This window comes from Schistosoma haematobium, chromosome 6 (genome assembly GCF_000699445.3).
Source record: "Schistosoma haematobium chromosome 6, whole genome shotgun sequence".
In the NCBI taxonomy this organism is placed as follows: domain Eukaryota; kingdom Metazoa; phylum Platyhelminthes; class Trematoda; order Strigeidida; family Schistosomatidae; genus Schistosoma; species Schistosoma haematobium.
In genome coordinates, this window is record NC_067201.1 from 21,820,068 (window position 1) to 21,932,003 (window position 111,936).

At 37.8% G+C, this 111,936-nt stretch overlaps 4 protein-coding genes across 11 annotated transcripts; 2 read left to right on the forward strand and 2 right to left on the reverse strand.

Moving 5' to 3' along the window:
• The first annotated feature begins 3,260 nt into the window (after window positions 1-3,260).
• WWP1_3 (WW domain containing E3 ubiquitin protein ligase 1) lies at window positions 3,261-68,019 on the forward strand. 2 transcript variants are annotated; one of them, XM_051217128.1, is made up of 15 exons: window positions 3,261-3,374; window positions 7,582-7,630; window positions 9,425-9,748; window positions 12,805-12,986; window positions 23,193-23,491; window positions 24,545-24,825; window positions 26,227-26,425; window positions 28,497-28,721; window positions 29,789-29,923; window positions 35,506-35,664; window positions 38,816-38,956; window positions 51,850-51,970; window positions 57,108-57,212; window positions 61,659-61,755; window positions 64,041-68,019. In XM_051217128.1, exons 2-15 carry the CDS (start codon window positions 7,582-7,584, stop codon window positions 64,211-64,213), a joined length of 2,490 nt encoding a protein of 829 aa, XP_051065763.1. In that variant the 5' UTR covers window positions 3,261-3,374; the 3' UTR covers window positions 64,214-68,019. The 2 variants fall into 2 exon arrangements, with proteins under 2 accessions (XP_051065763.1, XP_051065764.1); XM_051217129.1 differs by lacking the exon at window positions 3,261-3,374 and adding an exon at window positions 9,125-9,359 and having other exon boundaries at window positions 57,108-68,019.
• A 91-nt stretch (window positions 68,020-68,110) lies between these two features.
• Window positions 68,111-70,869, reverse strand: MRPL23_1 (54S ribosomal protein L23, mitochondrial; the record flags this gene model as incomplete). 4 transcript variants are annotated; one of them, XM_051217131.1, is made up of 5 exons in its annotated part: window positions 70,451-70,869; window positions 70,268-70,414; window positions 70,151-70,229; window positions 70,010-70,116; window positions 68,111-68,330 (listed from the first exon to the last, which is right to left on the reverse strand). In XM_051217131.1, the coding sequence occupies exons 3-5, from the start codon at window positions 70,164-70,166 to the stop codon at window positions 68,148-68,150; spliced, it is 306 nt and encodes a 101-aa protein (XP_051065766.1). In that variant the 5' UTR covers window positions 70,167-70,229; window positions 70,268-70,414; window positions 70,451-70,869. The 4 variants fall into 4 exon arrangements, with proteins under 4 accessions (XP_051065766.1, XP_051065767.1, XP_051065765.1 ...); XM_051217132.1 differs by having other exon boundaries at window positions 70,151-70,217; window positions 70,257-70,414; XM_012937664.3 differs by having other exon boundaries at window positions 68,148-68,330; window positions 70,151-70,239.
• An 8,153-nt stretch (window positions 70,870-79,022) lies between these two features.
• Window positions 79,023-99,861, forward strand: DCTN4_1 (Dynactin subunit 4). Of its 3 annotated transcripts, none has more exons than XM_051217135.1 (10): window positions 79,023-79,286; window positions 80,819-81,016; window positions 83,442-83,735; window positions 88,992-89,093; window positions 90,389-90,453; window positions 91,591-91,700; window positions 92,762-93,120; window positions 95,082-95,345; window positions 97,061-97,164; window positions 99,138-99,861. In XM_051217135.1, exons 2-10 carry the CDS (start codon window positions 80,888-80,890, stop codon window positions 99,562-99,564), a joined length of 1,854 nt encoding a protein of 617 aa, XP_051065769.1. In that variant the 5' UTR covers window positions 79,023-79,286; window positions 80,819-80,887; the 3' UTR covers window positions 99,565-99,861. The 3 variants fall into 3 exon arrangements, with proteins under 3 accessions (XP_051065769.1, XP_051065768.1, XP_051065770.1); XM_051217137.1 differs by having other exon boundaries at window positions 79,216-79,286; window positions 91,594-91,700; XM_051217136.1 differs by lacking the exons at window positions 88,992-89,093; window positions 90,389-90,453; window positions 91,591-91,700; ... (2 more) ...; window positions 97,061-97,164; window positions 99,138-99,861 and having other exon boundaries at window positions 79,023-80,594; window positions 80,640-81,016; window positions 83,442-84,832.
• EMG1_1 (18S rRNA pseudouridine methyltransferase) lies at window positions 99,837-106,398 on the reverse strand (the record flags this gene model as incomplete). Of its 2 annotated transcripts, none has more annotated exons than XM_051217138.1 (3): window positions 106,001-106,398; window positions 100,251-100,403; window positions 99,837-100,218 (listed from the first exon to the last, which is right to left on the reverse strand). In XM_051217138.1, the coding sequence occupies exons 1-3, from the start codon at window positions 106,223-106,225 to the stop codon at window positions 100,186-100,188; spliced, it is 411 nt and encodes a 136-aa protein (XP_051065771.1). In that variant the 5' UTR covers window positions 106,226-106,398. The 2 variants fall into 2 exon arrangements, with proteins under 2 accessions (XP_051065771.1, XP_012793111.1); XM_012937657.3 differs by having other exon boundaries at window positions 99,881-100,204.
• Window positions 106,399-111,936: the final 5,538 nt, after the last annotated feature.

A 111,936-nucleotide genomic window follows, 5' to 3' on the forward strand; every position in this document is an offset into this window, starting at 1 on the left:
GCAAGATTTGAACATGATCTCAATCATATTAAGACATCATTAAGTAAACTACTCCCAGATACAGTTTCAGGAGTTAGTATTTGTAAGCTTTATAGAATAGGAAAAAGGCGGATTCCGAAAGTCCTCAGAAAAACCGCCTCCTAAAGGTTACATTCAACACGGTGGAAGAAAGGAACCTGGTTCTAAGTAATTCACGTAAACTGATTGGATCCGGAATATATGTCCGTGAGGACCTCAGCCTAGCTGATCGTATTAAGAGAAGAGCTGCAGAAGCGGAAATAAACGAGCGTCGCCGAAACGGTGAAAGAAACCTCGTTCTTAAGGGTTTTCAGATTGTAAAAGTTCGGAGCAAAACGATCCCCAAGCCACTCTGGGTGGCAAGGGAAAGCTCTCCACAGACTTAAAAGTGTGCTACACAAATGCTCGCAGCCTACTAAATAAAATGGCGGAGCTGAAGTCAGTGGTGGATAAAGAAAAACCGGACGTTATCGCTGTCTCGGAAACTTGGTTAACGTCAGAAGTATTAGATAGTGAAATCCAATTGACTGGTTTCATAACCAGTAGGGCTGATAGATTAAACCGAAGGGGAGGCGGGGTTATTGTGTACACGAAAAGTACCCTAACCATAAGATTAGCTGAGACAGTAGCACATGTTTCAGGGACATGTGAACTGGTGAGATGTAAGTTGAAATGCCGAAGGCAAGATATTGAAGTAGTTGTAGTTTATCGCAGTCCAGAATGTGTAGCAGACGATTTTCTCCTTAGTAAACTTAAGTCCTGGTGTAACAACGGTAAAAGCCTTGTAGTGGGCGACTTTAATGCACCATATATAAACTGGGTTAACTTAGAAGTAGGGTCATCCATATCGTCGTTCGACTCCAAACTGTTAGAAACCTCGATTGGACTAGCATTATTCCAACACATTAGAGATCCCACAAGATACGACTTAGGAAACTCTTCTCTTTTAGATTTAGTCTTCACACACGGTGATGATGTTGGCCAAACGGCTTTTCTCCCACCACTTGGGAGAAGTGACCATGCAGTCATCTTATTCAAATTCATGGCTGAGATTGCTTGTCAAACAATTGCGCCGGCCCGTCCTAACATATGGAAGGCAGATATGCAGGCAATTAACTCCGCAGCATCGGCTGAGAACTGGGAAATTGACTCAAAGGCATCAGTACAAGAGGCATGGACTCTATTCAGGCAGTTATACAATCGGGTAACTCAACCATACATACCCTGGACTGTCCCAAAGAAAAAGAAGCACGGACATCCCTGGTTAGGGCGGGATGTTCGACGCTTACTAAGACAAAAGAAGAAATGCTGGGATGTTGCCATCCGCCTTGGCACAGCAGGTACGATGGAACACTACAGATCGATAAGAAACAAGTGTATAACTAAAATTCGGGAAGCTCAAAGAAAATATGAAATGCAGCTGGCAGAATCTGCACTCAAGCAGCCCAAGAGGATATTCTCGTACATAAACTACAGAACAAGGATTCATCATTGGATTCCCAACCTAATTAAAGTAGGAAGTGGATCTGAAATGATAGAGGAAGATCAGGAAAAAGCTGAGGTTATGGCTGACTACTTTGGGGCAGTTTTCACTCAGGAACCTCCCCTAGAGAAAGAACCAGACCCAATTACAGAGTCAACAAACCAGCTGCTCACCGTGGACTTCGACCAAAACGATGTGCTTAAGGCTCTTAGCACCCTAAACATGGAGAAGTCAACAGGACCAGATGAACTACACCCTAAAATCTTGAGACATATTGCCGAATATATCGCAGCCCCACTGACTGTGATATTCAAAATGTCACTTGACCAAGGTGTGTTACCTATGGACTGGAAGGACGCAATCGTCACTCCCATACATAAAACAGGTCTACGACAAGTTCCATCAAATTACAGACCCGTACGCCTCACCAGTGTTGTAATTAAAATACTGGAAAGAATAATCAAACGGACCATAACAGCATTTATGGAAACCAATAACTTGCTGAACATGGCACAACATGGTTTTAGAAAGGGTCTATCCTGTACAACGAACCTCCTTATAGCTAGGGAGCTCTGGATTAATGCTCTAGACAACGGAAACTCAGTGGATGTTGTCTACATAGACTTCAGTAAGGCTTTTGACAAGGTGCCAACTAATAGACTGCTATTGAAGTTGGCAAACCTTGGTATTGCCGGACCTCTTTTAAAATGGATTAAGGATTTCCTAGTAGGTCGTAGGCAAAAGGTAAGAATAAATTCCAAGTGCTCCATCTGGAGACCAGTACTTAGTGGAGTAGACCAAGGTTCCGTCCTAGGTCCTTTACTTTTTATAATGTACGTTAATGATCTTACAAGTATAGTACAGTCTCCAACGTTATTATACGCTGACGATGTAAAAATTTGGCGAGTAATAACTGGAGACAAAGACGCATTTACTCTTCAGGCGGACTTAAGTAATATGATAAACTGGTCTAAAGAGTGGCTAATGCCTATCAACTCGGAAAAGTGTGTCTACATGCACTTGGGGGATTCAAAGGTTAATACGTACAACATAGGGGATGTGTCATTACCCGTAGTCCGGTCTCATAAGGACCTAGGGGTGACAGTGAGCAATGATCTTAAGACGACGGCCCATTGCCGGGAGGTCGCAGTTAAGGGGTTTCGAACCCTCTGGGCTTTAAAAAGGACATTCACTAAGCTTGATACTACCATGTTCACCACATTATACACATCCTTAGTGAGAACTAAGTTAGAGAACTGTGTTCAGGCTGCAAGCCCCTGTTTAAAAGGTGACTCAAACATACTAGAAAAGGTACAGAGGGCAGCTACGCGTGCAATTCCGGAACTCCGGGGTTTATCATATAAAGAGCGGCTTGAAAAACTGAACCTCTTTACTCTGTCCTATCGCAGACTAAGGGGAGATCTAATATTGATGTACAGAATACTGAGAAATGATTTCGGACCTAACTTATTCTCTCTCTTTCTTCCCACTAGATCGGGACACCTCAGAGGACATAGCAGGCGAGTAGAAAAGCCAAGGACGAACAAAATACCCGTGGCATACAGGTTTTCACACCGAGCCATCAATACTTGGAACCTGCTGCCTGGAGCAGTGGTGTCCGCACCTTCAATTGACTCTTTCAGGAGAAAACTGGACACTCACAAAAGCATACTAGAAAAGGAATAACATAGGCCGTAGGCCTTCTGTCCTTACTACACAAATCTGAATCTTATGGTACTAAATGTTGTAATTGACGGAGGTTGAACTTTGGATATGGTGGGCTTTTGATTTAGGTAGTGTTTTAAAATTTTTTGGGAGTTTTCAACGTTTATCTGGACACTAAGGGATTTGACTGAATTCAATCTATTAAGAGGTAGTCGTCTACTTTTCAACTTAATTTACTCTAATTCCTGATGAGATGCATAGCGTGTTTTGAATAATATTGTTCAAAACATCATGCTATACGAAGGCTAGTAATTCTAGTATCTAGGACTTTTGCACTGAAGCCTATTTGTTGCCATATTTCACATGCCGACCAATTAAACTGTATAGGAATGCGGGGATTATTATTAGTAAATACCCTTAAGCCTCGTAAATAATCCCATATGGGATTAAGTTGTGTGTAATTACGTTCATCCATATTGCTAAATAGCAATATAGTTTGTATAAGTTCGTAAATAAAAAAGCTTCAACCCTCATTCCTAACTCCTAATACTGATCCTAAATTTGTTGTAGACTTATTAGGCCATTGAAGCTTCTAAGGGTCATTTGAATGTCGTCCATAGATTTCTGCACCACCAGCATTCTTCACAAATAATACTCTGATGTATAGGGTACGTTTCACACTGTTCATAATCATGGCCCTTAAAGGAATTGGTGTGATCGGGTTTATCTGTCCCTTACGTTGTAAATTCCGTAGTATATAAGCGTGCAAAACTCCATCACTCGATAATCATATTCTCAAGAAAGTTATTAAAATGGTCCTTCAATTCAAAACGGCATCTTTTCTCCCATAGTACACAGGTTTTTCCTCTATTATTGTGACGGTAGCCCTTTGTTGAAAGACCTTCGGAACTTTCTACTTAGTAGTACCTAATTTTCAGTACTGTAAACAATATTTTTCGTAACCGGAAAGGTTCTTGGATTTCAGATGCTCCTTTTTTTGGGACTGAATCCGAAACAAAGTGTTGAAGCAAGTTTAGATCTTTAATGGTTCATATAATAAGCGATCATTATCACAGTGTCGTTAATAGTCCTACGATGTTGTCCCGATGCAAAATTACCTTTCTCTTAGCTTCTTGGTTGATATATATGAGGTAGCTGAATTCCGAAACACGAAATTCAGTGATAAAGACGGACCAATTTTTATATCTTGTAAATAATCTCTCATTTCATCCTTTGATTTTGTGTATTTTTTTATTGTCTTAAACTGTTATGTGGAAGTAAATCGTTCATTTCGTTTGTTAATGAATCGGTGTAGGCCGGTTACACAGTGTTGTTAATGGAACTCGAAAGTTCAGTGTATTGTGGTATGTTTGTGTAGTGATTACATCAAGTCAACTTTTGTATCATTATTTGCACATGGATCGCAAATATTGCGAAAATGGTGGTAACTTTGAGGTTTGGTAATAACCCTGTAGTTGATAGTGGCTCAAACCGTAGAATGTATCGAAACGTTTAGTGTGAGACAAATCATTGCACACTCGGATCTAGTTTTGAAACAATTAATGTTTGTGCAGGCGAACATCAGTTAGCGGTCAAACGCCATGATATATCCCCGCTTATATCAATTTGTATGGACAACTGTGGACATACATTCAACTAGGAAAATGTTGGGATCTTAGATAGAGGGAATCCTAAAATCACCAGAGAACCTTTAGAAGATTGGCACTCAGGTCAACTAGCAATCAACAACCACATTGAAATCTAGCCAATTTATCAACCAATCAGGAAAATTGTGGACAAATATAAGACCAAAAAGTCAAATCAATGGGAGATACGGTCGAAATAAAGTAGACAACGACAGGTTTAAGGTAAACAAGAACCAATTAAGATCAAGGTGTACAGGACAGGTTGGGAGTCTTATGTAAAGAAATTCGGACGCTTCACTTCTACTTGAAGTTTGTGCTGGTGATGTTCAGAAGAACGATGAAAACTCTACGACCAAGCCATTCAGCCCAGACTTTTCTGTTCACAAGCCTTATTTTATGAAAATCATCAAGACGTCATTCACAAAACTAACTCCTTTCTCGTTATAAGAAAATTCCCATCCTTTCTTAAAAAATAATATAATTGACGATGGAAACCAGTCAGATGAGATTAGGTCCACTTTCCAGACCATAGCTAGTATTTCTCTGGTGATACTATAATTTATGGACTACCTCGGAGCGACGCCAAAGTGACCTTGAGGATGTCCACCTACTTGCTAGGGCTAAATGTGAGTTATAAACGTGTGAGGAATGAGGACTATGATTTACAGTTGATGGTTAGGGTTAGGAATTAGATTTAGAATTCTCATCACGAACTGACATAAGATAAAATGCCAAAACGCTCTTTAACCAAATAAACGGATAGATTTCGCGCCGAAATACAAGATCTGTTATCCCAAATATGATTGCTTGGTCCATAAATTATAGTCTCGCCGTTTTGTTCAGTTTGGCTACCAAGACTGGACTACTGTTCTCAAAAACCTATAAATTCTGCCTATCAGAAGCCGCCAATTTCTCTCGGTTTAGGTTAGCTTCAGCCTCATTAAGAACCGACAGAGAGTTGCATGTTAGACGATGTCTATGCCTAAAGTCAGTGATTGCTAAAAATAAACGGTTATTTAAGTATATTTGTACCAGGCGATCATAAGTGTTTATTCGCTGAAGTGGGACACTCTAAGACTCACTTGAATGTCTTTCAGTTTGGTTTAAACTACCTACTCGGACATTAACATTAGCTGCTACGATTACTACGTTTAACGGTTTATGCCTCTGAAGGTTTGAAGGCTTTCCATAGAACTTATCACTTCATCCAAACTGCAGTCAGTGGGTGTGTAGACTGAGCCAACGTCTTAAGATACGTTTCGGGTAGAGAGGAAGTAGAAGGGTTGATAGTAAGGAGAGGAGAAATATTAGGAAGTGAGAGAGGAATTCAGTCGTGAACGAGGTGGTTTAGGTTGCTGTTAGAGCTGTGTAGGTGATTGTCTCTTCCTGGTTGCCAAACACGTGGAAGGACACTTCTTCATCTACTAAGGGCGAAAACTGGATTATCAGTAGCGTCAGCAAGCTGATAGCATAACTATTGAGTAAAAGGACAGATACTTGAAGCCAATCACCCAGGGTCTTTTTTGGGAGTAATTGTTGATAATTTAAGTTTCTGTATGTTTAAGGCTTTACAGGCGGCAAAGGTAATCCATCGGGTAAATTAAGGTTTGTGGACTGATGTCACGTTATGGTTTGACCGCCCTTAACTTCTATCCGTCTTCGACACTAGTTAACACTGTGCACCGTGGTAATCGGTGGTTAGGCATGCGTAATACTTGACCCAACCATCTCAGTCGATAAAGATTCACAACCTCATCAACTAATTTACCATCATTCCTTGATACCCTTAGTCTAACCTCACTATTGCTTACATGGTGATCCCAGCAGATGCAAGCAATATTTCTAATGCATCTGTGATCGAATACTAGTAGCTTACGAGTATCCTCTACTCTTAATGGCCACGTTTCGCAGCCGTTAAGTAGAACTGAACGAACTGCCGCACAGTATGCTCGTCCCTTAATTGATAGACGGATATCTGGCCTTCGCCATAGGTGACGTAAGTTGGCAAAAGCCGAAAGAGCTTATCGAATCCGTGCAGAGATTTCGTCAGACACCAACCCATTATGGCTGATCAGACTTCCAATATAAATGTCGTCAATGCTTCACTCCCTATCCTTAGTTTAGGTATTGACGCAGGCCAGTCTTGAAGCAACAGCTTGCATTTAGAGGGGGAGAAACGCATCCCAAGCATCCTGGTATTGTTGCTCAGTGCTACCAAAAGACTGCATATTATCAGCGTCTTCACCAAACAGGACTACGTTATCTGCATATTCTAAGTCGATAAGCGGACCTCCTGGTTAGAGATCGATTCCCGAAAATTCAGACGGGAACATTATTTTCAGCAGTAGGTCTATGATGAAGTTAAACAAAAATGGAGAAGCTGGATAGCCTTGCCTGACACCACTTAAGGTTTCGAAATCAGATGACAGCTCGCCATAAGCCCTGACTCGACAATTAGTGTTCGAGTAAAAAGCCTTCACAAAGTTCATGTACTTCTGAGGTATGTGGCTTTCAACGACAGACACCGCTACAGAGCCTACGGTCTACAGATTCAAATGCTGCTTTTAAGTCAAGAAAAACTATCATTATTAGACGCCGATAAGCATGCCTGTGTTTTAAAATCTGACGAATGGTGAATGTGTGGTCGATGCAGCCACAACCAGGTCTAAAGCCATTTCTCGTATTTGCATAGTGATATACAAGTTAGATATTAATGGTTTTCTCATCATATCTAGCAGAGTAATTTATTTTCCATAATTTTTCCTGTAGATGTCATCTGAGAGGGGAAGCCTTTCTGAAGTTCAAATTAAACTTGTGGGTAAGTCTGAGGTACCATTTTTGCACATATGCTATGCACTTACTTCACATCAAATGTATTATAAATTAGATTGTACCATCACTCCGGAAATTTTATCGAAGACAACGTGACATGTGATATATATATATAAATATATATATCTCGATCCGAGTTGTCACAGTTCGTTTCGTTTGAAAAAAAGCGAATTAAGTCATCAGTCTTTAATAGTACTGTCTGAAATAGCGTCGCTCGAACGTTCTCAAACGCGTTTTACTTTTAGCTACTGAGTATCAGAATCAAGTCCCTCTTCACCTATTTCGGTTTGGCTAACTAGGTAATATCGTTAGCCTTCACATTTAAAGCTTGGCTTGGTGAGTGAGGCAATCAAATTTTAAAAAATAACTAATTAAGAATATAGTTACAAATATCTAATTTTTCATCGAAATCATAAACTGATCAAATTCCGAAAACTATTAAAAAACTGAAAGCACTGGACGGCCGTTTCATCCTAGTTTGGAGTTCCTCACCAGTGCACATCCACGACCCCATAACATGGAATCAAACTGAGGACCTTCGATCTGACACGTGAATGCTTAACCTGTAGAACTTTGAGCCGAGACTCAATGAGTGTAGAAGTGTAACTTGAATCAATGAACAATATTGCAGGATGATTTTTGATTGTGTTAGTTGGGCGAATGTCTCATATTGGAGATGGATTATCACCACTGATCATGACTTTTCACTAGAACTCCCTAAATTTCCTCTCGAAACTAGTCACTAATGAGTACATGAAAAGATAATAGAAGATTGTTGTGCGGTATCGTGGTCTGGTTGGGGTTGGACGTCAACACCGTTAGATACCAGCTCAGTGGTCTAGAAATCAAGCGTTCGGTTTCTGTGTGCAGAATCATGGATGCGCACTGCCAAGGAGTCCCATTCTAGGGCGAAGTAGTCGTTCGGTGCTTCTAGGGTTTCAGTGGTGGTCTAACCTGTATCAGTTCATGATATCTATGAAATTTAATAATTTCCACAATCCCATAACGAATGTTTAATTTTCACGTCATTATTAGTGTAAGGGTTTGATAAATTATGACTAACAGTCCCGATCTGAACATCAGTACTACAATCTTGGTCGCCGATAGAATAGAACACACTCTCATTATTCCACTATTAACCATTATTCATCTATTTCATATGCGCTTCTCCGATTTTTAATTCACATAAAACACCATAATTACAACGTACCAAAATCTATAAATTCCAATAGATAGATAAGTAGGTTGACTTTTTATTGCAAGAAGTGAGCAACTTATTGTTAATTAACTCAGTTATCGATCGTTAAATGATGTAACAATAATTAACAAATCGAAAAGGGGTACAATTGACAGTTAGGCTTATATGAGATTTTCATTAAACAATTATTTGATTTAATTACTTATCAGTATTATTCGCCTGAATTACTACTACCGTTATTCAGTTGTTATATTATCCCTTTCTCATTTTCCCCCTTAACAGCCAGATCTGCATTTGTGTGCGTGTATGTATAACTGTTAGTTTTCATTTAGATTGTTGGAAAAACAGTTAGCAGGACACAGGTTTTTTTCGTCCTGACACTCGTTAATAAGCGAAATGTGTATCTACAGTTTTCAAGTGAACACTGACACTCCCCTCTCTATGAACCCATTCAAGTCACACAGTTCAGTAGTCAATCAATGTCATATTGGTTACAATTGATGCTGTAACTTTTGATGTACGTTGCTTTTTAATTTTTTTTTTCAACCAATTTTTATTTTAATGACGTATAACTTATTTCAGTTAAACGTGCACATCTTGATCAATCATTGGATTGGAATTCATTGGCTAGAGTACAACTAAACAAGTGTAAATTTAATTTTACTGCTGAAGTTCTACCACCAGGAACATCTGCTATACCAGCTATAAATTCTATTCCATTCTATGTAACTCCTATTGTACGTGGTCCACGTCCTTATTTCGATCAAATTGTCAGTTTCAAAGCTGATGTTGATAGTATTATAGAATTTCGTCTTTCTGTACGTGATAGTAAACGTGATGAAGGTACTGAAGTTGGATATGGTCGATTTACTGTTCGCAGTGTTGCAGCTACCAATGGGAATCAATGTAAGTTCAATTACTGCCCCTTGTCATTATCATCGGTGTCTATCATCTTCATTTCTTATTTTCTTTGTGTTGTATATACATGATATTCAAACAACTACTTAGTAGTTTCTGGTTTCAGAAACTCAGTCAATTTGCTAAACTGTCGCAAATCAATTTGTAATCGTTTTTAAGTTTTCCCATTGTTGATATTTTGTTTTAATGTTAATCCATCTTAGTTCGCACATGTATGCATACTTTGTAGGTTGCCTCTATATGGCCATTGCGTCATAAGTTTCTATATTGTTTAAAGCGAGTTGTACTTATTTTGGATTTTGAAGTAGACGTCAACTCTGAAATGCGGGCACATTTAGCTGACGAGTTTAAAATCGAACGCAACATACGTCCTGGATTTCAATACTAACTACATTCCATCTATTCTATATAGACTTGTCATAAAATGACTATATTGAGGGATGCATGCATATCCCAAATTAGACTGATTCAAATTCAATCAAAAACACCTGTAATCAATTTTGTAGTATGCGAAAGATGTAGCTCATAATATTAATACGTAATAATGTACAGTTTTCTAATCACTTCAAGTGTCCATGACGTTGTCGTTGCTGTACCTTCTTCATTTGAGAAATTTGCCCGTAAAATGACTAGGAAAAAAGCTTTATATCTATCATCTTTTCAATAAATATACGAACTGAACTACTGAAGTTGTTGACTATAAATATATATCAGGAAATGATCAATAATATGTGACTGGGAAGCACCCACTACATTGAGTCAGTATAACGTTGATCCCTTGTTTTCACCCTGTTCCCAAAAATTGTTTTCTAAGTGATACCTTATATGATATCACATCCGGTTGTAAAGGATGTAGCCATTGTCCCAGAACACGAAAAAACAAAACCCACGATAGTTGAAGGAACAGAACGTCGTCTAATTTGGTTTGGACAACCGGATGTGATATCATATAAGGTATCACTTAGAAAACAATTTTTGGGAACAGGGTGAAAACAAGGGATCAACGTTATACTGACTCAATGTAGTGGGTGCTTCCCAGTCACATATTATTGATCATTTCCTGATATATATTTATAGTCAACAACTTCAGTAGTTCAGTTCGTATATTTATTGAAAAGATGATAGATATAAAGCTTTTTTCCTAGTCATTTTACGGGCAAATTTCTCAAATGAAGAAGGTACAGCAACGACAACGTCATGGACACTACGAAAAAAATGTAGTGACACGGAAGTAAAAATGTCTAAGCTTAAGATCACTTGAGTTTTTCGGTGATCAAGTGGAATGTCAGAGAAAGAATCTAAAGACTGCGTGGGAAAGTTTTGTGATGCTGTTCACAGCTCATGCTTGTATATTAGTTTGGTAGATTGACTGGGACATATAGGCTGTATGACCTTTGGTACTCATGATACCTTCATTCACAATAGCATCCGTTTCATCGTGTAGTCTCTCTCTGCCTTTGTTCTGTAATAACACCTCTTAAAAAGTACATCTTCCTTATTAGTTGCCTCACCTGTATTGGTTAAGGTGAGGTCATATTACTACTGTTATCTGAATTCGCAGGCAGTAGTATGGTTTCTTTTTCCAGTCCGACTTATCGGCTAGTTCACCTATATTGCCAGAAGAACCGGTGACCTATTTATCAATGAACAGCAACAACTTTAACACTAATCAATCGTCAAGTTCATCCTAACTAAGTGGCCAGTCAAAAGACAAAGGTAAAAAGCAGATCAATTCTCTGTTGTACTTAATTCAATTGTGACTCAAAGCTCATACAAAAATATACTTGAAATGTTCGATCAAATAACAACATTATGAGAAAATTGCACTGTGTGCATAATTAAGATATAGATGATACAAACCGGAGTAATAGGGGAATAATTAATTATTGATCAATCTAGAACAATTAAAGGTATGATAATGATTTATAGATTGAACGAAACCTTAGAAATCGGCAGTGATTATAACACAACAGTCCAAGCCTCTAATTACTAAACAATAAAAAATTTAAATAATAATTCTTAATATTACAATCCAGTGGCTATATTAACTTATTAGTTAAGTCGATAACGTGGTGGTGTTCGAAGCAAACCGTACTGCGTTGGAGTTCCCTAGTAAACATCAACTCTAGGATGGAGGTACATACAGCTGAAGTCCCTAATAGGATAAAACACACATCTTGAATTCCACTTCTAACCACCATCCATCTCTGCTTAAAATGCTTGTGACTTAGTGGTAATATCGAGGTAATCCGTACAGGATGGATCAATTACGGTCCTAAACATCAATCGGAAAATTCGAACAACCAATATAATACACCTCAGTATGATAGTTTCAAAAGTTATATTTCAACACTATTCACCCAATTATATCAGTTATTGAGATACATATCTTTACAATAGATTGTTAGATGGAACGTTGATTATTTTATGCTTAAATCACATTTACAATCATTGTTTTTTCTTACTTTACATTGAAACTTTGATTTCAGTATTCTTATTTTGCAATTGCTAAATTGTTTACTATTTAACAAATCAACAATTTTACTTTGTGGGAATATTCAATTTTGAGTACCTAAATGTTCATAGACTTGAATGTCTATAAATTACTTTGATCATGATAGTCATGTTAGTCAGTCCAAGTAGCTCATATCCCATACCAACACTATAAATTGACATTAAAATAAGGATGGATATTTAATAAGTTGAACTAAACGTACGAGCAATGATAATAAGAAGCATGTTTAACCATGTTAAATATTTGAATTATAATTTAGTAAGATATAATGATAAATGGTTTGTTTGTATGAAGGAATACTGGAATTCGAAATCTAAACGGGGGAGATACAACGTAAGTACATCTACAATTCTAACTCACATCATTAGGATAGTATTAATAGTAGTTGTAATAGTCGGTTAGTCTCATTGTTTTTCACACCATACATTTGATTTATAATTACTTAGTTCTTTGAATTTGTTCACATTTTTCTAAGTTACATTATTCTTGCCAACTACATATTAGTTGTTGTTTCTCTGTTTTCTTTCAGTGAGCAATTTGGCATTTTCACAACCAATTAAACCACTTCCATGGTTGCATAATTCTACTATTTCTTCATCGAGTTCATTAGGCAGCATTGATTTGTCAATTTCTGTGCCAATACGTGAATTAAGCAGTGCATTATTAGCTCAACATTTGTCTAGATCAATATCCAGAATAACAACCAATTCTGTAAGTTAATGATTTCATAATGTAGGAAGGAATTTTAACCATCTTTCTTATTTCTTACAGATTGTGATTACTGATATATTTTGAGATGGTTAAAAGAATTTTATCGTGCATTGAAAGTTCATTTCTAAAATAAAATCACGAACCGATCAAATTATTAAAAACTTGAAAGCACTGGACGGCCGTTTCATCCTAGTTTGGAGTTCCTCACCAGTGCACATCCACGACCCCACAACATGGAATCAAACTGAGGACCTTCGATCTGACACGTGAATGCTTAACCTGTAGACCTTTGAGCCGAGACTCAATGAGTGTAGAAGTGTAACTTGAATCAATGAACAATATTGCAGGATGATTTTCGATTGTGTTAGTTGGGCGAATGTCTCATATTGGAGATGGATTATCACCACTGATCATGATTTTTCACTAGAACTCCCTAAATTTCCTTTCGAAGATAGTCACTAGTGTGCGTATGGTATTGGTCAGAGTGGGATTGTTGAATATCATTGAAATTACGGACTGATCCAATTTTAACTTGAAAAACAAACAGATAATTTCAACTGGCGATAGGAATTTACCCTCACGTTAGGTACAAATATTTCTGAGGTTCTTTTGAGGATTGTTCGTGATGTGTGAGGTCATATCAATTGAGGGTGGAACAATAAACTACCATTAAATAAGAAACATTACAATTGTCATTATCATGAATTTAGTGAAGTGAGCATGTATTCCATAAGCGTCTACCGAAACGTGGTATCAGCCCCTGAAGTCACTAACTTCTGGTCTGAGCCATGTTAGTAGATGCAGACTACTTGTTTAGGGTCCGCGCGACTATCGTAACCAATGGTTGGAGAATTTGGGTAACATGACTCAATCGATCACAGTGGCGTAGGTGTATACACCTTCTGTTTTAAACCGTGAGACTAAAATTACTTCATACCTTTCTTTCTACGAACTAATTCTTTCTCCCTGTATCATATCCTTATATACAATCTCTCTTTTTAAAAAAATATATTACTACCATTGAAGTAACTGCTTCTATGAATTTGGTGTTGATCTTGTTGTGCTAATGAGGTATGGCAACTTGGTCCGATGCATATATGTGCCTGGTCCTACGTCGTAGCTTACTGACTGTCCATAAGCGTCCTAGATTCGGTCATGTGTAATGATCATTTAGACGCATTGTCTTTTGTTCAACTGTAACAAACACCCATCCAGCTCTTCCTAGTTTTTTAAATTGTTCTCAAGATAGAATATCTGGTTCACGCTGAAGATCAACTGGGAATTTTGTACAAAAGGTTTTTCACAATACTATTTAATGGATAAACATTTATGAGGACATCGTCATCATCATGATCAGGAACTTCATCAGAAAAGATCACATTTTTCTTAAGTATTCTTCAATAGATTTAAGTGTTCATTTTCTTTGCGTACATTGAATAAAGTACACCGTAATATAGAGTTTAGGGGAAAAGGTTAATCTCATTTGTGTAATATTTTATATCGCGTTAACATGTAAATGTGTTTGTGGTTTTTTATTTATTTATTTTAACACATAGATATTGGTACAAGGGGGCACCAGATACATATGCGCCACACAAATCTCATTCGATATGTGTGAGGGCTGTGATACTACCTGGGTGCCTAAACCGAAGCAGGTGGTTTTCTTAGGGGGGCCACTCCCCGAGCCTTCGACCTAAAGATCTGATTCACAAGACAGTGGAGCAACGTCAGTAGATGCAGTCCTATGGTAGACGGTGACCACCAATAGGTTCATACACCATTTGTTCTCTCGGGATACTGGAGGCTATGTGCACAATTGGTTTAGAATCTGGGTCTCCCAATTCCTTTAGGTGAACTCTCCGTGTCCACCAACCCGTTTAAAGAGTTGGACATTCGCTTTTCATCCTCTCAATTTCGTAAACAACACTCGTGTTGTGAATAGGACTTCCCTGTCAGTGGTTGTATGCACATGGCCATGGCTCAGAATCGATCACAATGGCGTCGGTGTATACACTCTCTGTCTTCTCTTAAACTAAGAGATTAAAATCGCTTCATATCTTTCTTTCTACGAACTAATTCTTTCTTCCTGTACTATATCCTTATTGCAATCTTTCTTTTATATATTACCACCTCTGAATTAACTACTTTTATGAACCCGGTGTCCATCTTGTTGTGTTGATGAGGTATGGCAACTTGGACCGATGCATATATGTGCCTGGTCCTACGTTGTAGCTGACTGACTGACTGACCTATTCGGAACCTCTTATACGAGTGTGACTACCGTGGTCTGGGCAGCTGACTAGTACCGATCACTAACCTTCGAGGATTTATGTAAAATGTGACTGGTATGAGATGTGGACGAACTTGTACAATGTGTTTTGCACTAAAAAATAGTTCCCTAAATAATAACTTTATCCTTGTAAAGCATGAAACTAGCAAATATAAGTTCTTGGCCGTACAATCATCTCACCGAAAAAATTCTTAGCGACTTTGATTTTAGTCGTAACAAAATAGTTTGCATAGAATAGATGGAATGTAGCCAGTAGTGAAATACAGGCCTCACATTTCGTCCTATTTGGGACTTGTCAAATGAGTATACCTGCATCTCAAAGTTGACGTTCACTCCGGGATTCAAACACTGTAAGTGTAACTAATCTGATAACTCGTTAGCGTTTGAACTGAAACGATCAATCAACAACCTGGTTGTAGGTCAACGGAACAAAATAGTTGAATTAAGTATAAGGACAGCTAAAGATAATGAAACCTGATAGGTTAACCAATAACATTCAAGGATACCAGAACAAACTAGTCTAAAACTCATGGAATAACCAAGATGCTGATGATGTTGTCTAAAGCAACAGTGAAAGCTCTGCAGTCAAAGCATCTAGCTCAGAGGATTCAAACCATACCGAAAAAATCGGAAAATACTGGACCGATGCATATATGTGCCTGGTCCTACGTTGTAGCTGACTGACTGACATGGCCATGTGAAAGCATTTGGAGAGGGAGAGTTGACTCTTCCCACTCTTGGTCGTACCATGGCAAAAAATCAAGCCTCAAACAATATATATATGAATAAAAAGGGTGAAATAATATTGTTTAAAATCAAGGTTTATAGGAAGATAAATAAATGTGTCTGTAATACTGAAACTGATTTCAATCAGTCAGTCAGTAACAACGTAGAACTTCGTACGTACGTACATCAGTTCGAGTTGCCACACCACCTTAGCACAGAGATGCAGTTGTCGATTCAAATCCCGTAGTGGTAGAGGTAGCAAGAGTATAAGCAGTAATCGGGAAGATTAGTGTTTGGGGATGTTACTTAAAGAGTATAATACAGTGAAATAAATTTGAGAGGAGAAAAAAAAGAGACAAGGAGGAATAAGGAGATCAAAATTTGGGAGAACACAAAGAGTGGATGCACCTGCGCCATTGCAAACGATTTTGAGCCATGTCATTCAGGGTCTCTAACCATCGGTTGCTATCATCTCGCGGTCCCCAACCAGGTAGTCTACACCTACCGACATGACTCAGACCACTTGTCAGTGACTTCATGGACTTGTGCCATGTTTTGGTCTGGCCTCACCTAGCTTTCTTCCAACCTACTACTATACCACTAAACATCGCACGTCGAGGCAGTCGGTCGTTGGGCATACTGATTTAAAAGTCCTTAATCAGATATATAGCAGTTATTTAGTTGTTGTGAAAATTTATATTGAACCTATATTCCTATCCTTTTCATGTAATAGGCACAATATCGGTTGAATTAGGAGTGGGTTAGAAGAAAACTAAGCGGAATTAAAATTAAACATAGGATCAGTCCACGAAGTCATTCACTGTAGGAATGAACCATGTTGGTAGATAAAGAGTACTTGATTATCATAAACAATGGTTAGAGATGTTATGCGATGTGATACAGAATAGATCACAGTGGTGCAAATGTACTCATTCCTTATTGTCCTTTAGATGTGGAGCTTTTAAATCATTTCATACTATTTATGCCATTGATTCATTCTTTTCGAATCATGTCTATTTTGATTGATTATTGATTTGGACACATGAATATTGGTACAAGAGAGCGCCAATATATATGCGCCACACAAAACAATGAGAATGCGAAGAGAAATAAAAAAAAAACTAAGGAGCGCAAAAGAAAAAGAGAACAGTAACGAAGAGATTGGTGTAAGGTAGTGTGGTAGTAACGAGGGAACGGAAAGGTACAATCAGAAGAAATCTTTCAGGTAAGGGAGACACAACCACTTCTTATGAAGAAAGTAAAAGAAGGTTACAGCAGGATCGCCACTGGCTTCTATTCTGAGTCATATCTGATAACGTCTCTAGCCGCTGTGTAGCACCATCTTTCAGACCCCAACCAGGGAGTCGTGAAGGACCGACAGAAGCCAGTCCTTTGCAGCTTTCTTTCATGCCACGACACCATGTCATGCACTGACCACCTCTCCGCTTCTTCCAACCAGTCCCAGAGTCGACAAATAATGCACGACGTGGAATTCTCTGGGACGACATTCGTAGAACATGTCCAAGCCACCGAAGTCGGTGTTTCAAGATGGTGACACCAATTGAATTATCATCTCTGTGCCCGAACACACGATGCCGAACCTCTGCATTACTGACATGGTCTTGCCACTGGATGTCAGCAATCCTTCGGAGACAGCGATGATCGAACACAAAGAGTCGTCTAACGTCCTCAACTCGGAGAGACCAGGTTCCACAAGCATAGAGCAAAACTGCTCTCACCGACGCGTTGTAGATCCGACCTTTTACAGCCAAACTAACATCACGAAGGCGCCAAAGGTGGCCCAGATTGGCATAAGCCGCTCTGGCTTTCACTATACGCGCATTGATCTCATCACTCACACCCCTACCAGCACTTATGCAGCTACCCAGATACACGAACTTCTCAACTACGTCTATCTGCTCACCATCCAGGGTGAGTACAGGATTGGAATCCTGCCAGTCTTGTAGAAGTACTTTGCATGTCGAAGGTGCAAAGCACATTCCATACCTACGGACACTGATTGTCAACTGATTAAGTGCCGATTGCATGCCTTGGGCATTATCGCACAGTAAGACAATATCGTCCGCATACTCAAGGTCGATAAGTCTTTCTCCAGGCAACAGATCCACACCACTATTACTTACATTCATCAGAGCTGTTTCTAGAATGTCATCGATGGCAAAGTTGAAGAGGAATGGTGAGATTGGGCAACCCTGCCTAACCCCACTGCTCGAATGGAACAATGGAGAGAGGTGGTTGTATGCCCTCACTCTGCCTGAGGTGTTTTTATATAGGGCTTTTAGGATGTTAATAAACTTCTCAGGCACACCCTTCTTCAATAGACAATCCCAGAGAACAGCCCTGTCCAACGAATCGAAGGCAGCCCTGATGTCAAGAAACACTACGATTGTTGGCCTTTGATAAATATGCCGGTGTTCTAACATTTGGCGGAGGGTGAAGATATGATCAATACATCCTCGACCAGAACGAAACATAGCCTGCTCCTCGCGAGTCAATCTTTCTCGGGTTTTGAACAACCTACGAAGTATGACGGAAGCCAATAGCTTGGACGCAATCGGAAGTAGACTTATCCCCCGATAGTTGTTGCAGGAACGACGTGAACCCTTTTTAAAGATAGGGACAACTATCGACTCATTCCATGACGTTGGTACACTCTCTAGTTCCCAAACCTTTGTAAACAACGTCCTCAATTCCTTAGTCAAAAAGTCACCACCATCTTTAAAAAGAGCCGGAGGTAAGTCATCTGGGCCAGGTGATTTGTAACGCTTCAAGAGTTGGAGTTCCTTGCGGACTTCCTCCTCGTCTGGTGGATCAGTCGTCACCGGCCATGGAGGGCAGGACAGTCTGACCGATGTTGCCGGAGCAGCAGGCCAGTTGAACTGCCCTTCGAAAAATTCTGCCCACCGTCCAAGATGTCGATGGATGTTAGTGATTGACATCCCATCATCCTCGCAGATTGTTTCACTCACACCAGACTTCTTCCTGCCAGTGGCTCGGATGAACTGGAAGAGCTTCCGGTAGTTACCAGATGCAGCTGCTGCTTCCAGCTCATTAGCACGCTTCGACCACCAGGCTTCTCGATCCTTACGCAAGCTTTGCCCAATTTCATTACGTAACATCCTTCGTTTATGGTCAAACTCACGGTCACCCGGAGTAGACCGACGGGCTTCAATGAGTTGTAAGGAACCAGAAGAAACCCAGTGCTTAAAAGGGGACGTTTCGCAAACCCACAACTGACTGTTCCCGCCATTTTCATGGCGTCATGCAATGCAACCAATGCTCATCTATACTTTTCGGTGGAGTGGTAGCTAGCCTAGAGGCTAGCTCGGTTCGATACTTATTTGCAACAGAAGTTGCAACCAGCTTGCTAATATCAATCCGTTGATGGCGGTCACTTCGTTGTCCACTGAAAAGTAAGGCAAGATTGGCGCAGACCAAGGCATGGTCAGAGTTCAGATAGGTACTCGAAAAGGAGCGGCAGTCTTTTACACAACCACGCCAGCGGTAGCTGATCGCGATGTGATCAATCTGAGTCCAGGCTTGAGATGCAGAGGGAGGACGCCAGGTGGCACATCGGCGATGACTGTGCCGAAAGTTAGTGCTAGCCAGAAACAGGTTGTGGTCTGTGCAAAGTTGCAGTAGACGGTCCCCGTTATCTGACCTGCGACCAACGAGTCCCCATCGGCCACCTAAACGACTCTCTTCTGTGCCTAGACGCCCGACCTGAGCATTCAAGTCTCCGGCTAGTACTACAATATCTGTCGAACGCACTTTCTGGAGAAGAACAGATAACTGGTGGTAAAACTCATCTTTGATTGCATCCGGGCTGCAATCTGTCGGGGCATAGGCGGAGATGACGAAAAGACATCGTTTCTCACGCCGATTTCTTCTCACTTTGATGTAACTTTCTAATCTAACAGCACATAACCGACTGTTAATGGGGATCCAATCGACTAGTGCTGCCTCAGCTCGAGCGCTTAGTGCGACACCAACGCCTGCAAGACCAGACGAAGATGCCACAGGGTCCCCGGATAAGCGCATGTAAAACAAGCTTTTCGAAGCGACAGATGGAGATCGAATTTGTAGTACTTCACCAGAGTCTTAAATACGGGTCTCGGATAGACAGCAGACATCGATATTAAGACTTTCCAAAGACATAGCCAGCCCTATCTGTTGTCCGACCTGCATAAGTGTGCGAACGTTGAAGGCAGCCAGTTTGAATGGTGCACGTGGTTTCAGAAAAACTGTTTCAGTTCTCGTATTCGGTGGTAACATACAATTTTCAACCGGACAGTGACTCGAGAACGTTTAGATATAGTCGAATTTCCACCAAAAACGAGCCGCTGTACAAGTATAAAAGAGGGTGAATAATGTAGAAAATAATAATAATAATAATAATAATAATAATAATAATAATAATAATAATAATGACAATAATTGTAATGATAATAATTTGAATCAATTGGTTGTTTTTCGAAGCAAGAAAAGTAATTTCCATGGACATAAAGAGTTCATCATTTGTGTGTGGGCTGTGATACTGCCCGGGTGCCCAAACCGAAGCAGGTGGTTATCTTAGAAGGCCACTCCCCGAGCCTTTGACCTAAAGGTCTAACCCACAAGGCAGTGGGGCATCGTAAGGAGATGCAATCCCATGGAAGCCGGTGACCAACGATTGGTTCATACGCCATTTGTTCCCGCAGGATACTGGAGCCCATGTGCACCATTGGTTTGGAATCCGGTTAAAGCGTCGGACATTCGCTTTTCGTCCTCTCATTTTCGTAAACAACACCACCGCCTCGAGAAGGCAATGAGTAGGACTTCCCTGGCAGAGGCTGTATACGCGTGGCCGTGTGAGAGTATTTCGAGAGGGAGAGCGGACTCTCCCCACTCTCGACCGTACCAGGGCATTCGGGGGGCATGTTGTCTATTTATAAACTTCTGTTACTCTGACATTGGTCTTGATAATTTCATCTGTCTGCTTATTATGTTAAGTGACAACTTCAATCAATGCGGTATTGTCCAAGATTTTACATCACCTATGACTAACTGGTTAGATTAATAAGTCTACTTCTAATTTGTAACAACAGTCAATTGAGCTATCGTCTTTGATAACCAGAAAGTTGTCTACATTATTTTCACCATAAATTGGTCACCAGTTTTGAAAAACGTGGTTTATGTTAGAGCCTTTTTAACCTCCTTTGTTCCATTGCGGAAAGACAGTATCGCTGAGGATGCTAGGTATTTAAGTGGAACACTATTGATATCACATCCATGTAGAATCGGTAATACAAATCCGCTGTCGTACCTTAATTTTGATGCTTTTAGTTTTGCCTCTCTCTCTCTTTGAATGGTCTACCTGGGATTGTGGTAGTGCCTAAGTCAATAGGTGTTCCATCTACGTTAATTTGATTGAGTCGTTACAATATCCTGTCCCAACCATAACGTCAAGTTAGTAGCTGCGATCGAGCTGTGAAATGAAGCTTTGCTTAATCATTAAAAATCGCCACTTTTAACCGTTAAGCTAAATATTTAAATGCTGTTTCACTCGCTCTGATTTAGGTACCTTAGTAGTTGTAATGAATATCACTGACTCTTACACATTAAAAGCGTGATTTAAAGCTGAGTGCATAAACTTGTACTTCAATAGCGAGTTATTTTATGCTGATCAATAGTTTGTATGGGTTAATAATTGGTCTTTACCAAACAAAAAATGTTTTGATGTTCATCTAAATCATATGGCAAAATGCATGGTTTTAACTGGATGATTGCTATCATAAACTGATGTCATAATTTTGACTTCATGTTTCGTGATGTTCACTACTTGTCATTGAGCCGTACCTAGAATTTCTAGGCAGCTTGGTGCTTCACCCTGTGAGATTCAAACTCGTATCGCACAGCTCACAGTGTATTGTATTAGGGCCGAGACCAATCTCCTGTAGAACTGAGATGTTCATGTTCCCTGGCCAACAAGACGTACCTGCAGTCGTTAAGGATGTAACGAGTACCAATCCGGTTTTAGAAAAGGGTTTCCTTTCGAGTAATCCCAATCACTTCATATCAAAACAGTGTGTACAATATCAAGTCACTTAAATCACTGGCCTCATTACAGCTTGATTGATAGAATTTGATCAGCACCAAATAACTAAACGATCATGACTTCAGTCATCACGTTTACTCAATAATCAATCCATTCAATTTCAATTTAGTCATCCACCTATGATAAACACACGTTTTTAAAGTAATTACGTATATCACTTCGATCACTTTGCCATAGGATAGATAGGTAGTGGTAATTTGGTGGATGCTACTCACAAAATTGCTTGTAAGTAGTATGTAGCGGAACGTGGCGTCGAAGTTGCCACGGTCGTTAGACGTAAAGTTTCTGTATATCGAATGCGCTGTGCAGACAGAACACCTAATGATGACCAGACGAGAAGATAGTTCTGATTGCAGAACACACCTCAAGGTACAAACGGACGATCGAAGGCTACGTATACGTATTATGTAAAGGCTTTGTAATTTGTCACAATAAAAAAATTCTCCTACCCATCATCTTCTTATACCGCAGTAATGGTGCTTATAAGTGTTTTATAACTTCAGCGCAAAGCTTGCATCACATTCTTTCTGATATATTCAGTGAGCCAGTCTGAAGTGGACAAATGCATATGATTGGCTAAGAAGTGGATCAGTTTTCTAAGGGGTAGAAATGTAAACACATATAAACGAGAATTTATTCATATTGTCCTGTAGCCCAAGAGGCTTCGTCTTCCATTCTTGTGTTCTCGCTCAAGTCGTCAGTTTTTTTTTGGGGGGGGGGTCGGTTAGTACATAGTACGTTGTATATTAGTATCAGATCTCGGACACCGACCATCATAACACGTTCCATACGTGTGTGCGTTTGTTAATTGGTCAGTTCGTTCACCTTTTTTGTTGTCATGTGAATTTATTGACTGCTGATCAGCTTATTATTATAATTGTAATGGCCTATAAATTGATTTCATTTGTTGATCGATATTTCCTACATATAATTTTAATCGGCCCTATATATGTAATGTTTTGATTGGGGTATTGAGTGAACTAGCTAGTGTGTACTGAAAAAACATTAATTAAAAATCTGCTCATTTGTTATGGTGATCTAATAATTGTATTCTAATTTTTCTTTGTTCAAGGTTAATGGTCGTCATACTTCTGGATCACAATCAGAATCAACTTCAAGTATTACAGTAAGATCACCGTCTACTGATCGTACGATGAATAATCACTTGGTAGACAGTGGTGGCGGGGTTGGACCAACTTTAAACCCATCTGCTAATCACAGTAATAATAATTATAACAACACAGAGAATGCCAATGACTCCTCGTTACCACCTGGTTGGGAAGCTAAATATACTTCAGAAGGACGAATATATTATGTGGATCATTTAACGAAAACAACAACATGGTGTAAACCTACTCCACTTCCGCCCGGGTAAGTTCACCATTGGTTTTTTTCTTTGCGAAAGGGTTTATAATTGGTTGACAAAGTGCTACCCTATCACGTGTGTGTTTGTTTATATGAAGTAGTTAGTGTGCCAGTATGGTCCATAAATACGTATATATATATATATATATATATATATATATATATATATATATATATAGGTTTTGTGTGTTTGGCTTTTATTGAATTATACTCAACATGAACACTTGTAACATATGGAAATTGGATAAAACATATAGCATTTGTTCCAAACAACTCAATCTATGAAAGGTTATAGGCTTCGTCAATCAATTTGTCACCTTTCACTTAGTTCTCTACATCCTGACCTCAGTATTAATCTAGACAATCGTTTATTAATAGTCATCGTCATATTTGTGAGTCGGGATTACTACCCAGACGCTCAAACCCATGCCTTAGACACAGAAGACTAATTCATAAGTTAGTGGATCAAAATCAGGAGATATAGTCCCATGGTAACATGTGGCCAAAATAGGTTCGTTCGCCATTCATTTCTTCACGATTCTGGAATTGTCTGCGCGATCGGTCCAAAAACCAGATTTTTACAGCTACTTTAAGTCACCGGTTACCATGGGACTACATCTCCTAACTTTGCTTGTGCCCCCAAATGCCCTGGTACGGCCGAGAGTGAGGAAATTCCCCTCTCCCTCTCCAAATGCTCTCACATGACCGCGCGTAAATAGCCTCTGCCAGGGAAGTCCTACTCACTGCCTTCTCGTGGTGAGGGTGTTGTTTACGGAACTGAGAGGACGAAAAGCGAATGTCCGGCGATTTAACCGGGTTGGTGGACACGGAGAGTCCACCTGGGGGAGTTGGAAAACCCTGATTCCAAACCAATCGTAAATCATTGTTTCTCTGTATCTATCTTCTGATTGGCTGAGACGTTTTGAGGTGTCAAAGTCGTTTCCCAGTATAGCCCAATTTTACTTTGAATAGAATTTTGTTACAAAGAAACTTGTATAATTTGAGAAAATTAACATTTAAATTCTTTTAGAAGAGACATATTTTTCATTTTTGTTATAGATGGGAACGAAGAACAGATAACGTTGGTCGAGTATATTATATCGATCACAATACTCGAACTACAACATGGCTTTGTCCAAATCAAACACTTTTAAATACAGTACAAAATTATCAACAAATGACTGCTTCACGAAATGGTATTATGCAACAACGAATGAATGAACGTTATGCGAATGCTGTTTGGAATGTAGGTGAATCAGAACCACTAGACGCTAGTTCACGAACAAATACTTCAACTGGTGGTGTAATGGATCCATTAGGTCCTCTACCAGCTAACTGGGGTAAATTTATCTTTTTTTTTAATTGCCGACTATATATAGAAATAGTTTGGTTTTATGAAAGTTTGAGGAGATATGATTGGTTTATCTAAAGTGTAATTCGATTGCTTCAACCACTAAGGCATTGTGTATCAATAAAATGAGTAACACTCAATCCATTTTCAATTGATTGTATAGCACCTATTCGGACTTGGGGTTGGGGTTAGCGTGACTATCGTAAGCAATGATTGGAGACTCTTGGTGACATGGCTCAGAATCGATCACAATGGCGTCGGTGTATACACTCTCTGTCTTCTCTTAAACTAAGAGATTAAAATCGCTTCATATCTTTCTTTCTACGAACTAATTCTTTCTTCCTGTACTATATCCTTATTGCAATCTTTCTTTTATATATTACCACCTCTGAATTAACTACTTTTATGAACCCGGTGTCCATCTTGTTGTGTTGATGAGGTATGGCAACTTGGACCGATGCATATATGTGCCTGGTCCTACGTTGTAGCTGACTGACTGACTGACCTATTCGGAACCTCTTATACGAGTGTGACTACCGTGGTCTGGGCAGCTGACTAGTACCGATCACTAACCTTCGAGGATTTATGTAAAATGTGACTGGTATGAGATGTGGACGAACTTGTACAATGTGTTTTGCACTAAAAAATAGTTCCCTAAATAATAACTTTATCCTTGTAAAGCATGAAACTAGCAAATATAAGTTCTTGGCCGTACAATCATCTCACCGAAAAAATTCTTAGCGACTTTGATTTTAGTCGTAACAAAATAGTTTGCATAGAATAGATGGAATGTAGCCAGTAGTGAAATACAGGCCTCACATTTCGTCCTATTTGGGACTTGTCAAATGAGTATACCTGCATCTCAAAGTTGACGTTCACTCCGGGATTCAAACACTGTAAGTGTAACTAATCTGATAACTCGTTAGCGTTTGAACTGAAACGATCAATCAACAACCTGGTTGTAGGTCAACGGAACAAAATAGTTGAATTAAGTATAAGGACAGCTAAAGATAATGAAACCTGATAGGTTAACCAATAACATTCAAGGATACCAGAACAAACTAGTCTAAAACTCATGGAATAACCAAGATGCTGATGATGTTGTCTAAAGCAACAGTGAAAGCTCTGCAGTCAAAGCATCTAGCTCAGAGGATTCAAACCATACCGAAAAAATCGGAAAATACTGGATTCTACTCCCAGTGTGCACATCAACAACACTTTGGTTCAGGTATACCTAGCCGACTGATGACTTTCATGTGGGACAAAATAACCATTGTAGATTCCACTGCTAATCACAATCCAGTTTTACATATATATATATTCTTTTAAAATCCGAAAAATCGTCATTATTTAGGTAGTGTGTTTATAAATCCTTTTTTAACCTTCTTAGAACGACGTGTTGACATATCTGGCCGTTCGTATTTTGTTAATCATGTTAGTCGAATCTCTCAATGGGAAGATCCTCGTATACAAGGTCATCCATTACCTCCTGGTTGGGAAATTCGTTATACAACTGAAGGATTTCCATTTTTTGTTGATCATAATACTAAAACATCGACATTCAATGATCCCAGACGAAAAGATGCAAGGTTATTGCTTTTATTTTTTTTCACTATTATTTAGTTCTTAAATCCTAAGCTTTGAAACAAAATACTTCCAGGCAGTCATAACCGCGTTGTTTCGTTTTTAGTATAAGGGATTTGTGGAAATCGTTGTATTTTCACAGTTGAAATCACAAGTCCATTTACGCTAGACCACTATTGAAAACGTAGAAGTACTGGGCAACCATTTTCTTCTAGTATGGGACTCAGCAGTGTGTATTGACAATCTCAATTCTTGTACCTTTCGGTGTCGCACGTGAGCGCTTAACCTGCAGACCACTGGGCAAGCATCCAATAGTGTTAAGGTGTAACCTCAATCAATCCATCATCTTGTAGAATCCTTCATTCATTGTATGAGGTGGATAACCGTCTCAAACCCGGTACGGATTGAGCCCACTGGTCACGGATTGTCACTAGGACTCCAGGAGTTACATCTTAAAGCTAGTTGCTAGTGCGTTCATGGGGGGGGGACTGGTTGTGTAATGTTTCACGTGGTTCGGCCGAGGAGATCTTTACTAGTATGAAGACCTATATATTGGCGTTGTAGTTGTATAAACATTCATTACTAGGACCAAAGCATCCGAAACTGGTGCTTTGTAGACGCACTTATATCAAGCTAGCTGAGAAACGGACCTAATTGCTGATCAAATACTTATCTCCCAATCTGTGATTTGCAGACTCAAAATCTTATGAGGTTAGCAGTGGAATCTTGAGCTTTTCTTCTTTTCGCGAGTTGTCAACTGGATACATCTAGACTCTAGTGTTGATGTACTCCCAGTAGCTATTGCTCAGTGGATAATGCTTTTATTTTACAGGTACATTAAACTGACGAATCCCGAATAGAACGAAATGCGAATCTTGATTGTCACTGCTAGCTAGGATTAACCTTCACCATTGTGGCAATATCGATGTAACTCGCTCAACATGGACATATGCGAATAGAGACTTGCCAATTGGAGTCCCTAATATCAAGAATAAAAAATCACAAGCCCGTACTAATAAAATCACTGCTATTAAATTTTTTTAAACAGTTAATTGTCAGTGTAGGAGTTTGTAGAGATTGTTGAATATTGTTGAAATGGTAAACCGACCTAAGTTAGACAATCATTGAAAACCAGGAAGCACTGAATAGCTGTCTCGCTCTAATATATGACTTTTCTTCAGTGCACATTAATGACTGATTCCAAGAGATAATTGCTTTAGTCCTAGTGAGTTGTGATTACTAATTGTTATATCCGGTGAAGATTAAATAACAGGTAACTTCCGAGGACTATTCATGGACTAATATTCTATAAACATTCTTATTGTATAACTACTCAACAATTACACTATGTATATTTATATTCCTTTTATGATAAGCTTTATTTTGACCTATAATTTATTATTGTACGATTTACGGTTCTTAAGTTATGTTCAGTTTATTAACTACTGCCTCCCACATTCACAGCCACTTTTTGGGCTTATTTGTGTACAAATATTATTTCCTATTTTATGGTACGTTGCGGTCTGTGTGATTGATATATAAACCAAGTATGCCTGAAATAAACGATCTGCTCTGATTCGGAAGCTGGTATCTTGTTCTGGACTCAAGTGGAAGGGCTCGTAGGACATAGGACCAATAAGGACGCTAAACTGCCCACACCGGTTGAACGTCATTGGTTGGCCTAGTGTGAAGATTCGTATAAGTCGTATTCGGATTGGTAGATAGATCGTGTGATCGAAAAGTCAGACATCCAAGGTCATAACACTAATGTTCAGCCTTGTCGGATGTACAGCATTTACCAACCGAAAACAATAGAAGGTGATCGCATGTAAACCATTTTATCACAACTTAATAGTCTAAAGGTTAAGTGACTGAAAGTTCCTGGTTTCGATCCTCGGTGGCAGGGTCATGGATGAACACTGTTGAGAAGTCCTATACCAAGACGAAACAGATGTCCTGTACTTTCTGGTTTTAAATAAATGTCTAAATTAGATCGGTTTGTGATATCAATAATATTAGATCTAATTATCTTATTCTTAATTTTCCCTCCATTTTTCTTTATTCAAATTTCAACAGTGGGAATATTGAACAAGCATGGTCATTTGAAAATAAAGTCGCCAGTTTCCATTATCTTTGTCATTCAAATTTGGTGACAAAAAATGTAAAAGTTGTTGTATCCCGTAGTAATCTTCTAGTGGATTCATTTGAACAAATTATGCGATTGAAACCACATGAATTGCGTTGTCGTTTGTTCATTTCATTTACTGGCGAAGAAGGTTTAGACTATGGCGGGTTATCACGGTATGTGTAATTCGTAAAGGAAAATCTTCATCAAGCTTATGTATATTTTTTAAATCACCTGTAAAGTTTTTTGTTCATCTTGTTATTACGTTGATTGAACTAGGAATATATTCTCCGCTTACTTAAGCCCGTTGCCCCTCTTAGGGCATAAATCACTGACCAGGAATCTCCAGACAACTGTCCTGGACTATTCTTTAGATTTTGCCAAGTACTATACATCTTTTTGATGTCTTTCCAGTCCCCGGAGTCATGTATTCTTTGGTTTACTACTTTTCCTTTCGTCTTGGAGATCCCAGGTTAGGGTTTGGTTTGTTGTGATACAATTTGGTGGTTTCCGTAATGTGTGTCTTATCCACTTCCAGTCTCTTTTCCTCTTTAAGTAAAAGTTGTTGTGTTCTCTGTCACAGCTGACGATTGATAATAGTGTCTGGCCAACGGATCTTGAATATCTTGCGTAGACAATTGTTTATAAAAACCTGTAGTTTTTTATGTTGTTTGTAGTAGTTCTTCATGTTTCAGCATGTTTTAGCGATCAAAAATGCTCATTTCGAAGTAACTTGGAAATCATGCCTTCTTCAGTAGTGTCAACTTAAATTTATATTTATTGCTGCTTAATAATTTGTATTGATTTGATGATTCTTATAAACTAACTGGCATGCATTTTGCACTATTGTTCATATTACATTGTTGTCAGCGTATTAACAAAGTATTCAATATATACACCATGCTTACCATCGACTCACTTACTATATGCGTCTAGTTATATTTGTTTTGACATGTGGCGTTTGAGAGCTGATACCGACATACAATCTTCATGTAACGAGCCACACTTACTCCTCAAGCGATATATACACATATATATCCCTTGGAAAATCAAATCACTATTGTATATTCCACCCCTTAGAAATAAAGATCATTTCTTGGTCAATTGCATATGCTTATCATTTGATCGATTTCTGGTTGGGTTAGTATTTTGATTTCTAATATGATTGTAAAATGACTAATTCCTTCCCGATCCATAACCTTCGTCACCATAAATTTCTCGTTTTCTCTAAATTTTTTTTCAGAGAGTGGTTTTTCAAATTATCTACAGAATTATTGAATCCAATGTATTGTTTATTTGAATACGCCGGTGGTAATAATTATGCATTACAAATTAATCCTGCATCATCGGTTAATCCGGAACATTTGGAATATTTTCGGTAAGTCTATCATGTTGATTGTGGTGTTGTGTGATGTTTAAGTTGTGTTTTTCTTGTGTGTAATCTGTTAATTTTTGGTTGTCTTATGTAGAGAATCACAGATGCTTGATAATGATTACCATTGTACAAAGTGAACTCAGCAGCTAAATAGATAGTGGATTGGGCGTTTAAGGCGAAAGGTACTTATTTCGGATCTCAGAGTGAATATCAACTCTGAAATGTAGGTACATCCAGTTGACAGGTCCCTTATTGGACGCAATACACGTCCTGGATTACATTGCTAGCAATATGCCATGTATTGTATGATTATCGTGTCTGTAAGTTATATTCAATTCATTTTATTTGTGAATGTATCAGTTAGTCATAGTTAATGTTGAGCTTGGCGTAAATATGCTTTAACCCAAGTTGGTATACCATATCCACGCAAACAGATGAAATCAACTCAATGAGTGGTAGAGGAGTCGAAATAATATCGTACTAATTCGAGGAGACCGAATAAAAAGATGTGTATCAAGGAGTATTTGAAGTCAGAATCTAGAGGGAATAAGAAGAGTAAATGCATCTGCACCCCCGAATGCCCTGGTACGGTCGAGAGTGGGGAGAGTCCGCTCTCCCTCTCGAAATGCTCTCACATGGCCACGCGTATATAGCCTCTGCCAGGGAAGTCCTACTCATTGCCTTCTCGTGGCGGGGGTGTTGTTTGCGAAAATGAGAGGACGAAAAGCGAATGTCCGACGCTTTAACTGGATTCCAAACCAATGGTGCACATGGGCTCCAGTATCCTGCGGGAACAAATGGCGTATGAACCAATTTTCGGTCACCCGCTACCATGGGACTGCATCTCCTTACGATGCTCCACTGCCTTGCGGATCAGACCTTAAGGTCGAAGGCTCGGGGAGTGGCCTTCTAAGAAAACTACCTGCTTCGGTTTGGGCACCCGGGCAGTATCACAGCCATCACACATATCGATTGAGATTTGTGTGGCGCATATGTATTTGGTGCCTCCTCCGAAAAGCTAAGCGCTCTGATGTAGTAATAGTGGCCGGTGATTTTAATGCCCAAGTAGGTAAACTAAGCGATGGGGAAAGACACCTAGGTGGATCTTATGGTGTCGTGGCTCAAAGAACAGATAATGGCGACCGTCTGTTGCAGCTATGCTCAGATAACCGCCTGTTCCTTGCAAATACTAACTTTTAGCATAAGGAAGAACATCTTTTAACATGGTGACCCCCTAATTCGTCCCAACGTTGGACCCAAATAGATCACATCGCTATCAGCCACCGATGGAGGGCCTCGATAGGAGATTGTCGCTCATTCTGGAGCACATGCTTAGATTCAGATCATGCTCTAGTGCGAGCGCGTATTTGCCTGCGTCTTACTGGACGTAGGAAAGACGCTGCAAGGAAACCTCTTAGGCGCCTACTTAATGGTAGTCAAGCTAAGAGTATATTTCAGGAACAACTAGGAAAACAGTTAGGCAGCCATGTATGTGATGCCCACCCTGATGCAGCATGGAATGATATCCGAAAAGCTGTGGAAACAGCAGTGATATCTGCTAGTAAGGTAAACCAGAAGGTTAGGGAGCAACACTGGATCTCAGGGAGAGCAGCAGGCCCTGACAGGTTTACTCCTGAGATTTTTAAGGATGGTGGTCCAGTATTAGCAATGAGATTAACCGAGGTCTTAGGTAGAATTTGGGAACTGGACGTAATCCCATCTGACTGATCTCAATCACTGATTGTGCCAGTCTATAAGAAAGGACAAAAGTCCTCTTGTGACAATCACAGAGGAATCAGTTTGACTAATATAGTGTCTAAAATATTAGCCTCAATAATACTTCGACGCCTAATCAAAGCTCGTGAAGAGCAGATTAGAGAAAACCAGGCCGGTTTTCGACCTGGACGTGGTTGTATAGATCAGATATTCACACTACGTCAGGTTCTAGAACACAGACACACATTCAGACGCCCCACAATGGTAGTATTTCTCGACCTTAAGGCGGCATTCGACTCTTGATCGTAAGGTTCTATGGCAGTGTTTGTCACTGAAAGGAGTACCAAAGAAGTACATTAACCTTATAAAGGCTCTCTACTCGAACACAACTGTTAGAGTGAGAGCTTATGGCGAACTGTCATCAGAATTGGTTACCTCAAGTGGTGTTCGTCAGGGCTGTCCACTCTCTCCATTCTTGTTCAACTTTGTGGTCGACGTACTTTTAGAGATAGCACTCTCCTCATCTAAATTTCCAGGGGTTGAACTTCTACCGGGAGGTTCACTTGTTGACTTAGAATATGCTGATGACATAGTTTTATTTGGTGAAGACGCTGACAAAATGCAGTCTTCTGACCACTCTAAGCAACAATGCAAGCATGTTCGGTATGCGATTCTCTCCCTCGAAATGCAAAATATTGCTTCAGGATTGGGTTACATCGACACCCGAACTAGTGATAGGGAGTAAAGTAGTTGAGTGTGTCGACCACTTCACTTATCTTGGAAGTCTCATCAGCCCTTGTGGCCTGATGTGTGACGAAATCTCAACACGGATACAGAAGGCTCGACTAGCTTTTGCCAACTTGCGTCATTTATAGCGTAGGCGAGATATCCGTCTATCAACCAAAGGACGTGTTTACTGCACAGCAGTTCGTTCCGTCCTACTTTATGGCAGTGAAACATGGCCGGTAAGAGTAGAGGATATCTGTAGGTTACTAGTATTCGATCATAGGTGTCTTCGAAACATTGCTCGTATATCCTGGGACCATCGAGTAAGTAACACAGTTGTTAGGAAACGGGTACTAGGTAAGGATGGCAAATCAATTGATGAAGTAGTGAAACTTCATCAGTTGAGATGGCTGGGACACGTGTTACGTATGCCCAACGACCGACTACCTCGACGTGCGATGTTCAGTGGTATAGGAGTAGGTTGGAAGAAAGCTAGGGGCGGCCAAACCAAAACATGGCACAAGTCCATGAAGTCACTGACAAGTGAACTGAGTCATGTTGGTAGGTGTAGACTACCTGGTTGGGGACCGCGAGATGATAGCAACCGATGGTTAGAGACCCTGGATGACATGGCTCAAAATCGTTTGCAATGGCGCAGGTGCATCCACTCTTTGTGTTCTCCCAAATTCTAATCTTCTGAATTCTTCATGTCCCTTTTTTCCTCTTTCCAAATTTGTTTCACTGTATTATACTCTTTAAATAACATCTCCAAACCCTAATCTTCCCTATTACTGCTTATAATCTTGCTACCTCTACCACTACGCGATTCGAATCGACAACTGCATCTCTGTGCTAAGGTGGTGTGGCAACTCGAACTGATGTACGTATGTACGAAGTTCTACGTTGTTACTGACTGACATGTAATAGTTCTCTTTGAATAGTTTATTCTCTTATCAATTTAATGATTGGTGGTGTTTTAACAGACAAATCATCGTTAATGTATAGATGTTTATGATCTCTGTCTGGGATTACTATGCATAATAATATAGGCCTTCTTTTTATCAAAACTAACTATATGTATCGATAAAAAGTAAAAGTGAAATTTGTCAATATGGTAAAAAAAATACCTTGTTTTAAAATCAATGTAATGTGTATGCACAATAGTATTTTTTTGGAAATTTGTTAATAATGATAATTGTTTGATTTATAATACTAACTACCAAAGTTCTCAGCTGAATTCTCGAATCGATTTGACTTCGACTACTATGTGGGACTTGGACCAAGAACCCTCGGTCCTGAGTACGCGATCGTGGATGTGTACTACTGAAGAGTCCCATACTAAAGTGAAACAGCTGTTTAGTACTTCCAGGTTTTCAATGGTGGTCTCCCTTAGATCGATTCGCGAATTCAACTGGAAAAATACTACAGTCTCCACAAATCCCCATAATTATATTTCATTTTCACTATATCATAAGTATCATGGAGTATTGTTATGAAACTTTTTCGAAGAAACCTACTTGAGTAACCTATTTTTAGAAGCTATTATATTTCTTATGCCAGTTGTGACTCTAGTAGACCAGTGATATCGTCTCAGGCTTTGAAGTTGAATGATACTAGTTCGAATCTCACTTGGTAGACTATCAGTCCTCTCAACATTGAAGGTTCATGCCTTGCTAACGATTGTCAATTAATATAAAGCCTAAGTCGAGCATGGTTTCTTGTTACCCGCCTCTAACCTTGTGACAGTTCTGAGTTCACTTCTATGTGAATAATCCCTTTGTTATTTGTATATGAACTGTTAAAGTTGTAAGTAGATTATTTTACGTATTTTTACCTTCTAGTTTCTTTCAGTGTATTCAAATTGGAAGTGTTACAGGAATTTAGGGTTTACTTAGAAAGTACTCAGTGTTTTAGACCTTTTGAAAGGGAAAGTTGTTAGTGACTTTGGAAATTTTCGACAAAACAGCACCAACAGTATCTGGGCCATCATTGTTATTGTCGTGATATTAGAAAGTAAAGTTTGCTTTTAAAACGCAAATATGAGAGCAGTTCTGTTTCATGTTTGTGAAATCTGCCCGTCCGAACAGAAAATGATTAGCAGCTCACCATGTTTGTTTGTTGGCTGGTTGAGATACTGTCCGGACGCCCGAGCAAAAGCAGATGGTTTTCTTAGGAGACCATACTTCTATCCATTGAATTATATTTCTAATTTGCAAAGCAATGAAGAAGAGCCCCCAAATGCGCTGGTACAACCGGGAGTGGGAATAGTTAGCTTTCCCTCTCTAAATGTTCTCACATGGCCACGTGCTTACAACCACTGCCAGGGAAGTCCTATTCATCGCCTTCTTGCAGCGGGGGTGTTGTTTACGAAATTGAGAGGACGAAAACCGAATGTCCGGCGATTTAACCGGGTTGGTGGACACGGAGAGTCCTTCCACTTAAAGGTCTGATCCACAAGGCAGTGGAGCAACGTCAGGAGATGCAGTTCCATGGTAGTCGGTGACCAACAAATAGGTTCATACACCAATTTTTCCTTCAGAATCCTGGAGCCCATGTGCACCATTGGTTTGGAATCAGGGTTCTTCCAACTCCCCTAGGTGAAGGCTCCGGGTGTGGCCCCCTAAGAAAACCACCTGCTTCGGGTTAAGCACCCGAACAGTATCCCAGCTCTCGCACACATGGATTGGTCGGTGTGGTGCATATATATTTGGTGCCTCTTTGTACTAATGCTTATGTGTTTAAATAAATAATAATGTCACAAAACATAGTCCCATGTTAGCTTGTAGGTAAAATAGGTTCGTTCAGTATTCGTTTCTCCAGGATCCTGTTAAGATGCACACCATTGGTTTATAATCGGTTTCCCAACCCACCCATATAAACTTCATATTCATCAACCCGATTTAAGCTTTGAACGTTCACATTTCGTCGTTTCAGTTTTATAAAAACAATACCCCCACTACATGAAAGTAGGGGCTCCAAACCTGAAATTTAATGGCTAACAGTTGAGAATATCTTAATCATTGTGCCCACTCCACAACAAAATAATCTGCGTATGTTGACTATATGTTTTACATTCAATTTTACTCCAAATCAAATAATCATCACCATTGTTTTATTTTCATTTTATCTTCTCTTTTCTATAGATTTGTTGGACGATTTATTGCTTTAGCATTATATCATTCTAGATTTATTGATAATGGTTTCACTTTACCATTTTATAAACGTATGTTAAATAAAAATATCACTTTAGCTGATATTGAAACAGTTGATGTGGAATATTATAATTCATTGAAATTTATTCAGTAAGTTTCTTGTCAGTCTGTTGTATATGTGTGTTTCTGTAATTATTATTAGTAGTAGGAGTAGTATAAGGTTATGGAGATTGTTGAGTTGATATCATGAACCGATCAGTGTTAGACTATCATTGGATGCCTGGAAGCACTAAATGGTCATTTCATCTTAGTTTGGGATTTTCTCAGCAGTGCACATCCATAATCTCTCAACTGGGAATTCAACCCAAGACCTTTCAGTCTAGCTCGTGAATTCTTAGCCTTTAGACCACTGATCCGGGACCCAGTGGTGTGCAAGCCTAACTTCAATCAATCCACAATATTCCACGACGATTTTCGATTATGTTGATTGGGTACCTGTCTCACACTGGACATGGATTACCCAACCGGTCACGGTTTCTCACATAAATATGTTAGCCTGATTTACCAAATTAAGACAACAAGATAATATTAAAAAGGCGAACGGCATTGGGGTTGTAGTAGCGACGATAATAAAACGACCTAATATTAAGAATACTATTGCAAAAGATGGAATGAAAAGTTATGTATAATGGAACGTTTTAACTCAAGATTTAAATCAAGAGTGAATGTATCTGAACCAATATGACTCAAAGTCTTTAATAATTACATTGACCCAAACCAAGTGAGTCTGTGTTAGTCAACATCCTTCAGACCAACAGTCCACGATTTCATGGGTTCGTACTATGTCTTCGTTTGACTGCTCTTACCATCCTTCCAACCTACTCTTGCTCTAGCAAATGTCTCACGTTGAAGTAGGTATCTGTTGGGCATAGATAATACACGTCCCATCCAACTCACCAACTGAAGATTCACTACCTAGTCAACCAGCTTTCCATCTATACCTGATATACCCTGCATTTAACCTGAGCACTATTCATTCGATGATTCTAACCTACTTGAACAATCTTTCAAAGGTATCTGTGATTAAAGCCAGTAGCCTGCGAATATCCTCTATTTTTAAAAGTCACATTTCTAAATGACCGGTAGTTTGTTCACTGTGTGTTAGTTACAAATGAAAATTGGTCGTTGTCACGCAATTTACATCGTTTAATTCAATCATTGGTGCTACTGCTTAAGTTATTATTAGCGGAATGATTATCTCACCTGACAACTTGGTCTTTTTCTCCTAGAACATTCAATCGATGTGACCAAGTAACCTTATTTCTTTTGAATATAGATCGCTAAAAGGAAACTATGATTAGTAACAGGGACATACATATAGGGACATGTAAAATGAAAATTTCAAATCATACCGTTCAGTGATCCTTTTCATATTGATTGAGATTTCGAAATTATCACGTTTGTTTGGATTAGTGTTATACTTCATTAAGGTCAAGGTCTTGTATTCAATCTTAGATAATCCTAACGGTTAAATTCAGAGGAATCCCAAAGTCTATAGGACGAATAAAAACAACTGTGTTATTAATCACGATAAGTACCTGTTTTGTGAACGTTTTTATCTATCCACTATCGCTAAATGGTATCATTTTTTTCTATGTACTTGATCATTTCCATTGTGAGATGACATGTTCTCTGTTTTAGCATTGATTTCGATGAGCCCATTAAAAGTACAGAGTCTACTAATGAGGGAGGAGTTCACTGTATGATAATCAGGTCATTGACTTTTATTAAATGAAATAAATACAACTAACTACTAATAACGACCAGATATTCTGAAATTTAATGATCCACTTAAGTTTGTTTTCCTTTTAGACTTCTTAATTGTAACACAAAAACAGCAAACTAACTTACCTTTTTCTATTATTATAACTCAAAAACTCATATGATGATAATATTACATCACTTACAAAATCAATAAGCAACCACGAATAGAAAATCGAAATCTGTACATTATTAGGTCATTTTATAGTTCAAAGTCCAAGTAACAAATTTATTAATTTTTCTGATTGAACGCTTGAATCGGTTACTTAAGCTCTTCTAATGACCTCCATGTTAAATCTAATTGAACACTTGAACACGAGAGAAAAGGTATGAATTGTGGAAAGGACGCTTTACTTCAAAATTAGTTTACGTACGGAAAATCGAGGTTATTTATAGCATTTCAGATGGTCTTTGGCTTCTGCAACCCTATTAAACATAGTAACAGAATAGGTGATCATCTAATCAGAAATGTGACATGTAACTCTTCACTTTCTAGATGTCTATGACAAACTTCTATTGAATACTGATTGGATAAAATGTTTCCCAGTGTCCTCAGGGTCCCTCTAGGTTTTTTTCAAGGAATACTTTGAACCTCCTCAACACAAATGGATGATGTATTAACCGTAACTTTTTTTAATGTAAGAGACTTAACAATATGTAATGCCTTCAAACGAAAACTTACTACTATGGCTTTGTAGAAATACTGTAAACCAGATCTTTAATAAACTCACGATAAAATTATATCAAAATAGGTAAGTTTGTGGAGATTGTAGCATTTTCATAGTCTATCTCATGAACTGATCTTATCCAAATAGACCATTGATGTAAACCAGCTATTTCGTCCTTGTATAGGACTGCTCAATAATGCATACTCAGAATTCTATGGTTAGAACAAAACACTTCCTCAAGGATCGATCCTAGGGGCTTCAGGCATTGGGACGAGCTTTTGACCACTTAACCTGCATCTAATAGTGTCCATGTGTAACCTCAATCATTTCGAAATATCGGGGGTAACCATATTCCATTAATTGCAACAGATAATTGTTTCACACTCGACATAGTTGAACTCCACTCCTAACGGTTCGTGACTAGAACTCCTGAAATCGTCTGTGAAAGTTAGTGATTAGTGATTACATGATTGTTTTTCGTATGGTGGTTGTGTTTGTGATTTATGGTGATATTAGAATTGTCATAGTTAACACTAGAAACTGATCTTAATTAGGCAGTCATTGAATATCAACTGTCCGGTGCTTTCAGAGTTTTTAATGAGGATCTGGTTAAGATCACTTAGTGATTTAAACTATAAACTTATATGTAACATTCGACGTTTTTCACTTATTCATCCATATATAACAATGATTCACCTTCTTAATTTCCGAATTCATCTGTTTTAATTGTTCATTTTATTAGTATTGTGCTACTGAATAATAACTTTCGTCATTGTTTTTATTTCGTCTTCATTACACATACAAACAAATAGAGAGAATAATATCGATGAATGCGGATTAGATGTCTACTTTGCTATGGATTATGAAGTATTGGGTGAACTACGAACGCATGAATTGAAACCAGGCGGTAGAGATATTCTATTGACTGATGCAAATAAAGCTGAGTATATTGAGTAAGTTTTGTTTTGTGCACTTCATCATTTGTTTAGCTTCATTCATTTTAATTCAATTTTAAATCAATTTTTGCCATTTCTTGTCGTTTCCAAGTGGTCTGGTTTAATTATTTTGTCCAATTATTGATGAGATTAGATTAGATGATGGTTGGAAGTAGTCAACAGGAAACCCTAGACCTAAGTTTCGTGCTATTTGAGACTTGTCAGCAAGTTGTACCTGTAATCTTGATGGATCTGATGATCCTTGGCCGATTCATTCGCGTGTCACTCAGAGTCACAGTCAGAGACGTTACCACTGACCTACTCGAGCCTCGACAAACCCACTGTAGGACTGAGGTGAATTTACAATTGATTGATCATTACCCAGTGATCAATCTGTAGTTATCATTATAACTCAAACACTCATGAATGTGTACACATACATAAGTTACCAAATCACAACACACACATACCAAATAAATTATTATTTATACATAATCAAGGCATATGTTTCAGACCACGAGGAAAATGGATTGGTAATTAATGAGGGTTAGTGAAGGAACAGTAGAGCGTGTAACCACAGCTTAAAATACAGGGAATATAACGATACAATATTTTTTTTAGCAATTGTGTAATAAATACGTATATGATGATATGTAAGATAGGCCCAAAAGTTACCACTTTCTCGATTTTCTCACCGTTGTCACAAAATAATGCTGTAATTAATTAAAATTCACCACGTTGCACAAACAAGTGGGTATCTGTACTCATCAAATAGTTGAATAAAACGTTGAGCGTTAGAAAGGACTAAATTCGAATCACGGTGTGAAAATCACCGGGGTGCAGGTACACTTAGCTGAAAACTCCTAAATAGGATGAAATACATTTCCTGGATTCCATTACTAGCCACCATCCAACTCTGTTTCAATACTTGTGGCGTAGTCAATATATCGAGGCCATCCACACAGTATGTATATACGCCTAAAGAAACTGATCATATGCAGTCGGTATCAACGGAAAAATTCAAACAACCAGTATAAATGAGTTAGCCTCTCGAAATGCTCGCGAATGGCTACGCGTATACAGCCACTGACAGGAAAGTTCTACTCACCGCCTCATGGGGAGGGGGTGTTTACAAAATTGAAAGGACGAAAAGCGAATGTCTGGCGCTTTAGCCGGGTTAGTAGATATGGAGGATCCACCTATGGAAGTTGGAAAACCCTAATTCCAAATCAGTGGTGCGCATGGTCTCCAGGATCCTAAGGAAACAAATGGTGTATCAACCTATCGTTGGTCACCGGCTACCATGGGACTGCATCTCTTTATGTTGTTTTACTACCTTGTGGACCAAACCTTTAGGGCTTAGGCTCCAAGTGTGGCCTCCTAAGAAAACCTCCTGCTTCAGTTTGGGTACTCGGGCAGTATCATAGCACACTCACAAATCAAATGACTTGTGTAGCGCATATGTATTCGGTGCCTCTTTGTACCAATATCTATGTTCAAATAAAATTTTAAAAGATAAATTCACCAGAAAGAATCTTATTGTCTTGATTTACATATTTATTGAACAAAACATTTTTCGTACTCACTAATAGAATTCAGTTAGAGAGGTTTTTGAAGAGACACGTCCAACTTTTAGGTTAGATTTGTCACAGATTGATCTCAGTAGAGGATAGCCTTTTTTTAAATGTAGGTCTACTCGACAGTTTGTAATCATAGACTCCTAGCAGCTATCAAATCCATGATGTTCTGGTTTCTCAGTTAACACTTGACCATCAGAACGTTTGATTCAGCCTCCAATGATAGTCATTAATACTATCAGACTGGTCAAATGGAAGTAAATGTAGTGAATTTTTAGTCGTTCAGTTGATAGTATGTCATTCAAAGGTCTCTTCTATTTTTTTCTAAGTAGTAGCTACCAATGAATGATAAACGTACTGATATAAATCTATAGAGGTCTTTCTAGAGCTCTTATATCAGTGAGCGTATATTATGGGTTGGCACGTTTAAATGACATCTCAGTCCTACTACAGGATATCAATCGCGGCCCGAATAGACTAAGGGTCATGTCTCAGTTTATGAAGCTGATTGATACAGGTTTCTAATCCTCAGGGAGTTTTCGTCTTCTCTATATTCCAGGTACACCTTGCTGACGTTCTTCAACTAGCATAAAACCTAAGTTGAACAGACTTTCATTCTGACTATTTCCAGCTACTCAAAATGATTTTCCAATAATATCAATAATCTAGGCAGATTCACCACATAAAATGAAGATATGTGATTCTGTTTGAAAGAGGCGATGAAAAAGCTAAGGATAATCTAATCATGAATTATCTTGAGCTCATCACGGTGAAGCAATAAATATGTCCGGCTGTTAGTTACTAGGGGGAGATGACTGGAAGTGTATGATTCCCTCCATTCGTAAGGTAATAAGTGTGGGGCTTGTCAGTAGTGGGCACCCAATACCCTTTCAAGCATCAATTCAAGGAACATCAGATATCGAAACAGTCTTTTAACCACTTAACCTTCATCTAATAGTGTCCATGTGTAACCTCAATCATTTCGAAATATCGGGGGTAACCATATTCCATTAATTGCAACAGATAATTGTTTCACACTCGACATAGTTGAACTCCACTCCTAACGGTTCGTGACTAGAACTCCTGAAATCGTCTGTGAAAGTTAGTGATTAGTGATTACATGATTGTTTTTCGTATGGTGGTTGTGTTTGTGATTTATGGTGATATTAGAATTGTCATAGTTAACACTAGAAACTGATCTTAATTAGGCAGTCATTGAATATCAACTATCCAGTGCTTCCCAAGTTTTTTTTTTCTTTTGATGACTTTCTAACTCAGATCAGTCCATGTTGTTAAACTATGAAGATTTAACAAATTTTTTTTACCAACTCCCTCATTATTAAAATATTCATAAGTATACATGCAAATAATTTACCATTAGACGGGTTTTCTCTCTTGCATAGCAACAATCATGTCTTCTTAAATAATTATATGCCATCCTGCTATATTTAGCTTGAGTATTACACTTCATTCAATAATACTTATGTATACATATATTTATCTTTCTCTTAACAAACGGATTGTGTGTTTTTTTGTAATGTTACTTTGTGCTTCAAGCTGTTGATTTTATTGACAAGTGTCATAATAGTAGTAATTCATATAATATAAGCCAGTTTTTCATTGAATGTTGTGGTACATAACGTATTATTGATAAGATTCTCTCATTGTTTCACACAATTCATGGGATGTGGATAAGACTAAAGTTAGATATTATAATCACTTTTTATGCGACTTCAACTCGTCTTAATTTATTCAGTTCGTAATTGGTTGGGTTTTTTTTTAGTCAACTAATTGGAAAGCATTGAATAGATATATCCCTTTAGTATGGGACTGTTTAGTAGTGCTTATCCACAACCTCAGCTATTGTTGAAGGACTGTACTCAGTAAGTTTTTGTTAAAGGACATTATATCTGAAAAGTTTATTAACATCTTGAAGGCTCTATACGAAAACACCCTAGTCATGTTAAGAAAAAAAGAAAGAAAATAACATCTCAGCATTAGAATCCTGTAATAGTCTTAGGCAAGGTTCTATCAATTCACTATTCCACTTAATATCGTCACATCGCAATACAATTGTCAGTATAACTTCATCCTCAAATCTTAAGCTTTCTACACTTAGTCTTACTGCTCTCCAACAGATGCATGTAGGATAAAGTGTTCCAGTCAGTATTGATGGACCTGATTATTACGATGTCCTAGTTCGATCGCCACGTCGAGGTAACATCTGCTTCCTTCTAACCGTATGAAACCTTAAGTCTCTGATCCGAACATCCGAAGGGTGAATACTTTAATCACTTTTCCACAACCTATGTGATTAATTCCATCCTATTCTGTTGAATATAAACGGTACTAGGTCCGAGTCTCTAAGTGAACATCAACCCTAAGATTCAGGTACATCCAACCGACGAGTTCCAAACAGGACGAGACGCGCATCCCAGATCCCACTGCCAGCCACCATCCATCTTTACTTATAGTGCTTGTGATTTAAGGCAATCCGCACAGGATGCACATATGCGAGTAAGATACTGATCAATTGCACTCCTTTAATGTCAATGGGAAAATTCAAACAAACAATATAAAAATGAATTAACAAAATACAACACTATTTTGTTTTCTATTCTATCATAGTATCAGCAAATTTTTGAATTAAGTACAAAATGCACTGTAAAATCATCATCTGTACTCGTGCAATTATTAATCAATTGTATTTATTCGCATATAGTACTCATAGCCGTTTATTTCTTTCGATTAAGATCTTGCTTTTACCCTAGTAGTCACGTTTACAATACTAATATACATGTATATGAATGTATATTGAATGTTTAATAGTTTTCTTTCTTTCTGTTTTGATCACATTTTGTTAATGATTATTTATAGAAAAGGTCATTTTATTGTTAGACAGACTAATTTGTAGCGTTAATAGCTTCAACTTGATGTTATAATCTATAAAAAAAAGGAGCGAAATCGTTGAAACACTTTTCTTCCTACATGATGTTATGACTTATCAACTCGATGTACTTGCATTCCAGTGTTGATGTTTATTTTCGGCATCAAATGTAGTTCTTAGCGCTTCAAATGCTAACAACGAGTTATCGATTGAGCTACTGAGTACCAATAGCTATTCAGTTGTTCAACGATCATGATGTTATTATCATTATTACTTAGGGTTTGAGTTATGATTATATCAGATGGATCCACATATTCAGGCATGTATGTCAACAAAAATTGATCGAGATTTAGTGTTGAATATTAAATCCTTACTAATAATGATAGAAATATGAGAATCATCGAGTATTAAAAAAAAACAATGATATTCGAGAGGCAATGAGTCAGTCAGCCGAATGCAGCATAGTACCTAGAAAATGTATACATCGATTCAAGTTGCCATATCCCATTTGACATCACTATCCATTGCTTACGATAATCACATGAACCCTAGCCACGTAGTCTGTATCAACTAACATGACTCAGTTCAACAGAGTGTTTTGATAAATTGATGCTGTCTTGGTTCAGCCATTCTTAGCTTTCTTCCAACTGCCTTACTAGCAGCTAATGTCGATATAAACATGAGATAGAAAAACTGGGGATGAAGTATCATCCAACTTCCAACGATTTTAAGCCATATCAACAATTGAGATTTTCAACTGTAATCTACAATTAACTCGCCAATCCACCATCTTGTTAAATCAGCAACTTCATATCTACAGTAAACATTGAAAATAAGACTGAGTCAATCAGAGAAAATAATGTTTCTCTTCAACGATACGGTACATTTATTAACACAGAAAGTCATCTATTGACCAATTCAGTTATCTTAGAAGTCTCATCAGTCTTGATCAGTTGGCATCTGATAAAATCTCGGTCGGCTTCTACCAACTCACGTCATTTGTAACATTAGTGAGACGTCTGTCTGTCTATCAACTAGAAGACACGTTCACTGTGCACCAATCTAAACTGCAATACGTCATATCATACCATGTCCTTATACACAATCTTTCTTTTATATATTACTACCATTGAAGTAACTACTATGAATTTGGTGTTCACCTTGTTGTGCTAATGAGGTGTGGTAACTTGGACTGATGCATATATGTGCCCGGTCTTACGTTGTGACTGAATGACTGACATCTGTCAAACGTGGTTCATAGAGGTAGAGGATATTCATAGGTTATTAGGATTTAATCATATTATTATTATTCAATATTATGTTTTTGGTACAATATGGAATTCTCAGCACAAAGTATTTCAACAAGTTTCCTTTTCTTATTTCTTGATTAATCATTAGGATAAATATTGAGTTAGATGTTAGCAGTTCAGAAATCGACATCTGAGTAAAATGTATAGTCTTTTCAATGCATATTGCCAGTAACCACGATGTCTCTGATTGGTCTCTTTTGTAAGTTGTACAGCGAAATGTCGTAAACTTTTCACAAACGCACGTGGATAACTTGTTGAAATATCCAGATGGCAGGAACATGTAGCCCAGATATTCAAGCAGGCCGCCTTGTGAAAAAAAGCGATGCTCTATTATGTTGTGACCGTCGAGTTGGCGATTCTGAGGTTAGATTCAAAGTACTAGATAAGTGTGGTAAATTGATTGACGAGGTGGTGAATCTTTATCGACTGATATAGTCACGACATATATTACGTATATCCATCCACCAACTACTTTTATGCGTGATGATGGCCGATGTAGGAGTGGGTTAGTAAAAAAAATAAAGGCGGTTAAACCAAAACATGGCATCAGTTGGTGATGGTTCTTACTGTTTGACTGATCCATTTAATTAGGTGCAGACTACTTATTTTGGGTCTGTGCGATTGTCGTAACCAGCGTTTCGAGACTTTGAATGATATGGTTCATGATTGTTGGCAATGCACAGATGCGTCTGTTATTTAATTTCTTTTAGTTGATAAAATTATCTCGAATTTTTTTGTTTCATCGATTTATATTTTCTCAAATAGTATCTTCAATGCCTGCTCTTTCTTATTACCACTAATACTGTTACCAGCTTTACTACTCTAGAATTTCTCTCCTATAACCTCATTTAATTGTACCAATGAGATGTGGTTATTTGAGCCGGTATACACATGTGCCAAATTCTCTGTCGCGTATGACTGACTGACTTGCAGTTTCATTATGGTAAACTACCTCATTTACAAACTTCTTAGTCTTTTACTTAGTTTAAAGTGTTAACTTTCACTGTAAGGACAACTAATGATATCACTCAGTTATCTATGCCATATAGCATGTGATACATTATGTTTTGAATATCCAATCCACTGTTTTAACGTTGAATAACTCTTCAACCTTCAAGTCAATAGTATGCTAATTTATCTTTTCATTTTACCCCAAAATAATTAAATAGTTCACTCTCAGTTTTTATCTGTTATACTAATTAAACTATCCTCCTTCAATCCACTATTTTAACATACTGACTATGTATGCTCTATCATCACTTATACCCCAGTTTACTGCCCTTTTTTCTATCCTCTTAATAAATATATGTCCATTAGTAGTTATTAGTCCCAGTTCTAGTTGTTACCTTGTTTTGTGATTATCGGGCTTGTATGTTGTAACGACACAATAGAGTTATTTTAGCTGGGACGGTTGTTGCTATTGGCCTAAGTATGTAAAGCAAAGTAACAAGAGTAAAGGTAAAAAAAATTCAGGATCATGGATGAAATAGTACTGCTGACTGTATTTGATGTGTAACATCAGTAAGATGTTTGACTCAATCAATCAGCATCCTTATCGTCTTGACAATATCAAAGCTTATTTTGTCCAGTGGGTGAATGAAAGGTTTGGGACTGGTCTCAGTCGACTTTTCCTTAATTATTTTTGTCAAGCTCCCAAGTCGTAAAAACCACACTTTATTTAGTTCTTTTATATGATACTTCAAGAATAAGCATCCTTCCGAAAAGTGGCAATTACCGTCGTAATTTGAATGCCAGTACAATCGCCTCGTTTACGATATTGTTGGGTGCAGCGATTCAGTATTTCAAATCGATTTATTCTACTTTCAACCAGTAAGTCCTACGTTTGGACCTTACTCTGTCGTCTTTATTCTAGGCACTTGGATAGTCTTAGTAGTATCGTTAGTCTACACCTAATCAGTATGTTTAAGAGTCGAGTCCAGGGTATCTGCACATTGATCGATCTTTAGTAGTAACGAACATCATGTTTGCGTAGTTCTTAGCACTATTCGAATCATGTCTGCCAAAATGCAATGTGATCACTAGTCTAAGCAACTGGACATCATATGTATTATGTTTTAATGTTACTTGATTATAGATAGTTAACAGAAAAACCCAAATGCCCTAGTACGGCCGAGAGTGGGGAGAGTCCGCTCTTCCTCTCGAAATACTCTCACATGGCCACGCGTATATAGCCTCTGCCAGAGAAGTCCTACTTCTTGCCTTCTCGTAGCGGCGGTGTTGTTTACGAAAATGAGAGCACGAAAAGCGAATGTTCGGCGCTTTAACCGGATTCGAAATCAATGGTGCACATGGGCTCCAGTATCCTGCGGGAACAAATGACGTATGAACCAATCGTTGGTCACCGGCTTCCATGGGACTGCATCTCCTTACGATGCTCCACTGCCTTGTGGATCAGACCTTCAGGTCGAAGGCTCGGGGAGTAGCCCCCTAAGAAAACTACCTGCTCCGATTTTGGCACCCGGGCAGTATCACAGCCCATATGTATTTGGTGCCTCCTTGTACCAATATCTATGTGTTAAAATAAATAGTTTGAATATCATTAACAAAGTGGTAGCACATCCACAATATTTATCTCATCATTAAAAAACTCTTAATCTAGGGTTTACTTCCAACTAACTTTTTTTAATTAAGTTATCATTAATTGATTTCTTCTTTGTTTTAATGACAATACTGTAAATCATAATGTGATAAAATTACTCGTAATAGTTAATTATGAAAATATTATAATACAGTACCATATTGATATAAGTGTAAATGACAAAGTATTGATTTCATATGAAAGGAAAGAGTGATAGCATGCTACCTACATATAACAATCCTTTTTATATACTGAACCATAGGAATTCTCCTGAATGAATCTATCTAATGTATAATGTGTGATTTTCAATGGATATAAGTGAATAGATATATAGATTCTAGTAATATAAGTAACATCACTTTCTATTTCATAATTCAGCTTGACTCTATGGAAATAACTCACTTATATGCATATACATTACTGTATGGTATATATGTGTGTGTGTTTCTAAGTGGTTGTGATGGAGGAGGGAGAGAGGGAAGTCAAAGTTATTTTAATGACTATCATCACAACTCTCAACATGATATGTATTATCCTTTTTGTAATAATGCAAGTGAAATTTTCACTAGTGATTCAACCACATTTGTCTATTTTTTTGTTTGAATAGTTTAGAAATGGATTTTACATGTATTAATATGATTATAGTTGAGACAGCTATCAATCATTGCTTTGCTTCAACGTCTTGCTTAACAGTGATATATATATTAAGATATTGATTTCTTATAACTTGTTTTCCTGATTGTGATCAATTATAACGATGATATTTGTTATATCCTAAGCCCCGTCGAATATCATGCACTGTACCAAACCAATGACACGTTAGCCAGTACGAACAGTGTAAAGTCAACTCTGAGTCTTTATTGGTTTTTCTCGCCTAACCTTGTCTACTTGAGTTCGGAACACAATATCAGCTTCCACTGTATGAATCATGTATGTCAGATATAAGCAGTTTATATACAAATAAACCAGACCACATCATACTATAAAACAGAAAATAACAATGATACAAGATCAAATCAAAAGTGACTGTGAGTAAGAGAGAACGTAACTAATAAATTGGGAATAACTTAAAAATAGTAAATCTGTCTCGACGTGCGATGTTCAATGGTATAGGAGTAGATTGAAAGAAAGCTAGGGGTGGCCAGACCAAAACATGGCACAAGTCTATGAAGTCACTGACAAGTGAACTGAGTCATGTTGGTAGATGTAGACTACCTGGTTGGGGACCACGAGATGATAGCAACCGATGGTTAGAGACCCTGAATGACATGGCTCAAAATCGTTTGCAATGGCGCAGGTGCATCCACTCTCTGTGTTCTCCCAAATTCTAATCTCCTAAATCCTCCTTGTCTCTTTTTTTCTCTTTCTAAATTTATTTCACTGAATTATACTCTTTAAATAACATCTTCAAACCCCAACGTTTCCAATTACTGCTTATATTCTTACCGCCTCTATCACTACGGGATTCGAATCGACAACTGCATCTCTTTGTTAATTTGGTATGGCAACTCGAGCTGATGTACGTATGTACGAAATTCTACGTTGTTACTGACTGAGTAAATCTTATAATAATAGTCAATAGGTCAAATGGAAGTTTAGAATAAAGCAAGTATGAATATACATATAATATGGTTACTCGATAGTTATACAATAAGAATATATGTATATAATAACAGTTTACAAATAGTGTTCAGACCTGTTTTTTGATTGATCTCACATAATATTCTGGCGTTGTTCCTTTGAACTATTTAAACTTGTATTAATTTTGATCTAGTTATTTGTTCTCTGAAGAAGTGGCTTACACTGGGTCACGAAACGTCAGAAAATCTAATTTTTCTACTCATTGAGACATTACAAATATATTACTTTCTTTACTCTGTCTAAATACAAAATATTACTTCATCAGATCATGTTATCTGTTTCAATGTTTAGTAGTCTGATCATGTCAGTCAATCAGTTATACGCAATGTAAAACCTGAAACATATGCACATCGGTTCAAATTTCCATACCACATTAGTCCAGAAAGATAAAATTGTCAACATAAATCCCAGATTAGTAACAGTACTAGTGACAATAGAAAAGACTAGGTATCGAAAATGTAATTCTACAAGAAAAGATAAATTTGTGAGAAAATAAAACTAAAATGCTCGTAAATTTGGGCACCATTTAATTAACAATTTTGCGTTTAGAAGCAGAGTATTAGGTAAGTATGAGGAATCAATTGACGGAGTACTTGATCATTATTGACCGAGGTGGGTAGGAAATGTACTACGTATCCCCCATCCATCGACTACCTTGACGCATGATGATTGCTGATTTTCGAGTAGGTTAGAAGAAACATAGAATTGACCAAGCCAAGACATTCAAACAATCCATGAAGACACTGACTAGTGAACCGAGCTATGTAGGTAGGTATGGACTACCTGATTGTGATCCGCGTAATTATCTTAGCCAATGGTTGGAGACTTTAAATGACATGGATCAGGCGCACTCAGTCTTTGTTTTCTCCCACATACTAAATTTCTGAGTTAGCTTATAATCTCCTTTTTATTTCATCAATATCTGTATTTTCTTCTCTCATCGTATCTTCTATACTTAGTCTTTTGTGTTACTTCCTTTACTACTCTTGCATTTGCCTTGACAATTTCATCTCGTTCTAATAGCTTTTGTGGCGACCCAAGCCTATGTACACATGTACCAGATTCTACATTGCATGTGAATGACTGTTTGCTTTGATTTGACCATTTAATTAGTATCATTGGATTTCATCTTTAAAGTGTGATTCAAAGTGAAAGACAATTACTTATCTGTATTTCGTCCAGAAATTATCTGAAGAAGTGATTCACTATTTACATTACCTGCCTTGCAAAGTTAATTGTCTTTTCCAGGCGTATTTTTTTTAATATTTTAAAGCATAAAATAGTTTAGTCTGTTTAATATGGGTTTTTTTCAAATATTCGTTTGGTTTCTTACTGAATAATCGATTGTTAGCATTCTCTTCAGTCTTTCCTATTTTAACAATCAAATCATACTACTAATTATTAAAAAAAAGTCGTACAATATCCCCGTTAGCTGGGGTTTTTTCCTAATATATATCTTATCTTCGCAACTGATCTCAGTTAAGCCACCGTTGGAAACCGACTAGTACTGGGACTTCTCAGGAATGCGCACCCACAACCCCCCTATCCATGAGAATCAAATATAGGACTTTCAGTCTTGGGCGTAAACGCTTAACCTCTAGACCACTGAACTGGTTCTCAGTGGTGTGCATCTCTAACTTCAATCTATTCACGATACTTAGCGCGACCATGTTATATTGCCTTGAGATGAATAACTGAACTCCACTGGTCACGCTTTCTTATTAGAACCTCAGAAGTTGTGTGTTAAAGCTAGTCACCAATGGGCTCTTGAAACTACTATCATATTAGGACTAAATGACCACGAAGTCGTCGTAGGTTTTCGCTGGTGGTCTAGCTATTGCCAGTTCGTGACTTAAACTAGGAAAATTCCACATTTTTCACAAATCCTGTGTGCAAATATTTTATCTGAAATCAGATATTATCATATTGTTAGTCAGTTGTAATCAACATACAGTCTCGTGTAACTATGAGTTACACTAAGTTACCATACCACATTTGTTCCCTCATTCGAAATAGATTTTGATGTACATCTGTTCAAACGCCTTCAGTTGAGTCCAAAAGTAGACCTGTTTTTCAGGAGGTAAGGGTCATACATTGGCCCAGTCAAAAATCACCGAATAATAAGTACACATAACTGGAAAAGAGATGGCTTTCATCTTTAAGGAACAGACATACATGTGATTCGGTTTAGCCGAATAAACCTTTTTCCTCACTCTTGATCTTTTCCCTTGAGTAGTAGCCAGTTGGGATTGTGTATATAAAAAGTGTATTTCATCAAACACAACACATCACAACAGTTTGTCCAGTGATAAACATCCAAGTTAACACAGGAAAATAAGTTCAGTGTCAATATATCATCACAGGACATATGATCTTCATCGCACTGGAAAAAGTATCAGTGTGAACCATCTCAGAAGATAATAACATAGGCACATTTTACTGGATTAAATTCATGATGAATTGATGCGAAAAACGTCGACGTCGTCAAACTACCTCCCACTTGTTTGGAATTCGGATATGTAGGAATAGATTTTTCGGGTTCATTTGAAAAACATTGACTTAACCTTTTGATTTCTATTCTCTATACTTTCATTCATTCTATATATGGTTCTTCCTCTTTCATAAAGCACTATAGGATCTACATTTACCCACGTTATAAATAATGTGAATTTATTGACTCACATTGTCTTCGGTTTACCCGAATAAACCTGCTTCCTCATTATTATTTATCTTTTCTCTTAAGTAAAAATATTGTGTATATAAGTATGAACTCTCGGACATCCATGGGTTACAATTCTACTACTGATCAGTTTACAATTTTAATAACTCTTATAATTAATATCATATATTTATCCTTTTCTCTAATTATTTATTTATTAAACAACTTTTTTTCACAGTCTAATGGTTAATTGGAGATTTTCTCGTGGAGTAGAAGATCAAACAAATGCATTCCTTACTGGTTTCGAAGATGTATTTCCTCTTCAATGGTTACAATATTTTGATGAACGTGAATTAGAAGTTAGTAAATGTTCATCTATTTTGTTTTTCTTATTCAGGAGAAAAAAAACAGTTCATCAAAAAGAAAATTGAAATATTTTTAAAATTCTTCAATAATCGTGTTTACACTGTTAAAATTCACATGAAAACAAATTTAGGACTTTCAAATCAAAAATTCTCCTATTCTTGGTGATTCAACACTGATTGCTTATCGAATACTATCAATCAATGTTACCATGTCACTATTGATCTGATTGAAATTCTATAGGTCACAATTTCTCATCTTAACATTCGGTCAGTCAGTCAGTTACAATGTAGGACCAGGTACATATAAGCATCGGTTCAAGTTGCTATACCGCATTAGCACAACAAGATGAACACTGGATCCATAAAAGTAGTTAATTCACTGGTGGTAATATATAAAAGAAAGAATTAGTTGGTAGAAAGAAAGATATGAAGCGATTTTAATCTCACGGTTTAAGGGAGAGACAGAGAGTGTATGCACGTACACTATTATGATCGATTCTGAGCCATGTCACCAAGAGTCTCCAACCATTGGTTACAATAGTCAGGTGGACCCCAACCAAGTAGTCTGTATCTACCAACATGGCTCAGATTAGAAGTTAGTGACTTCAAGCACTGATGCCACGTTTTGGTTTGGCCGCCCCTAACTTTTTTTCAACCCTCGCCAACACTAGTCAGCATTGCATGTCGTGGTAATCGGTGGTTAGGCATGCGTAATACTTGACTCAGCCATCTCAGTCGATGAAGATTCAAAGCCTGATCAAATGATTTATCATCATTTCCTAATACCCTGAGTCTAACCTCACTATTGCTTACATAGTGATCCCAGCAGATGCAAGCAATATTTCTAATGCATCTGTGGTCGAATACTAGTAGCTTATGAGTATCTTTTACTCTTAATGGCCACGTTTCGCAGCTGTTAAATAGGACTGAACGAACTGCCGCCCAGTTGATAGACGGATATCTCGCTTTCGTAACATTACGCTTTAATTGATATGAAATCAGTTTGATATTTCTTTAGTTCATCCTTGAAACCTAATTTGTTTACTCCACTATATGACTGACAAGATTGTGTACCTTAATACAACCAGATTAACATGAAAATCACGTAAACCTTGAGCTTATTTTATTACTCTAAGTTGTTATCTGCATTCATAGTCAACACAGAATGTGATAAGTCGCCAGACCACATTGATCTGACTGAAAAGTAAACTAACAATATGAATAGCATAAGTATCCACAATAACAGTAATATCGGTGAGGAATTAAAAAGATCAAATATTGGAGAATGTGATTAAAAATGAAGAATGAATACAAAAAAATAAATAAGTACTGAGTATTATTAAAGTTTCTGTCCACCAAGGTTCTTGATACCTATATGGTTGCGGCACATGGCTGAGTTATATTGTTCAAGTCGTACTGTGAGAGATTGTATAGTCTCTGATCCCCTTGAAAACCAATGTAAAATTACCCTCTTGCAGGGTATTTACGTAATTATGAATGTTAACGTTCCAAACGTAGAGGAAGACAAAAAGTTAATGGATCTACGCTACTGTTGCCGATTCTAAGCCATGTTACCCAACATCTACAATGATTGATCATGGTTATAACATGAACCCCCTCCCCAACCAGGTAGTCTGCATCTAGAAACACAGCTCAGACACAATGTTCAGTGATTTGGTGGACTAATGCCTCGTTCTGGTTTGGCCCTTCCTATCCGCCAACAAATTCCTCGTGCTGCTCCTATTATGCATTACGATAGACGGTGTTCAATCGTAAATAATACGCATGTCTTAAATATCAGAGTTAGTAGAGGCTAACATCCTCATGAACCAATTTGTCATATTTGCTCAGTACTCATAACATTGGTTGCTCAATTTTGCCACAATATGTGATCACTACTTCACAAACTAATTGACTTCAGAAGCCTCCACTAAACTAATACCAACTGGGAAATTCATCTCAGCTGGTTTAAAGAAGATAAATTAAGCATAGACTGACAAAAATTCCACATAATGACTATTGTATTTATAAGTCTACATTATCTTCACTAATTCAAATTGGTTGATTTTACTCTTCCAACAAAGTAATCATCCAAAATAGATAATAATTACTCATAACACCATTGTAACCACTAGTGATCTATGTCATCTAATGTTTTCATTCATTGGTCAAGATAATCTCTCAGACTCCATCCTACATACGTCGAATAATCACTGATTTCATAGACTAATGCGATGTCTTGATTTGGTTATCACTAGTTTTATTCCATCCATGTTGGAGTGGTCCTAAACCGGACCAGTTAAACGTTCGAACCTGCACAGCTAACCTTAAGTTCGAAGAGAAGTTAGCGGCTAGCTCCAACTATCTCAAACACTCACGAGTTTTCAGACCTCACATCATAGTAAATAAGAAACCATACTTTGAACACAGTCACGAAATAAGTGGCAAAAGGCGAAGCAATCGGTCCGCAATTAATTAACAATAATTAAGGAATAGTTAGACGCATAACGACAGTTAATATGTCCATTCGAAGCTTAAAGCCAGGAGGATACATGAAATCATACAGTTACTTATTAATTACACACAGTTTAAATGATAATAATCCGAAAGATAACACCAAAAGTTCCAACTTTCCAGTACTCGTCCCTTGATAGCAGATCGGCACACATAACACCTATTCTAACCCCTTAAGTCAATATGGATTCATTACTTCATCAATCAATTTACCATGAAGTAATACATTGTAGATTGGTACACAGTGAACATATCTTCTAGTTGATAGACAGACAGACGTCTCATATATGTTTCAAGTGACCTGAGTTGGTAAAAGTAGATCGAGATTTTATCAGACGCCAACTGATCAAAGCTGGTGTATGTATATGTAGGGAAATGCATCTCAATCATACTTACATTGCTTTATTATATGTAATAATCAATATAGGATAAAACTTCCTTATTTTACATAAACTAAGAACACTCGTTAATATGATAGAATAAGCTAAAATGAATCATAAGTTACCAGTCTCAGTTGTTGTGTATATACTGATTTAACTGATCAGTAATACTTTAGTCCTCTTTTAAAATTTGTCTAATTAGCGAAGTTTTAAGTATCAGTCATATGACCGAATTATCAATTGCTGTTGTTATTCCCCTTTAGTTCATATTTCCAAATAATTTTTTTCATCTATCTAGTAGTAGTAGTAGTAGGTTGCCATAACAATATATTTTTATTGGATTTTCCAAGGCTATTTTCAAAACTTATCTATCTCTGTATTACTGTATTGGTAGTGTATAGTTTGTACAATTGTTTCCTTTTTTTTTTTACAAGACTAACCCATAAAGTCATTGAATATTGATCTGATCTGCGTTAGTAGACTCATGCTTCTTGGTTAATATTCACAGGATACTAGACATCACTGGTTGGAAATGTTAAGTGGTATTATAACTCAGAGTTGATCGAAATGGAGTAGTTACACTCACTGTCTATCTATATATTCAGTAGTGGTAGTGTATAGTCTATACGATTGGCTTCTTTTTCATGAGACAATAAAACGTCTCCTGCAAATACAGTCCATCATTCTTTTTTTGTTTTATATATAAATCTTTGATTATGTTAAATGGTTAGTGGAAGGGATTTGATAGAAAACGTTGTTGGATCTTAAACTTTTTGTTAGTTGAACTAAGCTCGAAGACTTTGTGGTTACAACCGTCAACTTTGAATCAGTAATGTTAGGTTGTCGATTTGAACTGTCTAATTCACTTACTTCTGCTTAAACAACTAAGTTGTAGATTACCGGTATTTGTCACATAAATCTGTAGTTGGTAGGATATTTCTCCAATCTTGAAGAAACCACGATACTCTTTGTGGGTGATATTTATGCTAGTATCAAAATCATATATATAACTACCCAAGTTTTCCTCGCGGCAGTCACTGGATCTGATTGTCCAATCCCAACTTCAATCAATTCGTAATGCAGTACGAAAACAATCCATTATCGTTTGTAATAATTGTTTCACTGCCAAAATGTTTGGGTCATTACTTCTCACCAAAACTTAGAAAACTCATGTCACTGTAAGATCTGAAAGTTGTATTTAAAGACTGTTAAAGAGTCCTATACTAAAATGAAACAATTGTACAGTCATCCATAATTTTCAGTAATACTCCAACTAAGATCAATTTGTGACGAATACAACCTAGAAAATCTATTTAAGTTAACAGGTGATAATACACACCTATCCTATATACTTCAAAATTGAATATTCATGAACCACTAATTTGTATTTAAGGTGTATGTATGCCTCAAAGTTAACAAAAGATACTAGAAATTCAAAGGTCTATCTTTTGATGTAAAACAGTATTGTGAAGAAGGATTGATTGAAACACATTAGGAGTCGAAAATGTTGTTTTTCAGTTACTTCAGTTTTAAAATAATTTGGAAATTATTCAATCAAAATATTCACTTCAAAAAAAGTTGATATGTTTATGCATTGTTAGCGTATGCTGGAGGACATGTGTGTGTGTGTGTGTGTGTAATGTTTAGGTTAAATGGAGAATGTATCAACTAGTTAAGGATAACAAATTAGTTAATAAGATGATGAACGTTCATCGATGGAGATAGAACATGTAATGGGCACTCTTGACCATTGTCTTCCTCGATACATCATTCTGTCTGATTGGTGCAGAAATAACCTAGAGACAATCAGTTTATGAAGCTATTGATTAGTGATTTAATCCTTGTCAACAGGTGTACACTACCTGGTTGGAATTAGCGCGACAAGCGGGACCACTGATCAGAAATGTCAGAGTATCACATGATTTAAAATTAGTTGAGGTGTAGCTGTTACATTCACTATCCATCAAGATTATTACATATTTCTTATCCCGTTATTTCCTGACCTTATTCTCCACTATTTAATCTTACTTTCGATCGATTACCATGGTGATAACATTATTGATTCGGCTTCTGTGCTATCCCATCTCAGTGATCTCATCTCTTGTTGTTGTTGTTCTGATGTGATGATTCTTCAGTCAATGAAATATTTGTATCCTGGTTCGATGTTGTATATCACTTTCTTTTTGATGTTTTCACTAATGATTCTCGTTTTTCTTTTCATTTCTTTGATTAATTAGGTTTTATTATGTGGTATGCAACAAATCGATGTAGATGATTGGCAATCGCATACAACTTATAAAAAATACGATGCTCGATCTCCACAAGTTTTATGGTTTTGGAAAGTAAGTTGAGTTAGATTTTCTTTTTAAAGTTATAGTAAATGTGTAATAAGTTTGTTCATTCGTTAATACATGAACTGATGTACATTTTATGTTGAGAAAATTATAACTTTAAAGTTGTCATACATTCAGAATTTAACGTTCAAAATTAAACTACATATTAACTGTTATTGCCTGTTTGTAACTACATCCCCCATTTACCATGTAACAGTGAGCTGGAGGACAATACCGTATCATGTTAGATGTTTTGAGGTGGTTGGGAGGATCTTCTACTCGACCGAAGTTTCGTGCTGGATGCCACTCGTCAGCAAAGCATATTTGTAGTTTTGAGGAAATGTGTGCTTCTTGGTGGATTCAAATTTGTGTCATCCGGTTTTACGAATTGAGAAATTACCAGCGGGCTATTGGAGCAACGACTAACATCCTGTAGGATTGAGATAATTACTTTGATTGATGATTAAATAGTGCTCAATGTCATATTTGTAAAGTTCTACAGGGTCGATCGAATTCTATTGATCATCATTGTACAATGTATCCACTAGTCTAAGTGACTTGACATCGTGTGTGTCACCGTCTAAACAACTCAATTTTTTATTTTATTTTATTTGAACACATAAATACTGGTACAAGGGGGCACCAGATATATATGCGCCACAACTCAGTATTAACCTGCTTGACTGTGAAGTTGGGTGACACATGATTGAGTCCTCAAGGAAGGATCACTCCCCTCAAGACTATAGGTACACCTTGCTAACGAATGCCAAACAGCACGAAACCTAGGTATCAGAATTTCTGGCGTTATGCAAAATCCCTGAACGCCATGAGTAATAGTGTTTGACAAGTGTTGCACCCTCCCCAATTGCTTACTCTAAAAATAAAAACGAATATCATTTGATCATAGGTATCTTGAAGCATTGATCACATGCCGTGTAATGATACATATATGTGCCTGGTCCTACGTTGTGACTGACTGACCGTGTAATGGCCAAGTGGACAATGCTGAGGTTAGGCAAACGGTATTAATTAGACGTGGTAAATCGGTTTGATGAGACCATCAATTTTAATTGGCTTTGGTGTTCAGGACATGTATTACGTATGTTCAACTTCCACCTACTTCAATCCTCATGTTAGCTGTCGTATTAACAGGTTTATAAGAAAAAACTAGGAATAACTTGACCTAGACATGACACCAGCCTATCAACTTATTGGCTATTTATTAGTCTGAGCCACTTTAATAAGTGCAGACTACTTATTTTGAGTCTGTGCGATAACACTGATGTTAGGTGACATAGCACAAATGGGTTCACTCTTTATATTATCTATATCCTAACATCCCATATTTGTTCATTCTTCTTCTCTTAGAACCATATTCTCATTGCTTTTTATGTTTCTCTTCATTATTGCTAATAAAGATTATTTCAACTTCTTTACTATTCTTCCATCTTGTGAATTTCATCTCATTTTGATATGATATGATGATGTGATGCCTAGACTGTAACTTTCATTATAACTGATTAAGCACTAATTATCAATTAGATTATTCTAAGTTTTCTCATTTATGTATATATATATACTATGATCATTTGACAGAGCATATATCTTATTACATATAAGCAAATTTTTATTCCATATTCAGTAATGCTGATTATTCATGTGTTTTGTAAAGAGAAACTAAATAACTGTATTGATTATATATATAGATAGATATTAATGGTAACAGAAATTCTATGATACTCATGTGATTTGTAGGATTTTGCTAGAAGGTTTTTTTCATGGATCCTTTAGTTTTTAGTAGGCATGTACTTGGAAGACTAGGCGCTTGAAAGGTGGTTAAATTTCGATATTGGGAGGGAGTCAGTACAAATCCACAATGCTTGGTAAATTTAGAACGATTGAGCTACTACTCTACACTATCTGTTTTATTGCGTAAATAAATCGATGAAGGCAACTAACACACAAGAGTTCAACTTCTAGTATCTAACGCGAGAAGACTGATTGTAGGGAAAATTGGTATACGAAGTATATATATATGACGAAATAAGTACTCTGTGTCAAAATTTGAGTAGTTTTCTGATGATCGCCTTAGCAACAAATAAAGTTGTGGAATGTATGTTGTTTGATCTTGGTTTTAGTTCTTGAGGTATTTTCCTGTCATTTAAATCACAAACTGATCTCAGTTGGACCACTATTGAAAACCTGAAAGCACTAGACGGTCATTTCGTTCTAGTGTTGGACTCATCAGTAGTGTACATACACGACCCCCTCCAAAGGGAACTGAATATAAGACCTTCGGTCTCAAATGAGAACGCTTAACCTCTAGACTACTGAGTCGGTGTGTAGTGATGTTCGCGTGAAACTCCAATTGATTCGAGTTATTGAGCGACCGTTTTATATTGCCTGAGATGGATAATGATGGCTGAGCTCCACTGGCCACGGCCTCTCCAAGAGTTTCATCTTGAAGCTAGTCACTAGTGAGCATGTAATATTAGTGCCATAATAGGGTGAGCTGGTTTTCTGGTATCTCTAGATTCTCATTCAGGGTCTGACTAAAATCAGTTCGTGATTTAAGCTGTGAATATTCTAGTTTTCACTTTGTGTCAAATGTAAATCTTATTCCTTTGTGTTGATTTGTTTAACTAAAGCATTGCTCTCACTAGCACTGATGATCGATTGAACAATATTGGCGTTTGTTAGACGTAAATAAAGTAATTAAGTATGAAAAGGTCAAGTGGTCGGTTTCTAAGCTTATAAACCTACACTATGTGAAAATATTTTACGCATATCTTCAGTCACTGTCTAACAAATCCGATGTATATTACTGGTTGATAACAGGACTTGATTAACAAATACAACTTAACAGTAAGAAGGATATCATCAAGTCACTAACTGATAGTGTATGAGTGATGTTAGACTATACTTCATTGATGGCTTTCAGTAATAGTGAAGCTAGTTCCTAACCAGTCAAGATGCAGGTAATATGAATAAATAATTCATTGAATAAAAACCCAGAAACAATTATGGTGAGGAGTTCACTTTGAGTTGTAGAGTCGTTAGTCGAGACTAGAGTAGAAGAATGCTTTGAACTTAATAGTGATGAATAGTTCTTTGGATGATTCTTTGATTTTAAATCTCAAGAACTTTTATATTACCATGAGAAACTCGTTAATTATGTTATAACATTGTAAACATATTAATTTGATGTGTGTTCTGTTGTTTTTATCCAAGAAAAGTTAATCACTTTTCCATCATCACCTTAAAAGTTACTCAAGTTTGTTTTGCTCTTTAGTTGAACCATATTTATTAATTTTTTCGGCATATTAATAACTAAATATTAGGACATTTATCATTGGATTTTACATCCCATCTTGTGCTATTTTGATTCAATATATGAAAACTTCAGCAGTTGCGTATTTGTGCTATATTCCGTGTTGATTATGATTATCGACATGTTTTCTCTTTGTAATAGTTAAGATCCCAACTGTTGTTGCTACCTCGATGTGGGGTCGGGCTTGCCTGTTGTGATGAACCAATATGTCTATGCTGGTTGAAAAAATCGTTCCTCAAGATCCTACTATGCCAGACAAGTTGGTTAAAGAGCGCTAAGACTAAAAGCACCAAATCAAAGGTTCGAGGGCGAAGTCGTACTGCTGACTGTACAAAGGTGTGACGGCAGTAAGGTGTTTCTTTCAGACAACCAGCATAACAGCGATGTTGCCTTCCCACAAGGAGGGGTGGTTTTTAGAAGAGGTCGACCCTAAACATGCACATCTCGCCTTATTCCACAGATATCCGTCTCCGGCAGTAAGGTCTCAACAAGAACGGAGCTAACACGAAAACTAATCACGGAAAGGTCGTGTGTGACCGACCTTAAGCAGTTGTCCCTTGAACAATGCGGCCACGCTCTCAGATCACTAAGGCCACCTCTAATTCAATGACTTTCAGGTACCTCCAGAAGAACTCTTCCATGGTTTGGGCAACCGGGAATTGATAACCGCCCTCATACCTCTAACAACACTCAATACTGATTGAATAGTCAAAATGTTAGAGCAACACAATAACAGCGGAGTTTTATAACAGGATACAATAATCTCAACATTTCGATCGTCTTAAACAATGTTCCAATCAACATACTTTCGACTCCTTAGAAAGCATCATTTGAGCTCGACCCCCAATTATTGTGAGTGTTTCTACGTGTAATTTGAAAGTGTAGACAAAAATGATTAGATTTCTGCATACGATATATTCTGGGATTTAGGTTGACAATTTCATCTCTCTGTGCCAATGAGGCATGGCAACATGAACTGATGTACATAGGTACCAGGTTCTATGTTGATACTGACTGATTGACTATAATATGTTTCCGTTTATTTTACTTCACCCTCTCTTCAGAATTTCACTGTTCTCTCCAAAAAATGTCACGTTGTTTCTCCTTTTTTCGTGAAAATCTAGTTCGTTCGAAGTTTAACTCAACAAAGACGTATTCGATTACTTCAGTTTGTCACTGGCACATGTCGTGTCCCTGTTGGAGGATTTAAAAATCTTATGGGTCAGTTTTGCTATTTCATTTCATGTTATTATAGCCACTGAATAATAATTATCGTTATTTGCGAAGGGTAAACTGAGATTTTTCGGTAAATATGGTACGTGGTTAGCAATTGGATCCGGGACTTACAGTACATTTATCCCGCTTGGGACTCGTCAGCTGAATGCAACTTCATCCCGGTGTTGTTAATGTTTACACTGATTGTAATCCATTGTTACATCACTTCAAATCCCAACAATATTTTACACATTTATTATGGTGTTATTCTTATGCCACTTCTAACATATAAGTTAGTGTAACGCATCACAGTTACCAAGTATATTGATTAATGCTCCCAGCTTTGAGCTACACCATTCGTATAACACCTATCGATACTATCCGGTTTCTCTAGCGCCATATTGAATTGGTGGCAATTCACATACGTCCAACTATCGCCTACCTCAACGCAAAGTAACGTTGACCGGACCATTAGTTGTAGTAAACTTGAAGAAAACTAAGAGGGCAACTAAACGTAATGGTGGCATCTATTCATGAAATAGTTGAGAGTTGGAGTGAACTATCTTGTGTTAGATGTAGACTACATGCAGTATGGCAACTTGGCCTTACGTTTACTTGTCCTAGGTTCTGTGTTCCTCACGACTGACTAATCTATTATTGAAAGTTGAGTGCTTTCACCATTCAGCTTACCTATTTACAACATATAATCTCTGTGTCGAGCCCCAAAATTATAGTTGACAGTTGACAAATACATGAAACACTGCAGAGACTAATGATCACGTACATGTCACTACCTTTAAATAGGTATATCACTATTAGCATCTTTGCAGTATCCCTTCTCATTTTTTTAATTTGTTCGTGATTCTGAAGTGTTTATGACATTCAAGAAGTATAGTAGTTATTCTACGTCACATATAAAAGCATTTGTATATATTTCAAAATTAGTTTGTTAGGCTAAAGGTGAATTTTTAAATGGTGCATTTTCGACTGAATGACCAGTCTTATCTAGAATCCCTAAATGCCCTCGTACGGTCGAGAGTGGAGAGAGTCCGCTCTCCCTCTTGAAATGCTCGCACACGGCCACGCGTATACAGCCATTCCCAGAGAAGTCCTACTCACTGCCTTCTCTCGTTAGGGGCGCTGCTTACGAAATCGAGAGGACAAGTAGCGAATGTCCGGCGTTCTAACCGGATTGGTGGATATAGAGAATCCATGTAGGGGAGTTGGAAATCCCTGATTACAAACCGATGGTGAACATGGCCTCCAGGATCCTGAGAGAATAAAAGGCGTATGAACCTAGTTCTGGTTACCGGCTTCCACGGAACGGCATTTCCTAAGGCTGCTCCACTGCCTTGTGGATTAGACCTCTGTGTGAGAGCCTCGGGGAGTAGCCCGCTAAGAAAACCAGTTACCTCGGTTTGGGCACCCGGGAAGTATCCCAGCCCTTACACAAACCAGATAATTTGTGTGGCGCATATGTATTCGGTGTCTCGTACCAATGTTTATGTGCCTAAATAAATAATAAAGTTCTCTACCATCCATTTTCGGTTTTGGTAACTTTTCACAAAACATGGAATACTACACAAACTAATACAGTGATTTAGGCTCATTTCCAATCTTATATATCTTCTCCGTATATATTCGGTTTTTGTTTAGTGCATCAATCCAGCCCATATCTAATGAAAATGTTACGTAATCATAATCCCGGGTTTATGTTTAGTTTTTAGGAGATTTCGAATAGTATCGTAGTCTATTCAGTATATGCTCAAACTGAAGTCATTAGTAGTCTATTTTTACAAAATCCAAATTATATAGTACATATCCCTTTTAGAATTACTTTTTGTTTGTGACAAGACATTTGTCTCATTTCCGTTCTTTATTGTTTTCCAAGTATTCATAAAATGAAGTGCTGAAAAGACTAGGTTTGATATCGTGCACACGAAAACATAATGTTTCATCAGCAACGATCATCTATATTTCTAGGTAACTGGGAGGTATAATCAGATTTTTCCTTTAGGCAACACAACATTCAATCTTTGTCAACTTGTGTTCATATTTTAACAGGTTTAGTACAATTTGTGTATGGAATTTTAAAGTCTGAAAACTAGACATAATCCTATCTGACCGGTCTTGACCATCACTACTGAACTATCGAGTTTCTTTATAGGATCAAGGACAATTTGAACGGATCCATACAGTATTAGATCCTGCCTTCCTTATATAATTTATGATTGACTCCTATCGATATGTCATTATTCATTACTGCTTATTTACTATTTCATTTGTTTTAGGTAATAATGGTCCACAACCATTTTGTATTGAATATATTGGTAAAGATTCATGGCTACCTCGAAGTCATACATGTTTCAATCGATTAGATCTACCACCATATCGATCATATGAACAATTAGCTGAGAAATTATCTTATGCAATTGATGAAACAGAAGGTTTTGGACAAGAATAAAACTTTCTTTTTATGATTTAAAAAAAACACAAGAGAAACTTACAAATTATAGTGCCTTTTTTCATATGTATATCTTATAGACAAAATGAAAAGAGGAATGAAAGTGGAAAAAGAAAACAAAGATAAGATTGAATAATAGATTATTTGATTACATAACCATTTGACTGAAATGTATTGTACTTTGATGCCAATGGTTGTTGTTGTTGTTTTTCTCTCTTTCCTATCCAGATGATGTGAACTTTGCTAGTTAAATTCATTGTTATTCATAACTATGATCAGATCTCTCTATATATATACATGTATTATTTATAGAGAGAGATACAATTGAGAATTGTATTGTAACCCATTCTATCTTTGTCACACATACCCACACACACACACAGGCATACATAATGAAAGACACTAATGAAGTGGTTCATTAATTACTTAATAAGAGAGACATACTATCAGTTGTATATTGCATACAAAATGAATTTAATTTTTTCAAGGCAATATAAACATTTGTCTTTCTTGTACTACACAGTATTGGTTCTCTATTCTGTTATTATAGGTTATCTAACTTGTTTGGATTTTTTCTTTGATTTCTCTTTTCTTCTTGTTTACTACTATTTCAACTATTGCTGTGATCTTCTCTCTCCCACATTGTGGGTAATATGAATTCACATTTTATTGTATTCATTCCAATGTTGTACACACATGTACACACAAACGCGCGCACGCACATGCAAATCCTGATTATTATCATCAGTTATTAAAACCATTATTCAATCACCGTTTTCCTAAGTCGATGGGCGCACATAATGAAGGCTTGATGAAACATAAAATTAAATTCCCCTGAACCAGCTTGTTTAAAACTAATTGTGTGTGTGTGTACAGATCTTTCACTTTATAAATATATTTGACAAGTTGTACGCATACTGTTGTTATGAAGCATTGTAAATGTTCTTTTTCTGTTTAGAGAGATGGTTTATTTGTTTTTGTTTTGTCAGTGAAAAACAAAAGCCATTTGTAATTCTTCTACTGACTTGAATCCACTATTCCTATTTGATATTGTTGTGCTTGGTAGTTGATTTTCATGATCAGTTACCCACATAAGTATAGATTATATGTATGACCTTGAATGTTGTTGGGAGTATGCGGGCGGTTGCATATACTATGGAAGGACACTTCTTTTTGAGGTGGCTGGATTAGTAGTGATCTTGACGATCTGGGAGCGTGGCCATGAAACACAAGGGACAACTCTTGGAGGCCGGTCACATATAGCCTTTTGTGAGTAGCTTTTGATGTGCTAGCGCTGTACTTTCGAGGCTTAGCGGCCAGGGACGGAAATCCATAAGGTGAGGTAATGTATGTTATTTACTGGGTCGACCGTTTCTCTTCCTCAACTAGTCTCTATAGTATGGTAAGATCTAAATGAACAAATATTCTAGTTGATATAACTCTTTTGGGTCATCTTAATATTCACATCCAACCGCTATGTAGTAGCAGCTACGGTCGGGGTTTCGGTGACACTACTTTTCCAACGTAGAATATAAGTGCCGAAGGACTTCCTATAAGGATCGACCTGCATTTTATCGATTGTAATGAAGTGACAACACCTAAGTATGTAGTTAGTGGGTAGCATGTAAACCGAAATAGGAAATCTCAAGCTAGTTAGTGCAAAGAAATTACTAGTTCTTTTATTGAACTACTCATTATGTCAATTCGACTAGTAATAATAGTTCAGCAACTTATGTCCTAATATCAAAAATATGCATCGGCCACCGCATCAGCACAATGATATGGATTCCACGGTTATATAAGAGAGAGTTGAAGCCGAAAGAATTAAAAATAAAGGATATGGTTGGCGAATTCATAAAACAAAAGGAATGGAATAATATTAAGACTCAGGATAGACTAACAGTGAATGTATCCAACTGAGTTTCTTAGCTGTCTGTGGGATACTCGATGTTCACAACCATACTTCCAAGACCTAGAAATGTAAGAGCGACCACAGTGATTTGTATATATCTAAGGTCTTTTCTGAATACTATCTTAATGTGCGGCAGTAAATACAGATGTGGTTGACCACTGAGCGTAGACTAACAAACACTAACTATTTAATGTGATTTCCTTTCCTATTATTGATTTGAACTTGAGGTTCTTATGGTTGTGTTGAATAATTTGTCCTGTGTTCACCAAGTGAACGAGAATACAACTCTGAATCACTCGTACCTGTCCTTTGCTCAACCAAGATGGATGGTGTTCTGGTATGCGATGCTAATGAAAGAATTGCACCGTGTTTCTTCGGTGGGATCATTTAGGAATTGTATTTGTATTGTAATTATCATTTCAACTGTTCCTATGAAGCAACTTACATAGGGAGTACAATTCGGCAAGTTCTTCATCACTATACTAAGAAACTTATGGAGAATTTAGAAACTTAAGATTTAAAGTAAGACAAGGAGTGGACGTATCCGCGCTACTGTGAACGAATTTGAGCCGTCACACTATGCTGACTCCAACCAGATAGTCTGTACCTACTTACAGGGCTTAGTCCAATACTCATTTTCATTGGTGATTGATACCACGTTCTGGTTCGGACGACCCTAGCCTCAATCCAACCTATTCCTACATCATCGTGCGTCGAAGCAGGCGGTGGATGGGCATACATTATACATATCCGAACCACTTCAGTCGATAAAGATTCATTACCCCGTCTATCGATTTGTCACACTTAGAGCTCCGGGTTAAACCTCAGAACTTGATTGTACGAAACATGCAAGCAATGGTTCAAAGACACCCAACATCGAATGTCGGTACAAACAGGCATTGAAATAAATGTGCATCATACATTGTGAAGAGATATAAAAATAAGAGTGAGTATAATAAAAGAAGAAATAGATGAATAAAAAAACTAGGTGAAGTTAAGGTACAATGAGAGAAACAGTTGTTTCAAAAAATGAACAATGGAAAGAATCCTGTTCGGTAGAGGAGTTTCTTACTTTTGTGAAGAAATTGGAAGAAAATCACAGTAGGATCTACATTGGCTTCCTCTCTGAGTCATGTCCGGTTACGTTTCAAGCCACTGAGTTGAACTACCGCTCGGACTCCAACCAGGGACTTGTGATGGACCAACAGATGTTAGTCCTACACAGCTTTCTCTCATACCCGTTGAACATGTCTTAAACCTACCATTTCACTTTCTCCAACCAGTCATATAGTCAGTGAATGAAGGGCGGTGCGGAAGTCGCCAAAATGGCATTTGTAGAGTACTTATTTATTTGAACACATAAATATTGGTACGAAAGGGCACAGAAGTGCTTTAAACACGATATTTTACACACAGACTAATATCGCGACATCACCAATCTCTGATTTCCAACGGAAAGCGTTGCAATACTCCCATGATTTTCATCTACAGTCAATAAATAAAAGAGAACTTCGGAGCTCGCACACATATGCACTAATCTAAGCTCATACTTTAGATGTACATAAATTATATTAGCCGACCTCAGGCCACGCCATGCATTTATTTAACTCACTTCGTACTAATTCATGTACTTAGCTTCGCGCTATACTGTAAGTGTGAGAACTGGTGACACCCACGTCTGTCCTAACTGAAGTAGGTGGAGTGAGATTCGAACCAGTGACCCATTACTAGTAAGAAACCGGATCTTCTAACCACTTAACTATGATTGCGAACCTATCACACTTTTCAACATACCAATAAAAAGTAAATGGTGGGAACGAATACAAATAGTATTTCTAAAGAATATTTCTTGGCAAGAAAGGGCTAACTGTTCGACTATTGGAAATAGTGTTTATTGAAATGCGTGAAAATCTAGTTGCCAACTGTTTGGTCGAGAGAAACATAGCTGACACCCCACTTCAATAAGTAACAGGAAAAACAATATGTGAACTAAATTATTCTATTATACAATATATACAGACATTAAGGTGCAAACCATTTGCTACACCCTTTTAGAGGTTGAAGTTTGTTATTCTCTACCTTTTTGGAGACATCAGAAACGACTTCTTCAGATTTGTCAGCAACGCCATCCATTAGAGTATCAGTAGCTTCTGATGGACGTTTGTCTTTGAACAGATCAGGAAAAACAAAAACTTCGCCAGGGGCCTAAACAAGATAATAAGAGAGGAATTACGGAGTTAAGTGAAATTATTGACCTAAATAATAGCTGACAGTTGAGGTACATAAGCAAGGTATCACTAAAGCAATTCACAGTTTCTAATTGATAATTGATTGCTAACACAATTACTAACAGTAACCAAGCAGAGAATCCTTGCAATGCTGTAAAAGAAAATAGTCTTAACGTACGTTATACTGAGACTTTTTTCTCTCCAAAAATAAGCACATTCCTTAAATATGTAAAAATAATAACATTCTTATCGACAGAACTATGTAGATGAGAACAAGCTGATTTACAAAAGAACATAACAAGCGAACCAAGTCAACAATCAGAACCCACTCGCTATCAAGAACGCTAGTTTTTAATTAAAGCAATTGATTTTCGGTATCTGTTTAAAAAGTGCCAGTAGCCTTATCACGGAAAATAGACCGAAATGATTGAGATCAATTACACTCATACTTAGTAACTTTCAATTTGGTTTTTTAACCTATAGTTATGTTTCCGACACATGATTTGAACACTGTGAAGATTTATTGGCAAGGCAAGGGTTCCTGTTAATTTCGCGAGTGTAAATTGTACCTTGATAGAGCGAAATGCATGCCATAATTACGAACAACTGTGGTCAACAGAATAAGTAGATTATATGCAAGTCGTATGACATCCCATAGTAAAACGAAGAATTATTTAGTAAATTAGTCATAAGCGTGTCGCTTTTATATTCGACTACAGTTGTTCTTTTACATTTCAGTCTTTGAAACGATTTAGCAGCTATACGGTCGCAATGCAACAAAAACTGGTGTAAACCAAGCATCTAACTTATTTTTCTACATAACTCAATGCACCGTAATAAAACGCGGTTTGACTAACTAAAAACATATCAAAATAGTTTGAACATATATATATTACAGAAAACAAGGTAGAAATATATGCTTGGTTAATGTCGGTTTATTAATAAAGGAGAAAACTTATAGAAACAAAAACCATTAGTAAATCAATCACAGATCGACCGAACTAAAGTCACAACTAAGCAGTTTAAATTACACTGAATCCTGGAAAGCAAATATTACTTAGCTTCCAGAGTACTACTTAGATTTCCGTTCGTAGTACCTTACTACAACTAGTTTTGTGAGGTTTCTGAGTACCGATCAGTGCAAACCTAAAATCAAGAAAAGCATGTTTTGTGCTACTACATACACTTACACAAAATCGAGTTATTGCTTCACTAATGATGATGAAAAAGTATGTTTCAGAAAGTGATTTCAACCATTAGACTTTAATCCATAGAACTAACGACTTTTACAGTCGTGTATTCATAGAATTCTAGCAAGATTTTTCAGCAAACTGAACTTCGATTTCACTAGTGAGTTCGTGAATCCAATTTAACTACGATTCACTCCAGGAAATCATATATCACTTTTAAAATAATTGGCATGACATTTTTGTGAAGAAAACTGAACATTAAAGAGCAAAGTAGTTACGTGAAAGATCAAGTACTGAAAATGCATCATGGACGCTGTCTCCCATTATAATCAACCGACGAAATGGTACCAAGAAAAAACTACACAAGCAAAACCAAAATTGTCAGTCTCCCGAACATTCTAATAGTTTCGTTAATAACCAAACATTTATGTTGAGAAATATAATCATGTACAGAATTAAGTCTTACCAAACGAACATATGCAACTTTTTCATAGCGTTCAGGTTTAGGGGGAAATTGTGTGGAATCGAGTGATCTCTGAGCTTTACGGAGTGGCGGCACATCAACTGGTTCTACTGCACGAATAGTTACTAAATAATTAGAATTTACAATCGTGATGAACCATCTTTACTCGAACATCTACAACAGGAACATTATAAATCTTTTCTAGATACTGCTGTACGTCGCGCTTAGTCATTCTAAGATAAGAAATTACTAGGTAATTACTGTGGGTGGACTTTGAAAATAACATGGTTAGGAGGATTCTTTGGACCAGGATACATCATTTTCATCCAAAACGGAGGCAGAAAACATGGCACTGGAGGATCACCAGGAAAAACCTTGGGATATTCAACTTGTCGCCTCCACAAAGGACTGTTATAATCTGAAAAGTAGTCAGCTAACACCTACAAATAGTGTGTTGTTTTGGGTAAGCATATCGGTCGGATAAATATCACAGGCCGTACCCCAGGCATTCGAGTCTTGCGCTTACTAAGTCAGTTTCTTCACCCAATAACCGGTTGTTGTTCAAAACCAGTTGATTTGGACAGAAGAATGGACTTGTCGCCTACTATCGCCTTCAGCGGTACTTCACACATAATACGAAAATTAATTGCTGACACAAGTAAGTTCTATTCATATATTGTTGATACTGCGTGCTTTAAATTTGAGGTCTTTCTTGCGTCTTGTCAAAGTTCTAGACTTCCTGGGATTATTAGCATTTCTTTGGCTTATTTTAAATTCACACTGGTGTAATCCTTATGGTTTCTTTCAGCTCTTCTTGGTTTTACCGTTTTTGGTAGCGTTCTGTGTGGAGAAGTTTAGTCACGTGTTGCATTATGCCTAGTATGCCCGACAGAGGATCAAGAATTTCTGTAACATCATGAAAAATATAAAGATGGAAAAAATCTTAAGATGACTCGTATATTCTACTTTGGAGATTTTTTGTTAGTCTTTCTCTTGAAAGGACAAGATTGGGTCAGTCGAGAAAATCTACGACACTTTCTCACTTAGTTCCATATCACCTTTACAATAATCTCCAAATTTGTTAAGGGCAACGTTGTTGGTCTAGAACAAATCCGAGTTCATCTAACTCCTCATCTGAAAGGATGACCTGCTTTCAATACTTGGGAGCTGGAACTATAGCGATCTCTGAAATGTACAGGATACTAACTTACAATAAACATCTGAACTAGCTTCCCGGATGGGTGGGACATATTTTGATAGGCTAAAGACCTTTTGTGTCCCAGTTTTGCAGGTTGTTGTAACGAAAAAACATAAGTCTCATGAGACTCATCATTTAAACACTCAGTTCTTCCTGGAGTATTTCTTACATATGTTAACTATCGGCTTGAAATGTCATGTTCATATCCTGTTACAGCGACTAGAGGATGCAGTCCTTGCGAAAATCCGGGGTTTTTTTACAACTATTTCAGCTTCTTATGACGTCCTGCATTTTATTCTGTAAAACGATAATGTAGTGCTAAATTTTTACAAGTTTAGAAGCTATTTGCGTTTACAACTTGCAAGCGTCACTTAGTTGTCAGCCTTAAATAACTGCAAACCAGTTATAAACTGGTTACGAAACTAAGGAATGCTACCAGTAATCCGTCAAGCCTTCAGAAGTCTTAAAAGCTGTCTCAAGTTTAAATCTATTCAAAAATGCTATATTTCCTGGCTATCATATAACACTGTTGTATAGCTGATATTACCTACTGAGCAAAATAAGCTTGTCAGGTCTCTCTCCACAAACATTTATTGTATAACTCATGGTTTATGACGGGATAATTGGGAAATGAACTAACATTCATTAGATTTAATGCAAATAATGACCAGGTTTGAATGCTTTGGCATTTGCTATCTATCATTTCAAAGAAATCTGTTTTCACTCCTCGTAAGCACTCTGCCCATTTTTCTGCATTTTCCTTCGTTCGATACCCAACACATTGATTGCTGTGGTCAGGAGTGATATGTAAGCACTTCAGATTGACTTATAATTAGATGTTTTGTGTATCCTGTAATGGTAATCCAGTTCTATGGCGTAACATGTTTTGCATATGTTTCCGTTGGCAGAAATATGCTGTGTTATGAAAAGGGAAACTGGTAGAAGTGATTGTGTGTCATACAACATAAAATGGTTTGAGTAGCACTATTTATTGCTTGTTAATAACAATAAGCATTTATGACGAGTAGAGTCAATCAACTGAAAAGCAAAAGTCAAGGATACGGTTAGCCAATATGGTAAACACAATGATAAAATGTTAAGCAAAAAGGAATACAGTTTGTAAAAAGTCAAACAATATCAAAGGTTTTATGAGGGTTAGGAATTGCAGGCGACATTTTGTTGATGGCTTTGAATAGGCCAAGAAATTGATATGATGTGCATGAATGCGGAGAGGTGAGGAAAAACACTATATATCAGCAAAAACAAGGTACGTTTGTCATATGAGGAAACTTTTACACACATACATGCTTTTAAGAAGAAAGATCTTAGAATGCCGTGGGATCCATTTTTTATGGTTTCGCATGTCTAGTTATTTGTGAAACTTATTTATCCGTCTTGCATCTCAATAACATTCTGATTCACTCTTAAATGTACGTTGATGTGTAATTCCCTTACTCTTGGCTCTAAATGAAGCTAATATTGATCCATTTTTGCGATTTCGGTTCTCTTAATTCATCACTTCACTTATGTGCGTCTACAGAACTGTGTCGAATTTGTTTCACTGGTTTATCCTGAGTTTTCAGGTTCGAGTTTTCACCTTCATACTTTATAGTTAGATCTACAATGGGCCACAACTCCTTAATCAAGTGGGACTTCTGCTGTTGACAAGTATCCAGTTACATTGTTTGAGGCTTCATAGTTTGGTTTTACAGTAATAGTATTAAAAATTGATCTGTTTTTGAGTGAACTAATTTTCTGAATGCTTGTCATAGAACTTCATCCCTTGCTATTCAGGGACTCATTTATTATACTTTCGCATTCCTTAGCAAGCATCTGCTTGACTTAGTTTTGATTCGGTTGCGTACATCTTGCTGAACGACTATTTATGCTATAAAGTCCGGTGATACGACCCGTTAATGTACTTTTGTATTAATTACATTCATAATTCTTGTGGTTACAGCCTTAAATTCAATTTATCTAGAGGATAAATTGAACAGAAATGAAAACATGATGAATGTTAAAACGCTACAATAATAAAATTTATAGACTTCGTCTGACAACTGGATCAATTTTTATTTCCCTACAGCTTGTAGCGTCGTGTCGAGTCGAAATTGACTATGAACACCGCTACAAAGGAACTCGTGTCAGGATATCCATAAAATCCCCCGGAAGCGAAATATCAGAAGGCAATTAATGGACCAAGTCGAGATATATTTGCTGGCGATCTCGCGGTATCGAAAGAATACCGAGATCGTGCCAGGATACAAGCTTGGTTAAAGATTGATGATGTCACAGGTATTCAGTGTTTGACAACGCTTCTACCAGTAACACCTAATATATTTCGTTCCCACCAAGAGAAATCAAAAGACAGAGTCGAGGAGACCGGAAGAGTATATTTGGCGATGACCAATATATCGGAATTCTCTGATCTAATCTGGCTAGCGATTGCGGTTGATGTTGAGCACGGCGTTACCACACGTGATCTGGTGCGGATGCCTGACCGAGCGCCTTCAGCTAGATGAGTCCACTAAAACATATGGTCAGCATCCAATGTCGAAAACTTCGTGCTATTTATTTTGGGAATTTATTTACCGCTACAGATCACTCCCTCCCTAGTGGGGCAGTGACGACCCTAAGACGTGGCCAGCCAGAAGTTTAAACCCAACGAGTTTGTCGTTGGTAAACACTCTTCTGATAGCTTACTAAATTTAGCAGCGTCTGGTCGTCTTTCCTTACTATATGGGACGGAGGTACAACATAGTAAAAAAGAAAATGTACAATGAAAATTTCGGATCCTCATAAACGTCATCGTTCTTTTCCAGCCGTCCTGGAAAAGAAAAAAGAAAATGTAAGTGCATGTCGAAATACACTCGTATGTGCGTAAAAACACAATGTCGGCGGAAAAAAAATGGAAAATAAACTCATGAACACGTAATAGCGTTAAAAAAATTGTTTTTTTTGTTTTGTTTTTTTTAAATAGAAATAAAAATATATAAGCATATTAAAATTGTTTTTTTTTAAAAAAAATATAAAATTTCGAGAAGTGCCTTACGTGCAATAGTCGTTTAAATGTTCTGGAAATCTCACCCTTCTTCCAGAACGCGTCGTTTTAAGTTTATTTTCGGATACTGTCGAAGTATCATCGTGTGTGTTGGTTGTCGGATGAGGTATTGTAAGTGTCGGAGTCGTGTCGTTCGATTGTACCGAAGGAAAATCGACGTGGATAGGATTTCCTTCTAAATACGCTGCTTTTAAGCGATCGATGCGGATGCTATCGTTTGTTCCGTTCTTATCGACTATATAGTACTTAGATTCACGTTGAAGAACTTTGAAGGGTCCTTCGTATGCTGATTCGAATGGTCGTCGATGCGAGTCTCGACGAATGAAAACGTGTGTACTATATCGTAAGCCAGGTTGAACGAAAACATCAGTTGATTGAGGTCGAGTGGAAGCAGGTTTAACTGAACGCATTGCGTTTGTAAGCCTGTTCGTGTAGGAGGTTAGATCCATGTTCATTGAAGAGGATGAAGGATCCACGAATTCTCCTGGAAGTCGAAGTGTCGTTCCATAAACCAGTTGAGCCGCAGTGTATCCAATGTCAGCTTTCACTGCATTGCGGATACCTAGTAAGACGAGTGGAAGAGCGTCGGTCCACTGTGAAACGTTTGCAGCTGATAGCGAAGCTTTCAGTTGTCGGTGAAAACGTTCTACCAACCCGTTTGCTTGTGGATGGTAGGCGGTCGTTCGGAAGCGAGTGATTCCTAAAAGTGTGGTCAGACGACGGAAAAGATCGGATTCAAACTGACGTCCGCGATCTGTAGTGATGGTTGAAGGGCAGCTAAAGTTTGCTACCCATCGTTCGACGAAGGTGCGAGCCACTGTTTCAGCAGTGATGTCCTTGATAGGTACTGCTTCTGGCCATCGAGTGAAACGGTCTACGCAGGTTAAGAGATAAGAGTATCCATTTGAATCTGGTAAAGGTCCTACCAAATCCAGATGGACATGGTCGAAACGGGCATCGGGAGTTTTAAACGAGCCTAAGGGACATTTATTGTGTCTGATAACCTTAGATTTTTGGCAGCTTACACAGGAGCGTGCCCACTCCCTCACGTCTTTATTCATTCCAGGCCAGCAAAACCGTTCTGCTATAAGCTTGATGGTTGCACGAACACCTGGATGCGAAAGTTTGTGCAATGTGTTGAAGACATTGCGTCGATAATGTTTCGGCACGATTGGGCGATCCCTACCTGTAGATGTGTCACAAAGTAAGGTTTCTTTACCTGTTCCCATCTGTTTGATGCGTAGTTTAAGGGTTGTAGACGATAACTCGTGCTGAAGATCAGTGTCTTCTTTTTGAAGCTCGGCGAGTTTAAGAAGGTCGATTCCTTGGAAACTGTTCAAGGAAGTTATACGAGATAAAGCGTCTGCAACTACATTGTTTGCTCCAGAGATGTGTTGAATATCTGAAGTAAACTGCGAAATGTAGTCCAGTTGTCGAGACTCACGGGGAGAGTACTTGTCAGAAGGAGAGCTTAACGAGAAAGTGAGCGGTTTATGGTCCGTGAAAAGAGTGAATTCACGACCTTCGATGTAGTGTTGGAAATGCCGTACAGCACAATACATAGCTAGGAGTTCCCCACCGAATGTGCTGTACCTCGATTCGGTGTCTAGCAACCTTCTAGAGAAAAATGCCAAGGGTTGCCAGGAGTTGTTAACCCATTGTTGTAAGACTCCTCCGATTGCTGAGTCGGATGCGTCTACTGCGATGCTAATGGGTGCTCGGGTGTCCTGATGTGCGAGCATTGTTGCTTTAGCAATCAGTTCCTTAACTGTGGAGAATGCTTTTCGTGCGGTGTCGTCCAAATTAATGGATTTCGCATTTCCACGAAGTTGGTCGGTCAGAGGTTTCATAAGTAATGCGCATTTGGGTATGAAACGTCTATAGAAACTTACCAGGCCGTTGAACGTGCGTAATTGCTTGACGGTGGTCGGTTCTGGGTAATCCAGAATGGCCGCCACTTTGGTCCTAAGAGGTCGAATGCCTTGAGCATCGATAGTGTGTCCCAGAAAGTCTAACGAGTCGGTTCCGAATTGGCATTTCTGAACGTTTACAGTAATGCCATGTTTTTGAAGTCGTTCGAAAACAAGATCCAGATGCTTGAGATGTGTTTCTCTGTCCGGACTTGCGATTAGACAGTCATCAACATACGCGTGTACGAAGTTGAGACCTCGAAAAACGTCGTCTATGAATCTTTGGAATGTTTGAGCAGCATTCCTTAGACCGAAAGGCATTCGCAAAAATTCATAGAGTCCGAAAGGAGTTATGATAGCTGTTTTCGGTATGTCGTGAGTAGCCATAGGGATTTGGTTATACGCTTTAACCAAGTCGATTTTCGAAAAGACAGTTGTACCTTTCAAGGTAGCTGTCAAATCGTGAATGTGAGGCAACGGGTAACGATCGGGAATGGTTTTCGCGTTCAATCGCCGATAGTCACCAGTTGGACGCCAATCGTTGCTGTCCTTTTTAGGGACCATGTGCAACGGAGATGCATATGGGCTACTTGACGGTCGTATGATTCCTAAGTCCATCATGTGATCGAATTCGTTTTTCGCTAACCTTAGCTTTTCAGGAGCTAGTCGTCGTGCTTTAGAGAATACAGGTGGTCCTGTAGTCGTGATGTGATGTGTAACATTGCTGGTTACACACGGTAATCTCGGTTGCGTTTGTTGTATCCCAGGGTACTTATCGAGTAGTGGTTGATAGAGTGGGTCTATCATATGTTTAACTGTGACTGGGGATACTCTACAACCAGTAAAAGAAGTTACGCAAACGGACAAATTAGTGTTCCCGTCTACTAGCCTCCGTTTGCGCGTGTCGATGATCAGATTATGGTGTTGTAGAAGATCCATACCAATGATTGGCATAGAGACATCTGCAACAACGAAAATCCAGTGAATGGGTTTGCGTAAACCCACGTTAAGGTAAACGTACCTTTTGCCATACGTAGCGATCGGTTTTCCGTTTGCCGCCTGTAAGTTTAGGGTCGATTCGTGAAGCCGGTCGTTAGGATTTGCTGGGAGAACGCTAACTTCTGCGCCAGTGTCGACGAGGTAGCGAACTCTCGTTGTCACATCTGTGACGAATAACAGACGGCTTTGTTCGCCGGCTACGGTTGCCGTTAACGCGTGCCGGCCTGAAAGTTTCCCGAATTGTTTTTCGAATCAGTCGGTTTCGTGTTGGGAAAATTGCAGGGTTTTCTGCAATTTCTGGAAAACTTTCCATACTGGTTATGATACCAGCACCAGTCGGGGTTATCTGTCTCTCGTGGTCTAGAGACAGATCGCTTACGAGAAATGCTTCTACGTGGTGTGCGCGATCTCTTACGGTCGGTACGAAGACTAAGATAACGCGTGAGTGTGTGACATAAGTCGGTTATATCATTCTGAGTCGTGTGAGGCTTTTCTTTGACTGAAAATACCTCGGTAGTAGAAGGTTTCGTAATTTCTAGAATGCGGTCGGCAGATGCAGCTAGCTCGTCTAAGGCGTTGTTCTGGAACAAGACCAGAACTGCTTGCACCTGTTGGGGAAGTTTTGACAAGAAGAGTTGTTTGAATAGACCTTCGTCGAAAGTTCTTGGGCCTATTACCTCTCTCATCCGTTGCAACATGTCCGTCGCAGAACCGTGTTGCAGGTCGATGTTATTGAAGAGTTGATCTAACCTTTGTCGATCGGTTAGGTCTCCTCGTTTAAGAATCGAGTGTTTTAAGATTTCGTAAGGATCGGAAACATCACTAGTAAACATACTAGGTGTTACGTACCTGTTGAATTCGCGCGGTAGTGCCTTGACTACTGCGAGGAATTGTGCACGTGTGTCGATCACGCCGTGCTCGGAGAAGTCGGCTTCTGCGTAGCAAAACCAGGCTTCGATGTTGTCGGGCCAGAAAGGCATCAGTTGAAACGAAGGTGGGGACAAAGTCTTAAGCTTGAGTACTTTAGGTGTCTGTTCAGTCATGATGAAGTATGAAGTACGATAATGAACGAGGGGAAAATATATATATATCCAAGAAAAAACACGAAAAAAAATCACAATGTTTAAAAAAAAATAAAAAATAAGGCAATGATATATAAAAAATCCCAAAAAGGAACAGACTCACAGTTGCAATTAGGTGTACCAGATCACGTCGGGTTCACCAATGATGATGTCACAGGTATTCAGTGTTTGACAACGCTTCTACCAGTAACACCTAATATATTTCGTTCCCACCAAGAGAAATCAAAAGACAGAGTCGAGGAGACCGGAAGAGTATATTTGGCGATGACCAATATATCGGAATTCTCTGATCTAATCTGGCTAGCGATTGCGGTTGATGTTGAGCACGGCGTTACCACACGTGATCTGGTGCGGATGCCTGACCGAGCGCCTTCAGCTAGATGAGTCCACTAAAACATATGGTCAGCATCCAATGTCGAAAACTTCGTGCTATTTATTTTGGGGATTTATTTACCGCTACAAGATCATAACCGAATTCGCGCGACGTCGCAATCAAAGTGTAAGAATAATGGATGCTTTTTAGCGCAGTTAAACAAAAGCGCATTAAAACAGTCACTGGTACAACTGGTTATAATAATAATTGTTTTCAATAAACCAATCGTGTTCTCGTGACAAAAGGGTCACTACAAGCTCTTGATGGTTTGACAAAAGTTTAGTATGTGTTATTCAAGATTTTTCATTGATAATAATCACAGAGGTTTTGTGAACTTATTTTATACTTTACCTTGCATTCCTGGCTGGGAAATTTCACTGTCTTCAGTCGAATCTTACACCGTGAAAAAGCGCTTCCACGTTAGAGCGTAGTGGCATTGTGCAAGCCAACAACTATTCCCCCCACATGAGTCGTCGAAGTTTGATATCATGGTATATGCGGCATCAATCAACCGCCAAACAGAAATTACGGTACATTTTAATCTGTTCTTGTTATTGAGAGTTGTTTGTAGTACAGCATAAGACGTTTTGATATCTCAAGGTCATCGGAGGTTAAAGCGGACCTGGCTTTTCTGTAAATATTTATTATCAAGGATGAGTTAGTATGATTTTCTTTCCTTCCTACCTAAAATAAAGCAACCTAAATTACTGTAGTCGTTTTCCTCACGCTTTATGTTCCAGACATACAAATCATTTTGTTATATATCTCTGAAACTTCAATGAAACTCTAATCCTGCTAAAGATGAATATACTTTTTCTAACCGAAGGATGACAGTGTTGTAATGTTTAAAGCGAGTTTGCACGTAGGCCTCGGGTAAGGTTGAGAAGATCTCAGAGATAAGCATCTCGACTTTCGTACAAATAAAATAACTTGATGTTCAGACTTTAGGTGTAATACACGTCTATTAAGAGTGAATGATGTTCTTAAATCATTATTTTCCGTCATGGGTGTCTTCACAGCATTGCCCACATAAGTTGAGTTTATCAAGAGGGCTATACTGAGGTTAGATGCATGGTGCCTCCAAATGCCCTAGTACGGCCGAAATTGGAGAGTTAACTCTCCCTCTCGAGATGCTCTCACATAGCCACGCGTATACAACCACTGCTAGGGAAGTCCTACTCACTGTCTTCTCGCACCACGAGTGTTGTTTGTGAAATTGAAAGGATGAAAAGCAAATGTTCAACGCTTTAAACGGGTTGGTGGACACGGAGAGTCCACCTAAAGAAATTGGGAAACCATGTTTCTAAACCAATGGTGCACATAGCTTCCAGTATCCCGAGAGAACAAATGGTGTATAAACCTATTGTTGGTTACGGCTACCATAGGACTGCATCTCCTGACGTTGCTCCACTGTCTTGTGGATCAGACCTTTAGGTAGAAGGCTCCGGATGTGGCCCCCTATGAAAATCACCTGCTTCAGTCTAGGGACCCAGGCAGTATCATAGCACATACAGAAATCAAGTGGATTGTGTGGCGCATATGTATTTGGTGCCTCTGTACCAATATTTATGTGTTCAAATAAATAAAGAAGATGCATGGTACTAGATAAAGATAATAAATTTTTTGATAAAATAGTGAATTGTCATCATGTATTACATATGATCAACTATCGCCTACCTCAAAGCGTGATGCTTGCTGAAGTGGGAGTTTGTTGAAAGGAAGCTGATAGCGGCAAAACCAGAAACTGAGATTAGTCCATGAAGTCATAGATAATTGGGATGTATGTATTTGTCGGTATGTGCAGACTGTGTTTGTGGTCTTTGCGATAACCACGATCAATAGTTAGAGATTTTAAATAACGTGTCTCTGGAGCGTTGATAGTGATCCTGATGCATTCACTCCTTATATTCCTCTCAATCAAGGATTTTAGTAACCCTTTCGGATCTGTATTTTCAAATTATATTCGTAATGTGTGGTTTGTCTTTTTATCATTACTACTACATTTTTTAGACTTCTTTTGTCGTTTCCCTCTCGTCATGGTAGTCGGGTATGGCAACATGGTAACACACACCTGGCCCAGGCTCTATATTGATATGTCTGTCTTACAGTTTACGAGTATTACAGTATTTTACGTGGTTACAATCATATATACGGTTCTCAATAAACCAAATTATTATTTTTTTTAATAGTATCCTTACTACTTGGGCTTAGCTCGTTAACTTGTTATAAACGTTGATACGTACTTTCAACTGAGCAAAATGGCGACCTACTTGGAGTTAGACAAATGCACTTTATTGTGTTCCTGCAAACAAACAAATCCATTGTGTACACTGTATTTTTGCCGTCATTGTTTATGTCTTCGATGCCCTAACTGTGTTTCACATGAGGTGAATTTTTTATTAGACTGCTCATATTAGTTTATATATATTTTGTACTGTTTTTGTACGTTGTGTGTACCAAGTTAACTACAAATAAAACTTATTAAAGATGTGTTACAAACTAGATTCCGGTATACTAGTGAGTTTGACCAAATATACATCTTTCACCAACAAAAAGCCATTAGCTTAATACTAATAATACAAATAATATATTTGATGTTGTTCTGTGAAAATTCGTTTAATTTTAGGATTGTATTGGTCACAATTGTCACCAATGAAACTAAATGATTGTCACGCCATATCACAGTGTACTGTCAGTTGGTGACCCAGTGGTTCTAATGGTCAGGCGTTCTCCACGAGATCTGAAGGTCCTGAGTTCGGTCTTCAGTGGGGTTATAGGTGTTCACTACTAAGTAGTCCTATAGCACAGCGAAGCACCTACGAAACGTTCCTTTCAATGGTACTCCATCCCAGTTCAATTTGTGACGAACAAAGCTTTCAGATACCAACAGCAGTTAAAAGGAATACACAGGGCAGTCCCCATGACCGAAAAAGAAATAATCGTTAATGCCTGATAGTCTAGATTAGTTTTGGGGCAAATTCAAAAACTTAACACCACAATTTATGACCCCGTTTCAGCTCTCAATGGCTTTCAATGCATAAAATAGCAGTTTTAATAGCCAATGTTAAAAAACGCATCTTGTCACCATAGTAAACTACTGATGGCTTTAATATTAAGCATACTAATTTTTCGAGCAAACCATTGGTGATCAAAGGGATTTTTCATGATGGTCTGTGTATGTTTTTCAGGGTCGAACAATATTGTGTCATTATTTCCTACTCGTTTCCGCTGTATTTTCTCCTCTACAACAGGTAGAGAATAACTGTCGACTTTGTGATTCATCACTCCAGTGTCTTGTAGAGCTGATAGTACAATTAATATTAAGCAGTAGTGTAACTTATGTAATAAGTAGGTATTTCCTGCACCTAGCTGTAGTTCATACTATATTGTATGAGTGCTAGTGATACCAACTGGCTTTTGCCAACTTGCGTCACCTATGGCGAAGGCGAGATATCCGTCTATCAATAAAAGAACGAGTATACTGCGCGGCAGTCCGTTCTGTTTTAATTTACGGCAGCGAAACATGGCCATTAAGAGTAGAAGACATTCGTAAGCTATTAGTATTTGACCACAGATGCCTTAGAAATATTGCTGGCGTCTGCTGGGGTCACCGGGTAAGTAATAGTGAGGTTAGACGCAGGGTATTAGGGAATGATGGTAAATCAGTTGATGAGGTTATGAATCTTCATCGACTGAGATGGTTGGGCCACGTGTTACGTATGCCTGAACACCGATTACCACGACGTGCAATGCTATCCGGTATTGGAGATGGTTGGAAGAAAGTTAGGGGCGGCCAAACCAAAATGTGGCATCAGTGCTTGAAGTCACTAACTTCTAGTCTGAGCCATGTTGGTAGATGCAGACTACTTGGTTGGGGTCCGTGTGACTTTCGTAACCAATGGTTGGAGACTCTTGGTGACATGGCTCAGAATCGATCACAATGGCGTAGGTGTATACACTCCCTGTCTTCCCTTAAACTAAGAGATTAAAATCGCTTCATATCTTTCTTTCTTCTACTATATCTCTATATGCAATCTTTCTCTTATATATTACTACCTTTGACCTAACCACTGCTATGAATCCGGTGTTCATCTCGTTGTGCTGATGCGGTATGGCAACCTGGACCGATGCACATATGTGCCTGGTCCTACGTTGTAGCTGACTGACTGACTGACCAAACATGAAGTAGGTAGAATGGGTTTTGAATCGACCACATATTCGTTGAAAGTTAAGAAACTTACACGTTAAACCAAGACTCCACTGCATATGAGCTCTTCAGTGAATGATTACTTCCTCTGACGTTCTAACCCTCACATCCAGTGTTACCACGCTCAGAGACGTAAAGTTATTTTCGCGTTAAATGAAGTAAGTGGTAGCTAAGCGCTAAGAAGTGTCTTTTACTACATGAAGTTTGTGGAGATTGTTGTATTTTATGGTTTACATCGCAGGCTAACCTTATCTAGACAACTAATGAAAATTAGGAACCACTAAACAGCTGTTTTTCGTAGTATGAGAATCCATAGGAGTGAGCATTCACAATCCTCCCAACAACTAAAGCCAGAACCTTCAAATCTTGGCGAGCACTCAACCTTCAAACCACTGAGTTGGAATCCATTCTTTTATATTTCTGACTTCGGTCAATTCACGAAATTGCGCAGTCATTTCCAATATCATTGGTGGAGTGAATGTCTCACATTCTGATATGATCGGACTCCATTGTCTAACAATGGTCAGTCTATGATGTAAACTATGAGCTGTATCTTTCTTGTTATGCATATATTCACCAAATCTTTCATCCATTTATATGCTCAGGTGGATTCTTATTATTGTCCTAATTGTCTTGAAAATATGGCAAGCGCTGAGGCCAAAATGCGTAAACATCGTTGTGGTAATTGTTTCGATTGTCCAAGTTGTGGTCACACACTGTCTACACGAGCAACTGCTGTTGTACATGCAAAGCCCGATGAACCAGGTCGAACAACAGCACAGAAAGCATATTTTCTAGCATGTGGGTTTTGCCGATGGATTACACGAGATAGTGGTATACCAGATCAACAACAAGCTGCTGGAGGTTGGCAAGAGAAAATAAGTCCACATTTTAAAAGGGTTTGTTCTAAATTATATCTTGTATTGCTTTTACATGTGTGTTATTTCGGAATAATTTTTGACTGTTGCATTGAATTTAGCATAATGGAGCCAATAGCGTGTAATCATGACTTTAGAGACTATCATATAAAGGATCATTATTTATGTTTTTATTGTTTAGTTAGAATATGTTTGGACTGTTCTGTTTTTAGATTCTCCTACTACTAAGCCTTCATTTGGTTTATATATCGTTGCCATATGTCTCATTATCCCATACTTGCCGTTAATTAACTACTCTATTACTCTGGTCTTGTATCACTTACCGCTGGACTAGGTACACTTTATGATTTTTTAACTGTGTTGCTATGTGGTAAGATAGTTCAAGCATATTATTACATGAGTTTTGAGCCACAATTAAGTTAAGTACAAAGGGGAACTGATCTATTTTCTATATTTGTCTTCTATTTAGCCAATAGGTTAAAAGAAGCTCGAGGAATAAATAAATTACAGACACCTAATGAATAGGATGAGCAATTAACACATACGATCATGTAAAAACAGTCAGGGTTAATAAGTGAATAATTGACAAGATCAAAATGTTGCTTGAGAAGAATGAACGAATCGGTCTATCCAGAAGTTAGAATAGCTTATGCGGGCCTGGCATACTACCGGTCACTACAATAGTATAAAAGATTAGACACAGAATAAGATTTGAGGGGAAAAAATAAACTTACGAATAAAAAGCATACTATTGATTTGAAACTCAAGATCTAAGGAAAGACAAATAGCGAATGGATCTGCACTACTTTGACTGATTCTGAGCCATTTCACCCAACATCACTGATTGTGGTTATCAGGCGGACTCTAACCAAATATTTTACACCTACCAACTGGATGCATAACAATAGACAATGATGTCATGAGCTGATAACATAAACGAATTGTTCACCGCTATACTTTTTTAGCTTCTACCTCAACCACCATTGGATATGAATGTTTAGCATGTGTAACACATCCTCTGACCATATCATTCAATGAGAATTCATAATCTATTCAACATATCTACTGTCCTCCCCCAGTAGCCGATAGTCTAATAATTTGTGTATAGTTCACGAGACCATTGAATATGTCAGTTGTCTTATTAAATGATAACACTATCGGAATTTGAATTGGTGATTCATTGATTAAGTATGGACTGATTAAATCATTAAAACTCAACGTTTCTTTCCCATAAGAAATATGTTGACCTTTTGTTTTTGATTTTATCTTTCCTATTCACATTCTTGAATGTTTCAATATTATTTCATATTTATTTTATTCAACAAATTCATTCCTTCTCTTCGATTCATATATCTGTATGTTCAATTTTTACTTTACAATTATTTATACTACTATGATTTCAACTACTCTTAAAATGTGAACTGTTGTATGCCTGCTAAATCCTACGTCAATTATACTTGATTGAGTGAATTAGAGGGAGAAGACGACCAGTGTAGCAGCATCCTCAGCAGCGGTAGATCTCAATATACACAACGGGAAAATCAAGCTTCTCCAATACAACACAGCATGCACCAATCAAATCACACTTCTCAGAATGTAAAGCCTTTGCATATCAGGGCGAAATCATTGATGAACATGGTGAATCTGATGCAGATGTAAAAATGCGTATCCGTAAAGTAAGAGCAGCATATCTACAATTGAAGAACATCTGGGACTCAAAAACAACTCTGTCAATCAACACCAGAGTCAGAATTTTCAACATAAATGTCAAGACGGTTCTTCTATATGGGGTGGAAACTTGAAGAACTACGAAAGCCATCATCCAGAAGATACAAGTGTTTATTAACAGTTGTCTACAAAAATAATTCGGATCTGTTGGAGAGACACTATCAGCAACAACCAACTGTGGGAGAGAACAAACCAGATTCCAGCGGAGGAAGTCAGGAAGAAGTGTTGGAAGTGAATAGGACACACATTGAGGAAAGCACCCAACTGTGTCACAAGGCAAGCCGTAACTTGGAATCCTCAAGGCCAAAAGAGAAGTGGGATACCAAAGAACACATTACGCCAAGAAATGGAGACAGACATGAGAAAAATTAACAAGAATTGGATAGAACTAGAAAAGAAGGCCCAAGACAGAGTGGGTTGGAGAATGCTGGTCGGCGGGCTATGCTCCATTGGGTGTAACAGGCGTAAGTAAGTAAGTAAGTAAGTAAGTAAGTAAGTAAGTAAGTAAGTAAGTAAGTAAGTAAGTAAGAGTGGCTTAGAGAAAATAGACTTTCCAGTAGGTCTATCGTTCTAGGTATTGAACTCTATTAATTGATTCTTTGGCAATGACGCTGTATATTTTCTAACCACTGTCTACAATTCTACGTACAATATTGTTTGGTGTGAAGGTGAGTTGGACGAACACTTGAGAAGAATAAACCAAGAGATAGTATCAGTATATGACGTCATTGACTGTTGATCTGAGTCATATTGATGGATGTCGAGTAACTGATTAGGGCCTATGCAATAACTACAGTAATTAGTTGAAGACGTCAGATCAAAGTGTCACAGATGCATTTACTACTTGTCTCCTTGTAAGATCCTGACTTCATTCAATTTTCTTGAATTATACTTTCAATGTTTAATCCTTCTTACTCTCATTGGTACTATAGTCATTTCGATTTGCTTACCATTCGTTTTTTTCCAGATTTCATCTCATCGTGTTAATTGGATAATAGCAATTTGGGTTAGCACTAAAATTTATCCCAGACTCTAGGTTGATTATAAAACTGACTGATATATCTATTTAAATATCCCTTTGAGTATTGTTACTTCATAAGTCATCCATTAGACATAACTCATATTCTGATATTATGTTGCAGTAATGACTGTTTCAATTAAGAAAATCGAGTTATATTTAACAGTGAAATCCAGAACATAGATTTCGTCTTATACGGGATTCACCAGCCAGTGTACTTGCATCCCGATTTTGTTGTTTTTTACATAGTGAAAATCACTTCGAATATCAACGAATCATCTACAAAGTTATTGAGTCTAGATAACCACTAACTTGTTGTCTTAGTTTATCTTTATGTGGAGATTTGAGTTTTCTTGTTCTTGATATTAAGGACTGCATTTTGTTAGTCTTTATTGGTATATAAGCATGTTGAGTAAAAATTGGATAACAGCTAACGGCGCAGCTCAAGATACATTTTACGTCCCACACCGTGTTGAACAAGTTAGTGGCTATTTAAATGTAATAACTTGATAGATAATCCATTGGTGTTTGAATCAAAAGGTTCTGAGTTCGAGTCTCTCGATTTGTAAATATCAATACTGGAATATAGGCATATTTAACTGATGAGTCCCAAGTAGGATAAAATGTAGATCATAGATCTCAGTGCTAGGCATAGTCCAAGTTTAATCTGCTTAATTCTCTTTTCATATATCACTAATATTTTTTATACTTGGTTCTATTTTATTGTTCACTGTTTTCATTACTGTAGAAAATCAATAACCTACATGTTTATGCTTGTGTATTCCCTAAAAAATGTGATTGTTCAAGAACCTTAAAAATTGATTGAAAGATATAGATTTCTTTTTCAAGTTTCTAAGGTTCACAACAATTGAATATTATGTCCACTTAGTTAGGTGATAATAATGGGGGGGGGTATAGTTTGTGTGCATTTAATATCTTAGCTATAATCAATTTATATTATAGCACAGATGTACATCATCATCAAGTCAATTTTTCATGTCCATATCAACCTGATGAGATGAAATTAACAACATAAATACATATGTATTGGTTGTTTGTATTTTCTCAACTGTAATCGATCCATCACTTTTGGTAAATGTGAGTTCTGTGTGTATGGCGTTTGAGGCGAATGGTGCTCGGTTTGAGTCCGGGAGTGAACATCAACTCTGGGATGCAGGTACATTCAACTGATGAGTTCAAAACAGAGCAAAACGCGCGTCCTGGATTATACCGCTGTCTATCATCTATCTCTGCTCAAAATAAAAATACGAATGATAGATGAACGTGAATGTTAATTAATATCAATGATAGTGATGAAAATTTGAGGATTAAAAGAAAGATATAGAAAACAGACGAAATTAAAATTGAAAGGATTGTAAATAATGAATTTGTCTACATTACTGAACAGTTCTATGTCATATGACATAAAGTGGTTGTATCCAACCACTGATGCCGATTATTGTGTGGATAGTCTTCCTTAAATCATCAGTCATTAGTTTGATAGTCTTAGTCTGAACTCTTTAATCCTTTTCTCAACTTTTCATTTTGGTGTGGATTGCTTGCCTAGATGTTTCTGGAGATCAAAATATAACATCAATCCCTGAAGTGCCTAACTGCCGATGTGATCCTGGATGTCGGAAAATGAAGACTCTTTAATTGAGGCTTGCGTTAAAATACATCTTTCGAAGCTGTTTGTGGCGGTGCCGTTACTTTCATTGTCTATTTTTCTATAGATCTAAAGTTAATTTTTGCTCTTAGTTTTTCTCATTTTTCGATCTTATTTGTTCCTTTTGAACTATACTTACCATGCCTAGATTTTCACTGTATTTGATAACTATTTTCTCTCCTTTTTCTTAACATCGTGTTATTTTTCCTTTATCACTGTGTTAATATGAAGTACGATAGTCTGGATCGATATATTGCCTGAGACATATGTTGCATATGCTTAACTATCGTTTATCTAGACGGTCAATATTTGTTGGTGTACGCTTAAGTTGCAAGAATTCATTGACTGTTGAAATGAGTCATGATGTTGTGTGCAGATTACTTAATTGGACTCCTTGCAATTGTTGTGAACAATGGTTAAAAACATTGTGTGATATGGCTCAGATTCGACTGTGTTGACTCACATATATTCACTCTGATTAATATTATCTGTGTCTAATGTCTTATACTATAACTGTTATTTATACTACTTCTGTTGTTCTGTCTTTTATCTTGATGATTTCATTTCAATATGCTGATATAGTGTGGCAACTTGAATTGATACACATATGTGTCACATTCTATGTTGCTTATGACTGACTGATATCGATTATGATTAACTAACTGATATTGAAGTAAGTTACTTATTGTTGAGTATGTTACGTAAAATTTGTCTTATCCACTGTGTTGTAATGTACAAATGTATTTATATGTACAGAATAGGTAACCAACTTATTGAAATATTTGTTTATAACTTTTGTGTATATAGACATTCTTTTCATTTTCGAATTATTTTAGATGCTTTTCTTCATTTTCCTCTCTTTTAGATCTCGGAACTAATCGATAATTATCATCATTTAGCAGTACAAGAGAAAGAAGATCAAGAATGGAATAAATTTGCACGTAAACGAAATTATATGATTTTAATGGTAAGTCAGTTAGTCACAACAAGGTGGTCTCAAATTCTGATAGAGGAGGTATGAAGTGAGGGCCGTTGTCACCTTCCGATAGCCCACATTATGGAAAGATATTTCTTCTTGAGAGAGCTGAGTTAGTGATAGTATTAGCGACCTGGGAGGGTGATCATATTTCAAAAGAAAAATGCTTGAGGCAGGTCGTGCACGGTCTTTCGGGAAATTTTTAATGTTGTAAGCTCCGCACTTCAAAGGACCTTACCGTCGGAGACGGAAATATGAAATTTTTAGAGTCGACCTTTTCTAACCCCTTCTTTTCGTTATGAGAAGGCAGCATCTCTGCAGATGCTGGTTGTCCAAAGGAAACACCTTACTTCTATCACACTCCTCTACAGTTGGCAGTATGACTTCGCTCTCGGACCTTAAGTTGCTTCCTTTAGTTTTACTGTTCTCCAATCGACCTGCATGACATGGTAGAACCTAAAGGAACATGTGTTCTACCCGATACAGCTCGGTTTAGTCATCACGATGGGCTACGATCGGGCGGTAAGTAGTCAGTCATTTAATTTCCTGATTGTTGTTGGGTTTAAAAGATGGAAAAGCATGATTCCGTAGTCTGTTCAATAAATATGCGAGCTCCGTTTATCGAAATCGGGTTTATTCTTGGAAAATTTATTGTAAATCAATCTTATTCCCACCCTTCAAAGTATTCCTCATTCAAGGCAAGATACTTGTCACATCTTCGTTGCCATTGTCCAAAACATCTCTAGAAGTCTTCAGAAGCTAAAGTTTTTTCTTAGTTATTTCATCGTTTAACATTTCAACGTCCCTAAGAATGCTTTTATGAAATTCTGTACACGGTCGATTTTCTTTCGATTCAGCTCATTGAACATAATCCAAGTAGAGAATCACTAATCAAGTACCACAAGAGACTATATACGTTCGATAACTTATTTTAGTATAATAAGTTTATTGCCGTCCTGTCCTGTCCATCATCACTGCAGTTAGCACACTTCTCACTAAAACTCTTGATGAACTTAATAGGAGTCATTTGTTACAACACTCGTTATCTCCTGCAAATAACACTCAGTATTTCATAGATTTATTGGGAACACTTCCTGAGTTTTAGTCCCCCATACTTATCGAACAGATAATGTATTCTGTGAATGGGAAATGTCCTTTTACAATGTCAGTCAGTAACAACATCAGTTGTTTAACACTGATTTACAGCCGTCTACTTACGTGAGACTACATTTTTTATTTCCTTACTACGTATATTTAGATAACAGAATAATCTACATATTTTTTAGGAACGTTATCCAGTTTTAAATCCACGCCTAAGACGTTATTGTTCATCTTCTTGGACAACACCCAAGTAAGTTATGTTTCTTTTTTTGGTAATATCATTTATCAGTAAAGAATTTTATGGGGATTATAGGATCTTTATAGTTTTTGAATCATAATCTCATCTCAAGCTAGACCATCAATAAAAACGGGATAGCATTAAACATCTGTTTCATCTTATTACAGGACTTCCTAGCAGTGCATATCCACTACCCCACCATAGGGAGTCGATCCTAAGACCTTCGGTCTTACAAATGCTTAAACGGAATCTAATGGTGTATATATTTAACCTTAACCAATTCGCGATATTGTTCAACTATGTTCCATGGTCTTCGATGGGTAACTGCCTCTTAGCCGACACTATTGAACTCCAGTGGTCAAGGTTTCTCACTAGAACTCCAGGAATTGGATCTTGAAGCTAGTTACTAGTGAGCAAATAATTGCTGTCAGTACAGGTTATTCCATTTATTATAGAATTTCCATGACGAGGTTGTAGATGCGCACCTTCGAGGGGTCCCATGCTAGATCTAAACAGCTGTCCTGTTCACAGTTTCCAATGGTGGTCAGTTCGTGATTTAGAGACTAGGAGTAATATTTGATCCAGTACCTGTAAGTATTTGGGCTTTTTCCGCTTTTTAGTTCGAGAAAAAGCTGTTATTTTGTGCATATATATATATATATATATATATATATATATATATATATATATATATATATATATATATGGCTAATTAACTAAGTTCACTAGGTTCTTAGTGTCTGTTTGGTTGAGTCACTGAATGAAGAAGTGTGCTGTTTAGGTCTTAAATGAACCTGAACGGGATCTAGCTTTCATGAAAAATGCTACGTAAAATTGACTCTTTGCAGAGTATATTTCTAATCGTAAAACTATGGAAAGGTGTAGCTCAGTGGTTAAAGTATTCGGCTTTCTGTCGTTAAGTCTCAGGTTCGAAATCCCTTCTCCACCTACTACGGTTTGGGCAACCGGTTAAATGCTATCACCTGCCCTCACAGAGCATAGCTCAAAGTCAAGTACACAAATCTGTACACCTGGTAAATGAGCTGAATATACTAATGTATACACGTTTCTGTTTGTCATAGATTAAAACAATACTGTTAAGGATGATTTGTTAAAATCCAATTTTTTCCACTGTGTTTATAATAATAGCAGAGAAACTACTAGTAAAAAGGTGACTATTCCCGCTGCTGAAGCATCTTCTGAAATTCCACCATTCAACGTTGATGAATACATCAATCAACCAATTAACATTGATAAAAGTAAGTCTGTTACTGCCTCCCTCTTATACACTCAACACCAGTATGTGTATCCTTTCCTACATATCACTATAATTTAGTCGGTACATTTAATTTTATTTATCGTCAATTATTCTTGAATTATGAGTGTCATTCATTTGTAAGTATACCTAGTGTACGAGAAGGAAGCTAGAAGCGACTAAACCAAAATCTAGCATTATTTCGTGAAGTCACTGACTGTTTGATAGATATATAGACTATTTGATTAGAATCGTTCAGGTAACAACTAAGATCATTAGTTTAAGACGTTAGGTCACAGCGAGATAGATAGGTTGACTCTTTACCTTCCCTTAAATGTTTAGTTCCAGTATTCTATAATACATGCATTTTGATAATAACTGCATTCTTAATTCATCTTGTATTGGTTGTTTGAGTCTTCCTATTGACGTTCGGAACTGCAATTGGGGTTCGAGTTCTGAAGCGAACATCAACTCTGGGATGCAGCAGCACGAAACGCGCGTCCTAGATTCCACTACTAGTCACCATATATCTGTGCTTATATTCTTAGTATTTGTTGTGTCTTATTATCATTGGTAATAACATGTTTTCAATTGCTTTTTATTTACCTATTCCTGCTGATGTGATATAGCAACTTTAGGTAACATACATTTGTGCCAGTTTCTACGTTCATTACGATTGATTTTACACTACGGTTGGACAGTTATTTAATTCAGAATAGTTTTTCCTATCTTATTTCCATGAAAAACGGTGATTAAATCCATATAGTTCTCGGTTCGAACCCTGATCTTCCGAACTTCAGTTTGGTCATAGCTAGACAGAGTATGATCGACCTTTGCTAGGTATGATTCAATTAGTCAGTATATAAACCTATAATTAATCTAACATTTGAGAATATTCCCATTAAGTAAATAAGACCAAACTGCCATGTAGGTAGGTGTGAGTAAAAAGTAACCAGAACTTGATTGGTTCTTGAGAGTCATTAAAATGTACTCTGTTTTCACTACTTCTAAAAATTGATTTAAAATTAATCCATAATTTTCACCACTTATTTCTTTTATCTCAAGTTACCAATATTCATCAACGTCATTTAGCTCCTCAAATTCAACCAAGATATACATCGAATTTAGAACCACGACCAAAAAGTTTAGTTGTTAAACGATCAATGCGTTGTCGTGTCTGTGAACATAATCTATGCAAAGCGGATTTTAGTCCAAGTTCTATTAAATTTCGAATTAATTTAAATGCATTATATCATGTTCCAGAATTACGATTTATTATTTCACCAACAATTATTAAAGGATCAACATTTGATTTAAAACAGACTATGAGTAAAACTAACTTAACATTGGGACGTCGTACTTCATCGACATTAGTTTCTATGAAATATGAACCTGTCATTCATTCTAATGCTACACCTGGTCAAGTAAGTGCTTATAATTGTTATAACTTGAGATGTTAGTTGATATCATGTGCTAAAGTCACCTACCAATCGAGATTCTGATTATCGATTAGTTCACTTATATTGTCAACAAGAATGGTGATCTAAGTATTAATTGACACACCAACCACTGAACAACAGCCAAGACGTTAACTCTTAGTGATCGTGAGTACTTACTCCCTTCTCTCATTGGGGGTGTTGTTTACAGAATTGAGAGGACGACAAGCGAATATCCGGAGCTTTAACCGGGTTGGTGGACACGTAGAGTCGACCTAAGTGAGTTGGAAAACTCTGACTCCAAACCAGTGGTGCACATGGGCTCCAGTATCTTGAGTGAACAAGTGGCGTATGAACCTATTGTTGGTCACCGGCTACCATGGAAATACATCTCCTTACGTTGCTCTATTGCCTTGTGGGTCAGACCTTCAGGTCGAAGGCTCCAGGTGTGGCCCTCTAAGAAAACCACCTGCTTCAGTTTGGGCAACTGGGGAATATTACATCCCTCACACAACTCAAATGAGATTTGTGTGGCGCATATGCATCTGGTGCCCCCTTGTACCAATATTTATGTGTTCAAATAAATAAATATAGATAAGTGTCTTGTCAAAAGACCCAGATAGGAAGCGCATTAGTTCTCCATTGTACCCTATTTAGTCATCATTCAAAATGTATGCACTAATATATTTAAAATGCTTGAGCACACATTACATCAAATAAGGAATCCATACTTTAAACACAATCAAGTTATAAGTGACAGTTTAGCTAATCAAATAGTTCATAACTAATTAACAATAATTAGGGAATAGTAACAACAGTAACTCGAAGAAATAGTTCTGTATGTTCCAGCCTTTCCAATACTATTGCGTTATAAGAGTAATATAACTATTTCATGGTTGTTTTGAAGAATATCAGTGTAGGTGGTCAAATCTGCTTATTACTGCAATGTTATATAGTCGTCCCAAACTCTTCTATACAGATAACGGTGGGGATAGTTCTCTCTTGTCTTGTAACATGCTCTCTTACTGCCATGTGTTTATAGCCTCTTCCAGGATAGTCCCATTCACTAACTTTATGGTGAGGTTATTGGTCAGTATTCACGAACTAAATTATGATCAGTCTTTGTTGATATTTGGGTTTCCTGAACATAAACCGTGATATTTTGTTTATAGTTGCAAGGTTTAGTATAGTTTTGAATAGTGGCTAACAGTGAAATCCGATACACCTGTTTGATCTCATGTACGACTCCTCAATTGAATCTGTCTACATGATACTACTCCATATGGTTCTTTGGTCACCCTCTATGTCTGACTCCAGTTAGATCGCACAAGTGATTGTTATCGAAATATACATCCCAACTACCCTCATATATAATTATCGACTTTATTCACGTTAGAGATTAACGGAATAAAATAAACCAAACACGAGAATGAATTTCGATACGTATATTTCATACACTCGTTAATCCAGACAGGCAGTCAGAGAAACGAAGTGACGCTCAGCCGAGAAGGCGAGTGGGCCAACTCGTTTCGATCGAACATGACTCAATATTTACATTCAGACAAAAATAAATTACAAACACCTAATGAATATAGTGAGCAATTAACACATACGATCATATAAAAGTACTCAGGGTTAATAGGCGAATAATTGACAGGATCAAAATGTGGCTTGAGAAGAATGAACGAATTGATCTATCCAGAAATTAGAATAGCTTATGTGAGCTTAGCATACTATCAACCACTAAAGTTCACACAAGGATGTAAGTACTTTCAACTAATGCGTTTTACATAAAATGATAGTCTGCTAATACACATTTGGCTGGCTACAAGACAGTGTACAGATCGCCATGATGAGACGCCCAATTTTTTCCACTTATGTTACCATCAAACCATCTTTGAAATTTAGTATTATTATGATCAATACATTTTCGTTTTATCCTTTCTCAGAAAATAAATATAGTTTTAACCATAAGTAATCCTATGCATCGGATTACAACTTTTTCATTACGTCAATTGACTTCACAAGAAGAAATAGAACATCTTGGACATTTAATTAACAGCGATAAACATGAACTAAATTCACTTTCATCTACAGTCGAAATTCAATCTATTGATAATGCCAATGAATCAAAAAAGGATCCTACTACTATCAGTAGTGACACAGCATCATTATTGTCTGATGATCAATTAACATGTTTTTCAACTGTAAATGTAAGTTATCATATAGCAACTATTGGTGTATATAACTTATCCTGTATATTTGTCTCTATGCGATACTTTATATTATACTAAAAGAATTCGCTGGCAGGATTTAGATATTTCTATCTTTTTGATTGTTCATATTGATTACTATTAGTTATATGAGGGTGGTTATCACTTGTCAATTGCCTACATCACACAAAGATAATTCTGCTTGAGGGGACTATAAAACAAAACTGAATTAGAGGTAAACTCGGCAACCTGACAGGTTGACTACAGAGATAAAGGGATAACTGACTGAAGCCCAATCATACACAACTTTTTGGTGAGTATTTCTTCATTTATCGTTGGCTCTGTACTTTTCGGACTTTACCACCATCAATAGAAATCTGTAGAACAAATTGATATTTGCTACTGTTTGTGATTGGGATTTTCCAGCCCTGCTTCCATTGTAGGAAGCAGAAATTCTGAATGTAAGAGCAACATTTTACTGTCTATCTGTATGCTCCATTACAGTTGGCCGTACGTTTTCTCCCTTAAACCCTCAGGTTTGTTGCTTATAGTTGTATTGGTCTATCAAGGATATGTTATATCCGAGCGAAGATTAAATCATGGGTAACTTCTGAGACATATTAATTGACTAATATTATCCATACATTCTTATGGCATAACTATTGAATAATTAGATTATGTATATTTATATTCCTCTTATTATAAGCTTTATTTTGACCTATAATTTATTATTGTACGATTTACTGTTCTTAAGGTATGTTCAGTTCATTGACTACTGCCTCCCACGTTCACAGTCACTTTTTGGCTTTATTGTGTACAAATGTTATTTCCTATTTTATGATGCGTTGCGGTCTGTTTGTTTGATATATAAACCCAGTATGTTTGAAATAAATGATTCGATTTGCATAATGGAAACTGGTATTGGTGTTCTGAACTCAAGTGGACGGGCTAGGCGGACATAGGACCAATGAGGACGCTAGGCTGCCCGTACCGATCGAACGTCATTGGTTTGGCACAGTGCTAAGGTTGTGTAAGTTGTATTTTGATTGGTGGATCAATCACGTGATAAAAAGCCGGACATAAAGTCACAACAGGATGGTAGACCGTAACAGAATGAATGTTCCAACCAATATAGTTTGGTTAGATCAACACTATATGCAAGCCCAACTACCGCCTTAATAGCGAAGCCTACTGTCGTCGTGCCACTGTGGTACAGCAAATTAGGCTAACTCCTATTTGTACTACGCTCGATGTTGATGGTAACTGATTATCTTTCAGGATTAGTTACTATGTCGTTCAGCTGACATTTTTATAAAATTGATACGAAATGTCTGTATATTGAGTAATTCCTAGTTTCTATTCGATTAGACAATCGATACTGCACTCCGCTTTTCTTTATCATAGTCCTAGCTTATTCAATTAATTAGATCAAAGCAGAATGCTTTAATGTATAAACGTATTTACATCTTTCTTAAATGTGTGGTGGATAATAAGCTTATTCAAAGAGCGACGAGTCAACAAAGGATGAGAGAGTTTCGACTAAGAAAAAAAAACAAGAACTTCAAATTTTATAGAAATAAAAACCTAAACAGAATAGCAAATAAGTAATTGGATTTTAGATTGATTTGAAACATCCTCAACATTAATCATTGATTGTTAAATAAGCACAGTTTTATTGCATAGTTACTTTTCCCCGTTCTTTTGGTATTGACTAGCTCATTTTACCAACCGAAGAGTTAAAACTTGCACCCCGTAATGACATTATGGATTGTGATGTAACTCCAGGTCAAAGCTCTGGCGATTACAAAGATGATCCTAAGTAAGTTTAAGATAATACTGTTGAACTATTGATGAAATTACACTAACCATTCCATGTGAATTGATACATAAATAGTGACCAATATTATGTTTAACTAGTTGTATGGACTATATTTAATTAGTTGAAAGTAATCGAGTGATCCTACAGGGAGTACCAGTAATGAGTAGCAACTAGCACAAAATCTAGATCAAGCAGAGTTTCCTACCGACCAACCACGTGGCATATAATCCTTTTTGATATTAAATCAATTTTCTGATACATAATGCGTAAAAGATCATCTGGTTTCTATTGAACTAATGTATACTCACATGTATACAGTAGGTAAAACTGTCGAATGTGTTATTTCAATTCTAACGTAACAGTGATTGAAATTAACTCATGGCTATTTTGTAATTCTACATGTACCATTGACTATCTAATAATTGAAAGGGATAGAAGGCCTAAGATCTAATATGAGCGTATATCAGTCCAGATTTCCACATTTCTTATCTACATAGTGAAAGAGACAGACAGTATCATCAGTCTTACCATGATCAATGTAATTCCGTAACAAAATAGGCGGGACTATAATTTATGGACGACCTTTGAGCGGCTCTGGAGTGACCTTGAGAATAGACACCCACTGATTAGTACTGAATGAGAGTTATAAACCAATTAGAATTATGGTTTACGGTTGATGGTTAAAGTCAAAAATTAGATTTAGGGTTTTCATGACGAACTGATATCAGCTATAACGCCAAAACTCTGTTTAGCCAAATGAATGAATTTCGCGCCAAAATTCATAACTCGTTATCTTATATCTGATTGGTTCGTTCATAAATTATAGTCTCGCCACGAAATAAAGTTATTTTGTACTAGTTGTGATTAACGTAGAATCCGAAATAAATGTACATCGCCTCAAATACACATACTACAACATCAGCACAGAAAAAGAATTGAGATAACAGTAGTATCAATGGGACTCAGATGCTACCAAAGGTTAAGAGTGAATCTGTCTGCATTATTGTAACCGATTCTGGTTTATATCACCTATTGTGTGATCGTACATGGACCCTATACACATAGTCTGCATATCTATCAGCCACGTTTCACACCCATCAAAGGAGCGGGGGCCCCGAATGCCCTGGTACGGCCGAGAGTGGGGAGAGTCCGCTCTCCATCTCGAAATGCTCTCACATGGCCACGCGTATATAGCCTCTGCCAGGGAAGTCCTACTCACTGCCTTCTCGCGGCGGGGGTGTTGTTTACGAAAATGAGAGCACGAAAAGCGAGTGTCCGGCGCTTTAACCAGATTCCAAATCAATGGTGCACATGGGCTCCAATATCCTGCGGGAACAAATGACGTATGAACCAATCGTTGGTCACCGGTTTCCATGGGACTGCATCTCCTTACGATGGTCCACTGCCTTGTGGATCAGACCTTCAGGTCGAAGGCTCCGGGTGTGGCCCCCTACGAAAATCACCTGCTTCGGTCTGGGCACCCGGGCAGTATCACAGCCATCACACATATCGAATGAGATTTGTGTGGCGCATATGTATTTGGTGCCTCCTTGTACCAATATCTATGTGTTAAAATAATAATAAATAAATACAAAGGAGCGAACTGTTGTACAGTAAACTTGTTCATCGGTTGGCAAACGAATACCTTGCCTACGCTACAAGTGACTCACATCGGCAAAGACCAACCGAGCTTTCTGAATTCATATCATTTCATAAAAATGTTAAGTGACTAAATCACTAAAAATGGCAGTCTCTATATTTAATGCTTATATTATAATTACACCTTTTCGAATCGATCAGACTATTGCAGGTAATCCTACAACAGCGGTGGAACTTTTGATAATTAACACCAAACTGTGATCGAACAATTGGAGTATAAGCCCTCCTTGCGTCACTAAAACCTTACCGTGACTTTAATACCCCTGTAACCTCAATAACTTTTGTTTCCTCTTCTTTTGTTAATTCCTATCTAGGATAGTGGCCTTCCGTCGTGGTAACAAACTAGGTATTAATGTTACTTTAATACCAAAAACCAATAAGTTACCGACATTGCAAAATTCAAGTCTAGTTCCGGTTAGCGAAGATCAAATAGTTGATCAATTTCACAAATCTGAACAACTGATCCCTTTACAAGCTGCAATTTACATGAATTTCGACTACAAAAACACATCAACTACTCTGTTAAGTGCAGCGAGTAATAAAACAGTGGCAACTGACACTACCAAAACACAAGGAAAGATTCCAGAAACAGCTACAACCACTGAAACATCAATATTGTCAGCAACAACTGCCACTGCTTCTACAACATTAGAACAACGTGTTTTACCCCCAGCTGATGAAATCAAACAAATTCAAATAGTGGCATTATTTAATTTTGGTTATATGCCTGTCAACGAATAAATTAAGTACATCTCCTAATAATAATTATTTTGTTGACTTTCAGTCATTTAACTATGTGATCAGAGTTTACATGACTTTTTCTTTGTGATGAAGCGTATTTATTAACCTGTGAACGGTGTGTTTGGTTTACATTATTCTTTTATCATAGCTTATTTTTCATATTTGAGGGTGTTTCTGGTGACTATTGAAAATGATAACAAACAGTTAAATCTCCCAATTAATTACATGTACTTCATTTTGCAATACAATAACAGGTGCAAGTCTTTTATTTACAAATAAATATTATCATACATATCACTGATGTCATTTTAACGTATCAGGTTTCTATTTGCGTTTTTACTCCACTTAAAATATCTTCAACACACCATACTTCTTCGAATGCAGTACATATTCGAGCGCATGTCTGAGCGGCCGATAAAGGAAAGTTACTAATACTGACTGTACGTTGTGTAAACTCTTTACAAGTATCGACAACTGAACCATGGGCTAATGCACCAATAACAATAACAACTGATTGAGGGTTAGGTTTCTGTGTCTCTTCAGCTAGTTGAATTGGTTTAATTTGTTCCTTTGATGAAAACGACATTGTAATAACTGGAGCACCGATTGGAAAGTGTCGTGTTACAGGGTTTTTGACGATCTATGAAAAAAAAACTAAATAAAATTAACAAAAATACTGTACATACTTTTAATAGTTTCTCACGATTGCCACCTTCAGCATGTATTGAGAGTTTGTGTAAAAGTTGCACCATAAGCCCACAAAATCGATCGAATGTACGTGGTATTCTTGTTTTAGGATTCACTTCAATTATCACATTTTTTCTTGTTCGAATAAAAACCTTTGAGAAAATTAAAACAAATTTGTCAGTACAATTAAAATGAACTATTCTCAGTTAAGATGATAAATATCCTGCAGTTTAAAACTACAGTCAATACGAAGAAAAAAAATCCAGTATTAAATGTCCCTGAAAAACTTATTCCAATAAAATAATAACTGCATTTCTACTTGATGATTATAGTCAGCAAGAAGTTTATTATTCGAATTTTTACGCCAGATTGTATTGCTGTGTGCAAATGACTCGTCTAATTCGGGCTGCCGCTTGCTCGGTATCAGTTACTTACTCGGTAGTCTACTTATTCCTGTAAATGGACAAGGGGGCACCAGATACATATGCGCCACAAAAATCCCATTTTGATTTGTGTGAGGGCTGTGATACTGCCCGGGTGCCTAAACTGAAGCAGGTGGTTTTCTTAGGGGTCAATCCCGGCGGATATGACTAGTCATTATATATATATATATATATATATATATATATATATATATATATATATATATATATATATATATAATTCTTCCCAACGAATTATACAACTACAAAGAGGGTAATGAGTTTTACTGCAGTCAGGGGTCTATGGTACCTAAACTCTCATTCGAAAAATTCTCTTGTATCGTAACATGTTTCTAGATTCCATCGCTCCGTTAAGTCAGCAGCTATGGCAAACTGTCAATAGGACGGGCAATATCAAATGATGCTTGCTTTTTTGCATTTTTATCTCACTCAGTCATAGAGACAACGCCTTTTTTATTCGACTTCCTATTAGTAGATTCACTTATCGTAGTTATATTTAGTGGAGACGCTTACAATGCTTTGTCTCCTGAATGTTTAGTGACAATATAAGCACGCTGGGGATGCGTTTAGTCCGGCACAAATGAAACATAGTTTAGTTTAGTTGAACATAAATATTGGTACAAGAGAGCGCCAATATATATGCGCCACACAAAACAATGAGAATGCGAAGAGAAATAAATAAAAAAAAACTAAGGAGCGCAAAAGAAAAAGAGAACAGTAACGAAGAGATTGGTGTAAGGTAATGTGGTAGTAACGAGGTACAATCAGAAGAAATCTTTCAGGTAAGGGAGACACAACCACTTCTTATGAAGAAAGTAAAAGAAGGTTACAGCAGGATCGCCACTGGCTTCTATTCTGAGCCATATCTGATAACGTCTCTAGCCACTGTGTAGCACCATCTCTCGGACCCCAACCAGGAGTCGTGAAGGACCGACAGAAGCCAGTCCTTTGCAGCTTTCTTTTATGCCACGACACCATGTCATGCACTGACCACCTCTCCGCTTCTTCCAACCAGTCCCAGAGTCGGCAAATAATGCACGACGTGGAATTCTCTGGGACGACATTCGTAGAACATGTCCAAGCCACCGAAGTCGGTGTTTCAAGATGGTGACACCAATTGAATTATCATCTCTGTGCCCGAACACACGATGCCGAACCTCTGCATTACTGACATGGTGTTGCCACTGAATGTCAGCAATCCTTCGGCGACAGCGATGATCGAACACAGAGAGTCGTCTAACGTCCTCAACTCGGAGAGGCCAGGTTTCACAAGCATAGAGCAAAACTGCTCTCACCGACGCGTTGTAGATCCGACCTTTTACAGCCAGACTAACATCACGAAGGCGCCAAAGGTGGCCCAGATTGGCATAAGCCGCTCTGGCTTTCACTATTCGTGCATTGATCTCATCACTCACACCCCCACCAGCACTTATGCAGCTACCCAGATACACGAACTTCTCAACTACTTCTATCTGCTCACCATCCAGAGTGAGTACAGGATTGGAATCCTGCCAGTCTTGTAGAAGCACTTTGCATGTCGAAGGTGCAAAGCACATTCCATACCTACGGACACTGATTGTCAACTGATTAAGTGCCGATTGCATGCCTTGGGCATTATCGCACAGTAAGACAATATCGTCCGCATACTCAAGGTCGATAAGTCTTTCTCCAGGCAACAGATCCACACCACTATTACTTACATTCATCAGAGCTGTTTCTAGAATGTCATCGATGGCAAAGTTGAAGAGGAATGGTGAGATTGGGCAACCCTGCCTAACCCCACTGCTCGAATGGAACAATGGAGAAAGGTGGTTGTATGCCCTCACTCTACCTGAGGTGTTTGTATATAGGGCTTTTAGGATGTTAATAAACTTCTCAGGCACACCCTTCTTCAATAGACAATCCCAGAGAACAGCCCTGTCCAACGAATCGAAGGCAGCCCTGATGTCAAGAAACACTACGATTGTTGGCCTTTGATAAGTATGCCGGTGTTCTAACATTTGGCGGAGGGTGAAGATATGATCAATACATCCTCGACCAGAACGAAACATAGCCTGCTCCTCGCGAGTCAATCTTTCTCGGGTTTTGAACAACCTACGAAGTATGACGGAAGCCAATAGCTTGGACGCAATCGGAAGCAGACTTATCCCCCGATAGTTGTTGCAGGAACGACGTGAACCCTTTTTAAAGATAGGGACAACTATCGACTCATTCCATGACGTTGGTACACTCTCTAGTTCCCAAACCTTTGTAAACAACGTCCTCAATTCCTTAGTCAAAAAGTCACCACCATCTTTAAAAAGAGCCGGAGGTAAGTCATCTGGGCCAGGTGATTTGTAACGCTTCAAGAGTTGGAGTTCCTTGCGGACTTCCTCCTCGTCTGGTGGATCAGTCGTCACCGGCCATGGAGGGCAGGACAGTCTGACCGATGTTGCCGGAGCAGCAGGCCAGTTGAACTGCCCTTCGAAAAATTCTGCCCACCGTCCAAGACGTCGATGGATGTTAGTGATTGACATCCCATCATCCTCGCAGATTGTTTCACTCACACCAGACTTCTTCCTGCCAGTGGCTCGGATGAACTGGAAGAGCTTCCGGTAGTTACCAGATGCAGCTGCTGCTTCCAGCTCATTAGCACGCTTCGACCACCAGGCTTCTCGATCCTTACGCAAGCTTTGCCCAATTTCATTACGTAACATCCTTCGTTTATGGTCAAACTCACGGTCACCCGGAGTAGACCGACGGGCTTCAATGAGTTGTAAGGAACCAGAAGAAACCCAGTGCTTAAAAGGGGGACGTTTCGCAAACCCACAACTGACTGTTCCCGCCATTTTCATGGCGTCATGCAATTGCAACCAATGCTCATCTATACTTTTCGGTGGAGTGGTAGCTAGCCTAGAGGCTAGCTCGGTTCGATACTTATTTGCAACAGAAGTTGCAACCAGCTTGCTAATATCAATCCGTTGATGGCGGTCACTTCGTTGTCCACTGAAAAGTAAGGCAAGATTGGCGCAGACCAAGGCATGGTCAGAGTCCAGATAGGTACTCGAAAAGGAGCGGCAGTCTTGTACACAACCACGCCAGCGGTAGCTGATCGCGATGTGATCAATCTGAGTCCAGGCTTGAGATGCAGAGGGAGGACGCCAGGTGGCACATCGGCGATGACTGTGCCGAAAGTTAGTGCTAGCCAGAAACAGGTTGTGGTCTGTGCAAAGTTGCAGTAGACGGTCCCCGTTATCTGACCTGCGACCAACGAGTCCCCATCGGTCACCTAAACGACTCTCTTCTGTGCCTAGACGCCCGACCTGATCATTCAAGTCTCCGGCTAGTACTACAATATCTGTCGAACGCACTTTCTGGAGAAGAACAGATAACTGGTGGTAAAACTCATCTTTGATTGCATCCGGGCTGCAATCTGTCGGGGCATAGGCGGAGATGACGAAAAGACATCGTTTCTCACGCCGATTTCTTCTCACTTTGATGTAACTTTCTAATCTAACAGCACATAACCGACTGTTAATGGGGATCCAATCGACTAGTGCTGCCTCAGCTCGAGCGCTTAGTGCGACACCAACGCCTGCAAGACCAGACGAAGATGCCACAGGGTCCCCGGATAAGCGCATGTAAAACAAGCTTTTCGAAGCGACAGATGGAGATCGAATTTGTAGTACTTCGCCAGAGTCTTGAATACGGGTCTCGGATAGACAACAAACATCAATATTAAGACTTTCCAAAGACATAGCCAGCCCTATCTGTTGTCCGACCTGCATAAGTGTGCGAACGTTAAAGGCAGCCAGTTTGAATGGTGCACGTGGTTTCAGAAAAACTGTTTCAGTTCTCGTATTCGGTGGTAACATACAATTTTCAACCGGACAGTGACTCGAGAACGTTTAGATATAGTCGAATTTCCACCAAAGACGAGCCGCTGTATAAGTATAAAAGAGGGTGAATTATTATTATTATTATTATTATTATTGTAAATGAAACATAGCGCTGCAAGACCGGTGTTAGTTAAATAGTCAGCTACAAAGTAGGACCAAGCACATATGTGCATCGTTCTAAGATGCCATACCTCTTTAGCACAACAAGATGAACACCGAATTCATAGAAGTAGTTAGTTCAGTGGTGGTAATCAGTCAGCAATCGGAAACATTGGGGTTTGAAGATGTTATTCAACGAGTATAATCCAGTGAAATAAATTTGGAAAGAGAAAAAAAGAAAGGGACATGAACAATTCAGAAGATTAGAATTTGGGAGGACACAAAGAATGGATGCACCTGCACTATTGCAAACGATTTCCAGCTATGTCACTTTCAAGGTCTCTAACCATCGGTTGCTATCACCTCGAGGATCCCAATCAGGTAGTCTACACCTACCAACATGGTTCAGTCCACTTGTCAGTGAGTGACTTCATGGATTTGTGCCATGTTTTGGTCTGGCCACCCCTAGCTTTCTTCCAACCTACTCCTACACCATGAAACATCGCACGTCGAAGCAGTCGGTGGTTGGGCATACGTAACACATGTTCCAGCCATCTCAACTGATGAAGTTTCACTAATTCATCAATTGATTTGCCATCCTTACCTAGTACCCGTTTCCTAACAACTGCATTACTTACTCAGTGGTCTTAGGATATATGAACAATGCTTCGAAGACACCTATGAACGAATACTAGTAACCTACGAATATCCTTTACTCTTACCGACCATGTTTCACTGTCATACAGTAGGGCAGAACGAAGATCTAATTCGTTGAGTGTTAAACGGCATCTAACAGTTCAAGGACTAAAATCTAACTAAGTCACAATGAAGCTGTAAAGGAGAAGTACCGTGTCTAGACACAACCTTGAATTCAGAATCACTGACGTAAATTTTGTGCAATTTGTTTGTTTTTTTTTTGGCTCATGCAAACCGAAAACACTTTCACATGACAGATGCAAATTACATTCAAAGTTGAGGTTAATCATTAATAAAGGAACGAAAATAGCGAGGTAATGGACTTGCACTATAAAGGTAACTATTGTTTGTTTAACCCAAATTTTATGTTCTAGAACAGCTGTAAGAGTTTTATCACAAGTACGATATACTGTACATTACTTTCAAAGAGGTAATGTCTCTTTTCCTTTTAGAGACAGATAAATCAGTAGGATTTTAAGCATAATCGTTAAAATAGACAGTTCGGTTAAGGAAACATTTCAGAAGTTCCAGTTAGCCTTTGATGAAGCAATTATGTTAAAATAAGCAACAAGTAGGATCTTATGATATAGCCTGAGATCAAACGCGCCATCATGCTGAAAAGGCTAAACTAACCTGCAGTTTGCCAACTCGGTTTAATGGGCTATCAAGTAGCATGAGTAGACATTGATGGGTAATATCTGGACGAACTGTGGCAACATCAACACCGGCCTTTAAAATCCGATCTTTATGTTTATCAGGATTAAGTAGTTGGAACTCTTTTCCACTAGATGCCTTAACTGACTCTAGTGAAGCCTGGTCAAGCAAAATGTACAATCTCACTGAATCGTTTTCTGGCATTGTTTTGGCATGTGCAGCTTCGTAACGCCACGCTTAAAAAGGTGCCAGTTTAAACGTTAAACAATATACAATCCACTCTTCTGTAGTAAGAGTAAGTCTAATCCTTGCGATTAGTAGAACTGTGGGTGTCCGATTCCACTTCGAATGAATCAACGGACAGTGTTAATACTACGTGCTCTGGCAGAGAATTCCAAATATTTCAAATTTCATATTTGTGTAGTGAGGACAGAAGGCCTACGGCCTGTGTTATTACTTTTCTAGTATGTTTCTGTGAGTATCTAGTACTCTCTTGAATGGGTCAATCGAAGGTGCAGACATTAGTGACTTGGGTAACAAGTTACAAGTCTTGGTGAAAACTCACATGCCACAGATATTTTGTTCGTTCTCGGCTTTTCTACTCGTCTTCTATGTCCTCTGAGATGTCGCGATCCAGTGGGAAGAAAAAAGAAGGATATGACGTTCAAAACCACTTCTAAGTATTTATTACATCGAAATCAGATAACCACTTATTCTGTGGTAGGACAGAGTAAAGAGGTCTATTTTCTCAAGCAGTTTTTTGTATGGTAAACCTCGAAGTTATGGAATTGCATAGGCAGCTGCCCTCCGTACTTTTTTCGGGATATCCAAGTCATCCTAAATGGTTCTGAGTGGATCTCCGTATTTAGTAGCAGTGGATCACCGATGTCTCCAGGTAGGAACCTAGGTATATTTTTAACGATAAAAGGAGAAATATTACCAGAATATAGTAAGACAGTGTCCTAAGTCTTTAAAAATATGGTAGGTTTTCCTCTAGAGAATTCCTAGGAAGTCGCTTGAACTACCTTAGCCGGCAGCGAATTTCATAATTTAACTAATCTTAAAGATTAAACGTTGAGCCTATGGTCCATTCTCCCATTTTGCGCATCTGATTTCTGGGTGTTACTCCTAATGTTTGATTCGTGACTGATCTTGAACAAGTGTTTGATGGGATGCTTAAGGGTGTTTAGGACGCTTTAGGTCAATCTGAGGTCAACTCCAAGGCGCTTATGCTCTAATATGTAAAGTTTTAGTGATTACATGAGCTCCTCATAAGGTTTGAATTGATTTTGTGGCTCGCCTCTGGATATGCTTCAGTGTCTTTTTACCCATTTTGGAGTGAAGGAGAAAGATGACATTCTCATGCTCTGAGATTGAAGAGAGATTTAAAAGACTAGGCGGAAATTTCTGCGATCGCACTGCTTAAAAATGTGCTCTAACCTTGCCGGTGCGAGGTTTTTCTCGGAAGGCATTATGTCTCAGTTAGCGTAAGACAAAGGTCATATGGTTACAACGCTCTTAAATCCATGTGTACAGGGATTTGTTAAGGTTGTAGTATATTAACAGTTGAATTCACTAGTCAACCCGTGCTACTAAATCATCGAAAACCTGGAAGCACTGGACGGCCGTGTGACACAGTGGTCTCATGCTTTGATCTAGCGTAGACCGACTCGTGAACTTAACTGTGAAAAACTCTGAATTCTTTTCTAATTTTGGATACCTCTATGGGGGAATCGCCTAAGTTATATGTGTATTCTGCTACATATCTACGATAGATAACTTTGCACTTCGTTGTTAGGAGTAAATTTGTTTCTGTCTGCCCAACTTTGGATTCGAGACGGATCTGTAGTGTCATTTGGCCCTAACCACACAATCCTCAAAGCTGGACACGAGAGACTTGGGAAAATAGATGTTCAACATTTAACGCGGAGGAAAAGCCAACGATGGAGAAGGCGGGAACAATGAATCGAACTGGTTCGAAGTGTTCGGATGGCGTGGATCGGCCTTGCAGGCGTGGTCGATCTGTACAACTTGCTTTTGCTCATATTAAATATATTGTCCTATCTCCAACCTGAATTTGTTCTCCATCATATATTGGTAATTGTTACGATATGATGAGTCAGTTTCGACAATGATGTGACTTCCACGTAAGGTCTTATAGACTAGGCAGTTACATCATGACAAATGTACAATTTTAGGATTAGTTCTATTATTAAAGCAGTACTGATATCATGGTAGACCATGATTCTACAGATCTTCCTGAAGCACCAACTTATCATCTTGGTTGCAAACTTGTCACCAGATTTACACATCGTCAGCGAAAAGTAGTAAACTAGACGACACATGCTGGGGGAGGTCATTTATATAGGTTAAAGAAAGAAGAGGTCCTATCACCGAACCCCGAGGGAACCCACTAAAACATTTCGTGGGCTGTGAAAAAGTGAAGTTTACCTTGATCCTAAAACGTCGATTGCTTAGATATGAAGTAAGCCGGTCAATTAACGACGACTTGACGTCTATTCGTTTGAGCTTATTGATATGACATATGTGCCTAGCCCTACCAAAAGCTTCGGAGAGGTCATGGTATGTCACATCAATCTTCCCCTTGTAATCAAGGATGATTGTCCGACTGTCCATTGTGGTCGGCATGTTGGTCACTCACGAGTGACCCCTCCTGAACCCGTGCTGTTAATGTGATAAGGCCACAGATAACTAGCAGGTACGCAAACCATCGCATACCAGGGACTCCATACGTCTTTTTAGTATTAAGAGAAGTGTTCCTATGTTCACTTCTGAGAGTCCTATTGAGTTTCAGGAAGTCCCACGGCACCACGGTCACTGTTGGTTGGGCTGTGAAATTATGGTCTAGTTCGGTATTAGTACTATTATAATATTAAACCTAACCCTGAAAGCGTAGATTTGTATTGATGTAATCACGTAATCTACGAGATCTTATATGGAAGTTTGATCATTGTCTACACTGACTAATTATACCATAAAAATATGCTATATAACTTCTTGTGTTTTTGAAGAACACATTCGGGCTTGTTATAACTTGTGGGCTGTGTGCCCCACTAATGCACAACGTAACGAAACCGCCGACTAGAAAACAGTGAATTGCCTACCGGAATGGTGGTGCGTAAAAACACATGCGAGCAGTCTTGAATCCCTGCTGGTCCTGCATCCCGCCTAGCCCAACCAGTCAATCCAGAACACTAATCACAGCTTCTGCGATATGAATCATTTATTTCAATCATACTGGGTTTATATACCAACCAGACAGACCACACCGTACCATAAAATATGAAACAACATTTGTACAAGAATTAGCCAAATGTGGCTGTGAATGGAGGAGGTAGTAATTACTAGACAGGGCATTATTCAAGAATGGTAAATCGTATAAAAATAGTTCACAGGTCCAAAATAAGCTTATGACAAGAGGGACATGAATATGAACAGTTTAGTTATTTAACGCATAGTATCGGTCCATAAGTGGATCCAAAAATTTACCATTCATTATGTTTATCGGGACATAACAGGGCTGAAGATAGAATAATATATTTAATGTAAGCAAAGACAAGTAATACAGGATGGCCACGTCTACGAGATTGAGCCATGTCATTCGACTGAATGAATTGTTACCGCGTTCTCCATCGTTGATTTATATCTATTTCCCAGTTATCTCATGTTCAGCTTTGAGGATTGTGTGGTTATGACCAATATTATTACTATTACTCACGAACATCTTATGGGTACATAAGTGTTGTGAAGAGACTGCAATGCACATAATTACCAGCTTCATCCTTATAACAACATAGCATTTTCACTTATATACACAGTTTTACTGATTAACTATTCCGTAGTCCGCCCATATCTATTATAATACGGTCCAGACAGATCCGGAAATTTTTAACACATACTCTACATTCAGTATTGTTATTTATCCTACTTGCTCAAACACAATGAGGATGAAAAAGTGAAAAAACAACCGTCTGGTATGCCACATAAAATGATGGACATTTTGTTTATTATCTTTACAATCGTATTGTCCGTTAGTTAACGAAGGAAAAGTGATTCTTCTTTGACTAACAGATATTAATTGTTAATAACTAGATAAGTAGTTAATTTCTTTGTATAACAGTTCATATATAAAAACATATATAAAACAAAAGAGGAAAGATGGCCAACTTTTAATTTGTTTTGCACTGAAACTACATTTAACTAAATTAATAGGTTAGCGAGAGTATAAAATCGAGACGAGCTGGAAACAAAGTCAAAGAATTCTGTGAGTACATGAGGAGTCTATCACCTTCAATTATAACTGTCTGTGGATATACTAAAATACCGGAGGGATTAAATTTTTTGTCGTCTTTACTAAACAGCTGGACTTATCACTCGATGAAGACACGAGATACAGGAAACGGAATGATTACACCTATATTGTAGGTCTCATCACACTCAGACACACGATCAATATCCAACAACTGAGGACTATACAACAGACACAAGATATTGTCAACACAAATACAATAAGTCTGCACGCTGTGAATAGCAAATTTATAAATCAACAAGAAATAATTTACAATGTTAATTGTCTAAACCTCCGAAAACCTTAAATTATTATTATCTTATGTGTACATAAGGTAAGTGAAGAAACCATTCCGAGTTTCTTCAAAAATGTAATAACACACAAGTTTCAATAATGTTGGCATCTTATTTGCCATATTTGAAAAAGAGAAGAAAATAAAGATAATAAGTATAATAGAATATTAACAAATCAGATTCCGTATAGTGGTGAAGAATATTGAGTTGGCTCTAAAGTAGGAAAAAGGGAAAATAAGGGAATAGAAATAAAGGAGACACGAAATACGTAACTAGTTTAATAAACGTGTTTGCGAACATGGAACAAGAATAGACGACTATGTATGTATCGTCAAATGAGTAACAAAAATGAAATAAAACAAAATAAATAGGAAAAATAACTTATTATTGCAGCAAGACTTGACGTTATATTTAGTGTTTGTGTAGTCATATTTCGGAGTGAGGGGCTCAATTGATTGCAAATGTTAACCAAATATCAATATGTATGAGTCATATATACATGGTGAAGATAAAACGTGTCTGAGAAGTTAGTTTAAGTGTGACAAAAGGTAATGTCTTAATTACAAACTTCGGAATCCTAAGAATAATATTTATTTAGAAGGAAAATGAGACAATGGAAGTGAACACATAGTAAAAGGCTTCAACCATAATAATAACAATTGTGCAATGAATATCGACCTCCAAAGTAAACCAACAATTTAAAAAATATCTATTAGTGCACTCGGGTAGATACATTATTGAGATGCAGAGTAAAACTTGATAACACTTTTGTGCAATTGTACGTTAGAATGATGTTATGAAAGTCAAAATTAATTGCAAAGGATAATCCAATATAAGTTTCTATGTGTTATATATATATAAATATATATATATATATATATATATATATGGTAAAGATAAAATGAATCTGAGAAGTTAATTTATTTAAGTGTAACATAAGATAATTTATTTTAGTTATGGACTTTAGATGTTTAAGAATAAAGTATGCTCAGAAGGAATAAAAGAGACGAACAGAACATCTTATGTGTCGAGAGACCAATCATGGTAACAATAACAGTAATAATTATAAATATGAACATAAACAGATTTCATATAGTAGAATAAATAGAAAGAAAGTAAAATAAACGTGAAACGTTTCAGAGGTTACACTTTGCTTTTCAGTCCATTGGATAGATGACGGACCTTTTTTATATAAACCATTATTAAACATAATGATATTCAATAGGTGTTACAATCCATTTTCGGAAAGAAAATCATCAAGGAGACTTCTGAACTGTATTGTAGTTTCACTGCAACGGAGGTTCACTAACAGT

What these genes read in the sequence shown, in the direction of transcription:
- WWP1_3 (XM_051217128.1), top strand. Translation starts at nt 7,582, where the DNA reads ATGTCATCTGAGAGGGGAAGCCTTTCTGAAGTTCAAATTAAACTTGTG. An exon ending in AATTCATTGAAATTTATTCA is followed by an intron (nt 35,665 to 38,815) that starts GTAAGTTTCTTG and finishes ACAAACAAATAG; the next exon opens with AGAGAATAATATCGATGAAT. An exon ending in AGGATTTAAAAATCTTATGG is followed by an intron (nt 61,756 to 64,040) that starts GTCAGTTTTGCT and finishes CATTTGTTTTAG; the next exon opens with GTAATAATGGTCCACAACCA.
- DCTN4_1 (XM_051217135.1), top strand. Translation starts at nt 80,888, where the DNA reads ATGGCGACCTACTTGGAGTTAGACAAATGCACTTTATTGTGTTCCTGC. An exon ending in CTAACTGTGTTTCACATGAG is followed by an intron (nt 81,017 to 83,441) that starts GTGAATTTTTTA and finishes TTATATGCTCAG; the next exon opens with GTGGATTCTTATTATTGTCC. An exon ending in TCTTCTTGGACAACACCCAA is followed by an intron (nt 90,454 to 91,590) that starts GTAAGTTATGTT and finishes TTATAATAATAG; the next exon opens with CAGAGAAACTACTAGTAAAA.